General features: G+C 43.8%; 1 protein-coding gene across 5 annotated transcripts; it reads left to right on the top strand.

Moving 5' to 3' along the window:
* Nucleotides 1-1817: 1817 nt before the first annotated feature.
* TRIM36 (tripartite motif containing 36) lies at nt 1818-72919 on the top strand. Of its 5 annotated transcripts, none has more exons than XM_053299890.1 (11): nt 1818-2196; nt 7548-7696; nt 22246-22571; nt 42480-42626; nt 48903-48998; nt 52379-52632; nt 53316-53440; nt 54899-55192; nt 55829-56126; nt 67900-67992; nt 70659-72919. In XM_053299890.1, the coding sequence occupies exons 2-11, from the start codon at nt 7651-7653 to the stop codon at nt 71023-71025; spliced, it is 2046 nt and encodes a 681-aa protein (XP_053155865.1). In that variant the 5' UTR covers nt 1818-2196; nt 7548-7650; the 3' UTR covers nt 71026-72919. The 5 variants fall into 5 exon arrangements, with proteins under 5 accessions (XP_053155865.1, XP_053155863.1, XP_053155864.1 ...); XM_053299888.1 differs by having other exon boundaries at nt 7459-7696; XM_053299889.1 differs by having other exon boundaries at nt 1818-2830.
* The last annotated feature ends 48977 nt before the right edge of the window (nt 72920-121896 follow it).

Genomic DNA, 121896 nt, shown 5'->3' with positions numbered 1-121896 from the left:
CATTGCATTCATAAAATACCTATTAGTGCCTGTTTTAAACTTTTTATGGTTTTGCTTTATTTGTGAAGATATAATTCAGAGAGGAGGGCAAAGAGAAGACTTTCCTCCTTTTACCCTCCCTGTCAGACACCCTCCCCTACCACACCTGTTGGTTGTATTGAGTTCAGGAGAAAAGAGCCCTTTGGCCAGATGAAGGAAGACTGACCTTGCTCAGCCCCCTTTTATCCCAGGACCATCACAGGGGTTTGATAGGGGCTATGTATGTCCCTTGAATCCACGCCAGCCCCTATGGTGGGTTCTGAGCCTGGTGGCTGTGTGAACAAGCTGACACTTCCTTCAGCCCCAAGGGCCCAAACTCATTGTGTGGATTTCTGATTGACCCGAGGAAAAGCAGCTTAGCAACTGCAGACTGTTCTCTGATGGCACTGACAGTCTCTGGCAATATAAGGGTGGTGCACTTGTGCAATCCTTGGCCATGGCACTCTTTACAGCCCCCACCCCACCCCTCCGCGTTTCTCACTTTCCATATCAACATGCTTCAACAAAATGATATAAATAGCTCTGGAAAATATGCCTGAAATTCAGATCTTGACTTCTTGGTTTGAACTATTGTACAAACACAAAACACAGATCATACTTGCCATTTTGTTCCTGTAACTTTATGTTTTTACTTATATACAATTCTCAACAGGTCAAAAGGGAAGTTTCTTTTTCAGGTCTCCCAGGGGGAGAGGGAGTGTGTGTGTGTGTGTGTGTGGGGTCATCTTTGCAAACCTCTGTTGTAGATATTTTTGGGGTAATGTTGGAAGTAAGGTTTAAAGAGGAAGTACTTGGAATGTGTTCCAACCTGTTGCTATATCTTGGCTAAAGCAGAAATTCCTTCCCTGGGAATTCCTTCTTGGTTGAAATATGCCTTTTTAAAGATGTTTGTCAGGTGGTGCTGAGTGTAACTAATTTGCATTCTGTGTTCTTGAGAATGCCATCTTAGTTATATCTAATTCTAATTTCTTAGTATCCTAGGGAAACTAGCAAATAAAGGGACAGAGCAGATATCTGATACTATTTCTGTTCTCTCCAAAAGAAATAGGCAGAATGTGATTTTCAAATGCAACTTCTCTTTAATGTCCTGAAGGAGCATCTGAAATTCTCTCTCTTAATGTAAAGTGTGAATAAGCGTAAGTGCAGAGATATTGAAAATAGTAGTTGCTACTAGAACTACTGAAGTAGAACTGGGAGGTGCTTCTTTCCTGTTGCAAAAACACATTGATTAAAATATTTATGTCCCCTCCAGCACAACACTGCTCAGGGCAGCTCACAAAATTAGTATTCATGCTTGTTATGAATACTGGTTTTAGTAAAATGTAAACATAATAATCGTCCAGTGCTAGGGAAGACTGAACATCTTTGAGAATAGATTTTGCAGTAGCAGGCATGAATTGTCCCCTTTGCTAAGCAGGGTCTGTTCGGGTTGCATCTGGATGACTGACTACATGTTAGGACTGTCTGCTGTATAAGATATGTGGCCATAGCTCACTGTAATAGCACCTGCTTGCATGCAAAAGGTCCCAGGCCGAGTACAATCCTTGACATCTCCGGGTAGGGCTGAGAGAGACTCCCGCCTGACACCGTGGAGTAGCCCTGCCAGTCAGTGTAGAAAAATACTGAGCTAGATGGACCAATAATGGTCTGACTTAAGGCAGCAGCAGCATCCTATAGGTGCCCACCTGGCTGCCTGAGGCCACCCTTCCGAGGGGGCCTTCCTAGGTTCCTCCTCCTCCTAGGATGTCCTTACAGTCGCCACTCTCTCCCTCCTTGTCCTCCGTGCTGCTGAAACTTAGATCGCAACACTTCCTCTCGGCAAGGACTTGTCCTCTGTTCAAATTGTACATGGATCTGTTGCCACGTGGAAGAACTGAGCTGCCACGGGCAGAGAGCCCTGCGAGGTCTCCACCTGGAGAGCCAGCAAAACGCCTCTTCAGCGGGGAAGCGCTCTCCGTCGGCTGGGCTCCCCCCGCGCTCTCTTCTCCACCGACACCGCCCCCCACCCACCCCAAGGCCGACTTGTTTGACAGTTGCGTGAGGTAGAAATGAACGGGCGACGCGCTCGCTCCCCACTGCTGCATCAGCTCGTCGCCAGGAAAAGCTGCTGCCCTTGAATTTCGGTCTGGGAGAAAGACAGCCGTGGACGACCCCCCTGTGAGGAGGGGGGAGAAAGTGGGGGGCGCGGAGGGCGGGGACCCTCCCGTGAGCGAATTTGGGGAGGAAAAGTAGGCGGAAGGCCGCCCCCCCCCACTCGCTGTCTCTTCTCACACTTGAGGGACACGGTCTGGGGCAACTCCCCTCAGTCAGCTTCTCTCCCGCGACACGCCGGCCCGCCTCGTCTCCTCAGCAGGCGGCGGGTCACAAAGGTGCCAGGTGGCGCTTCCCCTCCATTGTGTCGCGGGCGCTGTTGCCGGGTGGCCCCGCCCACGCCCCGCCCCGCCCCTGCCCGTCCGGCCAGTGCCTGAGTGAGTTTCCTGGGGGGGCCAGTCAGTGGGGCGGCAGCTGCTGGGCGCCTCGTCGAAGCCGCTTCGCGCGCGCGCTCTCTCTCTTTCTCCCTTTCCCTTCCCTCGTAACCTCCGCCACGCTCTCTCTCAGGGGCCGAGGGCGGTCCCTGCCGGTTCCGAGAGCCAGTCATCCGGCGAGCGAGTGAGAGAGAGAGAGGGAGGGAGGAAGGAGAGCCAGACACACACACACACACACACAGGCGAGCGCGCACCGGGCATCCTCGGCTCAACCGCCCGAGAGCGGAGGCGGCTCCAGGATGGAAGGGGACCGACTGGAACCAGCCGTGAGTGGCGGGAGGGGGGCGTCGTCCGGCAGCTGGCGCGGGGAGGGCGGGCGTGGCGGCGGGAGCTCTCAGGGCGTCGGGTGCACTCGGGAGGGGACTCCTTGCCCTCAAGGGTGTGTGTGTTGTGTGTGAGGGAGAAACTGAGGAGGTTGCTGGTGAGGGGCGAGGCAGGTCCTGAGACAGAAGGCGGGGAGGTCCCCTCCCATCCCGCCCCGGTCACTGCCTGACCTGCTGCCTGGAAGGAGCCGCAGTCGCTCCGGTCCTGTCTCAAAAGCACGCGCTTGGTCGAGCTCTTCGCCGCCGGCGCCGCCTCCTGCGGTCGAGGAGAGGGAAAGCGGCAGAAGGCTTTTCTCTTTGCTCAGTCCCTGCTTGCCGCGAGCTGCCAGAGCAGACTTCTGTCCCGGCGCTTCTCCCCCCCTTCCTTGGGTCTCTGCTGGCGCTTGCCGGGTTTCTCCTTCTGGGCAGGGAACTGACTCCCTAGTCCCGCGCTCTGTGTTTGTTTTAGCAGACACGCACACGGCGTAGCGAGTTGGGTGTGTTGCGCCTTGCGCCAGAGCTTTGTGCAGACTCATACTGCTGCAGTTGTTCGCTTGGTGGACTCTGGCCCCAACAGAAGCTGTCAGTTCCTGCTGCTTGACCAGGATTGTTTCAAATCTACTTTGATGCTATTGATTGCACTGTATAGAGCGGGTGGAGTAGGAAATCGCCACAACCGTGAGTGTGATAGTGATGGATGGGTGCTTATTGTACATGTTGGGGAGCTCTCTTCACTGCATATTAGGGATGTGCAAACAGATTTGACGTCGAACGTGTTCGGTTCAGCTTTTCGGTGTCGAACGAGCCACCCTCTGTTCAGTCCGACCCTTGGCCGAAACACTCTGGGGGCAGGGCCGGACTGGGGGCACTGAGAGGGCGCCGGAATGTATGTGGGGAGGGCGCCAGGTTTTGAGCAGAATAGGTAATTAAGGGTGAGAGTTGGGGCGCAGGGGCACCGCATGGGTAGGGCGCACTGGGAATATGCCCCATTGACCTATGGGCCAGTCCGAGCCTGTCTGGGGGTGAGAGGTTTTTTTTTTGTTTTTACATTTATCTTCTCTGCAGGAGTTGTCCAAGGGGGGGGGCGCTGTGCCTGCGCAATAGGCCCTTACATGGCTTGGATAAATGTAATTTTGAAAACAACAACAAAAAATCCCCTCTCATCTCCCGTGGGGAGGGGAGGTTCGGTCCAGGGTCGGACTGAACAGGGGGTGGTTCAGTTTGACCCAGAACAGTTGAACTGAACGTCAAACCTGTTTGCACAACCCTAACATGCAATGAAGAGAGCTCCCCAACATGTACAATAAGCACCAATCCATCACTCTCACACTCATGGTTGTGGCGATTCCTACTCCACTCCTGGACCCAGGCCACGCAGAGGCCAATTGTGCAGGTGCGGCAGGCTCCAAAATGGCCACCACGCCGAGGAGGGAAGGCTGAAGAGTGGCTGAATGGCCAATTTCTGGAATAAGGGAGGCCGGTTGGGGGGGAATCTCTGCGCCCCCCCGCCACCTCAGACAACTCCACCGGAGGGTTTAAGTGTAAAACAGAATTAAAAAAATATTCTTGACCCCCCCGACTGAGTCAAGGGGGTTCGGTTCGGGTCCAGTTTGGACTCGAACTGGACCAGCCAGTTCTGTGCACACCCTTACTGCATATGCATGACCAGAGGTGCACCTACGTAATTTTGGAGCTGGGACCTAAAGGCCTTTGAAGGCCTCCTCCCCTGCGAATTAAATATCATCATGCTCAGCCAGGTGACCACATCACCTAGGACAGACTAAAGAGGATTTGGGGGACCCCAGGGGCTGTGGAGGCCCTGGACTTTGGCTTGGACGTCCAGGGGTAAGAGTGCTTCTGTGCTTGGTGAGGTAGAGATGTGCCCGAAGACTCTTCGGCACCGGCGGGGGTAGCTCTTTAAGGGCGGGGGAGAGTGTACTCACCCCCCCCCCGCTGCGTTTCCCCTGCCGGCGCTCTTCAAAGTCCAAGCCCCTCGGGGCGGCAGCGTTCCTCCCTGCCGCCCTGTTCCCCCCGTCGGCCGGAAGTGGCCGAAAGTTGAGACTCTGCGTGCGCCCGTAATGCACGCGCGCGCACATGCGGTCACAACTTCCGGCCACTTCCGGCCGACGGGGGGAACGGGGCAGCAGGGAGGAACGCTGCCGCATGAGGGGCTTGGACTTTGAAGAGCGCCGGCGGGGGAAATGCGGCGGGGTGGTGGTGGTGAGTACACTCTCCCCCGCCCTTAAACAGCTACCCCCGCTGGTGCCGAAGCACCGAATCCCGCCCCAGCGCCGAAACGTTTCGGTTTCGGAGGCCTTTACAATGGCCTCCGAAACTTTTCGGGCACATCCCTATGGTGAGGTAGGTGCTTGTGTGAATGTTACATGTGGAAATTTGAAGCTGAGACCAGTATTCTAGGAGTGAGTTCAGGTAGACTGAGGGGAAAAAATTCTGCAAGTGACTCCTGCTGCACAGAAACTAATGCCTGTATACCCTTTTATTCTGGTATTTTAGTCCTTGTTCTGTACTCAATAACATTAACTTACAATCATCATCCATAAAATTTACTTATGTGCTACACCTTTTACCACTCGTTAAATTATGTTGTCTAAGTAATCCATACTAAATTTAATGAGTATTAATTTAGTATGGATTATTTATCTTGATTATTTACCCTAAGAGAAGAGATGGTGTTTATTAGCCACCCAGCTGGATCTGGAATGGAATGATCAACAAACCATGACTGCTGCCTGGGATTTACATATTGCTTTTGAGGGTCCATCCTAATATAGTTTGGCAACAGTCCACATTAATAAGTGCCAAATAAATTCAATAAGTGTTTCAGAGGGTTGAAGATGATGTGATAGAGGCATTTTTGTTTGTGTTGTGCACAGTCATCTTTTTATCCTCTCTTTTCATGGGCCTTACAGGCGTTTGTAGTGTTTCAAAAACCTGCTTGACCAAACAATGGGACCAAAGAGATGAGTTTGTACACCATAGCCAATGATGCTTTTATCATATTGCTTTAAAACTATTGTGTCTCTCTGGCTAAAATGTTGAATGACTTCTGCACAGAATCCACTCCCTTTCTCCTTTTTGGAGACATAGAAGGTACAGCTTTTCTTCTGGAGAATGAATAGAGGGGTTGATCATCACTCGCTGAATCTTTGGCAGCATGGTGCACAAAACGCTGTTCCCAAAAGGCAAAGAGCTGGGCATAGCAGAGCCTGTCTCCTAATTTATTCAACCAGTCTATAACTTACTCTGGCTGAACTGTAACTGGGACAAACATCTCTTCTCTCTTATCTAACAATGTGATTTCTTGTTCTTTACAATCCTTGGAAGAAGGACAAAGCACACTGCTACATGCGCACACAAGTGTGTATCTATTTAAGGTGCAGTTTATTTCAAGTACATTAGGTATCAAAATGCAGCTTCTCTAAACAGGTGAAAGAAATAATGATGTAGTTGACTGGCGTTGACTGAATGTATGAATATATTTTAAGAATAACTTGATATATAATTGTTAATATATAAAGCCATTCCTGTATCTGTCTAAATTGTTTTTGTTTTTTTAAAAATTGATATGGTACTGCCATACCATGGTGTCACTGTAAAAATGCAGCCTCCAGAATAAAACTTAAATAGGACTTGATGAGATTTTCTGTTGGATGTTTATGCTGTCTGTAGGATCAAATATGTTTGTATATTTGGCTTCATAAGGGGAGACAGGAGATCTAGGTGTGAATTCAGCATCACAAAAGGCTGGAACAGAGCCTGAGTACAAGGGAGGAAGTTTTCAGTTACTGGTGGATATTTGGTTAAAGGTGTGTCAGTGTGAATTACTAAATATTGCCCCAGTGGAGAAAAAACCCATTGATGCTAAAGTTCTCTAGACAGAAGAAAGCAGGAACTTTAGGTTTGATCATTGCGACGTGTTAAATGTGGTAGGTAAGCAGAAAACTATATTTTTGTTTACAGCCAAACATACACAGTTCTACTTGGACTCAAGTCCTGCTGAGTTCAGTGGATTAACTCTCAAATAGAACAGCTGCCTTAAAGTTTCTATTTCCTTTTGAAACAGTTTGAAAAATAGATAGCACCTTCTCAGCAGGGTTTGTTTGTGCATTTGGGGCTTATTTATGTCTAGATGTTGCTCCTTTGAATCATTCAGAGATGTTGCAGCGGTCTCTTCCCACATACAGAATTCAGAAGGAGGACTTCCTTCCAGGACAAATGGCAGCATTCCCATACAAGTCTGAGCCCTGCTACTCTTTTAATTAAGCACTATTCTCTATCTTCCTTCTCAGCATTTTGAGATCGCAGTCCCTTTTTGTGCTCTAAATTATAAAGATTATGTGATTCTCTCACACTACCACTAAATCTTACTGATATTCATTTCCTGATTGTACTGGCACACCTTCACCACTCTTTAGTAGTACTTTACAGTAAATCAGACAATATTTATTCATGTAACAAAAACCAAGTCTCACATCTTCTCTCTGACTAGGATGACAAGAGTATGTGTTTATGTGTTTGATGTATATGTTACTCTTTGTAATTGTTGCCATTACTATCTTGTTTGCTTCCAGGTTACCATTAAAAATATTGAACGAGAACTCATCTGCCCAGCATGCAAGGAATTATTTACCCATCCACTTATTCTCCCTTGTCAACACAGTATCTGCCACAAATGTGTAAAAGAAATTCTCTACTTGACACTTGAAGATTCATTCAATGATGCTGCCTCCGAGTCTTCCAATCAAAGTAGCCCTCGAAACCGGATGAATTCCCCTAGCTTGGATAGACTTGACAGGGTTAGTAGATCAGGTATGTACAAGGAACACACTTGCAAAATCTGTATGTATGTAAGTAAACATTTCTAATGTAACATGATTGCCCTGTTGCTTTGCTAGGCCACTCTTATCATTCTCAAGTTCTTAAAACATTAGCATTTCAATGAAGTGGGTAATAAAACTCCATCAAACCATTCTAGTAAGCTATGACTGCTTCATATGACATAAATGCCATTTTTCTGACAATATTACATGGGTTGGATCCTAAAAACATCTGTGAATGGAAGAAGTCTGGATTTGTGCAACAGAGGAGGATTGATTTTTGTCAATCCTTCTTCCTGGTACAGCCCTCTGAAAATCAGTTTCCTGGGGTTGGGGGACTTTGGAAAGTGGTGTAAATCTGCAAAAAATCTTCCCTTTCTTGTATAAATGGAGCTACTTCTGCTCATAAATATATTAAGATCCAACCCAATGTGTTTATTGCTAGAATTCCTTTCTGTCTGGGTTTGTTTACATTCTGTATTGTAAATTCATCTATTTGAAAATGCCCTGTTCATTTTAATGACATTTATTCCAAGTAAGAGTGACTAGGATCACGGTTTTGATCTCACATACTTCAAAATTATCTTACTTAATTATATATAGTTTCTTCTTTGTATGCAAACTCTTCACAAAAGCAACTACAATTGCCATATTTGTGTGTTTGCAATGATATTCATTATTGTCCTTTCTGTAGTTGTAGTCTTGACCCAACTGACACTAGTTTTCACTAGCATTGTAAAGTAATAGAAGCTATGCTTGAATGATAAAGTCAGATCCTGTGTCTTTCTGCATATATGAGGCTTTATTTAATTTGTTACATGAGTTCCTAGGAACCTAGGAGACTGCCTTATACTGAATTAGACTATCAGTTCCTCAAGCTCAGTACTGTTGACATTGATTGGTAGTGGATCTCTAGGGCACAATGCAGGGTCTTTCCCAGCCATACCTGAATATGTCTTTTGCACACAAAGCATGTGCTTTATTGCTGAGCTGGACTATAAACGGATAGTTAACTGACCATAAATGTGGATGTGTGTGAACGTGAGCTGACAAATGACCCCTCTCTAGGAAGTGTTCTGTAGGCCTGTGCAAATTTTCAGCTCCAAATAGCCAAAGCCAGATAATGTGCACAGCTTCCTGGCACCACATGGAGGCAGCCATTCACATTGTTTACCTCTGTGCAGAGTAGTGCCATGGGCAGCACAAGGAGGCTATTTAGTAGTTCAGGAACTTAGTGCAAAAATATTTCACTTCTGGGTACGAGCAGCATATTTCAGGTAGCTATGACAGGCAGCTAGATCATTTGCTAGAGATGCCCTGATGAATTTCTGCCTGTTGCATCTCTAAAAGGCATAGTGCTTCCCCAAAAGTGTCACCTGTTCTAGTAAGTGTCTAGCCAAAATTCAAAAGGTCCCCAATCTTGGTACAATCACTTCCACAGATACACCTGATGGATTTCTGTCTGATGCATCTCTACAAGGCACAGTTCTTCCCTCAGATACTATGTACCATAGTAAGCATCCAGGCAGAAATGCAAAATATTCTTCCAGGAAACTTTCTCCTCCTGCTTCCCTTTAGGCTGCGGGCAACGCAAGGCCCTCAGTATAATGGACGATGGAGGAAAGATTGCCAGGTTGGAACTCTTCCTGATCTTGTGCATTGTATTTAACTCCATTTCACTGCATGCCAATTCAGAACAAGAAGATGGGAAGACTTGCCTGGTTGCCTCAGAACATGCTGACACATTTCCTCCCCTTAAAGAGCAAAAAAATATATTTGGGCAGTGAACATGTTTGTGAATTATATTCCCTCCTTTATTTGGCTTAGCTCTGAATGGTCTAGCTGCTGACCTTGTTGCTCAATGTTTTCTTCAATCCGTCCATTTTTAGTCAGATATACCACCTCAGTTTGCTCTGTTTTTGAACATAATCAAATATATAGTATAGTATCAAGTGTAATTGAGTTCTGCAGATCAGGTGGCAAAACAAATGCTAATGGCTATATAGCCTTTGTTTACAGCACACTATTAATATATCATTCTTCAGGTTTGAAGAAATTTATTGGGGCATCTCTAGCAAGTGATTGGGAAAGCTGATTGGATTTCTGCCTGGATGCATTGCTCCCCAACCCAATATCCAGCTGAGAGGCCAAGGCAAGGCCAAGTGTGGGTGCATAGAGCCTAATTTCTGAAGCCAGCATAACATATGAGTGTGTACAAAATCTTTACAGTTTATGTGGTGTGGAAGTTGATGGGCACCTTAACATGCAATTTCCATCCTTTTTAGGGCATCAGTAAAAATTGAAACAATTTTAAGTCTCATCACGAACAGAATGTTTTTGGTTTACTGCATTTGGGGTGTGTGTGTGGGAGCACATATTGCTGTATAGTGTGTCCTTTAGGCCAGGGGTTCCCAATCTGGCCTCCAGGTTGGGAACTTCAGATGTTGCTGAACTGCAACTTGTGTCATCCCCACCACAATAAATTGTAGCTGGGAATGATGGGAGTTGTAGTTTAGTAACATCTGGAGTGCCACTGGTTGGGAACCTCTGCTTTAAGTGATATGGTGTTTTAGATCTTTTTGGCACAAAAACTGCATTAAAAATCCTATGTGGTAAGCCAAATTTGGAAGGAAAACATTTTGAGAATTGTTGGTGGCCACTTGAGGAGGTTGAAGAAATGGACATTTGTAGTATTTAGGCACTCCAGCCTACTGAGGGACTTCTGCAATGACCCTGTGCTGCCATTTTGGAAAGCATCCCTTACAGGCCATTGCATGTGTGTGAGAGCATGTCTCCTGCTGAATTTCAAACTTGTGTATGCATACAGCATCTATTTTAAATATTCTGCTGGTAGCCAGAAGTGAAATATATTTGACCGTTTTTGATGCTAAGCCTCTGCATTATAAAAAGAACCTGAGCGACAGTGATACCTGGGAAGATGCTCATGGAGTGCTGGGAAGTGTAGGCATCAGTGTTCCCTCTAAGGCGTGTGTACATGCACGCATTCACAAGTTTTTTGATGTCTGCTCAGTTAATCTTAGATCCCGCTCAGGTTGAATCAGAAAGGTGCACATAATGTCTTGATACTGCTGCTCAGAACAAAATTCATTCCTCAAACAGATGGAAAAAATGAGAGAGAACACTGGTAGGCATTCCCAGCTCTTTCCCCATAGAGTTCTACACTTCCCTACTCTGTGTGCTTATGCGTATCACTGAAGCTGTACTTAACTTTAGCTTTAAGGATTCTCTTTGGTGCTGCGCACAGCACTTTTCTGCATGGAGGTGAGCAGAAGGAATAGGGGTCCTGTGTGCGTTATTCATCTTTGACTATTTGGAGCTGAATATTTTCACAAACCTATTTTGTAAGTCTGATTTGCATTGTCTACAGCAGCCTCATTATGATAATTACAAACTTGAAATTGATAATTATATTTAGTAATTTAAAAAAAAATCTGAGTAGCTTCATTTTTCATTTAGAGGTGTTGAAAGCTTTCTTTTGGAATTAATATATGATGTAATTAAATTGAGGTGTGCTTTTTTTTTTTTTACACATTATCTCCTAACAATTGTGCTGTCTGTTCTGATGATCTTTACTCATAAGCCCTGCCCAGTTCAATGAAATGTACTCCTGCAAATGTGTATAGGATTGCAACCTAACATTTTTTTGTTCTGTAGTGGAAAGGAGGGCAACTGTTTTATCTTCAGTGTGCCATGGTAAACCAGTACAGAATCCTTCCTTTTCTAAAAACAATTCTCTGTTCATTGTTTACAGTCTCACAGAGGAGGTCTCTTGGGTGGAGAGGTAGAAATGCTTCACTTTTGTATGCCTGTAGATAGTGTAGTTCTTGGCTCTTATCATGAATATATTTGGCCTATAGTTCTTATCAATATCAGTGGTCAAGTATTGATATTATTGAGTATACAATATGTCAGGTGGGTGTAGAGAATTGTGCTGGGGAGATTTTTGCGGCAGAGATGTGAAGGTCAACTGGATTCAAGTGTCTGACTTGAAACCTCTTAGTACATCTCATGATCTAAAAGCTTTCATAAAAACACAAGTACACCCTTAGAAAGAAATATAATTGATGTTCTGTTAATTGGGCTTTGCTATAGTAGTTCTATTGTTAGCAGAACCACAATTTAGATGCATTGCTACCTAAAAGGGAAATATTTGTTTTACCAATGTCTCTTTTTCTGACAAAAAGTTACTAAAGTTTAAAAATAGTGATGTAATTTACAGTATTAAAATGAATATATTAGTGATGTAATATATTTTATTTGAATGCATCTTGCTAAACTGTGAAGCACTTTAGCTGGTGCTGTTGAAGCTGCATTCTAACCTTGACAAGTAGATCAGAACAATGTGCTCTCCTTTGCTTGCCTTAACAGGCCCTTACTAGTTGGAAACTGATGCAAATTGCATAACTGTTTCTTACTCAAAGGATTATACATAGTCTTAAGGACATCTAAGAGCTTTTGCCAGCAATTCCCTCTATCTCTGCTCACGTCCCACCCTTAAAATTCTTTGGTCATGTGACTGTGCATAGGTAGTTGCTACAGCCGTACCAATAGTTTAAGTTTACCAGCTCCTTTTGCCGGCAGGTTTGCTGCTTAGTCTTGCTCCCTCATTGTGAAAAATACACAGAAATGCTCTTTATCCCAGTGATATAAAATGTTAAGCTTGAAAATATTGACAGGTTTATATTGCTTTTAGATTCAAACAACTTTTAAAAGTTAGTTTAGGGAGAAGTGAATTCTGGAAAGCTATGAATAGAACTGAAAAATGTCTTCCAACACTAGATTGAGGCGTAAATTTTATTTATCTCAAAAGAAAAAAACCAAGTTGACATTTGGACATAATACAATAAAGGTCACGCAAACTTAAATACATTTTAAATTCCTAAAATAATACTTGCATGTGCTGTAACTCAATCTTTGCCTCTGTCAAAGATCCTCAAGAAAATACTTTGTCAAAGAACAGCAATAATTCCTGTTGTATTATGAACAATACATAAATCCAGTTGACCTTAAAACATTATCTTGTCTAAAAACATACTCCACAAATTTACTCTGTCGTTCATTATGCTGGTGATATCACTTTATTCAAAAACCTATGTTCAGTTAAAGATGTATTGTCCCTTTTCTTGTTGTTCTGGCCATTGCTTTGGTAAATCATATTTCTAAATACTGAGAACTTCCCCTAGGCAAAGGAACTGCTGGTGGTGGTGGGGCTTGTATTCCCTAGCAATTCATCGCACTTGTGTGAAAGTGCTTGCTGGATTACACTGAAAATAAAGGGATAACTTGTATATTGCTTTCCCAAATTACTACAGTGAGCCAAAAACAATCCAAAATAGGATTAACCAAACACTTATAAATAGGTACTCAAAAATTGGAATATACTGAGGTTAAAAAAAAGAAAAAAAAAAGAATTGCATCAAAGTATGAGAACAATTGGTGAATTTTAATAGAGGAATCTACCTGTTGAGAAATGTTTGTCAGTTACAAATCCATTGAAGTAGGAATTCTAAACTGTCAAAAGATAAACCAAATCTTGCAAATGTCGCTTGGATCATTGATATCCATTTTGAATAGTACATCTTACAAATCCAGACTATTATTATTATTATTATTATTTATTTGATTTGTATACCGCCCTTCCAAAATGGCTCAGGGCGGTTTACAATTAAAACAAACCACTAAAACAGTAAAGAGCTAAAACAAATTAAAAACAATATAACAATTAACAATTAAAAAACATTTTAAAACAACAATTAAACAATTACAGTGATTAAAATCCCAAAATCAGGTTTTTAATTTTAAAATAAACCAGATATTAAACCCCCCAGAATTTAGGAAGCTGAGAAAGCTTGGGTGAAAAGATGGGTTTTCAGGTGTTTTTTGAAAATTGCCAGAGATGGGGAGGATCGTATCTCAGCAGGGAGCGCATTCCACAATCTCGGGGCAGCTGCCGAGAAGGCCTGTCTCTGTGTAGCCACCAAACGAGTTGGTGGTAACTGGAGACGGACCTCCTCAGATGACCTCAATGAGCGGTGGGGCTCATAATGAAGAAGACGCTTTCTTAGATACCCAGGGCCTAAGCCATTTAGGGCTTTGTAAGTTATAACTAGCACTTTGTATTTTGTCTGGGAACCTATTGGCAGCCAGTGTAACTCCATCGGTAAAGGAGTAACATGGTCTCTCCGAGATGACCCAGAGACCAACCTGGCTCCTGCGTTCTGAACCAACTGAAGTTTCCGGACTACGTACAAAGGCAGCCCCATGTAGAGCGCATTACAAAAGTCAAGTCTGGAGGTTACCAACAGATATACCACTGTTTTGAGGTCATTGATCTCGAGAAACGGTTACAATATTGTTAAAAGACCAAGTTCTTTAGATGACCAAAGTTGTAATATCTGTAAAATCATAGAATGGGTTATATGCTTTTCGACCAAAGAAAGGTCTTCCTCAGTGGTGTTAGTGGAAGAGTCATTTTCTCCTTGTAACAATGGAGGCTCCTCATTTGGGGCAGAGAGGGCATTGCCTACCTCCATGTCTGCCCCACATTCTTGCCACCCCTCCCCCCATTCTCTTCTCAAACGTACCATCTCTTCCTCTTTTTCTTTCTCTCCATGAGCTTTCGCAGACTACAGGCTTTATCATGGGTTTTCTGCAAGACTTTACTGCAAGTTCAAAGTCGCCCCAAAAAACTGACGCAAAAAGTGGGTTTTTTTTAAAACCCTGAATATAGATTGGGCTACACAATAATGCATGATGAAAAATCTGAATAGTGTGTGAAGTGCTCCCTGATAGCTTGCAGGGATTTGGGGGTAAATTTGGCCAACATGTGAATGCACACTTGCATTTTGGAGGAAATATGAACTAAAAGCCGGGTGTGAAAAATTCCATGTGTCTGTGTCTCTTGCTTGAATGTTGCTCTTGCATTTCCACTGTTTGCCAGTACATGGCCCTAGCTGTTGGTCTTTTTTCTAAATTCCTTTGTAAAACCATTTCTTAGTCACAACCCAAATTGCATATTTAATGACCAGCACCAATCAGGATCTGCCTTACTTTTCTCTTCCTCCCCATGGTGGGCAGGGGCTAGCCCTGCCCCCAATCAATCAGGCCAGAATAGCTTACAGGCACACATGACCAATAGCCAGCAAACAAGGCCAGCCCAATCATCTGATTTCCCAGGGTCCTTCTAGGCAGGCTGAGCAGACTCTCTGGAGATCTGGTGTGCAAAATGGGAGCACTCTGTCTGCAAACGGAGTTCAGAAGGTATGAGCCCTAGCTACCTTTCCCTCCTCTCTCCTTCTCCAGATTGAAGTTAACCTTTTTCTTCTCACTCAGAGCCCGATGAAGCCCTCAGGAGGCATTGTGTTTCTTCAGCATTTGCTTGGAGATCTTTTCTTTTAGCTTACTTTACAGTAGGCATGTGAGATCACACAGAATTCTGTTTGTGTGTCCATCCTTGTGTGTGCCCCCCCATTAACTTTGCAATGCCCGGACCAATATGAACCAAATCGGGTACAGTTGTAGGGACACCTCAATGACACAGTATGTGATGATGTCATCCACCCTGATTCAAGAAGGCGGACGTGTAAACGTTTGAGGCACATGAGCTCTAACTTGTGGACCATTTAACTGATCTGAACCAAATTTGGTCCAATTGTAGGGATAGTGAAAGGAAAGGCAGTTTAGTTCTTACTAGAACAACAAGTTTCTTTTTAAAAATGCCACTAGCAAATCTTGGCAAGTTTCAGAGATCTAGATAATAAGGGGGGAAGTGGGGGATAATGGTGGACTGGCACTTCCACAAGCAAGCAGCCCCCCACCTTCCCTCATGTTCTGGGACTTAAAGCAAAGTCTCTTGCTAGCTCCCTTGTATTTCTCTTAGTCTCTCACCTCTCATGAGAGAGAAAGAGAGGGAGTGGGTTATAGCTTCCAAATAAAACAAGGAATTTTAACTGAAAATACTAACTGGACAATTTCAAACTTATCCTGTTTGAAATGTGTGTGTCACTACAGAAATATTTGTTTTTATTTTTTAAGAATTCTGAGATTATTGCCTTCTTTTCATGGGCAACCTAACATGCACAGCTTGGAAACCAGGCCAGTCCAAGTAGCTCCACCACTCTGTAGTCCTAATGCCAGTTTTTGTTTGCTGCTGTTTGGTTATTTTGTGTGTTACCTTTTGTGGCAGGAGGGTGAGTGGTAGTAGTATGGAAAATAGGGTCCTCAGCATAAGTTATTTGGACAGGTTTGTGATTCATACTGTTTATTTTCAAATCTGATAAAGTGTTCTCTCAAGTAAATGACCCTTGCTAACTGAACAAAGAGGCACCTTTTTAAAGTGGTGGTTCTCTTTATTTAGCAGGGGGAGAGCAACTGGCCCTCTACATTCCCAGCATAGCATCCTTCCAGTGGCTGTTGCTGGTGACTATCTTATGTTTCTTTTTTAGACGGTGAGTGCTTTGGGGACAGGGAGTCAGTTTATTTATTTGTTTTATATCTATGTAAACCGCTCTGGGAACTTTTTGGTGATAAGCGGTATATAAATATTCATCATATTCGTATTCGTAAATGCTACATAGAACTTCATCCAACTCTATACAGTTTAGGAACATAGGAAACTGCCTTATACCAAGTCAGACTGTTGTTCCATCTAGCCCAACATTGTCTACACAGACTGGCAGTGGCTTTTCCAAGGTTACAGGCAGGAGTCTCTCTCAGCCCTATCTGGAGATGCCAGGGAAGGAATCTTTGGAACCTGCTCAGAGCTGCCTCATCCCCTAAGGAGAATATCTTTTTGTGTTCATATATAGTCTCTCATTCAAATGCAAACCAGGGCAGACTGTGCTTAGTAAAGAGAACAATTAATGCTTGCTACCACAAGACCAGCTCTCCTTCTAGTTTTTTAGTTTAAAACTAAGGTCTTAATGAACTCACTGGGGCTTACTCTCAGGTAATTGCTGTGTGCATAGGACTACAGCCCAAGGAAATCTCTCTTTCTCACAACATAAACTTTCCTGGGATAAGTAAAGTTTGCTTTTTAAAATTTATGTACGCCCTGTGTGTTCATATTTGTGAGAAGAAAGAAAACTAGTAGATTCTGTTTGTGGCCAAATACATTGTGGTATTTTCAAGTGGTGTGAACAACGTGTATGCAGATGCTATCTTCAAATAGGTGCTCAAGACTCCAACCTGCTCCCCACTTCAGTTGATCTTCTTAGTTTAATCCTGCATGGGGTGAAGAGGAGAGGACTGAGACTGCAAGGAGGGGGAGACATGGAGGCAATGCTGATAGAAGACGGAATGGAACTACTGAAGAGAAGAAGAGGCATGGCGACTTGATGAGAGTGAGAGCGCATTGCTACTCTCCACACTGACACCTACAATTAACCAGTCGTAGGACAGGATTCCTTTACACACAGCCAACCAAGGGGTGAATTTAGCACTTATAGCCAGTTTGGCATGAAAGATGGAGATTTTGGTTGAGACAAGTAAACAACTTTACAGATGGGAAAAACCAGGGGCTTGTGACTCACCTCTTTTTACTTAATGGTTGGACCTTCCTACTATTTCCCTCCCTTCTCCCCTGCTACCCGCAACCCCAAGAAGCAGCCACATCCAGTGCTTTGTAATAAATCCAATACCAGTGTAAAAATCTTCTGAATTCAGGAGATTATGACCAATTTGTACCACGTGACATAGTATTTAAAGCTTCAGCATCAGTTACAACTTCACACACAGAGAAGTAGGATCTCTCACATACTAGAACCAGGGGTCATTCCATGAAATTGATTGATTGCCATGAAATTTTGGATCAGCTAACGGAAGTACTTTTTCACACAACATATAATCAACTTGTGGAATTCTCTGCCACAAGATGTGGTGACAGCCAACAACCTGGATGGCTTTAAGAGGGGTTTGGATAACTTCATGGAGGAGACTTCTATCAATGGCTACTAGTCTGAGGGCTCTAGGTCACCTCCAGCCTCAGAGGAAGGATACCTCTGAATACCAGTTGCAGGGGAGTAACAGCAGGAGAGAGGGCGGCAGCAGCAGCTACATTTTTACTGCCTTTCTGCCATGACAAAAGCACCCAATGTGGTTTACAATATTAAAAGAAGCAAATAACAGAAGATTAATAAAATGTCTCAGGCTGTTGGCCTTTTCAGGAGCAGAGGACAAGAGCTCCCTGGCCTGGGTGCCTCCTTTCTTGCCTTCCTGTCAGGGCACACTGGTCTTTCCATACTCCTGGGAAGGTGTGTGGAGGGGAGGGGCTGCCCCAACAGTCCTCACAGGCCAAAGCTGGTCTCTATGGGGCCGATGTTATGCTCTCCCTGGCCTGAGTGCCTCCTTGAATGCTCTCAGCCTCTCCCTGTGGGCTTCCAGTGGCATCTGGTGGGCCTTGGGCCTGGTCCAGCAGGGTTGTTCTTATGTTCTTATGTATATGCTGATTGCTCTTTGGACTGCAGATTGAATCCAGGAGATTTTACTATCATATTTGATTTATTACAAGAAGAAAATTATTCTTCAGCTAATGCCACTGCGGAAGACCTTTCTTTGGTTGAAACACATTTGGCTCATTTTATGATTTTACAGATTGTCTCCTTGGAATATATTACAACAGCTTTGGTCATTTAAAGGACTTGGTCTTTTAAGAATATTGTAATTGTCTGGATTTGTCAGATTTACAACAATTCAAAATGGATATCCATGATCCTAGTGACATTTACAAGATTTGATTTATCTTTTGGTAGAATTCCTACTACAATGGATTTGTTATTGATGAATGTTACTAAACAGGTAGATTCCTCTGTTAAAATTAACTAATGGTGTTTATATTTTGATATAACTCTTTTTATGACTTCATTGTATTTCACAGTTTGAATACCTATTTCTAAGTGTTTGGTTTAATCTTATTTTGGATTCTTTCTGGAATACAGCCACGATTGTTACCCTTACCAGTTTTGTGGTAAGTAGAATAAGGCAGGCGATATTGACCTCCTTTTTCAGTCATAGGTTTGTAAAAAATTTGGCCAAATTCTATGTGTTTACATATGTATAGTCCGTGCTAACATCTGAAACTTAGGGGCTCTTGGAGACCATCTGACATAGCCTTTTAAATTCCATATTGGTTCATAAAAAGAAAGTAGTCCTTCAAGTACATCGGTCCCAAGCAATTCATACTTCAAAGGGCAAACTAACACTATAAGTATCCCTGGAAACAAAACACAATTTGTCCTTTAAAACCCTAATAGGGAGCCAGTGTTCTCTTAACAAAGATGTAATACAAGACAACATGTCCCAGTTAGTGTTCCCTGTTAATTTTTCTCATCTGTGCACGTAATTAGTTTTGTTCTGGGTGACAGAATCAAGGCAGTGTGTGCACATGTGCATTCAGAGTGGGGCCTTCCTGATTCAACCTCAGCACGGACATAAAAAAAACTTGTGAGCACATGCCTTGGAAGGATCACTGGTCCCAGTTAGTTATTGGGCTGCTGTATTCTGAACCAGCCAAAGTTTCCAAATAACCTTTAAAGAATGTTAAATATTTCACCCTAATGCACATGGATTCAAGAGAGAAGGCAAATGTATTATGAACAACATATATTAGCCCCTAAGCTTTTTAATATTTTTAACTTAATTAAAAGTAATTTAATTTTAATAGGTAGCATCCAGACCATTACTCTTGTGAACAGAGACATTCTGCTCATGCAAGGGGGAGAGGTGATTTCTACCAATATCCCTTCCCTCTGAAAATGTCTATGATGAGTAGACCTTGAGGGTGCATGAGGCAGCAGAAGGAAAGGGCAATAATCCCTCAACACTGTGGAAGTGGTAATCTGGATGCTACCCATTATATGTAATTAATTTAATAATTTATTTTTATTTTCAAAATATAGGGCACAGTGTTAGAGGCAGGTAGCCATTTGCTACCCCACTAATAATGGATTTCCTGTTATCTCATTTAAACCTCTTTAGGACATAATGATTTTGGACATAACAATTTTAACTTTTTTAAAAAAATATGGATTCTTTTGTATCTGTATGAATGGCAGTAGAATGCCAGGAAATTGCTTAGCTCGAGAGAAGTAAACCTACATGAAAAGGGATGGAACATCTTGGATCACCTGGATTTACTATTCATTGGCATGGTGTCACCAGTATACACACACAAAATCATGCTTTCATTATCATGCTTTTTCTTTTTAACTGATTGAAGTAAAGGCCACGGATCTATGGCATCTAACTCCATATTTTGACTTGAACTATAAGATTCACACCTGTTGGCACCTCAAAGGCATGCTACTGGTTAAGCATTTCAGATTGCATTGTCTTAACTTGACCACTGCATCATATTCTTTTAAATTTATATTGGAGTTTGTCCTTAACTTTGACTGTTTTATTGTCCATTTAAATAGTGAATGGCTTGAATCATTAGTTGCCTGCTGTACTAGATAACATAAAGCTGCTTCTGATGTTTTTTTTGCTGCATGTTGCATGTTACATCTACCTATCTCTCCATTAGCTAATCTGTGTAGAACATACTTCCATAATATATTGCACTCAAGCTTTGTGTGTCTTTTAAATTAAACATGTTTGAAGTACAAACTAACTTTAGATTTCTCTTTTATAGTTTGTGGTCAGATTATAAACGAGGAAGCTTTTTTGTTTTTTTTGAAGGTCCTGTGCAGTGTTGTATGGGGCATACTGATTTCATTACTTAATTGTCCTTATTTACCAGAGATGAGGATTTGACTTCTGAACTGTGCATATGACTACCAAAAAGCATGCTCTGAGAAAATTATTGCACAGCAAAGATATTTCATATTGGTTAATTCAAACCCCCACCCCCAACATCTTAAAATATAATCTTTGAACCAGGAAAGTGTCAAACCAGTGCTATTTTACATTTTAATCAGCTGTTTTTGAGTGGAGTCACTTGGGTACTATGATGTTACTATGTACAGGGCTGTGACCAGTCACAGGAAGTGCTTCGACATCTCATGTGAAGTTGGTATCCTGAGAATCCTGCTCTTCATGGTTTGAGAAATAGATGATTAGAAAAGTGTGAGCAGTGAAACCTTGGAAGCCAGAGCTTTCACTTATTCTTCAAAATAAGAGCTTGCTTATATGTCCCCATAGCAGCTGTTCCTTGGCCTCTTATTTCTGCAGCTTGCCTACCTCAATGTCTGTATACTTTTATATGTCTAGTTTTTGCTCCATATCCAAATTCTTTGAAAACCTTTATCTAGGTTTATGAAGAAATCATGTGTCTCCCTAGATTTTTGTACACCTAGTCATGGAATCTAGACTTCTGTGACATAGGTGGAAAAAGTCAGGCACATAGTACATGTGCCAACAACTTGTTTAGAGTTGCATATTTTAATATTTGATAGTGTTCTGTTTCTGATGCTTAGCTGAAAGCCAGCCATTAGACTGGCATGAAACTAGCTTGGTGACTGTGGGCCAGTCACTTTTCTCTCAGCCTAACCTACTTCACAGGGTTGTTGTGAAAGAGAAACTCAAGTATGTAGTACACTGCTCTGGGCTCCTTGGAGGAAGAGTGGGATATAAATGTAAAAATAATAATGTACATATTGCTTAAGTTTATGATATTTTTTTTTATTTTAAAAGATTTGTATCCCAGATTTTCACAGAAAGTTCTAGCACAGTGTAAAAAATTCAGATAAACAATACAACAACCTATCAAAAATAACAAATGCGACCAAAATGCAAAGAATAAACTCCGCCCCCCCAAGCCACAATAAAAAATTATCTTCATCTGTCGTTGGAATAGTCCTTAATGTTGACCCAGTTAAATTTTGCAGATGGAAAATCTAAGCCATTCCCTTGCTAAGAAGGTGTTTGTAGTTTAGCAGCCAATCTTCAACTTGGGATACATTTCTTATTTTCCTTTATTTAGATTTTTTTCCTGTCCTATGCTTGTAATTCATCCAGTATGTATTATAACAATATATCCATCAAGTCACCATAACTGTTTGAGGTATATTAGAATGAGGGGTAATGAATTTAAATAGCTGTCAAGTGAGCTTCAGACTCAATAGGGATTCCTACAAGCACTTCCTATTTCCAGATCTTTCTTGCTTATGTTTCTTTCTTCCTATAGTTTTGTTGGACAAACTCTTCATTTTATAAGCTGGTAAAAAAAAAAAAGAAATCTAAGCATTGGGGGTGGCTTTTCATGTTCTCTTGTTTGTGCAGTTTGTATGCAGAGTTAAAGTGTATGACATCCATGTAGAGCCATTCTCAAAGGCATTTGCACTGAAGGGAGTTCTGAGTTTTTATTTATTTATTTATTTATTCATTCATTCATTCATTCATTCATTCATTCATTCAATTTTTATACTGCCCTTCCAGAAAGGCTCAGGGTGGTTTACATTAAAAGTTTGACTCTAGTTTGACTCTTCGTTTACATTAAAAGTTTGACAATTTATCCATCGTTTAACCCATTAAACTCTTTTTCTTATTGCATTGTGACTAAACCAGCTCCTGCCATCTACACAGGTTGGAAGCGCAATTCGTTGACTCCGAAGACAACAACTTTTCCTTGTCCTGGATGCCGTCATGATATAGATTTGGGAGAGCGTGGCATCAATGGCCTATTTCGCAACTTCACCTTGGAAACTATTGTAGAACGATATAGGCAGGCAGCAAGGGCAGCTACAGCCATTATGTGTGATCTCTGTAAACCCCCACCACAAGAATCCACAAAGAGCTGCATGGATTGTAGCGCAAGCTATTGCAATGAATGCTTCAAAATACATCATCCCTGGGGAACTTTAAAAGCCCAGCATGAATATGTGGGACCAACCACCAACTTCAGGCCTAAAGTAAGTGGCTTTTTTTCCAGAATGTACTAGAACTGGCATACAACTGGCACTGTTGGTACAGAACAACTTTTTCAATTTTTTAAAAAAATATTCCTGATTCTCCTGGCTATGGCTGCTGAGGACCTATAATATGCATAGGGTGGATTTTTCAAAATTATAAAATGTTAATGTAATTTTCAAGTGAAAACGAGAATGTAGAGCACTGTGTTCTACATGCCATTGTACTCTGAAAGTAGTACAACATTATTACTGTTTTATTCTGGTCTGTATTTATGCTATCTTCAAGTGTTTTCAAATGTAAGCATTTTAGGAGCTAGAAATTCCTTTCTAGATTATTACTGGAGATGGTATTAGTTCCAGGTTTCTGGTTTTTTGCTTCTGAGCATCTGGCATAACAGTGTATTTTATAGGGACTGGGTTACAGTATTTGGGTATAATGATGCACTTCAAAATTTTAAATACTGTGTGTGTGTGTGTGTTTCTGTAAATAAGTGTATTGTGATCGTGAGGACAGCCATAAGTACAGATGACATGAAAACTACATAATCAATCACAAAATTGATCTCTGGGGGACAAGTGGTTGTCCCCCAACAGGAAAAGCATTTCTTCCTGTGGTGGCAATCTGTAGCCCTACTATAGAGATTACTGATTCAGGAGTACCACAGAATACAGATATCCAAAGCATGCCTTGTAAAATGCGGGGAGCCCATTGCATTCACCTGGTTGTAAAAAGACAAATAGTTTCAGTTGGAGGCTGCCTACATCATAAAGTAGTTGGAACTTCAGGTGATCAGGCTGGCTCTCCTGAAATTCCAGCCTATGCTACACAGCTAGCATGTCCTGGTCTGTGCAGAAATTGCCACTACAAAGGCAGATGTAAACAGATGGGGCATGTGGTCCCACTCCATGATGGAAGAGTTTCACCTCCTATTTGCCTGGTCAGAGAGCCATCTTCAGTGATAGCAGAGCATGTGCAGGGCTATGCCTCGCCAGAATGGATTGGTTATGTTAACAGGTCTTGCTCCAGTGGAATGAAACCTGAGTCGGTTGGCAATTCAGAGTCTAGTGAGCAGATTTGGTCAACTTTCTGTGGATTTTTTTGTTTTGTTTCACCAAGCAATGCCAAAGGGCCCCTGTTTGTCTTCAGATTTCCAATGAGAGCACAGAGGTCGAAGATGTTCTTGCGTTCATTGGTTGAGTACTCTGGTTTATGTTTTTCTTTCAACAGCAATTCTTCTGAACGTTCTCTAGAAGCTTAGAGTTTTAGGTGGAAATTCTCTTGCCTTAGTGTTCATACTTTGCTGGTCTCTCCCAAGAACCTCCTCTCACTCTGAGGAGTAGAAATCCAGTTTGCTCTATCAAGGCTCAATATGCTGTGCAGATTGACTGGCCACATCTCATGGCCTAGCAATTCATCAGGAAGCTCCAAGCAGGAGATGGAGTTCTGGATATCATTGTGGCTTCTAGAAGGACTTCTACCAATTGTTCTTTCCCTTTTGGGTCTGTTTTAATGAAGCCTGAGTCTGAAACTTGCACCCAAGACATGTCGGCTAATACGGCTGGTAAAACAAATGAGGCTCATTTGCTTTTACAGTTCTTATTGAGACTGTGTTCCTCGATTTAATTCCCAGATGCTTAATATCCTCTTTCCTATTTCCATCTTCTGGATCAACGATAATCTTATATCATTTTGTGATTGATGTTTCTTCTTTTTGCTGCCTAGTCCAAAAGGTTGGGCAACAATCTAGAATGATGTGATGCAGCATAGGGGGCTATACCTGGGGTGAGGAAGAAGTTGGCAGGCACTTGCTGCATGTGTATGAGCTTCTATTCCTTCTGTTTGTGTGAGCAGACCTTTTGGATCCAAGCCTGTAAATGTAAAATACATATCCAAGCATGGTTTAGGAGTGCTATTTAAAAAAAGAAAAGAAAAGGAGCGGGGGGAAAGGAAAGTACCACCAGGCAAGATAGTAGCCTTGTTGAACTAGTCCACATTTACAACATTTCTGCAGGATGAATATTTTAAATGACTATTTACTCTTCTGTAGAGAAGCAGATTGAATCCTTTAATTGTTAGTAATCCTGCTAAGTGAATTAACCTTAAAATGATGATTTCAAGTCTGTTGTAGGTTGTTAAATCTAATTATAACACCCCTCACATTTAGTATTTCTAAATATAGAAAGAGAGCAGTGTAAATTGGTCTAATCAAGTAAGGTAGAAAAATGTATCTTAATAATACTGCAAAACAAGTAACTGGATGAAACAACTTGCTTACATTTGCTTAAGAACTAACAAAATGCAAGCAGAAATAACCTCTGTGTTCTTCCACAGAGCCAGATGGCTTATTTCTAGAAATGTTGTTGTGGCAGTTGATACTTCCATTCATTTATCAATTTTTTCTTTAACTGGTTCTTGACTAATAATTTCATCTGTGCACAGGCAAAATTATTGGATCCAATACGATGCAAGTGATTATTGAATTGTGCAACCGATAATTGTACCAACTTGAATGTAACTATTTGATGTATCGGATCAATGCATCAGCCCGTAGGTTATGGAATGGCATTCCCATTATTTCCTGGGAAATCACGGAAATATTATTGTAAGTAAGAATAGGGTGAAACTTCTAGATATGGTATAGTTGATGGTGGACCATTCTTAGATGGTGGATACCACTCCCATTTCATGCAGAAATGCCAGGGTTTCTGAGAAGGAGACAAACCTCCTCTTCCCTTCTCACACTTCTGCTTTGCTTAGATCCCTTCTTTGCTTAGAGGCAAGCCCCTCCTGCGAGGACTTTGTCCTCCAAGGTGCAGGCTGATATGTGCCAGGGTGCTTGAGAGAGGCAGGCAGGGCATTGAAGGTGTGTGGCTTTGGTGGATCAGCAATTGTGTGCAGAAGCATCTAAGTCCAAACTTAGGAAGGTGTGTTTAGTTTTTGAGGAGCAACAGTTGTGCTGAGGGCATGGACACACAAGTATTGTACATCCCTCTTCTCAAGCCGGTGTGCTGTAGTGGTTAGAGGTGTTGGATCTAGGACCTGGGAGACATGAGGTCAAATTGTATTCAGCGATGAAACTCACTTGGTCACTCTGAGCCAGTCATTTATCTCTCAGCCTAATCTACCTCACAGGGTTGTTGTGAGGATAAACATAAACATAACCATATACAATGCTCTGGGCTTCTTGGAGGAAGTTTAGGATATAAATGTAGTAAGTAAGTAAATAAGTACTTTGACTGGAAGGGAGATAAACTAATTGCCGCATTCTCTGTTCAGTTGCAAGCCTGAAGAGGCATTGATTTGAAGCAGGGATGTCATTCATATACCTGCTTTCTTACCCACCACCCCAGCAGTTGCCATATATGGCACATCATCCAATTCAGTGACATATTTTATGGCAACAGCAACAGAAAAGCAGTATGAAAGCAGCATGTTCACTAGATAGAATTGGATACAGCCTGATGCGATACAGAAAGCATCATACTGGGTGGTGCCAATATTAGCAGTTTTGCATTGAAACCAATGCTATGAAAATACTGCCAATAGGGACAACGGATCTGATTCAATGCATAGCCCTACTGATAATGCTGCCAATACTATATAGGTCAGTCTTTAATTCTTGTAGAATAAAATGACATGATAGTGAGCTGTTGTAACTTGTTCTATATTTATATAGTCATTTAATTGTACAGCATAGACATGCACTCATGCATGAAACAATGAGGCATGGTGTGTGGTTTGATCAATATCTAGTATGCTGTATATCATGGGTTTTGATATGAATACAAGTAGATGTCCTACTTCATTGGAAACAGGTGTATCTAGAATTTTGATATATGTAGTAACTGCCACAAAGTGGGGGTGATAGAGGAAAATATTTTTTGTATTTGAACTATTGAAAATAAGATAATGTACAGATAATTCACTTGTTAGAAAACTGTACTAATAACCTTCCATATATAGCTTGGACTTTGGCAAAACACAAATGGCCAATATGTTTAACAGCCAAGCTGGATCAGGCCCAAGGCCTATCTAGTCAAGCATCCTGTTTCATACAGTAGCCCACCAGATGCCTCTGGGAAGCCCACAGGTAGGAGGTGAGGGCATGACTTCTCTCTTGCTGTTGCTCCTCTGCAACTGGTATTGAGAGGCATTGTGCCTCTGAGGTTGGAGGTGGCCCACAGCCACCAGACTAGTAGCCACTGATAGACCTGCCTTCCATGAATTTGTCTAAGCCCCTTTTAAAGCCATCCTGGCTGGTGGCTATCACCACATCTTGTGGCAGAGAATTATATAGATTAACTATGCGCTGTGTGAAAAAGTACTTCCTTTTGTTGGTCCTAAATTTCCCAACCCTGGTTCTAGTGTTGTGACAGAGGGAGAAAAATTTCTCTCTGTCCATTCTCTCTACTCCATGCACAATTTTATATACTTCTATCATGTCTCCCCATAGTCCCCTCTTGATCTGACACTTTCAGTGAGTTGTCCACCACAACCCCAAGATCTTTCTCCTGGTCAGTCACCAACACCTCAGACCATATCAGCATATATGTGGAGTTGGAGTTTTTTGCTCCAATATGCACCACTTTATGCTTGCTAACACTGAACCATGTTTGCCATTTTGTCACCCACTTACTGAGTTTGGAGAGATCCTTTTGGAGCTCCTCACAAATCTGATTTGGATTTCATTACCCGAAATAGTTTAATGTAATCTGCAAATGTGTCCACTTCTCTGCTTACCTCAATTTCTAGATCATTTATGAATAGGTTAAAGAGCCCTGGTCCTAGTAAAGGTCCCTGGTGGATCCCACTCCTTCCTTCCCTCTATTGTGAAAACCCTCTGTTTATTCCTGTCCTTCAAAAAGTTACTAATTCACACATGAACCTGTCCCCCTATCTTTATCCACATACCTGTTGACGCTCTCAAAGAAATCCAGAAAGTTAATGAGGCAAGACATCCCCTTGCAGAAACCATTCTGGTTCTCCTTCAGCAAGGCCTGTTCTTCTATGTGTTTAACAATTTTATCCTTAAGTATGCTTTCCATCACAGTACAGAAGTTTCCAGCACAGAAGTTAAGCTAACTGGCTCGAAGTTTTCCTGGATCCTCCCTAGATCCCTTTTTGAAAATCTGAGTTTCATTGGCTACTTTCTAGTCCTCTGGTATGGAGCCTGATTGTAGGGACAAGTTACTTATTTTTTGCTAGGGGATGAGCAATTTCACATTTGATTTCCATCAGAGTTCCTTCCAGACTCTCTACTCCATGAATAATTTTATATACCTCTATCATGTCTCTTGGGTGGATGCCTTTTGGCCCTGGCGATGTGTTAATTTTTAGTTTTTCAAGACAGTTTAGAAGATCTTCCCTTGTCACTTCAAATTGACCCAGTTCTTCAGCCTCGAAGCCTGAGAAACTCAGTTCCAGAGCAGGTATATGATCAATATTCTCTGCCGTGAAGACAGATGCAAATAACTATTAGTTGATGACTGAATATTAGTTTCTCATTGGTTGATTACTTATACTTCATTAAATTCCATCTTTCTTCTTGAAGCACTCAGTTTTTAAAATTCCACCTCCCATGAACTATAAACACACTGTTTTTGAGGGTTTGCCTTATACAGTTGTGTATTTTGCACCTTACTGTGAAATCTTACATCAGTTTTTGAAAGAGCTGGAAATGTTATGATCCTTATGAATACACAAACTGAGCACCAGTGGACAAGAGGGAGGTGTTGCGGTAATCTTCAGATATATGGGTTTCACCAAAAGCTGAAGAAGAAATTAAGGGGGGCAAAAACCCTCAAAACTGTCCAGTGGTCCCTCTAATTTTTTTTCATTTCTCAGCTGGTGTAGGAGGTCACCCAAGCTTGGGATTATATCCCCCCCACATGCTCCAAAAGGCAGGAAGTAGTCATACTTGAAGATCCTTAACCCAGTGCATGTGGGCGGATCTCCTCAGTTCTACTTCCTGCCTTTGCTCCAGAAGGCTCGCATTACAGCTCGCTGGCTCTGGCCTTGTTTACTAGGCCTCTTCTTCTCTTCTGCTTATATTCCTATTATTTTTGACTATTTCCAATCTCTTCTTCACCTGGTATTCTACTACTATTAGTTTTCTCTAGTTACTAATTATTATTATTATTTTAAAAAAAAAATTTCATATCTGTTCTTCCTACTGTCCGTTCTGTTATTCGTTACCTCTCCTCACCTCTTGCCGACCCTTTGGCCAATGTCCGCTAAGACGACCTTCGGACTCCTGGCCGTTAGGGAGAGATCCTCCTGTCAGCGCCTGTTCCTGCCAAAAACTCGGGACTGCGCAAATCCTGTAAGGAAAATGGTGGATGTATCAGAGGACCATGCTGGCGCCAGTAGGCCACAGCGGTCCTCACTGTCGCCAGATACCGGTGAGGAGACTGGGCGCAATTCATGCCACCAGCCATCCACCGTAGCAGGACACAAGTGGCAACACAAAAAGCGGAGGCCCCATTGGTGGGAGAGCTTTCACCCGGCGGCACGGGCAAGGTAAACCCGCGAGATTTGGCCTCGCCCCCCCAACTCCTTTCCCCAGCAGTTGGGCGTGCAGGAGGAGGACTGCCTCAGCAAGTACTGGGGCCGCACTGAAAGGAACGTCGGCAGGAGTGGCCACCCCAGAGCCTGGTGGAATCAGACGGGGAGGACGTGCGGGATGATGAGGCAAGTGGTGCTGGCCTTGTGGACGGGGCGTTGGAGCACCCAGAAGGCCATGAACAGCTTCCTCTGGTGAGATTGGGACTTGCTCGGGGGTGAGGAGGTGGTTGCGGATGCCCCCTATGCGGTCCCTCCCTCAGGGTCTATTCCAACGGAGAATGTGGGGGTTCCACCCGATGCTGCCACTGTAAAGAGCTGGATTCAGGAGGCCGTTCAAGTCTCACTGGCAGTGGCGCTTAAAGCGCGGAAGCCTGCAAGGCATTGGAAGCGGCAGGCTGTGATCCATGTGTCATCCTCAGATTCTCTGGAGGAGACAGTGCCTGCTAAGCAGCCCAGGGTGGCTATACGCCAGGACTCTGTACCCAGGGGTAGGGGGAGGTCTTCAGATGAGTCAGGAGAGGACTCCCCAGATTTATTGTGACCCGGGGGCAGTGGGTCGGAGACATTGCTGGGTGACCCATACAAGGGGTCGTCCTCCTCAGAAGAGGGGGAGATTATTGAGGACTCTGAAGCAAACTTACACAGTCAGAGGCTCTGTTATGGAGGATTTTCAGCCACTAATTAACCAGGCTATTGCTGCGCTTGATCTGAAGCCAGTAACAGAGGAACAGGTCTCTCCTGTGTCCAAGGGCTCCTTGGTGCTGCCTAAGGCTAAGGTACCGCAGATTAAATCAGTGATGCCTGAGGGCTTTACTAATACCATCAAGGAGGAATGGGCAGTTATTGTGACTCCCAAACGTACGCTGGCATTGGCTAGCAAATTGTACAGCTTTGAGGAGGAGACTCTGGACTTGCTGAAGGTGCCATTTACGGATGCTCCCTTCGGGGCCCTACTTAGTAGCTTAGTGGTACCCAAGGATGGGGACTCCTCTTTTAAGGAGCCAGGAGACAGAAAAGCAGAATCTGCACTGCACAGGGCCCACGAGACTTCAGCAATGGCCATCAGAGCTGACACCACTGCGTCCTTGGTGTCTAGAGCATCGGTCTTGTGGATCGACGAGTTACCCAATGACCCTCCCGCTGATCAGTCTAAGATGCGGCGTAAGCTACTTCATCTGCAGAGGGCGGCTGCCTTTTCAGTGGATGCTACTCTGGACAGTGTTCAATTCTCGGCATGTGTGGTCAGTGCAGGTGTCCTGGCAAGACACAACATATGGCTGAAATATTGGAAAGTTGATAATACATCTAGGGCTAATTTAGCTGCTGTTCCCTATGCTGGGGGGAAGCTAATTGGGATGAGGCCCTGAAAGAGGTCCTCATTGAAACTAAGGATAAGCGTAGGGCTCTGCCATCAGCCCCTAGGAAGGAGGACACGAGTTTTAATTGTAGACTGATGCAAACCTTTAGGGCATTTAGACCTCAGTTTTGTCAGAAGGAGCCTTTTAGGCCTTTTCGATCGCAGTGGAACAGATCCAGAGGCCAAGGCAGGCAAGGGTTCAATTTGCAGAACCATCAGTCTTTTGGAAACCAGTAGCAGGGCTCCAAGCAGCAGTCCTGACCCACTCAGGCAAAGTGGGGGCCTGCCTTTTGGCCTGTTTGGAAAGAATCCATCAACGACAGGTGGGTTCTTTCCATTATCCTACACGGGTACAAAGTGGATCTGGCCAGCCCCCCAGGAAACAGATTCCTCCTTACCCCAAGACCCAGGAAACCGGAAAAGCACAAGGGGTTGTCCATGGCCATTCAGCATCTGGTGGCTATAGGGGCCATAGAGGAGGTCCCACCTCTTCAGAGAGGCAAGGGCATCTATTCTGTGATTTTTACGGTGCCAAAAAAGGACGGATCGGCCAGGGCAGTTCTCAACCTACGCCCAGTCAACCGCTTTGTGATAAAGAGGAGGTTCAGGATGGAAACCCTTTGTACCATCTCAGAGGCATTGTAGATGGGGGACTACATGGCTTCGATAGATCTCCAGGAGGCCTATTTGCACATCCCCATTCATCCACTCAGTTGACATATACTCTGCTTCTGCTACATAGGGAGGCATTATCAGTACACAGAGCCCTTTTTACGAAGGTTCTAGTCTGCTAGTGGCCACTCTACGCACTGAGGGGGTCCACCTGTATTGTTACCTCGACAACTTGCTCATCCGTGCTAGTTCGGAAGGGGCAGTTCGGTCGGCTCTGTCCAGAATAATGTCTGTATTATGTGCCCATGGATTTTTGATAAATGTGGGCAAGACTCACCTGACGCCCATACAGAGCCTTCGTCATCTGGGCATGGTAATGGACACTTCAGTATGCAAACTGTTTCTGCCACAGGATCGGATGAAGGTCTTATTGTCACTGGCTCGTGTGATTGCTTCAAGACCGTGGGCCAGCCTTCTCAATCTAGCAAGGTTGTTGGGTCTCATGGTGGCGGCTGTGGACTTGGTGCCTTGGGCGAGGTTTCATCTACGCCAGTTACAGTGGGCTCTCCTCCCTTACCAGCACAGGATTGCTCTCAAGCATGACAAGAACATTCCTCTCTCGGTGTCTCTTTGCTTCGTTGGACAGCCCGGGGAACCTAGACAAGGGCAAGCTGTTCATAGAACCCGAGAGAGTGATGGTCACGACGGACGCCAGCCTATGGGGCTGGGGGGCTCACTGTTGGAACAGGTCTGCCCAGGGGCTTTGGTCGGTGGAGGAGTCGCTCCATAGCATAAACTGGCTCGAGCTGCGGGCTGTCTTTCTGGCCCTAAAAGCCTTCACGCCCTTGGTGAATGGAAGGAACATCTTAGTGTGTACAGACAACATCTCAACCAAGGCACACATAAACAGGCAAGGGGGGACAAGGTCAAGATATCTTTTCCTTCAGTCTGTGGAGTTGTTGGATTGGGTGGAGAACAACTTAATATCCATTCTGGGCCATCACATAAGCAGAATTTCCAACGTTTGGGCAGATTGGCTAAGTCAGCAGGAGATCCAGCTGGCAGAATGAGGCCTGCACCCTCAAGTATTTTGGTGGCTGACAGAGCGGCTGGGGTGTCCCCAGATAGACTTGTTCGCATATCCTGAGAACGCCAAGATTCAGAGGTTTTACTCACGTTTTCCGACGTTGGGGGCAGAAGAGACGGATGTGCTATCGGTGCCATGGCCTCCGTGTCTGCTATATGCATTTCCTCCAGTGCCGCTGATCTCCCGTTGCCTCAGGAAGCTGCGGGGGTCATGGGCATCCCTGATATTGATTGCGCCTTTTTGGCCTAGAGGGCCTTGGTTTTCCGAGATCGTTGACTTGGCCGTAGGTCATCCACTCAGATTGCCAGACCATCCAGATCTGCTGTGTTAAGGTCCAATTTACCATCCTTGCGTCTAGAAAGTGTTCAACCAACAAGATTTACCAATCGACTTGGTGTAGTTTTCTGCGTTGGACAGCAAAGCGCTCCCTGAAGTCGGACAAGTGCAGGTTGAGGGAATTACTAGATTTTCTTCAGGACAGCCTTGCGCTTGGTCTGAAACCCAACACGCTTAAACGCCAGGCGGAGTGCTTGATCCAGATGTTGTTTCCTCATCAACGTTCGTTTCAGGCACGGCACCCTCTTCTACGCAAGTTCTTGAGGGGGGCAGCTTTGTTGTCTCCACCGGTCTGCCATCGTTTTCCATTATGGGATTTGCATATTGTTTTCTGGGATCTGCAGTTTCCGCCATTTGAACCACTTTGATCTTTGTCATTACAGATTTTGTCCTGGAAGGTGGCCTTTTTAATAGCTGTAACATCGGCCAGGAGGGTTTATGAATTGCAGGCTCTGTCAGTTAAGAGTAATTTGTGTATATTCTCTAAGGACTCTGTGAGACTTATCCTGGATCCTTCGTTTATCCCTAAGGTAAAGTCTCAGTTTCATCGTGAGGCGGACATTTACTTACCTTCTTTTTGTCCGGATACTCATCACCCTGCAGAGAAGGAGTGGCATCGTCTGGATGTCAGGTGGGCGTTGAAGATATATATTGACAGGACGCAGGCTTTTCGTAAGTCAGATGCTATTTTCGTGGCCTTTAAGGCTTCTAAGATGGGATGCAAGGTCTCTACAGCCATTATCGCTCGATGGTTCCATTCATGAATTACGGTGTTGTATGAAGCCCAGAAACTTTTGGTGCCTGGTCAGACTGCAGCGGACTCAACTAGATCTGCAGCCACTTCTGCTGCGTTATCTTCACCGGCGTCCCTTGAAGAGATTTGCAAGGCAGCTACTTGGTTGTCTCCTTTTACATTTTCAAGGCATTACAAGTAGGATGAACATGAAGCTGCCAGAGCGGCATTTGGTTGGAGGGTCCTGCAACGGGTCCTTCCGGGTCAGTAGCCTCAGCTTGGGTATTTTCCCTCCCATGGTTGGTGCTGTGGTATGTCCCAAGCTTGGGTGACCTACTACACCAGCCGAGAAAGGTACATTGGTACTCACCGTGAAAGTGTCTTCTGGCTGGTGTAGAGGAGGTCACCCAAGGCCTGCCCGGGTTGTGTTAGGCTGGAGCTGATGATCTGGTTGTAGGGGGACAGGTTTTTCTGTCTTTCTCTGCATTATTGTTCGTATATTGTTGTATTTTCTCTGTTATGTTCTGTGGTTTTCATTCTGTAGCTTGAGCTGTTTTAAGCACTGAGGAGATCTGCCCACATGCACTGGGTTAAGGATCTTCATGTATGACTACTTCCTGCCTTTTGGAGCATGTGGGGGGATATAATCCCAAGCTTGGGTGACCTCTTCTACACCAGCCAGAAGACACCTTCACAGTGAGTACCAATGTACCTTTCTGTGTGGAATGAGTTTTGTTCTGGGCGGCAATATATTTTTGTTTTTTCTCTGTGTAAACTGCCCTGAGCCATTTTTGGAAGGGCAGTATAGAAATCAAATCAAAAATAATAATAAGGCACTGTGTTTGCACATGCATTCAGAGTGGGGCCTTCCTGATTCAACCTGAGCTGGATCTAAAATTAACTGAGTGGACATCAGAAAACTTGTGAGTGCGCACACATGCACACGTCTTAGAGGGAACAATGAAACTTTCCCAATGTGACTCAACAGAGTGGAATGTTTGTGGACTCAGAGGGCACTTAACAGACAACCAGGTGGGCAGAGCTAATGGAATTCAGTTACAAGGAAGAAATTTTCTCAGCTTGAAGAATTGAACCTCAAGGTCACAACCCCTTCTGCTTCTGAGGTGGAAAAGTGTCTAAAATTCTTTTGTTTTCTCACCAGCCATTTAACAGCTTAGTTTCTGAGGGGGAAGTGTCTGACACATTAAAGCTCTTGGTGGGGGAAATCACCTTATGCTACCAAAACAGCAGCAAGACAACTGTATATGTGTGAACGAGGGAGAAATTCCTCATTCAGTCTGTTAATCAACGTGTTTGTGCACTCGCTCTCTCTCCCTCCCCCCCAACAACATTCACCGTTAGATATAACATATTCCAAAATCCCTTCCCCTTCCTACAACTTCAGTAAATAGTGATGAAAACAGTAAATTAATTTCACAAGCCATGAACCATTTAACTTTGAGGCTGGATGAAAACGAGCTGGGATTGTCCCCTGCCCTACACAAAAAACCTAGAATACAGAAAAAAATAAAATGTGCATATGCATGAAGATCGAGCTAAGAGTAGGGACTCTTGTCTTTGTTGCTAACTTCTGTTTTTCCCCACTGTGCACAGTCATAGGCTCAGGTAACACATGTACACCAGGGATGTACTGCAACATTTCATTGTGGGTCCATACTTATAGAACTTAATTGCCTTTTTTTCAGTACTTGGAATATTGTAACATGAACAACCTAAAAAAACAACTTGCACATTCAAACACAGTTATTTCACTTCACCAGTAGTTGACAAGAAGCATAGCACTGTTGTGATTTCTGGCCACCTTTGTGCCTAATGGCACAGCGGGGAAATGACTTGATTATCAAGCTAGAGGTTGCTGGTTTGAATCCCTGCTGGTATGTTTCCCAGACAATGGGAAACACCTATATCGAGCACCAGCGATATAGGAAGATGCTGAAAGGCATCATCTCATACTGTGAGGGAGGAGGCAATGGTAAACCCCTCCTGTATTCTACCAAAGACAACGACGGGGCTCTGTGGTCGCCAGGAGTTGCAACCGACTCAGTGGCACACTTTACTTTTATCATGTGTATACACAGATGACATCTCCGCCTTTTTCATCCAGTGAAGAAAGTTACTGAAACTCTCCTAACCCAAGCTTATTCAGATCTATTTTCCAAGTATGTCTTGGCAAGTTCTTCTTTAGCAAGCTGTTCTGTCATTGTTTGTCAGATGCCAAATGATAAATGCAAGGTCAGCAGTGATATTGGCAGGAATATGAAAGAGGCAGCTAGCCCATGTATATTTATATCTGTGACTTACTGGAAAAATAAGTTCTAGTTTTAGTTTTTTTTGAGATAAGCTTCTACTTGCTCCTCCCTATACATTTTAACTAGGTGGTTTCTATTTCTTTAGCCTAGGTGGCCAGTGGCCCACTTGAAGGCTTACTAGTTGAAATCAAGCCTGATAAGGGAATTTCTTAAAGGTAACATTTTTGTAAACAGTTAAAATGATCATATGAAGGTTCTTGATTGAGGTGCCATTTAATGAAATGAGATTGCAAATTGCTTGCAAACATTTGGAACAGAACACCCGTCAAATGGAGGGCCTGTTCCAAGCTCGCAATGGAAAGAGCCCCATTCTGAGTCAGAACGTTTTGAGTGTTGCAAGTGGAATATTGGACTCCAAGATGATGCTCTTCTGGCTTCGGCAGCCATTCGGCAACCACTCAAATGGCTGCCATGACACATGGCAGCCATTTGAGTGGTTGCCGAATGGCTGCCGAAGCCAGAAGAGCATCATCTTGGAGTCCAATATTCCACTTGCAACACTCAAAATGTTCTGACTCAGAATGGGGCTCTTTCCATTGCGAGCTTGGAACAGGCCCTCCATTTGAAGGGTGTTCTGTTCCAAGCTCGGAACACTTGAAAGGGCCTGTTTTGAGTGAGAATGTTCTGAGCTCAGATATCCTGCAAATCCCTACTCTACAAATACTATTGCAATTAGGTTGGTAAAGGGTTTACTTTAATCCATGGGGTACTTGTCACCCAAGCCATTTTATCTGGATAGTGATCTCATGACAGTCATAAACAATGGGTTCTGCCCCTGCGCAGACCAAGTTCGGGTAAAATTCGTTAGCTCCTCGATGCCTCCAGCCACCTCCTGCACATGCCCTGCAGTATCTTATAGCGGCGGTTAGGTGTCCTTCTCTCAGTTTCTTTCTGACCATCTTATCAATCACATCTTAAGTTTACTAGAGTTCATCAGAAATTAACAATTACACTTAAAAAAATCAATTTCATCAGCTAGAAAATGGAATGGAAACAACTATTTTAAGGACTACCCACAAAATTTGGAAAGTATTGAGAAATTACACAGATGAAAAGGACAACCAGACTACAGCCAGTATACTTACCGATGCTACCTCTCATTACCAAAGCTGCAAAGTCAGCTTGGGGAGTTGTCCAGACATCTACACCAATATCAAAATGACTGGAAATACTGTATAGGATATAAGAAGAGAACAATCAGTACCTTATGAAATGTCCTGTACTTAACTCATTTATTTTTTGATTTGATTTGATTTGTATACTGCCCTTCCAAAATGGCTCAGGGCAGTTTACAATTAAAAACAAACCACTAAAACTAAAACTTGCTGGTAATAGATTGTGCATCATCATCTAGAGGTGGAGAGGAGAGCTGGTCTTGTGGTAGCAAGCATGACTTGTCCCCATAGCTAAGCAGGGTCTGCCCTGGTTGCATATGGATGGGAGACTTGATGTGTGAGCACTGCAAGATATTCCCCTCAGGGGATGAAGCTGCTTTGGGAAGAGCAGAAGGTTTCAAATTCCCTCCCTGGCTTCTCCAAGATAGGGCTGAATGAGATTCCTGCCTGCAACCTTGGAGAAGCCGCTGCCAGTCTGTGAAGACAATATTGAGCTAGGTAGACCAATGGTCTGACTCAGTATATGGCAGTTTCCTATGTTCCTGTGTTCCTAAGGTGCCACACAATCCCATCAGATAAGGAGGGACGTAAGCTGGACGTTCTTGGCAGGAGGACCTACTCAACAGCATGCCTTACCATTAGGATTGCCAATTACATCTTATACATACTCCTTGTGGGAGAGTTTGTTCGAAGAGCGTGCTAATCTGACTCCAGATGAGTTTCAAAAGAAATATGAGAGCACCTTTGTCAGGACAATGATGGCAACATGCCAACAGTTAAGTAATGCAAAGCATCTAGCGGAATCGGAATCCGCACCCTAACATCTGCAGTAATGCTGAGGAGGCACATGTGGTTGTGGACGACCATGCTACAGTAAGATATGTGGGACCGAATAGAGGCACTCCATTTCGATGGTAAGCGGTTTTCTGAAGAAATAGATACCACAGTTGGGGGGTGGGGGGAGATACGGCGAAGTCATTGACAACTCAAAGGTATAAAGATATCAACCTTACCAAAGGAGGCAGAACACATTTCGACAAAATGAATGAAAAGACTATAGGAAACCGTATCGAAGATATAACCGCAAACTGTATGCTGCTAGAAATAGGACTAATCAGCAGAACCATAACAAGACCACACAGCAGGCCAAACACCTTTGATTGCAGTCAGAGCCCACCTGCACCCATCAACACGATACCTACCATCTGCGCAAGGAACACTACCACCTTGACACTTGCCAGGGTCACCATCAAATTGGCAAGTCATGCCCCAGCATGACACCACATAGCATTAGACCAGTGGGTGTTGCGCATAATCACAATGGGGTATGCAATAGAGTTCGTGACTCTGCCAGAGTTTACAGGGATAAAATATACTCCCGAGACAACAACGCTGAAGGAGGAGGTCAAAGAATTGTTGGAGAAACAGGAGATTACGCCAGTGCAATGGGCTCACAGCCAAGCAGGTTTTTATTCCTGATACTTTCAGAACCTGAAGTGGGATGGGGGCATACGCCCAATAATGGACTTACGTTGGTTGAACCTATATGTCGAGGTGCAGAAGTTCCGCATGATAATGCTGCAAGCAATCCTTCCATTTCTACACGAAGAAAGGTGGATTGCAATGTTGGATTTGAAGGACGCATACTTCCACATTGGCATACAGGAGAACCACAGGAAGTACCTATGCTTCACTGTGGGTACAGAAATATACCAGTACAATGTGCTACCCTTCAGCCTAGCAATGGCCCCAAGGGTATTCATGAAGTGTATGGCAGTAATCATAGCCTACCTTCAAATGCAGGGCCTCTCCATCTTTCCATCTCTGGATGACTGGCTTCTCACTGCAAGAACAAGGACACAGTTAACTTCCCACATGAAAGTAGTGACATCACTATTACACAATTTGGGGGTACAGATCAATTGGAAAAAGTCACATCTACAACCTACCAAGTGACTACAGTACTTTGGTGTGGTACTAGACATGGACGAACAGGGGGTGTATTTACAAGAAGACAGGTACGAACGCATTCAGGAAATAGTGGAAGCTTTCCAAATGACACCACTACAGAAACCAAGAGCGATTCAGGTCCTCATGGGCCTGATGGCTTCATTCACGGTCTACGGTATGCTATGCGAAACTGAAACTGAGGAAGTTGCAAACGTGGTACTTGTCGGAATTTCGTCCCAACATTGATCCACAGAACAAGCTCCTGCTTCTACCAAAAAAGGTGTTGGCCTCTCTACACTGGTAGGCCAACAGTACAAATCTCCAGAGGAGAATTCCATTCAAATCTCTAGTGCCCGCGCTGACGGTGACGACAGATGCCTCAGTGCTGGGCTGGGGAGCTCATCTGTCAGAACTAAGGGTGCAGGGCCTTTGGTCTGCTCAAGAGAGGCAGTTGCATATAAACTTCCTAGAGCTACTGGCTGCTTTCGAGGCTCTGCAGTCTCTTCAAAACACCATCATGAACCATGTAATCCAGGTACAAATGGACAATACCACTGTGATTGCATACATAAGATGGCGGACCGACCTGTACCTGTGTCAAAAACATTGTGTCAACTCAGTCTACAAATGTGGAATTGGTGCATCGCACGGAAGATTCATATGCTTGCCATCCACATAAAAGGAGAGAACAACACGTTAGCAGATGCATTGAGCAGGAGTCATATGCTCCAACAACACGAATGCGAAATGAATTCCTTACTCCTGGAAGAGCTGTTCGCCTGTTGGGGGACACCAACAGTGGACCTATTCACAACTGACCAGAACAAGAAATGCAAGAAGTACTGTTCCAGGATAGGACTAGGAAGCTGCTCCAAGTGTGATGCATTCCAATTTCAATGGACTCACAGTACATTTTATTTGTATCCACTGTATCTTCTGCTGAACAGGGTGGTAGCCAAGGTACTGCAGGACAAGACCAGAGGAATTTTAATAACCCCTGGTGGCCAAGGCAACCATGGTTTCCGCAACTACTCAGACTGTCTGGCCGGAACCACAGGTGACTACCACAGCAACCGGACTAGATAACTCAAGAGAAATGTCAGCCGCTGCACCTGAACTAAAAGGTGCACACTAAATCTTACATCATGGAGGATCTGAGTTCAGAAGGGCAGTGCTGAAAAGGGTGTTACAATAGTTTGTGGCTCCCACCTCCTTGAAGGGAAGCTCGTAATTCACCCATTGTTTATGACTGTCGTGAGATCACTATCCAGATAAACTTGTAGTGCTCCCACGACATTCATAAAACCCACCCAGCCATCCCCACTGCAGAGCGCAAGCAATACGTACTTGTGTATTCAGAGATGCTTAGGAAAATAGCATCAACAAGAAACAGAGAGAAGGACGCCTAACTGTGCAGGAGGCGGTTAGAGGCATCTCGAGGAGCTAACGAATTTTACCCGAAGTTGGTCTGCGCAGGCGCAGAACCCATTGTTTATGAATGTCGTGGGATCGCTACCAGATCATCTCTTACAGGTAAGCAACCTTTTTAACTGATATTTATTGTACACACACAAAAGGTATAAAGAAAATACACAAAGGGTTATATTCACAAAGTAATGTACCCTTTCTCACAACAGCTGAAAAGGACAGGTTCTTCTCATCTAAATATCTATAACAGTAAATGATGATAAATTATTAAAACAGCATTTTGTGGGGTATCTTTAACCCTTAGCACCATATCTGCATAGTACTTTGTTTCCTATACAATACAATAGAGATAGAATAAACCCTAAAAAATCTATCAAAGTGTAAACTGCATTAAAAAAACCAAACAAACTACAGGAGATTGGGGAATGAAACACTGCAGGCCACACTAAACATTGAATTCCAGCAGATAGGAGAGAGACCTTCTTTTTTTAAAAAAATCTCAAACTGAGTACAATCCACCCCAACACTGGGGCCTAGGGGTTAAATTAAATTGAAACTTCTGTGAAAATGTTATAAAGCTAGTTCAGACATTCTGTGGAACCACTATTAGATCTTGGTTCTACAGCAACTTCTTTATAATAATCTGAACCCAAGATTTGAAGTGGGTTTCAGACATCAGTTTATTTATATCAGTACAAGGTTTTGGTTATCCTCTCTAATAAAACGCTTGGTGTCCGTCCGTGGACGGACACCAAGCGTGTGTCCGTGCCTCCCTGGCCTGATCTGCGCATGCACGGAGCGCATGCGCAGGACCGCCGAGGCAGAACGGAGACAGACAAAAGCCAGCCATGTTTTTGACTCTGTCCGGCGGCGGCGGGACCAGATCACCCGCAGGCAGCGAGGACAGATGCGGCTTTGGCAGCCACTTCAAGACAAAGGCGGCGGCGGGACCCAAACACCCGTTGGCGGCATTCCCAAAATGAACAGCGGAGCAGCCAAGCAGCCGCCACAAAGCCAGAGAAGAGACGGCAGGGGGAAATGGCCGAGGCGGCGGCAGAGCCACCGCCTCAGCAAGAGGAGCCGCAGACCGGCCGGGGAGACGGAGGCCGGGACTGGGGGCCGAGCGGAGACCGTAAAAAGCACTTTTAAAAAAACAACAACCGCTGCCGCCATTGCCGCCGAACTCCCACCCTCCCTCCCAACTTCCAAACCCACCTTACCCCAGCCCGTGACAGTTGGGCGAGAAAACTCCATAACTAAAGAGGAAGAGAGGAGCTCGCAAACAGAGCTCCTCTCTGAGCAAAGGCTCTGCCCGAACTGACACTATGGACGCGAAGGACCCAATAGGCGTCCTTCGCGCCCAAAGCACCAGTTCAGGAAGAGGCTTTGCAGAGACAGGAGCTCTGCTTGCGAGCTCCTCTCTCCCTCTTCAATTAAGGACTTTTCTTCGCCCAACTGACACGGGCCGGGGTAAGGTGATCTCGGAAGTTGGGAAGGAGGGTGGGAGTTCGGCAACAACGGCGGCGGAAGCTTTTTCTTTTTAAGATTCCTATGGCCTCCACTCAGCTCCCGGTCAGCCGCAGGAAAGCAGAAGCAGCGGGGCCACCAAAGCGCATAGAGACACAGGGACAGGGGAGAGGGGGGGGAAAACCTCGGAGGACAACAAAGACAAAGAGCAAGTGAGAAACAAACAGAGAGAGAGACACAGACAGAGAGATTAAAAAAAAAAAAACCACACACACACACACACACACAAAGGGGTGGGGGGAAGGCTAGCACCCGTTATTATAACGGGCTTAAAAATACTAGTAACCTATAAAGCCCTAAACAGCTTGGGCCCTGGATTTTTAAAATAACATCTCCTGGGTATTTAAGATAACCACACCACCCATTGAGATCATCTGGAGAGGTTCGTCTGCAGTTGCCATTGGCTTGTCTAGTGGCTACTTGGGGACGGGCCTTCTCCATTGCTGCCCCGAGGCATTGGAACACACTTCCTGCAAAAATAAGAGCCTCCCTATTTCTATTGTTTTGTAAACCTCTCAGAGAACTTGCTTTTTGAGCGGTAAAGAAATGTATTAAATAAATAAATAAATTTCAAGGAAGTTGGTTAGAATAAAGCAAAAGTGGTCAGTTTGAACATCATGGCTGATCTTTGTGTTTAATCATAGTTCGATGTGATGCCTCAACTGGCCAATGCCTTACACATTCTGAGTATATAATTTGAATATGACTACGATGCATATTTATATACTGCTTTTCAACCAAAGTTCCCTAATTAATAGGTTTCGTCCCAAATACAGATTAGAGTACGATCAGTGTGCTAATACTGTACTTTAATATATTGTTAAGAAGATTTTTAAAGTACATCTATACTTTGATTTTTCCTTGTCAGATTTTGATGTGTCCAGAACATGAAATGGAGAGAGTAAACATGTATTGTGAAATATGCAGAAGGCCTGTTTGTCATCTTTGCAAATTGGGTGGCACGCATGCAAACCACAGAGTGACAACTATGAGCAGTGCCTACAAAACACTCAAGGTAAGTGGGTTTGGAAAATAAATTGGGTGATATATATTGGTGTGTAAGAATAAAATGGATAATAATCCTGCGTCCAGATTCATCTTTGCAAATTTAGGTTCCAGTTAAAATGAATTAACCTAGAATTATATTCTCAGACAACAATTGAAGCCAAAGCATCCATTGGATATACTAAGCACCTCACCTTTTCAGCACTTCTTTTCAGACCAAGCTCCTGAATGTTCCTGCTCCTGTGTAGGAAGCAGTGCCACCAGAGATGTGGTGATGGGAGGTAGAAGGGGAACACAAGCGATGTTGCTGGAGTGGCCTGTACACTATAGGGGTTTTGTATAAATGGATGATAGCACAGACAGATGAGACTGTGTAGGGAGCAGTTTGGAGAACCTGAAAGGCTAGAAGAAACCCTGCTTCAGTCTACCAAACATATACTGTACTGGTGAACCTCATTGTTTGCAGGTTCAACAACTACAGTTTCGTGTATCTGCAGTCAGATAATTAACATTCAACTTCAGCATTTATGAAAAAAGGTTAATAAAGGCTTAAATATGCGTATCTGCAGTTTGCGGGTGGTCGGAAATGATCTCCAAGGTCATTTTCAGCCACCATTTTGGGAGCAGGAGCAGGAGCCATTTTGTGGCTCATTTTTGATAAAAAGAACCCCCCCCCCCGCCAAGATTTTTCACAGCTAAATGATGAATTTGGGACTGTGTGTGTCGGGTTGGCGGACATTCCTGGAAGGCTGGAGACCCACAGAGCATGTTAGGGCACTTTATTTTGCTATTTCTCCCCATTTTTTGCCCTTTCCCCCAGCCAGGAAGCTACACCCCCCATTACCATTGCCTCAATGGCCCGCTATTCATGGCTCCGATATCTGTGGCTCCCCTGCAGAATAGAACTCCCGCAGTTAACAGGGTTCACCTGCAGTCTGGAAATTGTCACGGAGACTTCATTACTTTAGTTAAGTGGGTTTCACATTTATTTAACACACTAAACATGTCTAAATTTAATTTCACAGTTGGCCAAGTGTTGTTTTTTATCGGATATTGTCAGTTTGAATCCTTTTGAATAGGTAATGAATAAGGCTTGTAAAATTCTTAATGAATGTTTTTATACTGATCATAAAGTCTGATCGCTTAAATTTAATCAGCACTGTTGACTACCTCAGCTTTGCTCACTCCAGTTGTTCAAACAGACCAATATTTTATGGTGGGTTAGATGGAACAAATAATTGCTTTGGAATATGAGCAACAGACTTTTATTTTATTTGGCAGTATATATGCCAGTCAAAGTTGTCTTGCTTATTATCCACCTTCTTAATTCTGTAGGGCCTAGTGTAAAACTTTTGAAGGTGTTTTATGTATGAATTGTATGTTGCTTTTATTGTAGTTTAACTGGCTGCAATACATTATGTCTAATGGTCTAAGTCTTGCCTTCCAATCACAGTGCTTCTGAGGAACACAAATCCCTATATTATCTTTGCTCAGCTGCCAATCTTACCCATTAGTAGCAATCTCTTTGGAAAGTTACCTTATTGTACCATTAATAAGTTTACCATTTCACCCCATTTTTGGTAAAACGTGTCTCCTTCCTCCCCATGCACACTTCTTTTTTGTTTTAAAATATTTATATATTTATATATTTATTTATTTAAATTCATACCCCGCCCAAACTTATGTCTCTGGGCGGCTAACAACAATTAAAACACATACAAAGTTAAAACAGTTAAACATATAACACATATAAAAGTTAAAACAATACAATAATTAAAAAACCATAAAATTAACAAACAATATTTTTTAATTAAAAAGCTGAGAAGGCTTGGGTAAAAAAAAGCATTTTCAAATGTTTTTTAAAAATAGCCACAGATGGGGAGGATCGTAACTCAACAGGGAGCGCATTCCACAATCTCGGGGCAGTAGCCGAGAAGGCCTGTCTCGGTGTGACCACCAAATGAGTTGGCGGTAACTAGAGACGGACCTCCTCAGATGACCTAAGTGGGCGGTGGGGTTCATAGAGAAGAATACGCTCTCTAAAATACCCAGGACCTAAGCCGTTTAGGGCTTTATACATTATAACTAGCACTTTGTATTTTGCCCAGAAACCTATCGGCAGCCAGTGTAACTCCTTCAGCAAAGGAGTAACATGGTCTCTCTGAGAGACAAACCTGGCTGCCGCATTCTGAACCAACTGAAGTTTCCGGATTACGTACAAAGGCAGCTCCACGTAGAGCTCATTACAGAAGTCAAGTCTGGAGGTTACCAACAAATGTACCACTGTTTTGAGGTCATTGATCTCGAGAAACGGATGCAGCTGGCGTATCAGCTGAAGCTGATAGAAAGCACCCCTGGCCACCGCCTCAACCTGAGAAACCAGGGAGAGGTGTGGATCCAGGAGTACTCCCAGACTGCGAACCTGTTCCTTTTGGAGAAGTGTGACCCCATCCAGAACAGGTAGATCAAAATCATCTCTGGAGTTCTGACCCCTCACAATAAATACCTCCGTCTTATCTGGATTCAGCTTCAATTTATTCTCCCTCATCCAGCTCATTACTGCTTCCAGGCAGGCATTTAGGGAGGATATGCCATCTGAAGAAGTTGACATGGAGAAGTAGATTTGGGTGTCATCAGCATACTGATAACACCCTGCTCCAAATCCCCTGATGATCTCTCCCAGTGGTTTCATGTAGATGTTAAAAAGCATTAGAGTATGGAGCCTTGAGGGACACCATACTTAAGCTCAGATTTTGAAGAGCAACAGTCTCCAATCGACACCATCTGGAACCTGTCTGAGAGGTAGGAGCAGAACCACTGTAAAGCAGTGCCTCCCACCCCCAACCCCCTCAGACGCTCCAGAAGGATACTATGGTCGATAGTATTGAAAGCCGCCGAAAGGTCCAAAAGGACCAACACAGTCACACTTGCTCTGTCAATTCCCAATTGGAGATCATCCATCAGGCCGACCAAGGCAGTCTCCACCCCATAGCCCGCCCGAAAACCAGTTTGAAATGGGTCTAGATAATCAGTTTCCTCCAAGACCGCCTGGAGCTGAGGCCACCACCCTCTCAATTACCTTGCCCAGCCACGGGAGGTTGGAGACAGGCCTATTATTGCTCAACTCTGAGGGATCTAGTGCAGGCGTCTTTAGAAGAGGTGTAATGATTGCCTCCTTAAGACAAGGAGGCATCCTGCTCTCCCTCAGAGAAGCATTTATGATTTCTACCAGGCCGCCGAAAACAGCCTCCCTGCTAGATCGAACAAGCTATGTTGGACAAGGGTCAGGAGAACAAGTGGTAGGCCTCACCACTCCAAGCAGCTTGTCCACATCCTCAGGAGTCACAAACTGAAATTGATCTAGTCGAATCGTATAAAGAGGAATTATTGGACACCTCCAGTTCAGACATCAAATTAATTGTGGAGTCTCCATCTAGGTTGGCCCGAATCCGAAAGATTTTGTCCGTGAAAAATTCATTAAACACATCACAGCGGGTGACTGATGCTTCCAAATTCTAGTTCAAGGGAGTGGGGGGAGATACTAGCCCCCTCACAACCCTGAACAACTCCGCCGGACATGAACTTGCAGAAGCAATATGGACAGAAAAGAATTGTTCCTTTGCCGCACGTATTGCCTGAGCATAGATCTTTAAGTGTGCTCTATGTTGCAATCTGTCGGATTCGAGTTGAGTCTTTCTCCACTTGTGCTCCAGTCGCCTACCTTGCCGCTTCAGCCCCCGTAGATCTTCCATATACCAAGGGGCCAATTTTGTAGTGGGTCGGAGGGGACGCTTAGGAGCAATCGTGTCTGCTGCCCTGGTGAGCAAGTTCTAATTCTCAACCAGGGTATCAACAGGATCACCGGCAAAACCAACATTAAATCCTTCCAAGTCTTCTTGGAATCCTACTGGATCCAATAACCTCTTCAGGCGGACCATTCTAATAGGCCCCTTGCCCCTGCGGAGGTGGGAAGTGGTTGTGATCCCAACCTTAACCAGATGTTGGTCTGTCCATGACAATGGGGAAATCACAGGAGTCCCCACCCACGGAGCACCACCCTGATCAGAGTAAAAGACCAAATCAAGCGTGTGACCTGCATTATGTGTCGGTCCAGAGACCACTTGGGATAGGCCCATAGTTGTCATGGCCACTATGAACTCCTGAGCTGCCCTGGACAGATTGGTCCCGAAACGAACATTGAAGTCCTCCAGCACCAAAAGTCTGTGAGACTCCAACGCAAGTCCCGCAACCAAGTCTGTGAGCTCAGTAAGGGACTCGGGCAGCGGGGTGATCGGTACACCAACAGAAGTCCCAATCTGTCCCTGGTCCCCAAACTTAAGTACACACATTCAATATGGTCCAATACCGTAACAGGGACCCTGGTAAGGGAAATGTCATCCTCATAGACCACAGCCACTCCACATTCCTGCCCACATCCCATCACCTGCTCCTCTACAGAATATCCTGGAGGAAGAAGCTGGGACCAAACTGGACCACTAGCTTCCCTCAACCAAGTCTCAGTAGGTCAACCCCTTCATCCATAATCAAATCTTGGATGAGCTCTGGCTTATTTTGGACCGACCTGGCATTGCAGAGGAGCAAGGTGAGGCTATGTGGGTTGTTGGCAATGCTCCCCGAGGTCAAAGAGCTGGCAGGACAGCCAGAAGGGGAGACAGCTATTAAATTTCTGACTACCCTTCCCCTGGAACGGCCTGCTGACCTGCCAATGTTACTTCTTCTGTTTCCCACCACCACAGGAATAGCTGCCCCACATTCAACGAAGGCACCCCCTGTCTCCCCATTTCCAGGCAAACCCAAACAAATTACCCAGTCTCAATGACAAAGCTGGCACACTTACTGCTACAACTCCTCAAACAGTTAAACTGAATAGGGTGCAGCGCAACCCTCAGCCCTGCACCGAAGGCCAGCTCCTTTTGACGGCCGCCTGCAGGCTGGCCGCGCTGCTGGCTGCTCTGCCTGCTGCAGCCCTTTCCTTAAATAGCCCCCCCGCCCGAGTCCTTCCTCTCACAGAAGATCCTGGGTAGGTCTGGTGTAAGCACTCAGTGCCTGCAGGTGGTGAAGCATTGGCACTTGGGGAAGGAAGGATCCCAATTAGGCAGCAGGTCTGTGCTGGGCTCAGTTGGTCCATCCAGCAAACGAAGGGTGGGGAGGAGTAGTTCCAAAGCTCTCAGCTGTCCAACAAAGGAGGCAAGATAGTGAAAAGCCACAGCTCACCTCCTCCACAGATGCTCCTGCTGCAGCCCTTCTCTTAAATAGCCTACCCAAAGGACCCTGGGTAGGACTGGTGTAAGCACTCAATGTCTGCAGGTGGTGCAGCATTGGCACTTGGGGAAGGGAGGATCCCAATTAGGCAGCAGGTCTGTGCTGGGCTCAGTTGGTCTGTCCAGCAGATGAAGGGTGGGGAGGAGTAGCTCTCAACTGTCCGACAAAGGAGGCTAGATAGTGAAAAGCTACAGCTCATCTCCTCCACCATTTAAAAATCAATGGGTGGCCCAGTATGCTTCAAACTACCCATAGTGAACCTATGGGAATAAAATACGATTATGGGAGATGTGACAACTGTCAAAGTCCCAGTCATTCTGGAATTATAACATGGGGTGGCGAAAATGGCAGTGGGCGGATACTCCTTTCATATGAAGGCAAGAAGCACTTTACACCTAATGGGGCATGCTCTGTGGTCAAACTGGGGGTTTCAGTTCCACTTCTTACAACGTTCTCCCATGAAACAAAAGTTATGGCACTTTAAAACTGTGTTAAAAACATTTTTTAAAAATCATGAAGACTCAACAGGTGGACCAATTCCAGTTCTACATGATGTATCTGACAGTTATAAAGGATCCTAATTCTGATTCCAATGTTTTTTTTTATGTTGGATCAGATCCAACAACTTTTCAGGTGTTGGATCTGATAAGAGAAGATCTGAGAAGTTAATAAGGCTGTTTAAGCCTGGAGGAAGTAAGAAAGAATGGGGTTTTTTTTAAGCGATCAATGCCGCAAGTTGAGATCTTTCACATTCCATTTCCAGTAGCAGGCAAGCTGCCTGGAGCACTTTTTGGTTTCAAGTAATTATATTAGATTTAGAGGTATTACAGTAGTTATGGAACTGGGCCATAAGTTCCCTTTTGATTTGGAAGGTCTTTTAAAAAAAGAAGGGAAAAAAGCAAAACGGAGCATTAGAATTCCTATAGAAGGCTTGCATGCACCAGCTTGTAATGCACAAGTACAGTTATTTTGTTCTAACTAGTATTGATGATATTGTTAATAGGAGAAACTCTCAAAGGATATAGACTACCTCATTAGTAAAGAAAGCCAGGTGAAAAGCCAGATTACTGAACTTGGTCTTTTAATGAAAGAAACAGAGGTAAGAATCGCTTATTAACATGAACCAAGCTGTTTAGTGATGTAGTTCTTATTCTAAAAGTGCATGTACTGATGTTTGTTTCTATGTGATGATTGGGTATTCCTTTTTTTTTGGAAACATTTTTTTAAAATCCCTCTACTTCAGCCATTATTCATTTTATTTAAAGTTCTTCCACATAAATTTGTTTTTAAATGTGTAGTACCTAATGTCTGGGAACTAGATGGATACTGACTTATCTACTTCAGTCATTTTCTCTTTTGCTCACTCAGGACATAGTTGAGATAATAGACTATTTTCCGGTTTCCCATTTCTGAGATCCAATAATCATCTAATTAATGTGCTTGAGTTGCCACTAAATGTGCTTATGAAGAACACCTCTATGATGCTGAAGTTAAATAGGGGACTGGCTTATTTGGTTAGTAGAGAATATTTCTGTTCATCTGAGGAATTGGAGGGAAGAGATGCACCACAACCAGCTGTTCTTTAGAATACAGATTGAAAAGAAAGTGACCTATGAAGGGTATGCCGCAAGTTGGAATTGCTTATGAAGAGTTTGGTAAATTATGTAAGATTAATCATCGCCAAATTAGAAAGGCAAAGAAATGTCATTGCAGGCTTCTTTTTAAATTCATAATGGCAACTATATGGGAGCCTGACCCAGTTTGGGACCAAGGGATAGAGGCAACGTGTAATCTTTACCACTGTGTCATCTTCCCACTGAAAATATTCCCCTGCTTGGCCCCAAGGGGCCATTTCCCTCAGTGACACCTTCTGGGACCTCTAGTAGTTTCAGGAAGTACTTTCAGTGGGAAAACAACAAAGAGATAAACCGTAGACCATGGTCCCAGTCTGGATTGACGTTTAAAGTTGTACAAGTTTGTAACTAGATGGTGACTCATTTTAATGTTCTGCCCTTACAGAAACCATTGTAGGTTTCTTTAAAAACAACCAGTGGTAAATTGTATCCTAAAATGGCAGAGAGAGGCTGAGATTGGCAACAATAAGCTTTTTGCAGCCACTTTGGGTGTAGGCAGAATTCAGGGCACTTTAAGGTTTTGGCGAGTAGCAATAAATCACAAAATCTTCACATTTAAGACAGCTGGTACATGTGAGAATTTATTGCTTCTGGGAGGTGCCATATAATATAGAGTTAAGTATTGGCTCTAATTTGGGGGTAATGTTCAAGGACACCAATGGCTTTTGAAGCAAGTCCTGTAAGTATGTGTACATGTAGAATAGATTATCCATGGAACCTTGAGAGAAAATGCCATGTGTGGATCAACAGACATTTAGGATCCTGTGGGATCATCTGATGGAAAAATTGCAGTCCTAGAAGCAGAACTGCATTACAGGAGGACCTTGATTCCCGGTTTCCCAATGCCAGAAAACCTCACTAAAACATCAATTTTGGGGGGAGGGGGATGTGGGGGAAACTGCTTACCATCTTAGCTTCTCACCTGAGTCGTGCTGTGCTCCTGAATGCCACCAAATTACCGTTCTCCTCCTTAAAAATAAACAGAGACATTTTGAGACTCCAAAACGCAAAATGGTAGCCATGGTCTTTTCCGAACACCCCCGACCTGTGGATGCATAAGGTAGGGATGTGCACAGACCTGTTCAGAGGCCCTTTAACAGGCCTCCAAACAGGTTCGAACACTGGAAGGTTCGAAGGCGGGGTGGGTGGGTGTCAGACTTTAAGGGCAGGAGAGGGTGCACTTACCCCTCCCTCTGCTTTCCCCCTGCTGGCGCTCGGTTTTTGTAAAGTCCTTCGGGGTGGCAGCATACCTCCCTGTCACCTCCTCCCCTCTTCGGCTGGTAGTGGCTGCGCACGCGCACATGTTGCACTCACGTGTGAGGCTGTCTAATGTGTGAGCGCAACGTCCGTGTGCATGCACCTGGCACATGCCAGGTACTTCTGGCTGAAGAGGGTACAGGGCAGCAGGGAGGTATGCTGCTGCCCCAAAGGACTTTATAAAAACAGTGCTGGCAGGGGAAAAGTGGAGGTAGGGGTAAGTGCACCCCCACAGCCTCAGACCATCCTTGCCCGGTTCCGTGCACATCCCTAACGCAAGGTCGACATGTTCCATCCCCCATTTCTCCCCCTGCCCCAGCCTATGTCAATGTCAGGTGTCTTATTACCTGACCGCACATATGTGAATCAGTGGATATCAAGGTCCTCCTGTATCTTGGAATGTGGTCACATAATTGGTTAAGGCTAAACAAGTGTGTGTTAGAAGTTGCAGGAGGGAGGGGGAAGAGGGTTTAATTGGGACCATGGCACAGGGGAGAGCAGGAGTTTAATTATTTTCTATGTACTATTTTCCTAGTGTAATTCTCCCCATCCCCGCTGCTATCTGCATTTTTAGGGCCAAACTAGACACCCTTTGTCAGGGTGTAGTTTGTTTGTTTGTTTGTGTTTGTTTATTTGACATATTTGTATGCTGCCCATACAGCAGCATACAAATGCTGTTTACAATAAAATAATACAAATTACAACAAAATAAAAATGTTAAAACATTCTAATAATTTAAAATGTAAAACAATGTTAAAATATTTAAACAGTATCTAATTAAAAGCCTGGGTGAACAAATGTGTCTTGATTGCCTTTTAAAAAGTTGTCAGAAATAGGGAGGCTCTTATTTCAGCAAGGAGCACATTCCAAAGCCTCACGGCAGCAGTGGAAATGGCCCATCCCTGAGTAGCCACCAGACGATCAGGTGGCAACTGCAGACAAACCTCTCCTGATGGTCTCAATGGGCGGTGGGGTTAATGGAAAAGATGATCTCTTTAAAAACATTTAGGTTGTAACCATCATTGCAATGAGCAGTTTGAACACCCACTTTTCTAAGAAAACAGATGTCATCAAATATAAATAGTTGGAGATCTGTATTTAAAGACACAATGAAAGTGATTTGACTGATTTGTAAGGCTTGGGTTGTAAATAAAGCTTGGTCTTCTAATAGTCAGGCTTCTCTACTGATATGGCAAAACACATAAACTGAAGAGCTTTCTCACAGTATGCATTGGAAATCTAGGATTTGAACCATTTTCAAATGCTAGATGTCTCCTAATTACTTTCAAATGTCTCATAATTACTTGAGGCAAACCACACTCAATATAGGACTAACATTTAGGAGATTCTGAGATGTTTAATTGTAAAGAGCATGACAATATAGATAGTTGAGGGCAGTTGCCTCATGGTTAATGAAGTGTTAACTAAACTGGGCTGAAAGTTGCTCCCTGTAACTTTAAAACTAAGTACACGCAAAACCTAAATTTTAGTTTAATTGTTCTGGTAGCTAATGTAAAATGACTCCATGATTATCAGTATTAATATACACTGTGAGCCAAACGTGTGTTTAAATGTTTTCCTAAAATAGTGCAATGGTGAAAGAGCCAAGGAAGAAGCATCTAATAACTTTGACAAGTTGTTTGATGTTTTGGAAGAGAGGAGAGCAACTGCACTCAGGGCTATTGAAGCTTCCAAAAACCTGAGACTGGAGAAATTGCAGTCTCAAATAGAAGAGTATCAGGGACTTCTAGAAAATAATGGCCTTGTGGGATATGCCCAAGAAGTTCTCAAAGAAACAGACCAGTCTTGCTTTGTCCAAACAGCAAAGCAGCTCCATGTCAGGTATGTGATTTTTATCTTGTATTTTTAGATGATATACTTCCAGGCAAGGCTTGGATACATACAAAGTACTAAGTGTCATATTCTGCAGGCTTATCAGATTTCTACCCCCATTCCTGCTGCAGCCCATTGTGTGCACCCCCCACCCCCCGCAAGCTGCTGCAGTGTGTTAGGGGATTCTCTAGATTGGTATCCCCTGCAGTTCCCAAGTAACTGCATTTGGGGTGTATTAGAGGGGAAAGCAATTGGCAAAAATTGAAGTCTCTCCCCATGAGCCACTGGAAATGGTTACTGCCTGTGCATAGGAGATTTTGTATCCAAGCTTGTATATCACAAGTATGGGAATCCTGTGCAGCCAGGGCCCCATTAATTTTAATGAGGTTTGCATAGGAAAACTTTCCTGTGGATTGTATCTCAAACTCCTTTTAAAATCTTACTTCAGCTACTGTCAACCACACAGCAAAAATAATGGGCTGATGTATTCTTGACTGGTGGTGTTTCCCTTCATTATGACTGATTTTTGCCATTGCTGTAGAATGAGTAAAATGAAAGTATGGTGCCTTTTAGTATGAGATGTTGGGCAATTTTGTCAAGTTTGTAAGGTTTCTTCTGTTTCTTTGACCTATATAAGATCCTAAAGGCTAACAAGTGTGTGTAACTAGCTTGTGATTTCCCCCTACATGCAGAATTCAAAAAGCTACTGAGTCTTTGAAGAGCTTCAGACCTGCAGCCCAAGCTTCTTTTGAAGACTTTATTATTGACATAGGAAAACAGCAGGAGGCTCTTGGAGACTTGTCCTTTCTTTCAAGTGGTAAGTTTAATAGGAAGGACAGCTTTATTTCTCCATCCTCTCAAACGGTTCTTGCATGCTTTTTTCAAACACACATTCCTCTCAACTCTATTTTCATTTTACATATACACATACAGCCACAGACAGCCGCTGCCAGTCTGTGAAAACAATACTGAGCTAGATAGACCAATGGTCTGACTCAGTATATGGCAGTTTCCTATGTTCCTATCAAGTGTGTGCTTAGCATTGTATGATGCTGAGGCAGTGCCTGAGCAGCCCCACTGTTATACCTGGCAATTAAATATACAGGAAGAGTAGATTCAAGCTTGATTGTTGACAGCAGTATGTAACCACTTCCACATGCCCAGAAATTTCCACTTCCCTTGTCCATGTCTGCCATGGTGGTTTAGATGAGGTAGAAGATCTTCCTCACTATTTAAGTGCTTTTTGACACAAGATAATGGGGGGGAAACACCTTGCTGATTTAACAAAAAAAATGCACTAATTGGTCGGTCTGTCAGAAGATTATTTCCCTTTTAATAAAGACTTCGGAATATTGAGACATGTAGCTGCTTTCTTAATGTAATCAACAAAGGTCCGTACAAATTTCCTTAAGGCAAAGAAAATTGAGTTTACAGATATCAAGATAACTTGACCTTTATTCTTTGATTTTATGTTCAAGAAGGGGTTTTATATTTTTTGAAATAAATGACTGAGGGGAAATCCAGAAGACTTTTTAATTGTATAAATGGACATGGTTCAAGATGGCTTGTATATTTCAGAATCTGATTACTTTATTATTAATTTCAGTTCTTCCATAATCCTTGTTATATTGTGATGACTTACTTACAATAAAACTTACTTGTACTATGTGGAAATAACTCTTAATTGGAATACTCAATAAATCAATAAAACATATGTACCGTCTCTCACACTTCCTGGGTATAACCACCTGAAAAATATTAATTACAACTTGGAAATTGCTGAACTTGCCTAATATTGCACTGGCATCAATTTGCTGTTATAATGCATTTCATGAAACCATAAAATAGTTATATAATTTCATTTTAATGGAACTGGTCAGCGGGAAGGGGAAACTGGTGAGAAACCCTTGGTCAAGTGACAGCACAACCATAGTCTGGAACTCGCACAGCTGCACATGTGCAATGCTAATCTGGATGGTGGTCAAAGAAATTATAGAAATGGAAAAATCGAGCATCTTGGGGGGGGCGGGGACAGGAGCCAAGAATATCCTTTGAGTTTAAAGTTCTGTTGTCAGGGGAATGTTGATGGTATGGGCAACACTGTTGTTGTACAACTGAAGGCTTAGACTGCAGCAGGTGGTTTTCTCTCTTGGAGTGAGGGGATCCCCCCCCTAACTTTCAGAATGCTTATTTTTTGAGGTGTTGGTGTTTATGTTTACTAAGAACTCAATATGTTTTTAAAAATCTAAACTTCATTTTTGTATGTTTAATTCAGGTGTTGATATTCCAGAAATAAATGAGGAACAGAGCAAAATGTATAACAAAGCTTTGATCTGTTGGGATCATCCACAGAAAGCAGGTTCAGCTGATACTTATATCCTTGAATACCGTAAACTTGTTAAGGAAGAGGCAAATCCAGCATGGCAAGAGATTGAAGTCTTCAGCAAGAATGAAATAATCTCTGACCTTGACACTAACTGCAGTTATGCTTTCAGAGTCAGAGGCTATAAAGGATCTATCTGTAGCCCATGGAGCAGGGAAGTTATCTTGCACACGCCACCAGCTCCAGGTACAGTAAAATATATTGTTGGCTCCACAAGATTGGGGACCTGCACACATGTGTGAACCTCATGTACAGATAGATGCTGCAGTGCCTCTAGTCATTGTTGATATCTAAGATTCCAGGTGCAGCTGTAAATCCAGAAACATCCAGGGCTGTGATTTTTAGGGGTGAGATAATCCTATCTGATGCTGGAATCCTAAGCCCCGCCTAAGTGGTAGTGTTTCTTTTTCATCATTACATTTTTCTTTTGAGTTGGGGGTTCAGTTTCATCTGAAAGTAATCAAGAAGTAAAAGTGCAACAGTCATTAAACACATTCAGATAAACACATTCAGATAGTATTGATGCCTTATGTCTAAAATACTACTCTTGCCAGTGTCCAGTTTCCATTAGAAACTATGGAAGTAGCACAGCACAACTGCCCACATTCTGTTTTAAATAGTTGTGCAGTTACATTCCTGCTCAACACTGGGGCTAGCTTTCACGCGCGCAGCAGCCTCTGCCGGTCAGACATGCTGCCATTGTTTTATGCAGTATGTCAGCCACTGTCCATTATCTGCTAATAGCTGGAACATTTCATTCTAAGAATTAACACTGCAGCTAAACTGATAGATAGCTCTCTAACGTGCATAATTATTTTTCAGTTTTTAGTTTCCTATTTGATGATAAATGTGGCTACAATAGTGAACGTCTCATGTTGAATGCAAGGAGAAATGCTGTGGAAAGCAGGGCTGGATTTCCTCTCCTTTTGGGAGCTGAACGTATTCAAACAGGCTGCTATACTACTTTGGACTACATTGTTGGAGACACTAGTATTGTGAAAGGGAAGCATTTCTGGGCTTTCCATGTGGAGCCATACTCCTACTTTGTGAAAGTAGGAGTTGCATCTGATGCCAAGATCCAAGAATGGTTCCATAATTCTCGTGATCTTACTAGCCCAAGGTGAGTAGCACTTACTGTAGTTGTTTGCATGAGTCTCTTAGCTATTATGTTTCCCAATATGTGAAAAGGCTACTTGGTTTAAAAAACATCTGAACTCCATTATCTTGGTTCAAATGCACTAATTAGGTATTGTGATGGGAAGCCATCAATATTTTCAGATCTTGGCCTGGATACAAACAACTAAGTAAGTAATTCCATATGCTTGAAAGTGCTTTTGGACCTTCATGTTTCAAACAGCAGTTCCTGCCAGTCTTCTTTTTTTGAACATTTCAAAATGTTCAAAAGAGAAGAGCATCAACAACAGTCTGTTATGGTGTTGGGTTATCTAGAGTCTACCATGCAAAGGAAGATGGCGGTTTCCCATATGGTACAACCAAGATTTTGGGCATGCCTGAAGTATGGATCCTGATAATTGAGTGCAGGAAAACCTCAGTATTTGCAGGGGCTCCGTTCTTAGCTGGTGCTGCAGATGCCAAAAATCTGGTTGGTGATCTGGTAACATCCATAAAAAGTGGGTTCTGTGCCTGCGTGGAACACTTGGGGCAAAATTCGTTAGCTCCTCGCGGCGCTGAACAACCGCCACTGTGCGTGCCCAAGTATATATAAGCAATATAACTTGCTTATATTGGCGGTTTGGTGCCTTCAGTTTCTTTCTGACTGCCAGTGCATTCAGTTCTTCGTTCTTGGCTCCTCCAAAATATTTTTTGGCTCAATTTAAAGGTTTTGACTCGGACTGTGACTGGACTTGTTATCCGACTACCCTTTGGATTGATTGTAACTGTGCATGATTCAGACTGAAAAAAGTTATTCTTTGTGTAGCGGACATCGGTACCTCAGCAAAATGATTTAAAGTGTATGACTATTGACTGGTAGAGTTTTTGATTTTGGAATGTTGTTTTCAAGCCCAATGCCTAGGGAAAAGACTACCTTCAAGAGGTGTACCCAATGTAGGGGGAAGATCCCCCTCAACGGACAGTCACAACCAATGTCTCCTATGTTTGACGGAAGGGCATAACACAGCCACATGCTCTGTCTGAAGCTCATTCTCAAAGCAAACTTTAAAAAACAGAGCTGCGCATTTAAGGGTAGTGTTATTGGAGGAAGCCCTAACTCCAAAGGGTGCTTCTATATCTCCAGAGGAGCTGATTGTAACTTTGAAGTCGGCATCGGGAACTGCAATCCAAACGCAGTCTTAAATCCCTGATGCCTAGACTGTTAACATCGAAGGACTCTCCCTTTAAGGAGCCGAGAGTTCCTGAGGCACGCACTTCTCACCATTGATACAAGGATAGGAAATGCAGGTGAGAGGATGACTCAGGCTCTCTTCCTCCCAAAAAGCACAGGGAGAAGAGCAGTGTTCTCTCTAATTTATTTCAACTGTGCGTGGAATGAGTTTCTTTTCTGGGTGGCAGTATCAAGGCTATTGATCAGTATCAGTATCAGTACTTGATACTGATAAGTGGAGTCACTGCTAGAGAAAGGTGCAATCTATCCAGTACCGTGGGCAAACATACATGGGTTGTTGTTGGTTTTTTACTCCCAGTACTTTCAAATCCCCAAATGGGCCGGGGGCATTTGCCCTATAATGGACCTAAGGTGGCTGAATCTATATGTCGAAGTGAGAAAACTCTGTATAATTACATTGCAAGCTATTCTGCCCCTTCTACACAGGGAGGAATGGGTTGCAGCGTTGGAGCTAAAGGACTAGTATTTTCACATTGGCATAAAGGAAAGACATATAAAGTATCTAAGGTTCACGGTGGGCAACAACATTTACCAGTACAATGTCCTACCCTTTGGTCTGGCAACAGCACCCAGAGTATTTACCAAATGCATGACTGTGGTGGTGGCACATCTACACACCCAGGGTGTGACAATTTATCCCTATCTAGACAACTGGGTTCTGACGGCAAAAACAAGAAAAGAGTTACTTTCCCAGATAAATTGCGTGACAGCTCTCCTGGAAAGATTGGGCATCCAAATCAATTGGGAGAAGTCACATTTAGTACCCACCAAAAGACTACAATACATAGGTGGGGTTCTGTATATGGTTCAGCAGAGAGCCTTCCTGCCAGAAGACCGCTTTCAAAGGATACGGAAGTTGGTTCTAGCAATGCAGTTAAGTTCAGTACAAAGGGCACAGACAATACAAGTATTAATGAGTCTGATGATCTCCTGCATGGCCACAGTCCGCTATACCAGATTATGCATGAGGAAACTACAACAATGGTACTTGGCGGCATTCTGCCCAAACGTGAACAGCCAGAACCTTAATCTATGCATACCAAACTCAGTTCTGAATTCACTGTTATGGTGGATAAAGGACATGAACCTTTTAGTGGGAACACCATTCAAGGTACCAATACCAGAACTTTGCATAACAACAGATGCCTGTCTGACAGGATGGGGGGCTTACATGTTGGACTTGGAGGCTCAGGGGCTCTGGAGTACTACTCAAAGATTTGCATATAAATTTTCTGGAACTGCTGGCAACCTTTCAAGCACTGAAGTTCTTTCAAAAACATCTGGGGAAAACCATCCAACTGCAGATGGACAATATGACTGCTATAGCATATGTGAACAAGCAGGGAGGGACGGTGTTCCATTCCCTCTGCAATTTAAGCCAACAGGTATTGAACTGTTGCATATCATAAAAGATACATCTAGTGGCAATACACATAAAGGGGATAAACAATACCCTGGCAGAGGCCTTGAGCAGGTCTCAAGTGCTCCTTCAACAACATGAATGGGAGGTAAACACAAACTGCTTAAAAGGCCTGTTCCAGTCTTGGGGACAACCCATAGTAGACCTTTTTGTGACAAAAAGCAATGCCAAATGCAGTCAATACTTCTCAATAGTGGGTCTAGGAAGATGATTGAAGGGCGATGCATTCCAGTTCCAATGGATGCGCAGTATATTCTATTTGTACCCACCATATTCACTACTCAACAGGGTGGTGGCAAAGATTTTATAGGACAACACCCATTGCATACTGATCACCCTGTGGTGGCCAAGGCAATCTTGGTTTCATCGAGTACTCAGACTATCAGCAGGGGTACATGTACAGTTATGGCAAACATTGGATCTGCTCACCCAGGAGCAAGGACATCTGCTACATCCAAATCTGCAAACATTAAGGCTAATGGCATGGCAGATAAACTTTTAGACAACTTTTTGCAGAATGGTAAAAAGGTGTCCATGAGAAAAAGCTACGGTGCAAGATGGAAACTATTCAGAACATAGACTAAGGCACACAGTTTCAAGGCCAAGAATGCCTCCATAAGGGACATCATAGGTTACCTGACGACCTTAAAGGCAAATGGCCTGGCAAACACCTCGCTGAGAGTACATTTAACTGCCATTTCCTCCTTTCATGGAGGCTGTGATGGGACAACTATGTTCAGTCACCCCGATAGTAAGAGGTTTTTAAAGGGGGTGAATAATCTCTACCCATCAATTCATAGGCCCATGGATAGATGGAGCCTTTTTCTGGTCTTATCAGCTCTAACAGAAGGGCCATTTGAACCCTTGGCAATGGCTAAACCTAAAATGGTTACACTTAAGACAGTGTTTTTTATTGCCACTACCACGGCGAAAAGAGTGAGTGAGCTCACCACTTTGTGTGTTGATGAGCTGTACACAAAATTTCACGATGACAAAGTAATGATGTGATTGGACCCAGAATTCAGAACAAACATCATTTCTGACTTCCACATGGATCAGGATATTGTTCTACCTACCTTTTTCTGCAATCCTGAATCACCTCTGGACAGAGCAATGCACATACATGCTAGATGTACGGCGTGCTCTTCTGTTCTATTTACAGAGGATGTCTGCAATTAGAAAAACCAAACGGCTGTTAGTTACTTATAAACTGAAAGATGGAGGGAATCCAGTCTCACAGAGGATCTCTCATTGGTTAGTGGAGGCTATATACCTGGCCTACAAGATACAGAAGGTAGATCTGCCTAAAGCAGTAAAAGCCCACTCTACGTGGGCGTAGGCATCCTCGACAGTACATTTATCAGGAATTAAGTTCAAAGATATTGAACTTAGCATGGCTGCTATGTGGGTTTTGGAAGATACATTTGTAAAGCACTATGCAGTGGAACTCCACTCAGTAGCAGCAGCTAATTTTGGGAGGATTGTAATCAAACGGGTTTTGCAGTAGCTGTATGCTCTCGCTTTCAGAAACATAAGAACAGCCCTGCTGGATCAGGCCTGAGGCCCATCTAGTCCAGCATCCTGTTTCACACAGTGGCCCACCAGATGCCGCTGGAAGACTACATTCAGGAGTCGAGGGCATGCCCTCTCTCCTGCTGTTACTCCCTTGCAACTGGTACTCAGAGGCATCCTGCCTTTGAGGCTGGAGGTGGCCTATAGTCCTCCAACTGGTAGCCATTGATACACCTCTCCTCCATGAAGTTATCCAAACCCCTCTTAAAGCCATCCAGGTTGTTGGCTGTCACCACATCTTGTGGCAAAGAAGTTCACAAGTTGATTATGCGTTGTGTGAAAAAGTACTTCCATTTGTTGGTCCTAAATTTCCTGGCAATCAGTTTCATGGGATGACCCCTGGTTCTAGTGTTATGTGTGAGAGAGAAGAATTTCTCTATATCCACTTTCTCCACACCATGCATGATTTTATAGACTTCTATCATGTCTCCCCGCAGTCATCTTTTTTCTAAACTAAATAGCCCCAGGTGTTGTAGTCTTGCCTCGTAAGACAGGTTCTCTAGGCCCTTGATCACCTTGGTTGCCCTCTTCTGCACCTTTCCCAGTTCTACAATGTCCTTTTTTAGATGTGGTGATCAGAATTGTACTCAGTACTCCAGGTGTGGCTGCACCATAGTTTTGTATAAGGGCATTATAATATTAGCCGTTTTATTATCAATCCCCTTCCTACTGATCCCTAGCATGGAATAGGCCTTTTTCACAGCTGCCGCACATTGAGTCAACATTTTCAACGAGCTGTCCACCATGACCCCAAGATCTCTCTTTTGGTCAGTCACTGACAGTTCAGATCTCATCAGCATATACTTGAAGTTGGGTTTTTTTCGTCCCAATGTGCATCACTTTACATTTGCCAACACTGAACCGCATTTGCCATTTTGTTGCCCACTCACCCAATTTGGAGAGATCCTTTTGGAACTCCTCATAATCCATTTTGGATTTCACTATCTGAAAGAGTTTGGTATCATCTGCAAACTTGGCCCCTCGCTGCTTACCCTTACTTCTAGATAATTTATGAATAAATTAAAAAGCACCGGTCCCAGTACAGATCTCTGGGGGACCCCACTTCTTACTTCCCTCCACTGTGAAAACTCTCCATTTATCTTTATCTTTTGTTTCCTCTCCTTCAACCAATTAGCAATCCACACATGTGCTTGTCCCCTTATCCCATGACTGCAAAGTTTTCTCAGGAGTCTTTGATGAGGAACTTTGTCAAAAGCTTTTTGGAAGTCCAGGTATACGATGTCAACTGGATCACCTTGATCCACACACTTGTTGACACTCTCAAAGAACTCCACAAGGTTTGTGAGACAAGATTTACCTTTGTGGATGCCATGCTGGTTCTCTCCCAGCAGGGCCTGGTGTTCTATGGGCTTTAGAATTTTATCTTTGAGGATGCTTTCTATCAATTTTCGTGGAACAAATGTTAAGCTAATCAGCCTGTAACTTCCAGGATCGCCCCTGGATCCCTTTTTGAAAATCGGTGTTATATTTGCTACTTTCCAGTCCTTTGGTACAGAGCTTGATTTCAGGGATAAGTTATATATTTTAGCAAGGAGGTTGGCAATTTCACATTTGAGTTCTTTGAGGACTCTTGGATGGATGCCATCCAGCCCTGGTGATTTGCTAGTTTTCAGTTTTTCTATAACTGGTCTATGACCGTAATAAACTTTATCAGTTTTTCCAGGCAGTAATTTTAGAACACCATCTCTTGTCACTGCTCTCTGTCTCAGTTCTTTAGTCTCCATCCCTGAAAAGCCTGTTTCAGGAACAGGTATATGCTCAGTATCCTCTGCCATGAAGACGGACGCAAAGAACTCATTTAGCTTCTCTGCAACCTCCATATCCTCCTTAATAATCCCTTTCACTCCCTCATTGTCTAATGGTCCAACCGCCTCCCTGGCAAGTTTCCTGCTTCTGATGTATTTAAAGAAGTTTTTGTTATTCCCCTTGATACTTTTAGCTAAATGTTCCTCAAACTCTCTTTTTGTCTCTCTTGTTGTCACCTTACATTTCTTTTGCCAGAGTTTGTGTTCCTTTCTGTTCTCTTCATTTGGACAGGCCTTCCAGTTTCGGAAAGAAGTCTTCTTCCCTTTTATGGCTTCCTTGACTTTACCTGTTAGCCATGCTGGCATCCTCCTAGTCTTAGTGGTACCTTTCCTCCTTTTGGGTATACAATCTAACTGGGCTTCTAGTATTGTAGTTTTGAGTAAACTCCATGCATTCTGGAGCAAAGTGACTCTCCTGATTTTCCCTCTCAGCTTCCTTTTCACCATACTCCTCATTTTGGAGACGTTTCTTCTTCTGAAATTTGAAATGTCTGTGTTAGACTTCCTTGGTGATTCTCCCCACGCATGTATGTTGAATTTGATGGCACTATGGTCACTGTTCCCTAAAGGGTCGTCGACACTGACATCATGCACCAGGTGCTGGGTGCCACTCAGGATTAAGTCCAAGGTCGCCTTCTCTCTGGTTGCTTCCAAGACTAACTGTTCTAGGGCACAATCATTCAGTGTATCTAGAAATTTGACCTCTTTGTGTTTTCCTAACTGTGAATTTACCCAGTCTGTGTGTGGGTAGTTGAAGTCACCCATTATTACCGCCCTGCCTCTCCTTGATGCCTCCCTGATTTCCTGCTGCAACTCCCTGTCACTGTCAGCATTTTGATCCAGAGGGCGATAGCAGGTCCCCAGTAGCACGTTTCCTTTCAGGCCTTGTATTGTCACCCACAGGGTTTCTGTGGAGGACTCCAGTCCACCTAGGTTTTCTAGCTTGTTAGATTCTTTGCCTTCTTTAACATACAGTGCTACTCCACCTCCAAGGCACCCCTCCCTGTCCTTTCTATAGAGTTTATATCCAGGGATAACAGTGTCCCACTGGTTCTCACAGTTCCACCATGTTATATGCCCACTATATCTATTTCTGTGTTAGCAACCAAGCCCTTCAGCTTACCCATCTTGGCTCGGAGGCTTCTGGCATTGGCATGTAAGTGCCTATATGCTGAATCTCTCACCTGGTGTATGCTATCTTTCTTTGGACTCTTGGACCAGCTGGCACAGCCTTCTGTCTGCTCTTTATGTGCTTCTGCTCTGTCCCTTCTGTTTTATCTGAATCCTTTGCACCCTTGCACTTTAAAAGATGGCATTTGCCGAACCGGATACTGCCCAGCTCCTGTCGGCTATTCCCCAGGAGTCATTTTAAAAGCTGCTCTGCAATCTTTTTGTTTTTAAGTGCCAGCAGTCTGGTTCCATCTTGGTTCAAGCGCAACCTGTTCCTCTTGTACGGGCCTTGCTTGTCCCAAAATGTATCCCAGTGCCTAACAAATCTAAACCCCTCCTCCTGGCACCAACATCTCAACCACGCATTGAAACCCCTCAGCTCTGCCTGTCTCACTGTACCTGCCAGTGGAACAGGTAACATTTCTGAAAATGCTACCTAGGGGATTCTGGACTTCAATACACTATCTATCAGCCTAAATTTGGCTTCCAAGTCCTCCTGACTACATTTCCTCACATCATTGGTGCTGACGTGCACCACAACACCTGTCTCCTCCCCAGCACTGCCTAACAGCCTATGTAGATGCTGCGTGATGTCTGCAACCTTCACACCAGGCAGGCAAGTCACCGTGCAGTCAACACGTGGGTCACAAACTCATTTCTCTATACCTCTAATGATCGAATCACCCACTACAAGGAGGCCCCCCCCCCGGAGGAGTATCCCCTGTGTGAGAGGATATGGGCTCATCTTCCACGGAAGGCTTCCCTTCTAAAGGAGCATTTCCCTCTTCCTCAAACCGATGTCCTCCTTCCCCGAGACCTTCATTCTCCCTAACAATAGAGGAGCTATCAGCCCTGGAGTGGGGTGCCTCTGCCATGTCCCTGAAGGTCTCGTCTGCATGCCTCTCTGTCTCTCTGAGCTTCTCCAGATCCTCCACCTTGGTCTCGAGGGAACAAACTTGTTCCCTGAGAGCTGAGCTCTTTGCACTGAGCACACACCCATGACTTCTGTCCATGGAGCAAATAGTCATACATGTGGCACTCTGTGCAATACACTGGGAAGTGCCCCTCCCCTGCTGACTTTCTATCTTCATACTGGTTTTGTTGGCTGTTTACAGTATTTAGAGATAGTTTATTAGGCTAGGTCTCAGCTGTAATGGTCAGCTATTTAACTGTCCAAACAGCCTTTCTCAAGAATATGAGGGAGAGATCAGTAATTATATGAGGAAGAGATTTGTACTTATCTTATCTTCTCCACCGGACTCCTTGTGATAACAGGGGCTTGTTCCAGGCTCCCACACACACTTCCCGCTAAACTCCTGCAAAACTCCAATGTCCTGTTTGCTATCCCTTTTGGTTATGCTCTGTTTGCTATGCTCTCAGGCCTTCACCTCTTATGCAGAAAGTAGGTTTTAAACTGAGACACAGAATGTGGGTCAAAGGAATGTGGGACCTCCCACAGCCCTAGCTGACTCTACTCCCTCCAGGCAGGGACAAACAAAAACACTGGAGTTTTCTAGCCCTGGCAAATCACACACACAGACTAGGACTTACTCCTTAAAGAGAAACCAGCCCCTCAAAATCTCCCCTCCTCCTGTTAGTTAGTTTGAAGGGGAAAATGGCTAGATGTTGTTCTGTTTAGAAAAGTTTGCTCACCTCCTGAAGCTGCTTCTGCTCTTCCCAGAGTAGGCTTCACACCTACTCTGGGAACCCACTCCCCCTGAGTAGGAGTGATGTAGCTCGTGAGTCACTCACTTCTAATGGATGTTACCAAATCACGAACCAGATAAACAGTAACAGGTGATCTGGTAGTGATCTAGTAAAATTCATAAAAACCCTCCCATCCATCCCCGCAACAGATACTGCAAGCAATATGTTCCAAGTCTACACACTTAAAAAGAATGGCTGCATTGGAGTAGCCATCAAGAAACTATAAGGCACCAAACCACCAATATAAGGAAGCGCAGGGCACATACAGTGGCGGTTGGTTGGTGCTGCGAGGAGCTAATGAATTTTGCCTCAAGTGTTCTGTGCAGGCTCAGAACCCACTTTTTATGAATGTTACCAGATCACTACCAAATCACCTGCTACAGGTAAGCAACCTGTTCTCAAGAATACCAATGCATTGGGGTAATGGAAATACAGGGGCTGATTGGTTATTTTTATTGTTTACATTTATATCCTGCTCTCTGTCCCAGGAGCTCAGAGCGGTGTACATGATTATTTTTATCCTCACAACAACCCTGTGAGGTAGGTTAGGCTGAGAGATGTACATGACTGGCCCAGAGTCACCCAGTAAGTTTAATGGTTGAATGGGGATTCAAACTCAGGTCTTCCCGGTCCTAGTCTTCCACTCTAACCAATATGCTATGTTGGCTTGTGTTCCTAAGGTGCAAAAACCCCAGGGGAAACAAAAATCCAAGTTAAGTCCCCTACTATGCTCCGCGGGTCCCCTACCATCCTCTGCGGTCCCCAGTGGTCTAGCAATGCCCCCCAAGAGACTCATTTCTGAAAAATTGTGGGGTTTTGTTCTTTCTCTGAAAACAAACCACAAAATGGCTTCTAAGCACAAAATGGCGGTCATTTTGAGGTCATTTCTGGTCAACCCTGATCTGCAAATATGCAGATTTAAACCTCTCCCCCCACTTTTTTTCCTTGTGTATACTGAGGTTGAGTCAGTTACCTGACCACGGATACATGAAACTGTGTATGCTGGATCTGCAAATAATGAGACTGTATTAAAGTCTTCTGTATTACATAGGCACAAATATTTGAGACTGAATGGTTGCATATCAGGTTATCAGAACTGTTAAGGTACTTTATCATAAGAATGGCATGAAAGTTGAGATGAACACCTTAACTTGCAATTTCTATGCTTTTTAGGGAATGAGAGAAAATTTAAAGCATCTTTACACTCATCTTTTTTTGGGTTACTGAATTAGAGTGCCAGCAGACTGAGACAGTTATCTCAGAAAGCTTTGTAAACAGAAAAAATTGGTCAGTGTCAAATAAAATACCCCTCATTATAGTTAATTAGAGGGAAATTTGTAAATGATGATATGGAAATGACTCTTTAAAACAGCATGCACTATCTTGCTTTAACATGTAAGTGAACAGACTAACTTTTAGAAGTCTGTGCTTGCTTTTCTAGTGACAACTTCCTCTTGTGAATGTCTTGTTGATGTATGAGATGTGCGCAGAAAGCTGATGCCAATAGTCATGCATCAAACTCTACTTCATTTAAAGACAGGCAAAATTCCCCAGCAGCATGTTGGCTAGGGATGTTTACAGAACTGGGCAGGGGTGGCTTGAGGGGGTGGGGAGTCTCACTTTAAGGGCGGGGGAGGGTGCACTTATCCCTCCTACCACTGGCGCTCGGTGTTGGTAAAAGCCTTCGGGGCGGCCATGTAACTCTTTGCTGCCCCTTCCCCCTCTTCGGCCGGAGGTACCGAGTGCTCTTACTTGAGTTTAAATTACAACATATGGCAGATTGTCAGACGAGTGCGTGCCTGTCTGATGTGCGTGAGCGTGCCTGCACACACAGTACTTCTGGCCGAAGAGGGGGAAAGGGCGGCAGGGAGGTACACTGCTGCCCCGAAGGCTTTTACCAACACCAAGCACCAGTGGGGGGAAAGCAGGGGGGAGGGGTAAGTGCACCCTCCCCTGCTCTTATAGTGAGACACCCACTTCAAACCCCCCCCCAGTGTTCGAACCTGTACGGAGGCCCATAAAAGGGCTTCCGAACAGGTTTGTGCACATCCCTAATGTGGGCTAGAGCAGCAAGTAGCTGGCTATGAGTTGATTTGTGGGATACAAAACCAAATAGTCCTCTGTACAAGAGAAAAAAGATTGAGCTCAGTGCACATTGGAAACATGAGTTAAAAGAGGACTGTTGCACATAATTGTTCAACATATCTGACCTTGCATCACTTCTAAAAAAAACTGTAATGTAAACATATCTTAAACTGAGCAGAAATAAGCCTCATAGGCAAGCAGATATCAATTCTTTCATTCCCACAAACCCAGTTCTTGCGTTAATCACTTTCCCCCACTTTCCTGCTGTATCTCAGAGAAGGAATAGAGGTAAGAGGAGGATACACCCGAGAGCAGTTGCCTCAGCCCATGAACTTCTCACAGTTTTAAATAAAGGTAAAGTGTGCCATCAAGTCGATTTTAGACTCCTGGTGCCCACAGAGCCCCGTGGTTTTCTGTGGTAGAAATACAGGAGTGGTTTACCATTGCCTCCTCCCGCACAATATGAGATGATGCCTTTCAGCATCTTCCTCCAGTGGGGATTCGAACTAGCAACCTTCTGCTTGTTAGTCAAGCATTTCCCCACTGTGCCACGTAAGGTGACGTTGTTAGTTAAACCCCCATTGAATTATTACCATTTTGTGGCTGCCACACTAGATAGTTTGCTAGTACAGTCCTTCTGCATAAGAAAGTTGTCCTTAAGCTGTTGTTGTGTCCGCAACCCTTGTTCTCCTCTAAAAGCTGTTCTTTTAATAGTTAGTACTGATAAGTGCCATTTTTATTTTTTAAGACTGCAGTTACGAGAAGCTATCAGGGAGAGAAACATCTATCATCCAGAAGAGAAGGGCCTGAAAGAGGAGGAGGGGGGAAGAATTGAGAAAAGGTGGAGATTTTTTAAAATTATCATAGTTCTAGAATTTTGTATATACTCAGGTATGCTTACTCTGAGGAAGTGAAGGTAGCTGCTAGTGGGGCATACGTTTCTCCTCCAAGCTCTCTTGCACTCTGTGTCTTTAATGAGGCAAAGGTGCATTGATTCACCTCTTCAAAATGAATAGCTATGGGCCACTTCCTTCTTCAGGTCCCTTCCCTGTGTAAATTAATGGCATTGGTGTAACCTCTGTTATGTTAACATACTTTTTTTAATTTCTTAAAATATCATTCTGTGGGCTTATATAGCCATAGTATTTATGTATTTATCATGTTCTAGAGCACTTCCCAGCAAACAAAAATTGACCATGACTTGCTCAAAGCAGGGATTTGAATGGAAGTCACCAAACATCCACTTTACTTCACTACATTCTATTTAGAATTTCATTCTAAACTGCTTGTCCTCCGCCTGGAAAAAACAATAAGCATTGCTGTTAGAATGTATGCACTCTCTCTTTCTCCCGCCCTTTAGTTACATTTGGTGCATCTCAAAGCCATTTCCCCTTAGTCAGGGTAGAAGTAAATACTAGAAAGAAGTTCCAAACCCTATGTTTTCTTAGTAAAGTGAATGCAGTGGTGGGGGTTTACAGGAGAGAATCAACAAGTAGAAGGGGTGTTTAATTCTTCCCTTCAAATGCCCCCTGAAGGGACTGTCTTTCAAGCTGGATGTTTCCTCAAACTGGACTCCTAAAAATAAAAATAAGTCTGGCTGCAGGAGGGACTGCTGGGGGTGGGCAGGAGAGTTTCGGTGAGTGCAGAGCAATTAAGTATCTTTCTGTCTCGCCCACCAATATCCCCCCCCCCCACAAGTGCCCTTTCTGTCTTTCATTACTCAGAGAAACTTTGATTTGGGAATGCTGGTTTGCCAAAATAGTGTCAAATGATTTGAGCACTTTCATGTAGACAATGTTTCACACTCAGTAGCTGGTGTATGCAAGACCTATCCTGCATAGTATCTAGAAAAGTGTCTATCCAAACTGGTAACTTTGAAAATATCAGTGTATAAGGCATAAGGATGAAGTGCTTCCCAAACATGATAGATTGTATATCATGATTTCAGGATGCTAAAAGTTGTCGTTCTCATAACCAATCTGGTGTGTGTGTGTGAGTGTGAGTGAGAGAGAGAGAGGGAGAGGGAGGAGCAGATGGGAAGGCAGGCTCTTACCTTCCTGCTCCCACATGACACGAGCCTCTTCTGGGCTCTGCCACTCATCCACCCACTCAAGCAGTGCAGCGGCCAGCTCCAAAGCTCAGATGGGAGGAGGAAAACTTGTGGTGTGTCCCTCAGAATCCCACAATGCACTGCGTGCACGGAGGAGCAGCTGCCCTCAGCATTACAGCAGCTCTGTTCTGTCCGGCCCCTCCCCCCCTGACTCTCTTGATTAAAATGGCTGCTGGCTACCATTGAGCAGTTTTGCAAGTGGCCCTTGTGCAAACAGCCAAAGGAGGAGGTGGTAAGCGGTTTGTTCTCCTCCTCCCTCACTTTTAACCTGGGTAGCCAATCTGGGCTAACCAGGGATGGAGCTTCTGGGTTGGGAGGGCTCCTGGTACCCCAGATGACCAGAGCTACCTGGGATAACCCAGATAGCTCTGGTTGTGAGAATAGCTACGTGATCTCTCTGTAAACTGTGGTGATATTGCTAAAAAACAAAAAAAGTCAAGAACTTGAGTTTAAATTACAACATATGGCAGTTTGTCATTTAGAATTTGAACCTGATATTTGTCCTTTGGCTCGTAACACTGGCTGAAAAATGCACTCTTTAATGGTCCAGTTCTAAGAACTGTGCTGAGGGCAAGGCAGTATTGCATAGGATCAAGCACTAGGTTTTCTGGCTTGTCAGGAATAGGATTATGTTTCACCTGCTCTAGCTCATATCCCTACTTGTCTCACTACAATTAAAGAAGATTAATAGGCCTCAGTGTAAGGTGCTTGAATGCTTCTTCATGTAAGAATTTGACTGGCACAGTTAAGGCTGAACTGTTGTAGTAGTGATCTATCAGTAGTTAGGAGGCCAACTTATATTTATTTATTTAACATATTTCTATACTTCCCAAAACATATGTCTCTGATATAATCCGTCCTATAGACTTCTATTAGTCTATATCTGACATACAGCAAAATAGTAAATTTTATTATAAAGCTTAATTTATAGGAGAGTTTTTGCATGCTTTAGGGGAAGATGGTGACCAGAACTGTGTTCTGCTCTACAATAACAATTTGTAGTTCTCTGAAGACATACCACACATTGCCCCTAAATGGTTCTTTGTTGCCAAAGCTCATTTGCCTTTCCATTTCCAAATGTGACAATTGTGCTGGTTAACATTGCTATTGAGAGACTATTTGCAAATTAGCAGCAATTTTAACTCTTGTAAAATGTTAGAGGTTGTAGAGTGAAATGTTGCTGACAGAAATTTTTATTAGTAGCACAATTTTCTTCTCGCACTCTCCCCTCCCTCCCTCCCTCCCTCGCCATGCAGGACTGCTTACCACAGGATTTGGCTTCATGCACAGTGTTTTAAGGGTCAACACATGTTAATGTGCTGTATTGTAAGAAATACAGTACACTACAATTATTGCAGAATGCAAGTGTTTGTTTAAAAAATGTGTTGTTCTTCTAGATATGAACAAGACAGTGGTCATGACAGTGGGAGTGAAGACATCGTTGTTGAGTCCTTGCAGCCTTTCACACTGATAACCTTAGGCATGAAGAAATTCTTTGTTCCTAAGGCATCCCCTACTCCAGCTGCTCCCAAAGATTCTGTGAATAGAGTTCTTCCCATGCCATCATGCATTGGAATCTGCCTTGACTGTGACAAAGGCAAAGTTGGATTCTATGATGCAGACCGGATGAAGTGTCTTTATGAACGTCAGGTGGACTGCTCTGGTAAAATGTATCCAGCTTTTGCACTGATGGGGAGCGCAGGAATTCATCTGGAAGAAACAGTTGCAGCAAAATATTTGGAATACCAAGATGAAGACATGTAATGCCCAAGGATCCATCTTTAGCATTCTGTCTTAATTACATCATATCTCCTAGGTGTGTTTGCTGCACTTCTGCTTTTGAGTCTGGGTTCTGTTTTTTTCATTGCAGAAAGAAATGTCCACTTTTATCAGTTGTCTAGTGACTGCAAAGATCTGCCTGCTGTTTGGTCTGCCTTTTGGTATGCAGTGACCCTGGATACTTGCAGCATTCAGAAAAAGAATTGGATTAGCAGGCTCATTGCCTTTTCATAAGCTGGAAACCTGCCTGTCTAATTCAAATCCCAACTTAGCTGTCACTGCTGACATTCACATTCCATTTTTTCAAAATGGAAGTAGACTCCACATAATAGTGCATTTTTTGTGCATTATACATTATGTATACTCCTCACTTCAATCAAAGTCTGTTATGGCTGCAATACATTGAGTGTTCAGGTGTCTTAGTAACTCTTTGTATGGATGCAAGATACATTATGAATCTGTGCTTCGACTGAATACTGGTAACATTTATTGGATAGATGGTGAATCACCATGATTGTATCTAATCTGGATCTATTGTGACTACTTCTATTTACTTTTTAACTGTACCAATGATTAGTAGAAAGGTTCTTGTGTGTGTTCTCAGTATTGTAGGTTATTTCCTACATGCTGTATTTAAGAATTTTTAAGTGCAATTTTTCTTGAAACATCAGACCATGGTGTTAAAACACTCTGCCTATGTGAAATTCTTCTGGAAGGGATAAAATACAGGCACAAGTGGTAATATATATAGAGATTTTTTTTTAAACTGTTCTTTGTTGGTACTTTTTTTTTATACCTTAACTTTGTAAAACAAAGAATTTTAGTGTGTTTAGAATAAAGTGCACTGACAATTAAAGTTGAGACACTTTTGCCTTAAGGTGTCACTTTCAGTCCAAATATGTTAGTACAAAGCAATCCATGCAAAATTATCTAAAACTCCATATAGTCTGCTCATCTAATGGAAAATGTTGCTCCAAACTGAAGTCTGTTCAAGCACTGCAATTCTGATCATAACGTTTTTATAAAAAATGTAAATAAATGTGTGTGGTATTCTACTAAATACTGTTTTTAAAAATGCAGTAATTTTTTCTAGATTTGACATTTGTTAGTCATTCTGGCTGACATCTAAACTAAATTACTCTGGAGTAGTCCCACTGAAGTTAATGGGACAAGTTAGTCATGATTAACACCACATTAACGTCAGTGAAACTACTCTGGAGTAGTTTAGTCTGATGCAAATCTCTGGATCTTAAACTACAGCCCAAAGCATTAATTTTTAGCCTGTGTTTGAGATGCTGACTAAGCCATAACTTATTTATTGTACAGTGAAGTGATAATCTTTAAAGAATCCTAGATCATAACTTAATCTACTGACTGGACCCTTCTGCCACATTTTATGCACCCTACTGTTTGAAATAAACTGTGATAGTTCTGGGCATTAGTGGAATGTTTCGGACATTACAAAGAAAAAGTGGTGCTTGCTTTTCAGTTTAAGGGACCAGGGAAAATTTACCCAATAGCTATATAGAGGCTTTTGCTTTTCACCAAAATGAAAAACTTCTTAGTTAAATTATTCTAAACTATCCAGAAAGGTTTTTTGGTTTGTTTTTTAAACCCAGTTTCTACCTAAAGAGAGAGCACTTTACATACAGACTAAGCTAAAACTTGTGTGGATTGTTCACAATATAGCTGCTATAACTAACAAATCTGTTAGGGACTACTGTGCGCTACAAAACTCTATACAAGTGTACATCATGTAGACAGTTTTCAGAAAAGGAATTATTTGAAGCTTTAAAACCATAAGGCCTTGTTTGAAAATATTGTGAAGTGGAAATGTAACTTTCTCAAGAAATTTTTAAATAAAATATGAAAAATGAAATGGCCTGTTTTTATTATGTTCCACTTGGTATTTACTAATGGCAGACTGTTCATCCGCTGACAATTGGATGGCGGTATGGGAAGCTGTGTTCTGGTTGTAATTTGAAACATTAGTCTTTGACAAAAATGGCAAGCTGTTCAAAACTTTATTTTTCCTTCTTCCTTTCCTTAATTGAACAATCCTGGTAAGTTTTGCCACTTCAGCCATGTCTCCCATTTTCTACAACCATTTCTTAGTTTTGTAGCTGCTGTGGTGCATCATTCAGAGGCAATCATAAGTTTCCAAATTTCTATAGGCTGTTCAGTTCTTAATAGCAATCTCAAGAAAATATTTATTGGAATATCTTAGTTGGTCACTAGCGGTATATTTTTTTCTCCAATGTACTTGTACATTTGGACTAGAATATCAGATTTGTAAATAAAAAAGTCTGCTCTTGACTTACCCTGCTAACAATTATTACAGCTTTTGTAGTGTGTGTGTGAGAGAGAGAGAGAGAGAGAGAGAGAGAGAGAAATCCTGTATGGGTAAGCTATCTGTAGTAAACCTTTACAGTTTATTCCATGAAAAGCTGCTGGGCTTTTGAGATTTCCCTATGTTTCTTCAGGGATTGTAGTACCAATCATCTTTTTGCATTTTATATCCGCCCCCTGCTTCCAGCATGAGTAATAAAGAATATGTTGTAAATATAAATTTCTTAATTGTCTCAGTGTCTTCAATATTTATTTAAGGTGGGTAGCGTCCAGTGCAGCACTGGCACAACAGTGCTAATGTAAGCCATTCCCCTGCTGCTGCTCCTCCTTGCTGCAGCTTCCTGAATGCCCCCCCCCCCCAACCCAGTTTGGAATTTGGCATTGCAAGCATTTATTTAAGGAGTTTAAGAGAACAGGTAAGGCCTTTATAATATTTACCTGGGAATGCATCTGGTCCAGAAGATCTTGTTTTCAAATTGTTGTAACTCTTAATGTAGTTATAGAACCTTCCAATAATAATCTGTGCTGTTCATCCAACTTCAGCTATTTCTTCAAACGAGTTTTTTCTTGTGGCTGTTGTGAAATTAAATAATTTCATGAATTCTGCAGTAAACTCTTTACTGGCCGTTACATACTTTTGAGTGCCCTCGAAGTACTGCAGGGATATTTTTCTTCTAACTTTTGAGAAAATAGCCTGTTGCATTTTATTGCCAAATCAATACTTCTAATTTTTCTAAGGAGACAGATTTAGTGGCTTTATGTGTATTCATGAGAGTTAATTGGCTTCTGTAGTTAAGTTCTTCCAGTGCATTAATATTTTGGGGTTTTTTTGTGTGTTCTTATCATATTGGAATTGGTTCCAGCTGACTTCTGTTTCTTGGTTTTGTTCCCGAAAATTTATATTGTGGCCTGCTGCGATATGGCATACAAGTCCCGAGGCACAGACCCACCCACAGGTGCAAGAGCAGGTCACCAGGTAGGGATAGGCATCCAGGGCAGTTCTGTGAAGGGTAAAGCATATCTGCAGTCAGCAAGCCAAGGTCAGGAGCTGGGAAGTCTCCCAAAGAATGAGCAGGAGACAACGTTAAGCAAGCTGAGGTTAGGAGCAAAAGAGTCAAAATAAGGACAAAGTCAAATAAGCTGAGGTCAAGAGCTTGGAGATAGGTCTAAAGCAAGGACCAAACTAGGGCAGGACAGGTCTCCTACAACAGCGTAGCTTCAGCGAAGGACTAGGGATGTGGCATGAACCCGTTCCGAGGTCCTTTTCCAGACCACCGGTTTGGTGGTGAGGCTGGCTTGCCATTAAGGGACCGGGAGGGTGCTCTTACCCCGCCGTGTATTCCTCACTGGTGCTGTCTCCAAAACCACTCTCATGGGGCAGCAGCATACCACTTTGCTGCCCTGGTCAGTGCAAACCAGAAGTGCTCAATGCACGGGGTGGGGTGGGGGAGCACCTTCCCAGTCTCTTAAAGTAACCCACCACTGAACCGGCCCAGCGCTGGTTCGTGCACATCTCTATGAAGGACAGGGCTATACTGAGCCTTGATATAGCCCTGCTTTCAGATTCCTGCCTCAGGCTCTACCCCTTTTTGTGCAGAAAATGCCAAATTTAAAGTGACAATTCCTTATTTTGCAGGCTTTGGTTTTGGTGGGATTGAAGAGCCTCCACTTCCGTGGTCTTCAGCAGAATCCAAGGATGTAGGCAAGGGGGCATCCTCTGGCTAGAATGAAGAGGGAGGGTGGAACTAGTAAGGCAGGGGCTTCCCATCTGGGGCTTGTCCCCCCAACTGTCCATGTCCTCCCTGCTATGAGGGGCTGCAGGACCTGGGGCCATGACAATTTGACATCTTCTGTCATAAAAGCCTTGTTGTCTGTATTCCTTTGATCCTAAACTGCATGCCAAAGTATCTTAGATGTGTTAAAATGAAAATACTTTATATCTGGACCACTCGTGTGTGGAAGAGTAATCTCCCAACTCTTTTGCAGCTCTTCTTGCAGCAGGTCCTTCTGCACAATTTTCATTGATTTCTCCCTCCCACTGCAACCTCACAATGCCAGTCCCAACCCTCAGCAGCAGCTTTTCCAGGGGCTCGGGGCTGTAGTGCAGAGGGGGAAGTAAAGATCACTTGCACAAGTCTGGATGCAAGTAGGTATTGGTGAATGTAGAGCAGTAACAGACTGAGACTTATTCATGTCTCTTTTCAGCATCCTGAAAAGCTTCAGTAATAATAGAAGTCCTGGTCTGTAAATCTTACAATATTTAGGATTTAGCATTCACCAGAGCTTGTGCCTCAATCCCTGCTAAATCTAGCTATATTGGAAATTCTTCTGCCACTTCCTTTGTCCTCAAGGTTATTATTTTCCCCTTGGTATCTGAATATTTTGAAAGCTACTATTCACTTATGCTGAAGATGTTTTTTCAGTCTACTAGTAAGAAATTTGAAATCTTTTTTTGAGAATTTGTTAGAGGGAAAAACCAGCTACAAACACACACCTGCAGATCTGGTTCTCCCAACCAAGTTTACATACTCCTATGAGGTTTGTTTGCCGTGGAAAACTTGAGACTAGTATGTCTCAACTTCGTACTTTCTCTTTTTGTTGCTACTGAGCTGTGTGGGCTTTCCCCTTACAACATACTTTCATTAGAATCTGATCGTAGGATTTCTCACTGATAAGAGCAGATCTATATGATAGTGCACATGTTCATGAGGAAAAGAAATAAGCTTGCAGTCTGAGGAGTCCCATGCTTGGTCAGTGGTTGGAACACCTTTTGAAGTTCTAACTCTGGAGAGGGGATGATGGGGTCATCCAGTTGGCCTTATCCACAACTTCTATGTGTGTGTTTGGTCATCTGCATTGAGCCTTTGTGTGGAGAAGCTGTGTGCATGTTCTGTGACCTGTATAAATGCAGGGTACATACTGTTCAGATAGCTTATGCTTGCTTGGAGAGCCTGTTCATGTGTGAGCTCTGTGCAGATGACCAAGGAAGTCAGTATGGAGGTTGGTGGAACAGGGATGTACAATCCATGCATTGATTGTACATGGATGTATTTTCTGTCATTTTGTTTCAGCAGAAAGAGGTTTTGTTTTGTTTTGTCCAGACTCCAGTTGAAAAGAAAATAACATGGTCTGAATATTAGTGGCTTGCTAATCCCACAGAAATACAGCCATAAAAATGAGATGGCATTTTATTATTGGACCAAGTGGTAAGTTAAAGATAGGTTAAAGACACTCCATACTTGTATCATGTTTCTTCATTGAGCAAAATGAATATTTGATGTATAAAAATGTATATGCTCTGACATCACCATATTCATTTACTTCTGAGATTTTTATCCCATATTTCCACTCCAAAACAGAGTGTTCAAGATAGACATAAGCCCTATTTACATGTTATGTTCACCACATGTACATTCTGTGTTCAGTGAAAGCATGTTCAGATCTGTATGCACATACAGTTAATCATGTTAAATTCAACACATGCACAATGGAGTGCTCCCTGTTGGAAGCCTGCATTTCAGGGGGTCTGTGCCCAGGTTCACATTCTAAATGAATGCACGTACATTCGGGCATGCACACATTTACAAATGCCTGAACACACGCGCGCGCACACACACAGTATCCGAATAGGACTATAGTAAGATGGCAATAAGCCACCTAATGGCACAGTGCGGAAATGACTTGACTAGCAAGCCAGAGGTTGCTGGTTCGAATCCCCACTGGTATGTTTCCCAGACTGGGAAACACCTATATCGGGCAGCAGCGATAAAGGAAGATGCTGAAAGGCATCATCTCATACTGCACGGGAGATGGCAGTGGTAAGCCCCTCCTGTATTCTACCAAAGAAAACCACATGGTTCTGTGGTCACCAGGAGTTGACACTGTCTGGACAGCACAACTTTACTAAGATTAAAACAAGACCATGTATGTCTTTATAAAAGAACACTATCCAACAACAAAGCTCAGCTGCAGATTATAAGATTATTTTCAGAAAGAGACTGAAGCAGAAGTCAGGACAAAGGCCTGAAGCCAAAACATTTTAAGTTAGTGTCAGAAGAGGTGTGTGTGTGTGTGTGTGTGAGAGAGAGAGAGAGAGGGAGGGAGGGAGAGGGAGACCTGCTTCTGCCAGTGTTTCCCAACCACTCCTCCTGCCCTGAGGCAGACTTAGATTGGGGGTAGGGAGTGGGACCATTGTCCCCCTAGCAAGTTGCCATTCTCTCTTTCTTTTCCTCCCCCATTCCCTTCGCCCATGGTTCATTATAGGATGAGTCTGCTGTGAAAGCTAGGAGTTTAAACTCCCAGCTTTGCAGCTGTTTGTTCCTTTATGCCTTGGAAGAGACCGACTCCTTCCCTGTGCATTATCGGGTGAGCTCCTGATGGGAATTCCACACTTTTGCAGCTGACTCGGAGTGAGTCACTGGCACACCACTGAGTACTGCATGGCTAGGTTTGCCATATTCTGACTTTCCAGATCTGGGTGCCTAATTTGCATATTATGTAAACTGGCTTGAAAATAATTTTTGAGCAGAATAGTGACTGCACGTTTTGCTCCATAACTAACTCCACTTCTACAAGGGCTAGAGTTTAGCTTTTCTTCTTCTTCTTCTTCTTCTTCTTCTTCTTCTTCTTCTTCTTCTTCTTCTTCTTCTTCTTCTTCTTCTTCTTCTTCTTCTTCTTCTTCTTCTTTCTTTGAATGAAAGCTGAAATCTGGGTGAGAGGCTTAAAATCTGGGTGAAACCTTGGAATTCTGGGGGGGCATGGAAACTCTCTGCATGGCACACTAGAGTGCTGTGTCACAGAGGCTGACAAATGCTGATTAATACCATAGCCACATCCATAGGCCACCTGCTCATGGCCAGAAATGCCCCAAGCCCTCGCTGAATGTGCTGCCTCAAGATACATATTTGTGCTGTAAGCTTACTACATCATGTCCCGTTCCCTTTTTTATTGTGAATATCCTTTTTGCATGATGAGAGTTGGGATTTATTAATTTTTTTTTAATGCACATTTTAAAACTGCTGATGGGTCCAATGAAGGATTCTCTCACCAATGTTGTGTGACTAAAGAATAGTGGCACTGATCTGAACAAACCTGAGATAGATTTGAAGAAGAATATTTCTAGGTCCTTGGCTCTTCAATAAGGCCTTCTGTGTGTTTTCTGCCAACTGCAAACCCTGTACTAGGCCAATCCAACAATTTATGAAAGGATTTATTTGTTTAGCTATCCTGTTTGGCTGAACACTTTCTGTCTCTGATCTCTTTACTCCCTTTCCCCCTCTATTTGCTAAGTTACCTCTCCTTGTTTGTCTTAAGGATTCCCAGATGGGATGCAGTTTTCTTCATCCCTCCTAGAAAAGCCTTTGTTTGCTAATGTGTGTGTCTGGGTCTCTAATCCCATGTTCTGACACTATCTTAAATCAAATTGTAGAAACATTGTCCCTGTGAGGAATGCATTTGCAAAGGCTGATGTTCTTTTGTGGTGCTGAAAGCTGGTTTCCAAGACAATGAGAGTCTTGAATAATTGGCGATGATGTCACTTGAAAAGGCTATATGCACTGACAATATGTAATGAAGGGAAGCCTGTCCTAGAAAATATCCAGATGGCACTGAACACCAAGATGAAGTAAGACTTCTACAAACAGGGAACTGATGATAATATTCTTACCAAAGGCTTCTTAATGAGTCTGAAGCTGGAATTTGAATCCTGCTATTCTAATTATTCCCACCCCCAGAAAGACTGCCTAGGCTTTTCCAGATAGCAGTAAAAATTGCTCTGAAAAGAGCTTGCAGTTTAAGCCTCTACAGAGTGTCCAAACATCCCAGCAGATTTGTGTCATCTTTCTTTCAGGGAAGTGCTACGCCTCCTGCTGGCCAGCTCTTGCTATCTGGGATTAACCCACCACTTTTCAAACTGCGTTTCTGGTGAACGCGAGTTAAAGATAGTCATGAAAAGGTACAGATTGGCAAGTGCTGACCAGTAGCTGGTGCTGTAAAGACAGCATAAGGGCCATGCTCAGTGCGTTGCTAGAGGGCTGAAACTCACTATGAGGCACATAACAATCTACAAAATTCTACACAACTGTCTGAACTGTGCATGAGAGCCCACAAGTGACGACTGCATAAGTTTTTGAAAGCCCACAATACATCCATGTCAGGGAAAGCCCTTAAACCAGGCCTGCGCAACACAAAGCACAGGGGTAGGGGTGTGCACAGCTGGTGGTTGAACTGCGGTTCATGAACACACCCAGGGCCTGGATCTTGGCTGTGGCACATTATTTGCTAGCTCCCAGCTAGGGATATTCTGCCGTAACAGCAGGCGCCACGAAGAGCAATTGGCTCGATGAGCTGGGCACTTGAGTCCAGCTGAGATGCATTGATGGACGAATACCTGAGTGAGTCAGTTGCTCTTTCTTGAGCAAGAACAGCAGTGATGAATGGAGTGGGCTGGAACTGCGTCAGCACCAGGCAGGCACAGGCAGAGCACACCCCAGAAAGGCAGAGGGTTACTCTTTCAGTCAGTTCTCCGAGGGGGGCCATCCTCTCTGGAAACCAGGCATGTTTACTTGCTGTGCCCCTGAATACTGCCAAATCGGCCAAAAATTACCATTCCCCTCCTTTAAAGATGGAGTAATTTTGAGGTTGCAAAACACAAAATAGCAGCCGGAAATGATATCCATGTTATTTCCAGCCACCCATGGATACATGAGGCCAACGTGTCTCCCCCCCGCCCATTTTTTCAGCATATGCCGAGGTCAAGTGCCTTACCTGACTATGGATACACAAATCCGTGAATGTCAGGTCTGTGGATATCGAGGTCCTCCTGTACCCAGTAAGGCTTACTCCCAAGCATACCTAGGGTTGCAGCCTGAAAACAATGGCAACTTAGGGAGAGGAGAGGACTTGGCATTTGTTTGGGGCTGACATGCCCCATTGACTGAGCAGGGACAGGGCATATCTTCTGGCCACTATCCTTTGTTATAATTGTGGGATCATTGATTGGGTGGCGGTGGGGAGATCCACAAGTAGCTAATGATTGCTTTCATTAGTATTCTTAATGAAGTTTAATGTAATAATTAATGTGCTGGAAACTGACCTTCGCCCAGGACATCAAGCTATCGTTGGTTTTGGCCCTCCAGGGCATTTGAGTTGTACCCCACTGCCTTAAACTGTTGTGAAAGGACAGAGTCAATATACATACGTACTCCTACTCATCCTACAACTACCTGCAATGATGCACCCATCTTGGCCTCATCTGTCTGTTGTTTGTAATCTATTATTCTTTGGGGATTTTTTTTTAATAACACATGCTATCTAATTTTACTCGTGTCTTTAACCCATTAATCCTGAATATAATTTTGAAGTTTGGTTTATGGAAATTAAAGTGCTTAAAACCACAATTCTGAGCAGCAATCTTACGCGCACATCTGGGAGTAAGCCCTGTTGAACTAAATTAGGACTCACTTCTGTGTCAAGGTTAATATTATTAAGCTGTTATTGAGGATGTCTCTGAGTCCCAGTGGCAGGGGAGCAAGGGTGGAGCGGAGTCATGCCTTCATCTCCTGCTTGTGGGCTCCTCACAGGCACCTGGTGGGCTACTGTGGGAAACAGAATACTGGACTGGATAGGTCTTGGGCCTGATCCAGCAAGGCTGCTCTTGCATTCTTATGTTTAAGCCTTTAGGGTATTTATCTAATGGGGGATTTGGACTACATAATCCTGAATGTTCTTTACAGTGTACACTTCGATTCTCTTAAATCATCAAATCTCTACCATGTTTGATGCTGGTTGAAATTCTAAGCTGGATATCTCATCCAGATTGAGTCTAGGCAAATGATTGCTGCTCAACACACAGCTACCAAAGCAGTCACATAAATTTGCTCAGCAAAGTTTTCATTCCATCCAAGGGATTCTTGCATTAATCACCCTTTTAAGGAATATTGCTTGTTTATATAGTGCCTTTTTGCAAAATTCACAAAACAGTTCACATAGAGAAATATGTGTGGGGTGTGTGTGTTCCCTCTCCTAAAGGGGCTCACAGTCTAAAAAAAGACAAAGACCAAACAGCCGCCAAACAAAAACCAGCAACAGCAAGTGAAAAAGATGTTGTGCTGCAGATGAACAGGGAGTTGCTCTCCTCCTGTTAAACACGAGAACCACCATTTTAAAAGATGCCTCTTTGTCTATTTCACAAGATAGATGCCTTTCATCTTCTTAGACAAGAGTAAGCCATTTGGGAGGTAACATTAAGCAACTGTGCAGGCAGTGTATATATTCTCCTGTTCAGGCTGACTTAGGATTGTTGTGATAGAAGCTGTGCAAGGCACGTGCCCAAATCAAACGAGTGATTGCGGATCTGAATCCAGGGCTGGGGCGGAGTCACCTTTGGGTGAATGGGTTTAAAGAACCCAAGCCACCACCAATCAGGGGTTGTGCCTTGTAGCCCTGATGTGCCCCTTGCATATGACGTCAGACACTGGGGTGTTATTTCACTCCCAAATGGGGCTGCATGGCGCCTTTTGGGAATGAAATCAGCCCGCGTTGCATTGGGAGTGCAGGCTGGAGTGACTCTCCCTGCCTTTAAAGGCAGGGAGAGTTGCTCTGGCCCACGCTGCCCAACACAATGCAGGTTGATCTCCCTTCCAAACGGGGCTGCGTGGCCCCATTTGAGAGGGAGACCACACCCCCGCATCTGACATCAGATGCAGAGGGTGGGGCCAGGGGCTGTGGTGGCAGCTGAACATGGGCTGCCACCAGCCTTGCTTCGCGCCAGATCCTGGACCTCTTAATTGTGTGTGTGTGTGTGTGTGTGTGTGCGTGCATGCGCACACGCTGCCAAATCCTCCAGTATTACCAATCCTCCAGTATTACCATTACACACACACACACGGACACAGTAAAAATTAGAGAAAAATTAAATACTCAGGGTAGTTATTTTGAAGTGCTCCATTCTGCTCATCAGGAAGCAAATCAAATTCATTGCAGCAAACATTTCCATGGACCACTGGGGGATCCATGAACCCCAGGGCCAAACAGTGGAGGCCAGCACCGTTGAGGCTGGGAGCGGGTGGAAGGCAGCGCAGCCAGAGATAGGATGGGCCCCATCTGAAAGTCCCCCCTCTCTCCATTCCCCTTACCTCGCCCCAGCTTTAACTTGAGCTGCACAGGCTGGAATTCACAGTAAATGACCGGTCTGTATGGCTCAACCGGTTGAATTCCCAGTCTGCATTGCTCAACCTGTCCATGCAGCTCAAGGTAAAGCTGGGGTGTAGGATGAGGAGAAAGAGAGACGGAGAGAGAGATGCTGCTGCTGCAGCCCATTCTGTGCTGCCCTCCCCTCCCCTCCACCCACCCAGAGGTGCTCTTCCCTCTGGACTTCTGGTCAGAAATGCAGGGCCTCCACACCCCTGAGGTCGCAAAACTCTCTTTAGTCTGCCCTGGGTGGTGTGGTTGCCTCACCATGCCACCAACCCGTGCTGTGCCAGGCAGCCAAGCATGATTGTGACCTGCATCAGGTGGCCAAGCGTGGCCTTTGCTTTAGAGACAAAGTGGGGAAGAAATATGTGGGATGGGAATATGTTAAGCTGTGTTGGGAATATGGGATGGGAATATGTTAAGTTGTCCATCTCCATATACCATCAGCTCATCTGGTGGTGACTCGGGAGCGGGCCTTCTCTATAGTTGCTCCTGGACTGTGGAATGCACTCCCTACAGACATTCATGGTTTAACATCTTTCCCAGCCTTCAAAAGAGCCCTTAGGGCACATTTTTAAAGGCAGGTTTTTAGTAATTTCTGTGTTTTACATTTTTAGTTGCTGTAATTTCTGAATGGTTTAGATTTTTTTAAAAATTCTTGTTTTAATATCTGGTCTTGTTTGTCTTTGTTTTTGTGAACTGTCCGGAGCCTCTGGAGTCAGGTGGTATATAAATTAAATAAATAAGTAAAAATAAATGTTCTGCTAATGTGTATTTGCATAAATTTACCTGTTTTATATTCTTAGGTTCTTGAGAGTTCAGTGGCTGTTTGTGCCCTCAAGAACCCACCTGTTAAAACTATTGCATGTGTCACTGTCTGTGTGTGTGTGTGTGTGTGTGTGTGTGTAGGGGGATGATGCTTAACTTGAAGTGGTGGGGTGGGGTGGGACTCCAGAGGCCTTCAGGTTCAGGCTCCAAAATTACCTAGTTGCACCTCTGCACCCCCGCATCCTCAGTGGCCCCAACCACTGATTTCATTGCTGACACTGGCTGACATCAAGACCAAGTTACTCAACAGTACTGTTGAGGAGTTACTCTAAAGGGCCACTTTATTTCAATAGGAGTTCTGTTGCATAATGCAACCAGGGTATTTTCTGGGGCCAAATGATCCTACTGGAAGGAGTGTCATTTTCACCTTTGCTTAACCTGTGTCCTCAAGGAAAAGCAGCACTTGTGGGGGAATATGTTCCGAAAAGCAACCCATGTAGACTTGTTCATTATTAAAGCAAGCACTACTTGTTTTACGGAACTTCTACTGACTGTGCATGTTTTCCCAGACATGCTATGACACCTCTAATTCCTGCTTACTCAAACAAAAAGCACCAGTTTATTTTTTAGTTCTTATCAAAGGGTTTAAATAAATTTGGTTCTGAGATACTAACTTAGTGATCCCTATTCTTAACATGTTAACTTACCACACGCACCCCATAGAGACTTCACTTAAACTAGCATATTCCACGCAGAGCATTTGCGCGCTAGGACTTTATTGCTCATTCATTCACTGATTCATTCTGCCCCCTTCTCCTCGCTCACTCAATCTTTCCCCTCCTCTTGCTCACTCTTCCTCCCCCTCCCCTCCCCCTCGCTCACTCTCCCTCCCCTTCACTCTCTCACTCAGGGACAGTGTCCCTACAAGGAGGCTGGCCAATCCAGGATGGGAGAGCACACTGAGGGCTGGTCTCCAGCGCCCCGCCGAGTCGCCTTGCGAGGAAGATGGCTGGACCAGGGCTTGCTGTCCAGCCTGCACGGAGAGCCCTCAGTGCTCTCTTCTGTCCCAGCTGTCCTCCTCACAAGGAGACTTGGCAGGGTGATGGAGGCCCCGCAACTCACAGCTCAGTGTCTCCTCTTTCTTCCTCCACCTTGGCCCTTCCTCCTCCTCCTCCTCCTCCTCAGCATCAGCTGCCCCTCTGACTGCCGCTTAGCCCTACATTGTGCCTTCTCTCTCTCTCTCAACTCTCTTGAGATGTGCCATGTACCACGGGATTTGCTACATACACGCTTAGCGTCATATATATATATATATAGAGAGAGAGAGAGAGAGAGAGAGAGCGCGAGAGCGAGAGAGCGAGAGAGAGAGTTGTCCCCAATGCTTTAAACCCCTGTTCAAAAGAGAGAAACTTTAAAACTGCTTGATCAAAGCCATCTTTCAACAGATCTTCACCAAATTTGCAGGGAAGATGTCTTTTGTTACCTAATGAATGTTTGTTGATGGCCAGGCAGTTTGGACAAATTGCTTTTATTTTAGAAGCAATAGAATGTTCAAGGCTTATAATGGTGGAATGTTGAAAACCCTCTCCAGTTTAACTATACTGAAACAATCATGCCAGCATAAACAAACCATTGTGTGATACTTAAGCCCTCTTCAGGCATGCTACTACCCCCACAAAGGATGCTGTACTCCACGCTGATGTGCCAAGAAGTCTCCTGCCACACTATCTCTGGGGCAGGATTTCTCTGTGTGCTCTCAGGATGCAGTACAGTATTGCGTTTCCTTTGCATGTCTGAAGAAGGCTATCATCTTTTTCTATTTTAGTTTGAGAACATGGAATCATTAGCAACATTTATTAAATGTTCGCTTTCTTCCATAGCTCTCAACTTGGTGTGCAAATGGTTTCTACTAGGCCATCCTCTGTCCAGATATGGACCAAATGCAAAGGTTCAGCAAGGCTGCTGCATCATTTACCTTCAGACCCTGAGACACAAGCCCTATTCACATCTTATGTACAGATCTGTATACGCATTCAGTTATTCACCCATTATTTTCAATGCACAGTAGTCCTATTTACATATTATTTTGTTTATTTATTTGATTTATATACTGCCCTTCTGAAAATGGCTAATCAATGCATTGATTATGATCAATGCATGTACAATCTGTGTACAGATGTTCAAATCTGTACATACATACATTCCAGCACACTAACACTTACCTGTCTGTACCCTGCATTTGAGGGGGGACTATACCCAGTTTACTGAGCAAAGAGGCACCTCTTAAAGTGGTGATTCACTTATGTTTAGCAGAGGGAGAGCAACTGGCCCTATCCAACCTCCGCACAGCATCCCTTCTGTGGCTGCTGTTGGCATACTTATATAAAGTATGCTGTGGCATACTTTATGTTTCTTTTTAGACTGTGAGCCCCTTGGGGACAGGGAACCATCTTTTATTTTTCTATGTAAACCACTTTGGAAACATTTGTTGAAAAGTGGTGTATAGGTAGTAGTAGTAGAAGTGATAGTAAACTTGTTCAGTGAGTGCATGTACAGCCATTCACACAAAGCCATTCACTTATGTAGACATGCATGCACACATACAATGTAAAGTCCAAAAGTGGCTTTGTAGGCACATCAGCTTGTATTTTTGTGTTGTATTATATCTCGCACCTTCTCCAGCTGCTTCTCAACATGTATGCAAGGCCATACCATGCCGTTTAGTCTCCAAGGTGCCATCTATCTATCTATCTATCTATCTATCTATCTATCTATCTATCTATCTTGTATCCCCCCCCCCACCCCAACTTTAGTCTCTGGGCGGTTAACAATAGCATAAAACAAGTTAAAAACACATACAAAAACTTAAAACAATTTAACAATTTAAAATAAACCAGAGATTTATCTTATGCCACAGAGCCTAGCAACTTCTGAAGTTCTTCAGATCCAAGCAGCTCAGGGGCACAAGCGAGATGTTTTCCAGAGGTGTGGCTCTCTGACATGAGGCCCAGTTCCCTCTTTGTGATCCTTCCTCTTTGTGATCCTTACTGGTAGCATTGTTGGTGTTTTTTTTTTTTTTTTAACGAAGCATGCATTAATGCAAAGACACACTGAATAGCCAGCTTCTTTTGAAGCAATGCTGGGAAAGGTTTCTTCTGGGAAGTGCAAACCTCAGTGGTCTTGCCATTGCTCCTTTGGCTGCCAGTCCCTTTGAGGAACTCACAATACTGATGAGTGGTTCTGTTGACAGTTGTTAAAAAGCTTTGGGAAATAAAGGTCGGGGTGGGGGGGGATAAAAGTGGCTCTTCCCCTATTTGAGGCTACTTATAAGAGAGACCTCTCTTGAAGTTTCTCTTTTGCAGGGCAAGGTTGTGTGTGGTGCACAAAGCAAACCAAATGTTTGCACATGAATGGCTTTCTCAGGGCTGAATGGATTGCAGTGCATGTTAGCTTTACTGCAGTTGACTCCATTTCATTGGGAAAACTGGGCTAGTGCCTGAAACAACTCTGGATTGCTCCTTGCCAAACTGCAAAAGTTACTAGCAAACCTCCAGTAGCCGCTGGAGGCTATGGAAGATAGTGTGACATAATAAATGTAGCATTCAAAAGGGGTTTTCTTTGTGTGCATTTTGATTTGTTTGTTGTGTAGTGTAGGGGAGAGTGTTGGTTTGGCATGACCTGGGTTGGGATTCTTTGGCTGTTCTAGTATTTTTGAATTAATTCTATTTCTCTTCATTTTCTCTTTTGCATTACTCCTTGGACATAATTAAAAACATATAATTAATATACTGTTAATCAGTTACAAGAGCCAGTATATCTAAAGGACTAGATTTTAGCACAATTCCATTATATACGTCACCTTAAGTGGTGCAGCGGGCAAATGCTTGACTAAGAATCAGAAGTTTATTGGTTCGAATCCCTGCTGGTATGAACACCTATATCAGGCAGCAGCAATATTGGAAGATGCTGAAAGGCATCATCTCATACTGTGCGGAAGAAGACAATGGTAAACCCCTGATGCATTCCACCAAAGAAAACCACAGGGCTTCAAAGAAAACCACAGGGCTCTGTGGGTGCCAGAAGTAGAAATCGAATCGACGGCACACTTTACCTTACCTTATTCCATTATATTACATGATTAGGCTGAAGTGATTGAGGTAGTCAAGTTTTTAAGAATGTGAACTAATTACAGTATTAATTTTTTCCTCTCACACATTTATACCCTGCCCTTCTTCCAAGGAATTCAGGACAGTTCACATATGAGTTAGTGATTTTTCCTCACAACAATTCAAGTAGGTATAACTGGAGCAAGGTAAGCTTCATGACAGCAAAGATTTGAACACAGGCCTCCGAGGTTCAAGTCTGTCATCCTAATCACTGCACCACACTGGTAGGGTCTGTGTGTGCGTGCTTTGTAATACATGAATATGATGAATATTTGTATAATGCTTTTCAACAAAAGTCCCCAAGTGTTTACATAGATAGAAATAAATAAAATGGCTAACTGTCTCCAAAGAGCACACAATTGAAAAAGAAACATAAGGTAGACACCGGGTAACAGCCACTGGAGGGATGCTGTGCTGGGGATGGATAGGACCAGTTGCTCTTCCCCTACTAAATACAGAGAACCTCCACTTTAAAAAAACGCCTCTTTGCTCAATTAGCAGGGTTTAAGGCAAACAGAGAATCAGTCCAGACAACAATTCTATTGTGCAATAAATCTAGGCAGATTATCCAAGGAGGTTATCAAGATATTTTCCTGGGGAAAAAAGATTCCCACTTGCTCCAGTTGCCTATCTAGGATTAATCTCACTCTGTAGTTTCTATGCTTCCGTGCTTCTAATAGAAATTAGCACTAGCTTCTAGGGCTGTGCATTACATCAACCTGATAATTGGGTCTGTGATTATGCAAGCCCGATTGAGACATTTTTTCATTGGACAAGATTCTGATGAAAAATACCTGGTAAACAATTCAATAAAATACCAAATCGTATTGATATTGAATTGAATATAATCAATTATTGGGTGGGGGGAATCTTTTAATGAATATCCAACTTCAGTGAAGCAATTGGCTACCTTATAATTCATGCAGTGGCAGCATTTCAAATAGATACATTCCTTTCCTGGTATCACTCTAGAATGTACCAGGAAAGGGAGCAAAATGTCCATGCCCTGTAACAATAGACTGTAGGGATGTGCAAACCAGAGTTCGAACCGGTCCAACCTCAAACTTGGCCAGCTCAAAGGCTTGCCCTCAAGACGAATCAGACCCAGTTTGACTCAAACTCATGCCGAACCCCTCCGGCCAGTCATGACCTGGCCATTCAGATGGCCAGTGCGCATGCACGGCGGTCTCCAACATGGCCACTGCCATCATAAAGAGTTCCAGAACTGAGCTGATTGGAGACCAGGGATAGGCCAGCAGGGGGAGGGGGAACCACTGGAAGATTCTCCACACAACTGTGGCACCGCCCCTCAGAGGTGGTGAGTTGTTTTTTTTTAAAGGTTGGGTTGTGTGTGTGTGAATCCTAACCCCTTCCTCATGTGATAAAGGAATGCATTGGGAGAATGTTGGGATACCCATGGAGGATATCCTGATGGATACACTCTTGGTACATCTTTTTCCTGATAGTGTGTGCCAGAGGTTGTCTCGTCTGAACCTGCTCTTTGAAAATATAAAGACAAAACCCACAACATTCTAATTACTATATTCTTGTATATTCATTTCTTATTTTGACCCTTAAGAACTCACAGAACATTGATTAAGAGGTTCAGCTATTGCTTTACTTAATTTTGCTATAAGGAATACTTTTGTTTCAAGGAATGGCATCTTGGGATGACGCCCCTAAAATATAAAGAGAAGAGGCCCAGATATGGTCTATAGTTATTTAATCAGGTCCAATGGGTGATGTATATGTTGAGTAATAGCTTATACTCAACTCATCCCATATTTTATACAAAAAGAGGTGAAGGAAAAGTCATGATTAGTGTGACTGTAGTACAAAGAGGAACATAAAGAAGTATATAGGACAAGAATGTTCCTCTGGCTGCATTTGCATGTAACGTGAAACCACAGTTAAATAGGTCAGAGGTTGGAACTCCATTATGTCCAAATGTGTGCAACTGCAGTTTCATGGCAAAAGTGACCTGTGACTTGCCTCTCAATCTCCAAATTGAACCTTCGGTGTGTAGTGAGTTTCGCCACCATAACCTGAGGTTTTTCGGAAACACCGTTCTGTCCGAACATGGATGGTACCATAACCATGATTCCATTCAGTTCCTGGAACTGTAATCATAGAGACAGTGGTGCAGGCCGACCCAGGATCACGCCCGCTCCAGGCCTTACTGACCACCTTTCTGAGCACTTGCCCTGCCCCCTGTCTCCAATCCAACAAAGCAGCAGCCCAGCAACAGGGTCATGACCCATCCCAAGCTTCAAAGCCTGTGAAATGGCAAAGTGACACAGGGGACTGTCCTCTTCCTACTCTGTCCCTTGCTCCCCCCACCAGCAATCAGGAGAGAAAGAGGACGGGATGGCAAGATGGGCACTACTTGCTTTGCTCTCCGAAAATGAAGCAACAAAGATTTATGTTCACAAGCACATGCACTTGAGGTGGCAACATAAGCAGGGGAACCCCATTAGAGAACTGGGACAGCAACATATGGCAGGGCAGTGATACCCGGGGTCGGGTTTAAAAAGAACCAGGAATTCTTGAATGGCGAAGGTCTATTTTTTTGTACAATGAGGGGAACATTTACGGTCCCTAGGCTTACTCATGAGAAGGGCTAGGCAGCAGGATCAGCATTGCCTCAGTGCTATTCTACATGTGTGATGATGACAGATGCTGATCCTGAGTGGACCGGTCACTCATGAGAGTGTGCCATGAAAATGCCCCTTCGCAATGCATGAGAAGAACCATTTGTGGGAACAGAGGTGTTGGGAAGAATCACTAATAATGTGGGGTGACATTCCTCCTCCCACGGACTTCTCTCTCACTACAGGGTCAGGCCATGGAGGCTGGATGGCAGATGCTGCCCACCCAGGTTGCTCTACACAGGCAAGCCATGGGGATGGGTGCCCCGGCAATAGCTCTCCCTGTCTTTACAGCAAAGAAGCAGTCAAAACATGCCCTATGCCAGACCTTCTGCCCATGTGAACAAAGCCATTTTGGGTTTTGCCTGGAATGGCGACCCCACTCTCCTGGGGTTGCTGGAAACCAGGGCTCCCCTTTTCCGTGATTCTCCATGGTAGCAGATCTGCATATGGTGCAACACCCGTCTGAATCAGGGAAATTGGAATAAGAGTAAAGATCTGTCCCCAATCTTGGTGTTTCCCCAGTCTGCCCATCTGGTTACATTTGGAGACATAGAACACCATAATCTCCTTTGAGTGTGTGAAAGGCTTCCCTGGAATCAGGGTGTCGCTGTGCAAAAGCCTTATCATTAACCAGAGAGGCCCCATACAAGCATGGCCCCCTTTTCTGGGTTAGCTCAACTCATGAGCACGCAAGCTGATGGAAGACCGAAGGTTTTTGAGCCTAAGATCCTCCCCAGTAGACTGGTCCTCTCATGAGAGTGCTAGTCCCACGGAGGCATGCTGCCACAGGGGCAGGAGTGTAGTTTGGTTTCCATGGGCCGCTTTACTGTGGTGAGCAAGGGTGAGCAAGAGCATCCTTGGTCACAGCAGGCCAGACGCCCAGGGATCCTTTGCCCTCCCTCATATACATATCCCCTCCTAGGAAGTCATCATGTTCCCTTCTCTTTCCTTAGTAACAGAATAATAGTGCCCCCTAAAGATCCCCCCCACCAGAAATTGTGCTTTTGTGAAACAGTTTTGTTTTGGGGCTCATAAGGAGGGCAGCGGTGCAATTGCTGTCAGCAGAAGGGCTTGAATGGCATGACATTTAAAGGGATTTAAATGCCCTTTCCCTGCCAAGGGTGGGTGGACCATTCTGAAAAGGCACAATTGTGCTCAGCACGCCCCCTTGAAGATCTTGGCCAATGGCTGCCACCCTGGAGACATGCTGATGCTTCGCCCACAGTCTGGTGGTGCAAGTGCTAAGGAGCTTTCTGGGATGTGGCCAGGAAGAGGAACCTCCTTAATACGGTGGTTGCTGGACTGTGGTTGGACAAATATCTGTGATGTGATTCATGGTTTGGAAATTAAACTGCGGGTTCTGCAACCTCCGGTTTTGCGTTACATTAGAATGCAGCCTCTGTGTCTCCATGGTACACTTAAGAAGCTAGATCATTGGTCCACCTAATTCAATACTATCTACCCTGATTGGTTGCTGCGCCTCTGCTGTTGTCATTGGACTGTAGAGGTTTTTAAAACATGAGTCTTTGTCTTCAAACATTTTCTATGTAACACACCCAGTAACATTCGGTTTTGGATTGTGAAATGTTTTCCTTTGCTGTTCTTCAGTCTTACCAGTAGATGGTAACAATGGACTGAACAAGTAAGAAAAGACTGATTTTAATTCACAGCCATGCCTTCTGCCTGGTAGATTTGGTTCTTTTAAGTATTTATTGCTGTGCAGAGAGACAGCAACATTTCGAAACCCTTTGGGACCAACAAAAACCTAAAGCAACCTCCAAAGATAAGTTACTAAGCAGAAATTCTAGTCACTTAAATGTTTTTTTTTTAATAGTCTGTGGAGAGAACATAGCAGCAAGCAAGCAATAAGCATTTGACAAAGCCTCCCATGCTATCCTTGTTGACAAGATGGTAAAATGTGGGCTAGATTATACTACTGTTAGGTAGATTTACTGCTGGTTGAACAACCTGTGTTCACTAATGGCTCCATGCCAACCTGCAGAGAGATATCATGTAGAGTATTACAGGGTTGTGTTGTGTCCTGGGTTCTGTGCTGTTCAACATTTTAATAAATGACAGGGATGAGAGAATAGGGGGGTGCGTATCTATCAGACCTGCAGACAACATGGAGCTGGAGGGAATAGCTTAGAAGACAGAATCAATATCTAAAATGATCTTGACAGACTTGAACACTGGGACAGAATGAACAAGATGAAGTTCAACAATGATCAATGTGAAGCCCTGCATTTAGGTAAGAAAAACCAAATGCTCGAGTATAGGATGGGGAGACCCGGCTTGGCAGCATGTGAAAACAGTCCATGTGCCTTAGTGGACCACAAGTTGAATATGAGCTGGCAGTGTGATGCAGCTACTAAAAAAGTGAATGCAATCTTGGGCTGTGTTTACAGAGGCATAGTGACCAGATCACACAAGCCATAGTACCACTATATTCTGTGCCACGTTTTAGGAAGGACACCAGTAAACTGGAATTGGTTCAGAGGAGGTCAACACAGATGGTGAGGGGTTTAGAAACCAAGTCCTATGGGGAGCAGTTAAAGGAGCAGGGTACGTTTTGCATAGAAAAGAGAAGATTAAGGGGAGATATGATAGCCACAGAAGAAGGAGCAGACATGTTCTCTGTTGCTTCAGAGGGCAGGACTAGAACCAATGGGTTGAAATTACAAAGATTTAGGCTAGATGTTAGGAGCAGTGTTCCCTCTAACAGGAATTCCCAGATGTTGTTGACTACAACTCCCAGAATCCCCAGCCAAAGGCCATTGCAGCTGGGGATGCTGGGAGTTGTAGTGAACAACATCTGGGAATCCCTGTTAGAGGGAACACTGGTTAGGAGGCATTTCCCCACTGTAAGAGTTGTTCAACAGTGGAACAGTCTGCCTTGTGCAGTGGCAGGTTCTCCTTTTCTAGACATTTTCCAATAGAGTCTCAGCAGGAATGCTGTAGCAGATGTCTGTATTAAGCTTGCCATGCTTCTATCATAACGCACCAACTGTGAAGCATAGGTTTTGAACACTTTAAAAAATTTGTATTTGGAATACTGGTATTTTGCTAGTAATTGAGGTTATTCACACAAGTGAAAATTGGGTAGGACCAGTGTCCTACCCAGGTTGGGAGTTGTGCACAGTTGCGTGGGAGCAAACAACTAGGTAGGAGGAGGGAGAAGTGATTATGTGGAATCAAGGTAGCAGGAAAAACTTGGTAGGACAGTGCTGTCCTACCCAGCTTTCATACCTAGCATTTGACAAAGGTAGCGGGAAAAGCTGTCCTACCCAAGGAGAAAAGCTCTCATTGTTACCTACAAACTGAGTCTCCTGACGGAGCAAGAGAATAATTGATTTTTTTTTTTGGCATCTGGGATTAATACCTAACTAGCTGGGCCTGGCGCAGTATCTGTGCCTCTGGTTGCCCCCCCTGCCCCCCCGCCGCCGGCCTGCCTGGCTTTCTAGCCAGCCGGCCAGCCTGCTTCTCCCACCCCCTTTTCTGGCTGGTAGGCTGGCCAGCCCATTTCTTCTCCCACCCTTCTCCACCCCTCCACGCTTTCTGACTGACGGGCTGGCTGGAAAGCTGGCCCACCACTTCCTCCTGCCCACCCGCCAACTCCTGGCAGCAGCCACCTCCTCCTGCTGGCCGGGCTGGCTTGGCCCGGCTCGCTGCCGCCTCCCACTCCTGGTGGCCAGCCCTGCCAGTCACCTCCTGCTCTTGGTGACTGGCCCGGCCCGGCCCGCCACCACCACCTTCCGCTCCCACCGGCTGGGCCGGCCCACTGCCACCTCCTGCTCCTGCCGGCTGGGCCAGCCCGCTGCTATATCTGGCTTCTGGCCAGCATCCCTATTTTCTCCTATCCACTCCTAGGTGGCAGCTGCCCCGCCACCTCCTCCTGCCCACCCACCAACTCCCAGCAGCAGCCCGGCTCGCCGCTGCCTCCCACTCTTGGTGGCCAGCCCGGCCAGCCACCACCTGCTCTCAGTGTCTGGGCAGGCCCACCACCTCCTGCTCTTAGTGACCAGCCTGGCCCACCACCTCCTCTCGGCAGCCGGCCCGGCCCGCCACCACCTCCTTCTGCTCCTGCCGGCCAGCCTGGCCCACCACCACCTTCTGCTCCCACTGGCTCCCACTGGCTGGGCCGGCCCACTGCCACCTCCTGCCAGCTGGGCCAGCCCACTGCTACCTCTGGCTTCTGGCCAGCATCCCTATTTTCTCCCCCGTCCTTATCCTATCCGGCAACTGCTTGCGAACTCTCATTAGAGCTGCCACACATGGATTAGTGATGGGTACGTTTTAAGAGAATTATATATAAAGATGGTTATGTTGGCTGTTACATAACCATTGTTGTGTATAGTGTGTTGTGTATTGTGTATGAAGTGCACCCACACTTTAGTACAGCCACTGTTTTGTGGCTCTCATAGTATGTCAAACCACGAGCTCCATAGGCTCTTCCAGTTTATATCTGCATATTTTTGGATATAAGATCCCACACCTTCATAAAGCCAGACACCCAACCTGCTCAGTGCAAGTAGAATTCTTGACCCACAGCTGAAGTCAAGTAAACCTCTTACTTTTAAAATATATCATTTAAATGTGGCTAGCTAGATCCATTTGTTTCAATGTCCCTGTAACACGCTGTTCAGATCTAAACACGACAAAAAGGAAAGAGTAATAGTGTTCTTTGCATGCTATAAACCTCAAGGCCTTTCCTGAACCGCCACCTGGATTATGTCCCTCATCTCAAATGCATTGGCATCTGATGAGGCTGCTCTCCTGAACTTGCCTCTCTCTCCATTGTTATACATATTCAAAAATTGGAGTGATGACCTTTTGGGGATGTTGTGTTCCTGAGTGAATGCAACATTTATGTTTAATTTATTGTTTCACCACCTCCGGCTGTTGCTTCTGAATGTGACTTGAATATTTCACATTGCAGCATTTAGAACAGTCATGGCATACTGTATGGCTTCCCAATTTTCTTACAATAAGTTGGTTCTTTTTATTGTACCTTTTATGCCACTTCATGGGAAACTGGGTGTGAAGGAGACTTTAAAATAATTACTGTCTCTTTAAATTGTATATCTTTCCACAATGCACCTTTTATAGAGCTTTTTATATGCAGGCATAGTGATTATTTTAGTGCCTATTTGTTAGATAGCAAAATAACCTATATCCCTTAACTGTATGACTCATATTAATGACATGCCTATTGCTGCTCAAGTTTCTCAACACAGATTTTAAATGCACCTTTTAGATGTTATTTTAGCATTATCTGATTCTTTTGACATTGAATGCAGTGCAAATTTTCATCCATAATTTGTAAACAACTGTCTTCAGATCTTTATTGTGCTGCAATGTTATGGTCTGAAACTGACCAGAAAGGTGTTTTTTTTTTTGGTTTTTTTTTGCTTCTACTTAGGGATGTTTCCAGGTATAAATATAACCTGAAAATACAGATTGATCATAGTGTTGGAAGAAAGATTTACAGATGCCAGAGTTCCCTGGTAGCTTCAATAAAATATCTATAGGAAAAGGTGTTTCAAAGCTGCAGCAGAGTTGGAGAAGAAACACAAGAGGGCACTGTAGTTCACTTATTTACTAAATATTATTTCTGTATCAACAGTGCCTTAAAACAACATCTTTTTGTATAGGGCAGGAGTTCTGAAGCTTGGGACTAGAAAGGGTGTTGAGCCTTAACTCTCATCAGCTGCAGCCCCAATGGCCAAAGTTGTAGTCCAACAACATCTGGAGACCCAAGTTTCAGACACTTGGAATAGGGGAAAATGCAATCAGGGCCTTTAAAACAAGTTAAAGAAGCTAAACAGGATTACTTTCAAATATGACAGGTGCAATGATGAAGTCCATCAATACAAGTGTGTCTACTCTTGTATTGTTTCAATCTGTGACTCCTGAGGATGTAGACAAGCTGCTTGGGGCAGTGTGGCCTACCACCTGTTCTCTGGATCCTTTCCTGACTTGGCTGCTTTTATTTAGCAAGGAGATTGTTGGAGGTGGCCTAGTTAATATCATAAATGCATCACTGAGGGAGGGTAGGATGCCTCCATGTTTGAAGGAGGCAATGGTTAGACTTCTCCTTAAGAAGCCTTCACTGGATCTCTTAGCGAGCCCTTTGGGGACAGGGAGCCATCTTATTTGTTTGTTGTTTCTCTTTGTAAACTGCCCTGAGCCTTTTCTGGAAGGGCGGTGTAGAAATCGAATTAATAACAACAAGAGCAGCAGCAGCAGCAGCAGCAGCAACAACAACAACAACAATATAGGCTGGTCTCCAGTCTCCCATGGTTGGGCAAGGTGATTGAGAGGGTGGTGGCCAAACAGCTCCAGGCGGTTTTGGAGGAAACTGATTATCTAGACCCATTTCAAACTGGCTTTAGACCTCTACCAGAGAATTGACGGAAGGAGTGTGACTCTGTTGGTTCTTCTGGATCTCTTGACAGCATTCAGTACCATCAACCATGGTATCCTTCTGGATCGCCTGGGGGAGTTGGGGATAGGGGGCACTGCTTTGCAGTGGTTCCGCTCCTATCTCTTGGGTAGATTCCAGATGGTGGAGCTTGGTGACAGCTGCTCCTCAAAACGGGAGCTGTTATATGGAGTCCCTCAGGGCTCCATTCTGTCACCAAGGTTTTTTAATATCTACATGAAACTGCTGGGTGAGGTCATCAGGAGGCTTGGTGCTGGGTGTTATCAGTATCCTGACGACACCCAAATCTACTTCTCCTTTTCATCTTCATCATCAGGAAATGGTGTTCATGCCCTAAATGCCTGCCTACAGATAGTAATGGGCTGGATGAGGGATAACAAATTGAGACTGAATCCAAGCAAGATGGAGGTGCTCATTGTAGGGGCTCAGAAACTGAGGGATGAGTTAGATCTCCCTGTGCTGGATGGGGTTACACTCCCCCAGAAGGAGCAGGTGTGCAGCTTGGGAGTACTCCTGGACCCAGGCCTGACCCTGGTATCTCAGATGGAAGCTATGGCTGGGAGTGCTTTCTATCACTGCTAACCTGGGCAAACTGGGCAAAGAGGCACCTTTTAATGTGGTGATTCTCTTTATTTAGCAGGGGGACAGTAACTGGCCCTCTCTACCCCCAGTACAGTACCTCCAGTGACTGTTGCTGGTGTTTATCTTATGTTTCTTTTTAGATTGTGAGCCCTTTGGGGACAGGGTTCCATCTTATTTGTTTATTTTTCTGTGTAAACCGCCCTGAACCATTTTTGGAAGGGTGGTATAGAAACTGAATTAATAATAATAATAATAATAATAATAATAATAATAATAATAATAATAAATAAGCTTCGGCTGATCCGACAGCTGCATCCATTCCTTGAGGATGACAACCTCAAAACAGTGGTGTACCAGCTGGTAACCTCCACGCTTGACTTTTGCAATGCGCTTTATGTGGGGCTGCCTTTGAACGTAGTTCAGAAACTTCAGTTAGTTCAAAATGCGGCAGCCAGACTGGTCTCTGGGGCAACCCAGAGAGACCATATTATGCCTGTTTTGAAACAGCTACACTGGCTGCTGATATGTTTCCAGGCAAAATAAAAAGTGCTGGTTATTAGCTTTAAAGCCCTGAACAGCTTAGGCCCGAATTATCTCAGAGAGTTCCTTCTTCTGCATGATCCCCACTGCACATTAAGGTCATCTGAGGAGGTCTGTCTCTAGCTACCACCGGTGTGTCTGGTGGCAACTCAGAGGCGGGCCTCCTCTGTAGCCACTCCTGGACTGTAGAATGCACTCCCTGAAGAAATCTGAATTCTTTATTGGCTTTCAAGAGAGCCCTAAAACCTATCTGTGTGGCCTGGCCTTCTAGGGTTTTTAAATAGTTTTAATTGGTTTTAATGTTGTAACCTGGTTTTCAGGGTTTGTTTAATTGCTTTTTTATGATGTTTTAATTGTTAATTGTTGTTGTTTTACACTTTTATAATTTTTGTTTTAATTGTTAACTGATTTAAATGGTTTTGTTTTAATTGTAAACCACCCTGAGCCATTTTGGAAGGGCGGTATAAAAATTGAATAAATAAGTTGTTAATAATAACAACAACAACAACAAAATGGTCAATAACGAGAAACTATTCAACACCAATGAAACAAAACAAGCCTACAAGAAAGAACAAGTCAAGAACTGAGCAGAAAAATTGAAAAATAAGCCACTGCATGGTCAATATTTGCACAATATAAGTGGAAAATCAAACATCAGCAAGACCTGGCAATGGCTTAAGAATGGCAACTTGAAGAAAGAAACAGAGGGTTTAATACTGGCTGCACAAGAACAGGCACTAAGAACAAATGCAATAAGAGCGAAAGTCAAAAAATCAACAACAAACAGCTTTGTAAAGAAGCAGATGAAACCGTGGACCACCTAATCAGCTGTTGTAAAAAGATCTCACAGACTGACTACAAACAAAGGCATGACAAGGTAGCAGGGATGATACACTGGAACATCTGCAAAAAATACAAGCTACCTGTAGCCAAACATTGGTGGGACCATCAGATTGAAAAAGTGGTAGAAAATGAAGATGTAAAAATATTATGGGACTTCCGACTGCAAACAGACAAACATCTGCCACACAATACACCAGATATCACTGTAGTCGAGAAGAAAGAAAAAGAAGTCAGAATAATCAACATAGCAATACCAGGGGATAGCAGAATAGAAGAAAAAGAAATAGAAAAAATCACCAAATACAAAGATCTACAAATTGAAATTGAAAGGCCGTGACAGAAGAAGACCAAAAAAATCCCAGTGGTAATTGGCGCCTAGGTGCAATTCCAAAACACCTTGAAGAGCACCTCAACACCACAGGGGCCACAGAAATCACCACCAGCCAATTACAAAAAGCAGCTTTACTGGGAACAGCCTATATTCTGCAACAATATCTGTAATAACAGCAACAACATTGATAATAAAATTCAGCCATCCCAGGTCCTTGGGAAGGATTCGATGTCTGGATAAAACAAACCAGTCAATAACACCTGTCAGACTGTGTAAATAAATAATAATAATTAATATCTGTTTAACTGATCTGTATGGCATCTACTAATATATAAGCACCAGCAGTTTTCACATATGCACATAAAATTGTCATGTTTCCCAAGAGCAAGACCAGTGACCAAAGATCATCTTCAGCTGTTCATTCATTTTAAATGTATGCCAGTTTACATTTTCCCTGGAAAGTGAATTGATAAGTAACACAATATGCTCACATTTTTGTGAACATCCATTTAAATTATTTTGCATTTTAAAAACTTGATCACTTTCCTGTTGTAGAAAGCCCCACCATATGAGTGATTAAGCAATTTGTGTCTTCTAATTAACAAAAATGCCCTCTCTCTTCAAAATACCTTGCAAGAAAGTATAAAGTAAAGAGTTGTAGCTTTGACTCAGCATGTGAAGAGCTTTCAAACCAACTTCCATGAATGTTATATAACTAATGGTAATGAGTTGCTGCTGATGTTAATTTTTCTAGCTACAAACCGATATAATCTTTTCCAACCATTTTTAATTATTGTCTTTCAAGAAGGCATGGTGAATGATTCATTTTATTAAAGAAAAGCGGTGCAGTGGCATATACGGAGGCAGTTAAGATGGGCAAGTCTGGATCTTGTTGTCTGCAGAACTCAGTGCTCTGCTACTGAGCGGCAGATTCTGCAAGAGTGTTTCTGAAATCCTTGCATAACCTTTTCTGCTGTCCACCTCGTCCAGACACTCTATATTGCTTGAGCTACTGTATCTCCCGATTCTAAATTGATGCTAATTCAGTGTATGATGCATACCATTGTTTACATTTGACTGCCCACTCAGTAATCGTGTAATAGTTCAATCGAAGCTGGGTTCAGTAACCAGGCTGCTCTCTAACAGTTTGTTTAAAGTTATTTATGTTAATAAAGCTGCCCTTTGATTTGCACTTGGAAGGCAGAGATGGGGAAAGCGTTCCCACAGGTACCAATATTTAGTAGGTAGATAGTTCTAATGCTTGGCAATGGAAAATGTGAGAAGCAATTCCCGGAGGAAGATAGTACGAAGAAGAATGTGGTATTGGACTTCCGCAGCAAATATTACCTTTTCAAGTCTGAACTGCAGCTCCAAAAGAAATCAAGGCAGGCCACATACTGTAAGAACACAAGAACAGCCCTGCTGGATCAGGCCCAAGGCCCACCTAGTCCAGCATATTGTTTCACACAATGGCCCACTGGATGCCTCTGGGAAGCCCATAGGCAAGAGCCAAGGCTCCAAGTAAATTACAGAACCCACCCTCCTGCAAGTACCTTTCAGAGCCCCTTCTTCTTCCATTTACTTGCCCCATTCTTTCAATTTTCAGCAGTTTTGGGCATTTGGCTGGTGTAGTTCTTTCTCTTGATATGCAGCAGGCTTCTTCCCTGCATTGTCTTCTAGACCACAAACAGAGTATTACTGTAGGATATGAAAAGTCCTGTACAGCTGCCTCTCATTGCAGTGTCTGCCTCTGGAAATTGTAACCTGGAGCCAAGGGTTCATGGTGGAGGGCAGAGGAGGAGAAATGTCCCAGGACTCCATAATGCTGAGAGCCCCCAATGTGTATTGGTTCATATTAAGAGCACAGGGGAGTGCAGGATGAGGGCCCTAAGACTGTGCTTTACCCTAAGCTTTGAGTGACCTCCATGCAGCCCTGCACAGAGTTAGGAGAGTGCCAGAAAGTGCAAGCCTATCAAGAGTTTTTTTGAACTGTTCTTTCTGAGCATATTCAGATAACCCAGTCACCAATGCATAGGAGAAAGGGCCTATGTGCCATCAGAAAATCCAAATGGCTCTCCTCTGCTCACTAATTATGGAACACACCCACTAGGTTGTTCTCTCACAGAAGCCCTCTTGAAATGAACAGGAACTTTACAAGAGCATGAGGCAGGTGTCTGTCCAATGCTCTTTGACTCAGCCATCCTGAGGAGTTTCCATTGTCACATGAGGTGGCCACTACCATACCACCTCAGGACCAAACTAGACAACCACAGGGTGCGTGACTGGGGCCTGTATGTTTATTTTTCTAAAATGTTGTTGTTGTTGTTATTTTAATTCGATTTCTATACCGCCCTTCCAAAAATGGCTCAGGGTGGTTTACAAAGAGAAATAATAAATAAATAAGATGGATCCCTTCACCAAAGGGCTCACAATCTAAAAAGAAACATAAGACAGAGACCAGCAACAGTCACTGCAGATACTGTGCTAGGGGTGGATAGGGTCAGTTACTCTCCCCCTGCTAAATAAAGAGAATCACCACATTAAAAAGGTGCCTCTTTGCCAAGTTAGCAGGGTTAGAATCACGATGAAGGAGGAGGGCTAGAATCTTTTGTTCCTGTTGTGGTCACAATCTGGATCACCTCCCTGCAGATGCTCTTTGTACTAGGAGAAAAGCTTCCATTGGTGAAAGCAGGAGTGGTGTCATCGGGTTGGTTGTAGGCCAAGGGCCCACCTGACCTGGCTGATCCCTGAAGCATCTGCTGCTGCTGCCCACCACTGCCCAGAAAGCCTTCCCATTGGGCCCTGGCTTAACAGGTGATGGTAGGTGGCCGCTGATGCTCCTTTCAGTGTTTCTGCCACTTTAAAGTGCAGATGTACACACTGCATTTCTTCTCCTACCTGATGGTGCCCAGCCACTGGGGAAAGGTAAATGGAAAGCAAACAGACACTCTTCACTCATTCCCCTTTTTACCTTCCTTGGTGGCCAGGCACCATCTGAGGGCAGTGTGTGTGTGTGTCTGCTATGAGTGGCGAGAGGGCCCAGAACACCATAGGTGGCCTAGTGCAAGACAGTCCTAGGATCCTCCTGAATCCTGACCCTGCTGTGGATTCGCCCTCCTCTGCCCAGCTGCAGTCCTGACCTGAACTGCAGACCCACCCAAACTGCACACTTTGTGTCTAGTTTGGTCCTCCTCAGGCCACCATCTCTGGGTTCAGTATGAAATCCTGCAACTAGCAGATTGGGGAGCTGCTGGCTGGATACAGCCAGAATTGGGCTCAGCCTTTCTCCTTTCACAACTTCACCTTGTTTTTAAACATGTGACTAAGCTGACTTCTGACACATTTCCAATATGCCAAACAAGTTTCTTGAAAGGCCTGAATGATGGTGGTAAAATTTAACAGTCAATACCAAGTCAATAGAAATGTGACTATGCCATTCTAATATTTTCATACTGAACGAAAGTGAAAGCAAGTAAGAAATTTTAGCTTTGGCCTACAGTGAGCTTATTCTGGTCCCTGTTTACAAGTATCCCCTCGTAACCACATTGTTTGTGGTTTTACCTAATGAAGAGACTTTGTTGTCCCCTCCCCCAATGGAACCATTCTAGTCTTCCAAAATAGCTCTGCTACAGCTGCTACGAGGTTTTTGTTTGTGTTAGTGCACTGCACAATGGTAGCCATGGTTGCCTGTGGAACAGCACTTCTCTGTGTATATATGTAATTCATTCCTTCAGAGAACTATTGAAAGGAAACATCATAATACAAAGCAATCTCACTGCAGCTTTCTGCAAAGTGGGATGAGATGACCATTGATCATGATTAACTCCTTTTGTGTGCTGTGTTGAAATCAACACAACCTGGGCCATTAACTCTGTGAGAACTCTGCTTTATTGAGTCTCCTTCTTTTCAGATGTTGGGGACAGAACAAAAAATTGGCATCCAAATAAAAGAGATGGAGTTGTGCTTATGCTGAGCAATAGAACCTGTGGACAAAGTGCATTCATTTGGTAAAGGGCCATTGAACTAAAAACAGAAAGAAATAGAACAGGAAAAAAATCAGAAAAGAATGCATAATAGTTACTTTTCTTATAAGAATAAGTCCTATAACAATTTGTTCACAGTAAGGGCTGGTTTTCATAACCATTTTAATGTCTGTTTACTGGCAAATTCCAGATCGCTAAACTACATACACTCTGTGGAGCATGTTGTGAAAACTCAAGACATTTTTGTAAATCCCAGAATTGGTGCTGCAAAAACTTGACATTTAATCAGGATCGAATGAGCTGAGTTCAGATCTAAGGTTAATGATCCCAGTAAAATGCCAGTCAGTTGTGGGCTGGAGAAAAAATCCTAAATTCTCATGACACACTCTGTAGGATTGTATGTGATTCAGCAATCTGGGATTTGCCAGTAAGTGGTCATTAGAATGATAGTGAGAACCAACCCTAAGTGCAAACCCCATTTTCCCCAGGCCTGGATAGTAAACCTTCCATATGAACCTGCTGACCTTTAAAGATTTTTCGTAAAGGATCTGCTCTGCTCCCTGGTGAATTAGTTAGTTGGTTACTGGACAGAAGACCTTTTTTGGTAGTGGTACTTCTTTACCAAAACAACTCCCCCAAAGATATCAGAGAAGGCACCTTCATTGAGGACATTTAAGCACTGTTTTTTTGTTTTTTTAAAAACAAGAATCAAGCAATTGCTATTTTGCAGTTGTACTGTTTTAACAATGGGTTTTTAATGAAGTTTAATTATTGTACTGCTGCTTACTGTTTAATTGTTTGGTAGTTTTATGTGTTGGGTACTTATGTGGAAAAGCAACTAATACGTCTTAAAATAAAATTACTGGGCTGTAATTTTATTTGTCTTGTTCCTTGATGAAGGAGTAGACACAGGTCCCTCTATTCCACCACGTATTTCTCAAAATGTATGATGACTGCACTGTAACATGATGACCCAGTCAACATATTTGTTGACTGGGGGAAAGGGGAAAAGTGGGCCTAAAGTTGTCTATTGTGTACTGTCATATGTCTGAAACTTTCAAACACAACTTATGGTGCAGGGAAGGGAGGGATCCACACCTACCTCACCACCATAATAAGGGATTTGGTGAGCTGATAATATATAAGCCAGACAACGGAATAGGGAAGAGATTACACCTACAATAAGTTTATTACAATTTTAATTATGCTCCCCCCTGTCTTCTAAACTCATTCATCTGACCAAATACCAGTGGTAGCAAAGGAATGCTATGCTACATTTTTTTGTTCTTACGTCAGGGTTGCACAACTTTGGCTCTCCTGCAGATGTTGGACTACAACTCTCATAATTGCTAACTATTGGCCACTGTGGCTGGGGATGATGGGAGCTGTAGTCCAAAAATAGCTGGAGGGCCAAAGATATGCAGCCCTTTTGTAGCTAGATGATTGCCAGATTTGGCTTAAAATAAGCCAAATTCTGGGTTACGGCCCATTTGACCCACGAGTATACCCCTTGGGTTATGCCGACCCTGATTCCTTCTTAAAGAGTTGTTTTCTTGTTCCTCACATGAAAATGGCTACTGAAGAGATATACGCACATGGGACATGCTCTGGTCAATATTTTCCATTAGTTTCCAAAGTGGTGATGTGGTTGTTCTGGAGTGGGGCAGCATTGAGGAGATAGTGCTTTCACTGCCAGATAATTACCTTCTGCAACTGTGTATGCCTGTCCTCCTATCCCCCCATAAAGGACATGAATTGGTTAGGGTTGTCTGCTCTCACAGACCTCTGGAGGCAGCTGGATTCTTTGGAGGAACCCCTTGAGAGATTCTTTCAGTGATTTTTGCAATATAGTATAATACTGAAGCTGACTTGCAAACTTAACCCAAAATTAACCCTAAACCGCCCTGAGCCAGTTTTGGAAGGGCGGTATATGAATAATTAATTGATTGATTAATTAATTAAATTAAATTAAATTAAATTAAATAATCTTGTAAAGACTAATACAGGGGTTCTCAACCTTGGGTCCCCAGATGTTGTTGGACTGCAACTCTCATCATCCCCAGCCACACACTGGCTTTCAGGACTACATTTGAGGAGTTTTGAGCAGGACAGTCCCGAAGGATCTTTACAAGCAAAGTGTGTGGTGGGGAGGGGGACCCTGCCTTCTTCTTCTGATGGCAGTCGGTGGGCGATGATGAGAGGACACTGTACCATCGGCTGTGGTGGCAGTGGCAGCTCCTCTAAACTCCAGACCAGGTCCAGCAGCATGGCCGGGTTCCAGCCTCCACGCATGCATGAAGGCAACACAAATGGCCTCCTCTGTGCATACGTGGAGGCTGGAACCAGGCTGCGCTTCTGGGAGTGCCGGACCTGGTCTGGAGTTTAGAGGAGCCACTAGGGGCTAATTCCCAGCCAGCATCTGCTGGCTGAGTGGACGTTCTGGACATTCTCCCCCTCATGGAGAGAACAAACAAAATGGGCAGCCAGCCAGAAAACGTTGGTTGGGAATGAGCTCTAGAACCCTTGAGGGGCTCTAGCCACAGGGGAAGGGCACTGATTAGATGGCTCCCAGGAGCTGGGCAGGCATGGTTCCTTGAACCTGTTGGGCGGGCCAGGTTCCTTGAATTCAGTCTAGTAAGGGTGTCCAGTTTCCCCTCCCCCCGTGATTGCCACTCAGCAGTAGCTGTCTTTATAACCATTACTGCATGAACCATTACTGCTCATGAGATTTTGTCAGTGGGAGTACACTTTCAGGACAAACAATTAGTTTGTCATTAATTGTTCTGGATCATGCAGAAGCCTTTTCTGGACAAGAGAAGTGGTCCTTAAATCAGCCTCTGCTGCAGACCACAATTCAACAGTGGTGACAGTTCATGAAGAACAGCCTGAGATGACCCTTCAGGAAGATCCTGAGATCCTGAGGGATCCCAAGGAATCTGATGTCCTCGACCCCATGCCCAACTTCAGTCCCTCCCCAATGGCAGCAGTGGTACTAGCTAGGGGTCAAAGGCTAGAACGTACAGTGGGGAAGGGGCATAGCTCAGTGCAGGTTTCATAGCTCAACCCTATCGAGCAGGGTTTCTTAACCTTAACCACGGAGAGGAGAACTGGTCTTGTGGTAGCAAGCATGACTTGTCCCCATAGCTAAGCAGGGTCTGCCCTGGTTACATCTGAATGGGAGACTTGATGTGTGAGCACTGCAAGATATTCCCCTCAGGGGATGAAGCCATTCTGGGAAGAGCAGAAGGTTTCAAGTTCCCTCCCTGGCTTCTCCAAGATAGGGCTGAGAGAGATTCCTGCCTGCAACCTTGGAGAAGCCGCTGCCAGTCTGTGAAGACAATACTGAGCTAGATAGACCAATGGTCTGACTCAGTATATGGCAGTTTCCTATGTTCCTATGTTCCTAACCTTGGGCCCCCAGTTGTTGTTGGACTACAACTCCCATAATCCCCAAGCAAAAGCCATTGCAGCTGAGGATTCTGGGGGTTGTAGTCCAACAACATCTGGAGGCCCAAGGTTAAGAAACCCTATGATAGAGCATCTACTATGCATTTAAAAGGTTCCAGATTAAATCCCTGGCATTTCCAGGGAGGGCTGGGAAAGACTCCTGCCTGAAACCCCAGTGTAAATAATATTGAGCTAGTTGGACCAATGTGACTCAGTATAATGCCGCTTCCCATGTTTCTATGGGCATCCACCTGGCTGCCCGAGGTCTCCCTTCCAATGGTCCTTCTTGGAAGAAAAAGGAAGCCAGTGGATATCTTGGGAAACTGTGACATAATGAACCAAGAAGTTTTGAATTCAGCTAGAAGCATGAGGAAAGGGGAAGAGGAAATGTGTGTACACACAAGCCCTATTCAGACATTATGTTGTACCTGCTCACAGGTGTCTGTACACATGTACACACTTTTGTGTGAAGAACTGTACATGTGTTCATCTTAAAGGTGAACCTGGGTACAGGTTCATTAAATGCATGATGCAGCTAGGAAGTGTAGCACTGTATATGCACTGATGATGCATGAATAACTGTATGTGCCTACAGACCTGTACATGCCTATTGTCTACACAGCTTGTACATGTTTTGGTCACTATGTATGGGCAGGTAATTTCCAATCCAACAAGCCATGGTTTATCACATTGTCTGAATAGGGTCATTGTCTTGAAGGCCGTAGGGCCTTTGTCATCCCAAAGCATTAAAGAGTGCTTGTTATGTAGGTATGTGGTGTTGCCATATTGCTTTCAAATAATGGTAGGGTGACCGAAGAAGAGTTCTGGGAAGGTTATGAACTTCCAAATTCTTCTCAATATATTTTGTGTGAGTCTGTCTGAACATCTATCTGTCCATCTATTCTACTCATGCAATAAGAGAACAGTATTTCATATGTTCATGAGACAGTTTTCACTACCAGTGATTTGTTTTACAGGTATATGGATTTAACTACGGGGTTATTTTAACACTATTATTTGCAGTAAAAGCCAGTTTATTCACTACCCTGGCAGCACAATCAGATGTGTATGCTGATATTCTAAATCCATAAGTTGTACATCAGAGAAAAGGAGAATAAATATTAGAATAAAACACCAAAAGGAAACATAGCATTATATGAACCACAAAGCAAGCACGTGAATACTGATTTCCCCCCTTTATGCATAGTATTTACTGGATATGGAAATCAAATAAAATGTTGAAATGGACATTTACAGGCAATGCCTCAAGCATCTGGGCACAATTACAAAGACCTATTATGACTGATAACTGTTAAGCAAATATTATCACCACAGGCATTTATTTAACTGAATGTTGCTATAATTAATTTCAGGTACACTCTAGTAGATGCAAGGGGAAAAGTTGCATAAAAAGCAGTCAGACCCTAAGAATTCTGAAACATGCAACACAGATTCACACAGATTGTTTAAAAAGTTGATAATGAATGCTTTGTTCCTGCTCACAGTCCATAATTACGTTAGGAAGATCTCTGAATCTCTGGCTCAGCCCCAATCCTTCTCAGCGGGGATCTCCTCAACGATATATTTTAATAGCTTTGCATAAATCAATTGTACTAGGCTCCATGTTTGTCACTAATTGTGGCAGGAGTGGGGAGTAGATGGATCAAGGGATATTTTCCTCAGGGCACTCAGCTAATTCAAGGTTTAATAGTGCACAGCATGTCACAAGGCCAGAGGTGTAGTGGAGAGGGATTTGCAGGGATGGAGTGCCAGGACTTCTCAGCTTCTCTGGCTGTTGGGGTGGATATGGCCATGGAGGCTGTCACAGAGAGCACTTGCACTTCTGAATTTGCACTGCACAAGGCTAAGGTTGTTGCTGTTGGAGCTAGGACCCTGGCAGCATCAGCTCTCAACTGCAATGTCTCATAGTGACCACTGGGGAAGTTTTAAGGTCATGGACACAAGTGTGGGATTCCTCCCCTCTTTGTTCTTCCAGTGTTAGTCTCCATTTTGTTTCTCCAGAGATGGCTGTTTATTTTGGTCTATCTCTTCATCCACGAGCTACAGCTGAAATTAAGCTGCAGGCTTTTTCACATTTGTTTGTAACTTTTTCTTTAAATAAATCCTTGTAGTTCTTCAATACTAAAGAACTGGCTCAAGACCTCTTGCTTTGCTGCTTTCTCACCAAACTGGTTTTGCTTTGCTATTAGGGGACTGAACTGCCATTCTTCCCCTACAGTTGTCAACACTTATCCTCGCAATATGTGTCATGTGAGGGGTTTACTATGCATTACATGTTGAATCTTTCAGATCTAGCAGAAAATTCTGAATTTCTGCCAAAATTATCATGAGAAAATTATCATTGTCACCAGCCCAAACTATTACTATAATAACTTTTGGGAGATATGGGCTGACATAATGCCCAGCTCTCCATCACTGGAAGGTGGGCTGTGGGTCCACAAGATGCCTTCAGCATCCCTGCACTGAAGGGAAGGCTTTTTTGCTCAGCTGAGCAAATGCAAAGGGGGAGGAGGGAAAGATTGTTGTGTCTCTTCCCTTCCTCCCAAAGTCCTTTCCGCTTGTATAAATCTGTTCTGGAAGGCTGAACTACCCTTAGGATCAAATTTGTATGAGTAGAAAGGGCTTTTGGAGGGTGGGGAGAGATGTGCATATCACTCCCCCTCCTGCTCTGTGCCCAGTCTGCTGCACAAAGCAGCCCTCTGCACAAGAATGCTGAAAGTGTCTTGCAGCCCTCATTCCAGTTACAGAGGGCTGGCTGCACATCATGTTGGCAAATGAATGTAATTCTCTGTTCTTCACTATTTTTCAAGTGGGAGCCACTTTGTCAAAAACCCTTCAGTGTGAGAGCCATTTCCCACAATGCGGATGTCTGCACAGTACTGTGTGTTTCTTAGTGCTGAGAGGGTCCTTTAAGAGAGATAGATCCCTCTCTTAAGAGCTACACTTCCCAGCATGTCATGCACACTTTCTAAGATGGTACCAGGGGCTCAAGAGGGCTCTGTATCCCTTAAAGCCCCCCCCCCCGCCCACGGTCCTAGGCAAAGTGTAGCATTGCCTGGTGAGAATGGGCACCTCTGCAGGGTGCTGGCGGACTGTGCTGAGTATTCAGCATTGGCCAAAACTTCTCACAGGCCCAATAAACGATAAGTCAGAGTGCTGCACTTAAGGTTGATGGGGGCCACCACTGTCCCTCAGGGCTCACCGGGAAGAATATTAGATCAATATTAGGATCAATAACTCCTTGATCCTAAAAATGCTTACTTGAAAGTAAGCCCTGATGATTTTAATAGAAGTGTTCAAGTTACTTGTCCGTACATAGGACAAGAGGCAGTGTGCTTTCCCACTCCATGCCTTAATGGAGAGCTGGGAATTGTAGTTCTGGGAAGGGACCCAGGGACCTCCAACAGAGAATGTTCAGCACCCTCACCAAACTATAATACCCATGACACATTCTGGGTCGAAGCTATGACAGTACCTATATTGGGCAGCAGTGATATAGGAAGATGCTGAAAGGCATCATCTCATACGGCATGGGAGGAGGCAATGGTAAACCCCTCCTGTATTCTACCAAAGAAAACTACAGGGCTCTGTGGGTGCCAGGAGTAGAAATCGACTTGATGGCACACTTTACCTTTATGACAAACCAGGATAAAACTGATACGTAGCAGCACAGCTCAGGAAATCCACTAGTCTACTAGTTTGTGATGAGTGAAAAATGATGCCTGACAAGTGAAAAAAAATTCTGAAGAGTAATGTACCAACATAGCTCGACAAATACTTTTTTTTTGTCTGGCTGGTGAACAGAGTCAACATTTCTTGACCCCTGCATTGCAATATACATATACTCATGACCACAGCATAATGCTGTAATCCTATACCTCCATACTTGGAAGTAAATCCCATTAATGAGCCTGTCTTCCATGCAAGTGAGTTTAGGATTGAGGTACATGTTTTAGTGGTGTTTGTTTCAGCCATAATGAGCATGCCCTGTATTCCAACAGCATAGTAAATTAGCCAATAGAAATGCACTAATTGATCTGAATCTCTAGACCCCAGAATAACACTGAGGCAGTACTTCTGAGGATAATAGATAATATTTTACAAAATCCCAAATCTGGCCATTAGCCAGTATTCATTTCGCTTGATCAAAGTGCTCCTTTCCCATGTGGTATAGGATTAACATGGTATGTAATTAAGAGGCATGCCGACTTTGAATTTGTTCAGAGCCCTTTGAAATCTGGAAAGATGCAGGAAACTAGGAATCTCCCCCCGTCCCCCACAGAAGGGAAATGAAATTATTTATCACTGCTCTGATGGTCTTAAACCTTGTAGCATCAGCATAAGCATTCAGTTTGGACTGGTGTGCCAGCAGGTCATCTAGAACACAAGGACACAACATTCCACTGATGTAAAAAAGTCATGAGGAAGAGCACTTGTACAGCACATGCTGAACCTTCCAGACGTCTGCTCTGGCCCCAAACAGCTGGCTCTCAGTTCTGAATGGCAGTCTGCAAGCAGGGGAAAGGAATATGAGGACACTGTGGAAAGGACTCCTGGATCTCATACACCTACAAAAATGATTGTGCTATTCAGTAATAGCATGAGGCAGCATTCTGCATCCTGTCCTACTCAAGAAGCACAAAAATTGGAGTAGGAAGAGCCAGGGAAAATTTGTAACAGTCCTAAGCAAATAGCTACATTAGACAGGAGGAGAGGAGAGCTGGTATTGTGGTAGCAAGCATGACATGTCCCCTTAGCTAAGCAGGGTCTGCCCTGGTTGCATCTGAATGGGAGATTAGAAGTGTGAGCACTGGAAGATATTCTCCTCAGGGAATGGAGCCGCTCTGGAAAGAGCAGAAGGTTCCAAGCTCCCTCCCTGGCATCTCCAAGATAGGGCTGAGAGAGATTCCTGCCTACAACCTTGGAGAAGCTGCTGCCAGTCTGTGAAGACAATACTGAGCTAGATAGACCAATGGTCTGACTCAGTATATGGCAGCTTCCTATGTCCCTATGTTTCTATGGCAGTGGGTGACCTCCAGACTAAATGTCTGCTGACGTGCCAGGGTTTATCGTTGGGTGGGGTTTGTGAGTTTTGGCAATCTCCCCTCCCCGCTGCAGCCAGGGCTGTCCCTAGGAGGATGTCGGGTTGGGGGTGAGAAGCACACACACACACACACACACACACACACACACACACACACACACACACACACAGTCCTTCACCACAGTGGTGCCACTTCTTGCCTCCCCCCCCCCCATTTCCAGCAGCCCAGCGCTAAGGAGTTTGATCGCCTCTGTCCTCGTTCCAGCAAAGAGAGAGGCGACCAAACCTCCCAGTGCCTCAGGAGCTAGATACTAAATGAGAGGCATGTGTGTGTGCTGATGCCTAATCAGGGCACACGCAGGCCTCTCATTTAGTATCCAACTTATGCAAGGCGCTGAGAAATTTGCCTCTTTTCTCCAGCGAGAGAAGACGGGCGACCAGCTCAATGCGAGCAGGATACTAAAAAAGAGGCCTGCGTGCGCCTTGATACAGGACACACGCGGGTCTCTCATTTAATATCCAGTTCCTGCGGCAGAAGGAAGTTCGCCTCTTTCCTGCGAGACATTGGAGCACACATGCACCACTCATGCAGTATCCAGCTGATGTGGCTTTTGGAAGTTCGGTCACCTCTCTCTCTTCGCTTGAAGGAGGAGGGAGGCGGTGGAACTCTTTAGCACTACGCAGGTTGGACTACACATGATGGAGCCTGAGCGGGGAGGGTGGGTGAGGAGCAGTGGCTGAAGGGGACTGTGGAGTCCGTCAGACCCCTCATTAGTAGGGCCGACCTCATGAGAGTGCAGTTAGATAGCTGACCTCATGAGAGTGCAGTCCAACAGAGACCCGAAGTTTATGGTCCTCCCCAGTAGACTAGCCCTCTCATGAGAGGGCTAATCCCTGGCCAGCAAACCAACATGGGGACAGGAGTGTCTTAGGTCTTCCTGGAATGCTTGGCACAGGTCTACTATTCCAGGAGCTTCCTTTATCACAGTGGACCAAACCCCAGGATCCTTTCCCTGCCCTCACACACGTTCCCTCCAAGGAAGTCATCATAACTCCTGCCAAGAGTAACAGACAACTAGTGCCCCTCTGCATCCCCCAACACCAGTAGTGGTTCTTGTGCAAGACTATATGACTGTGGGGTTCTAGCAAGGGCAGTGGTGCAAGTGGTGTGAGGAATGGGTTTAAATGTCCTTTCCCTGCTGAGGGTGGGTGATTGTCAAAAAGGCACGATTGATGTCAAAAAGGCACGATTGCACTGGGCACAGCCCCTCGAAGATCGTGGCTCTACTGATGTCCTGATGCTTTGCCCGCAGTCTGGTGATGTGGGCACAATGGAGCTTGCTAGGATGCAGCCTCAGCATACCAGAAAGAGGGAGGGGCCCCTCTGCCCACAACCTAGAAGCTTTGAGACTGCGGCTCAATGATCATCTGTGGGATGATTCCTGGTCTCACAAATTAACCATAGGTTCATCTACCCAAGGTTTCACGCTACATCCGAATGTGACCTAAGATTTAGGCCTTGGGATTTTATTGTGGGAGGCCTCCATGATCCTACAGCCAATCTGCTGAAAATTATATTGACTTCAGGGATTATATTATATTGACAATTAGGGATTTAAAATGCCTAATTGTGTGCAGGATAAACATTTATGGCCCTGATTCAGCTCTGATCATTCGTAACAAAAATCATTAAAATGTGACTAGATGATTAATTACATGAAAGTCAGAATGTATGTCCCCTTCACAGAATGCATTTCACAGAATGCAAGTAGATGCACATCTATACTTGCTGTTCCCAGTCCAGGAAGTGATTTACATGCAAATTGTTTTTGCATGTGCACATACACTGTTTATATGAACATATCTGCATAAGTGGATTGGGGCATTATAAGCATAGCTTTTAATGTAAACATCCATTAGCAACTAGGCTTGAGCCCGAAGCGTTTCAGAGGCCATTATAAAGGCCTCCAAAATGTTTTGGCTCTGGTGGTGGTGGGGTTTCAGCATTTTGGTGCTGGCAGGGTGGTCCTTTAAGGGCAGGGAAGAGTGTACTCACCCCTCCCGCTGCATTTCCCCTGCCGGCGCTCTGTTATTTGTAAGCCCCTCGGGGTGGCAGTGTTCCTCTCTGCTGCCCCATTTTCCTCATCGGCTAGAAGTGGCCGGAAGTAGAGACCGTGTGTGCACCCATTGTGTGTGTGTGTGTGAGAGCGTGCCTGTCTGCCATGCACATGCGTGCACACGACGGGCGCATGCACAGTCGCTACTTCCGGCTGATGAGGAAAACGGGGCGGCAGGGAGGAATGCTGCTGCCCCGAGGGGCTTAAAAATAACAGAGTGCCGGCAGGGGAAATGCAGCGGGAGGGGTGAGTACACCCTCCCCTGCCCTTAAAGTACCATCCACACCTGCAAAGAATACATTTCGGGCACATCCCTATTAGCAACTGTTGTAAATTTTAGTTAAGGTTATTGGAATGAAAGGAAGGCACCCATCATTTTGAAGTAAAATTGACTTTAATCTCAATCTTATCCACATCAACTCAGAAGGAAGTCCCAGTAACTTCAATGGGACTCCCAAGTAAAAAGGCTAAGGTGTAGTCTTAGATAATTAAATGTACAGTATGCTTACAGCATTATTTGTAGTGACTAATCTGTTTTATTTAACTGAATTATCACCAACAAGAAGGAAATAATCGTTCTTACTTGCTTATGTCACTCTGCTGTTTCAATAGTTTAGAGGTGACTCATTTAGAAGAAATGGAGGAAGAGACTGCCATTTAATTTGTCTCATTCATTCATAGCTGGAAGCCATATACGTTCAATATTTAAACCCATTCAGAACACATTTGTGTACAAATGGTATATAAAAACAGATAAGATGGCTCAGCTTGCTTCTTCTTCCTGCCTATACCCTGAGCCCATTCTCACAACCAGTGAGAAAAGGCAATAGGGTTTGTGGGGAGGAAGCCCTGACAAGCTTACCTTCCCGCAGATGAGCAGTTTTCCATTTTCTTTTCTTTCTTTAGTCAAGTAAAAATGGCAAGTGCTTACTTTAACTGAGAGGAGTTCTCAGTGGAGGGGGGCATGATGGGAACAATGTATCTCATGATTCTGTTGATTTAAAGTGGTGCATCCGAATGGCTGAATGCAGGAGTCTGAACCATTTTAAAAACAATTGCAACCAACTGGGTTCCCATTATGTATGTTGTGTGAAATTAGTTACCCTGGATGGGAACGGACATCTTCATTAGCATCAACAGATGCATCTATCACATTCAATGGCAGTTCAGTATCTTTGGTGCACATTCAAGGACACATTCACAACAGCTGTGTGCACATATCTCACTTGCCAGATCAGGAAAATGTATTCAGTTCTATTGCAGATGAAAAGCATATTCAAGTTTGGCTTCCAAATATTCATTCAGAACTGGGGCCTGCTTAGAAACACCCGAGAGAGCATTTAACATTTCTTCTGCTTTCTTTTTATCTGGCATGATTGATTTCATCAATTGCCTTTGCTTTTTAAAATTAAGCTAAACAATGATATGATTTCCCATTTTCTCTAGGATGTGGGCTGCCAGTTCGATTATATTTCGAGTACCAGTTCGAGTACCCAGAATGTTGGGGGGCAATATGCTAAATCATTGTAAACCGCTTAGAGAGCTTCCAGCTATAGAAATTGTGGCTATAAATGTAAGTGCTATTGCTATTGCTATTTCTTTCATGTAATATTAAGAGGCTGAACATTTCCAGCTGATCATGGTGTCCAATTAGATGTGAGACCCTAAACCTTAAAGCAGTGGTTCTCAAACTTTGGTCCCCAGATGTTTTTGGACTGCAGTTCTCATCATCCCCAGTCACAGTGGCCTTTTTGGGTGGGGATGGTGAGAGTTAACCCTAACCTAACCATAACCCTCGCGCTGTATGACAAATGTTTGCGTATTCTTTTCCTGAAAACTTCCACAGGAGGAGGAGTTCTTTCTACTACCTCCCTTTGGCCGTGTGTTCCATTTCTGTCATGTTTTCTTGTCAAATAGTTTTCTTTTTATTTTTAGAACATTTCTCAGTTTGTTTTCCTCGGACTTTGCTGTCTTCCTGCATGATACAATGCCTTTGCAATAGACATTTTCACTTTTGCTTTTTCTCAGTGAGGGAGCCAATAATTCTGCCCTTCCTTTCCTACTAGCACTGAAAGGAGGAAAACAAAATAATTTGCCCCCTTTATTGTGGTGTTGGGTTTCTGCACAGCTCTTATTTAGTTGTTTCTCATAACTTCCTGATTGCTAATAGCACGCATCAGATATATTGTGCAATTTCAGCCACAAACACCTAGGCATGCCAGATGCATTCAGCCAAACAAAGCTAGTATCTATTAGCCATTTGGTTTTAATGAAATCTTGCCTTCGACTTTAATTCAGTAAGACTTCTGACACCAAGAACATCTTCTCACTGCTATGAAGTAAGCATAAACAAAAAGCTCTGAAGCAGCTGTTAGCAACGTTCAGAATCAGAATCAGAATCAGAATCAGAATCTTTAATGTTACGCCCACAAGTAAAAACAAAATAAAAAGATTATAGTTATACAGCAGTAAATAGAGTATATATGATTAAAACAGTTTAAATTAGAATTAATTAAAAAAATTTAAAATATTGGAAACATACTAATAATGAAAATTAGAACAATAAAATTTCCTTATTAACCATCTGGTGACGTATATTTATGACGGCAGCACAGAATTTAGAAACATTAGATGTAATTACAAATTACAAATTTGAGCAATACTATAAGCTCTTGGATTGACTATTAAATTTAGGCTCCATGAAGTGAGGCTGTTCTCACGTGCAGGCAAAACCAGGCTAGGGAAGCCCTGCCCAATTTTCCCTGTGTGTGAGAACCGCCAGGAGCTGTGTGGCTCCCGGTGGCAGCATGGCGGCAAACCTGCAAGGGAGCCCCGGTTGTTAGCCCGGGTTAAGGGTGCAAACGTGCCGTTAACCCAGGCTAACTGATTGTGTGTTGTGCCACGTGGCACACACACACCAACAGCTTCCCCGCCGGTGTCGTGGGACTCCCCATAATGCACCGCATACTCCCAGCCCCAAACCTCCCTGATGCCAGCGATCGTCTGAGCAGGCAATCTGCTCGGCCCACAACAAGGAGAGGATTATCTGTGGGGGAGACAAGCTTTTTTAGGCTTCCTCCCCTTGCCCCTTCAAGCCCTTTTCACAGATCATAAGAAAAGGCTCTATATTTAAGACTGGCTTGTATTTTAGGCAATACACAGTTAATTCACTATGCTTAAATACAACACTGTGGTTAAATATAACACTGTGGAGAAGGATTGGGATCAGTGATTGTCCTATTATCCTACCAGCTTTAGGATCCCTGAACAGTAGTGCATATGCTCACCATTTTCAGTGAGACAAAAGCCTATTTAGACAATAGGCCCATTCACACATTAAGTTCAACACCCGTACAACAAGTGTACAGAATACACAGGTACAATCATTCACATGTTATACTGAACACAGGTACAGAAGTACACTTCTTGTCTGTACCTTGCATCTGAAGGGCCTGTATCCACTTTTTACATGAGCACAGGTGCTGTCATTCACACAAACACATGCACAAGTATACAAACATCTGTGCATTCATACAGCATAATGCTTGAACTGGGCTATTATGTTGCATGAGCGAACAGATATCTGTATACATATACATGTTTTTATGTGAATGGTTGTAGCTGTGTTCATTGTAAAAGTGAACCTGGATACAGGACCCTTGAAAGCATGGTCAAGATACGAAGTGTACTGCTGTACCTCTGCTCAAGATAGCATGTGAACAACTTACCTGTGTACAGATCTATATCTGTGTACACTGTATACTCATAGTACAAGTGTTGAACGTAATAACCCTATTCAGGTATGATCTAAAGATGCTGTATGCAAATACAAGCATCTAATGTGGAGCTGGGAGTCTCTGTCACTCACCCCAACAGCTCATGGTGGCTCTTGGCTGCTCATGGTTACAACAGTGTTCAACTGAAGAAGTGAATGCTGTATCCATGATGGTGGGTGTTGCTGTAACTGGGAGGCCAGGGCACCCCAGCCTTTTAATTGCTATAAAACGTTGCTGCTCACCCACTTCCCTACTCATGTTTTTTAAAGTATGGAAATGTAATGTGGACGAGTGGAGTGCTCTCACCCAATATTGTCTGGATAAGGACTTAATTTTAGTAACGTATTCCAACTTCCATGATGGCTAGTTACAAATGACAATACATCTCGTAAAGAAAACCCAATTGAAATCATACAATTATTTAATCAATAATCTTAATCAACAATCGGGGGGGGGGAACCCTCCACATATTTTTCTAAGTAGGAAGGTTTTCCAGCACCTTCTAAAAATGGCAGGTTCTGACAGGCATCCTTTGGGAGTGAATTGCGCAGTTTGGCGTCAGCTGTATGCCCAAGCTTCTGGGGAGTCAGAGGAGAGATCTATGAGGTAATGTAACTCAAGCAAAGCAAAGAGAGCCTCATCAAAATGATGTTGACCTCTCTCCAATATGAATTAGAATCACAGCGCCAGAAAACTGACCAGTCAAGTGCATAAGAACCACCATATGAAAAAGGAAGTGAGGTATATTTTTTAAAAAGATGACCAGAATTGTAATCATTTCAGTTTGTTAAGAATGGGGAGGCATGTGTGCATGCTGTCTGTGAACTGCCAGAAAGATGCAGAGGAAGCAAAGAAATACTCAGAGAAACGGGACCATTCCAGTTTTGAGTGGGATGAGAGCAGATAGAGGCAGTGGTGTGGGAAGGGGAAAGGGGGCCCCTACTCACATGGGTGATCCCCCGGGTGGCAGCATCCCGGCCCCTCTGCAGTCCATTGAAGCGGCCCCTCCCGGCGGCTTGCTGTGCTCCCCATCCCCATCAGTGCTGTACTCCTCATCGCCAGCTATGCCACACTTCTGCTGCCCACCATCACTCACCAGCTGCTCAGGTCAGAAGCAGTTTCTCTCCCTGAGTTGGCTGGGAATGGAGAGTGCACATGCACCCCCTATTCCCAGCTGGCATGGGGTCAGAACCTGAGCGGCTGGAGCGTGGCATGCAGGAGTGCACAGCGGTGTGTGGTGGCAAGCAGCAGGAGCGCGGCACTGCTGGGAGAGCACAGCAGAGGTGGGTGAGGGCGCCTCCATCAGCGCTCAGCAGCAGTCTCAGCACCCCTGGGGACCCGTGTTCCTTGAATGCCCTGGAACGCTGCTCACTCTGCTCCTGGATGGAGAAGTTAATTTAGAAAGAATAGTAAGTCTTCTGAAGCATGTACTTCATGAAGCTGTAAAAATTCAGCACAGAATGGAGTTGCAATGTGAGTGCTAAATTACATCACAAACTATGAATATTGACATCTATGTATTACAGAATTACAGAATGTAGCATTGTGAATAAAACTTTAACGCTCCCCTTTGGATTTCTCACCCAGTGAATTCTTTTTATTTCTTTTTTTATAGGACTGGTTCTCACTCAACAGCTGCCCAAGGCCAAACACAGAGAGTTGCAATTTGGTTGTCTTTTATGCCTGCTCTTAAGCACTGCAACAATATCCACTAAGAAACACAGAGATACAAAGCATGTTTAGTTTTTAATATTGACTGGAAAGCCTATGAAAAGAAATCATCATGAATATTAAGTAATCAGTCTAGCTGAAAATGACTAGATGGACCCATCATGTTATGCATGAAAACCGGGGCTGTGCAAAACACCTGGGCGTTTTTCACACAGCAGGCTTTACTGCGGGTTTACCCTGAAAAACTGATGCAGAAAGTGGGGTTTTTCACCCTGGATATAAACTGGGTTGCACTCTGAAAAACCCAAATTGTGTGTGAAGTGTTCTCTGATAGCTCACAGGAACTTTAGGGTAAATATGGCTGATATGCACACCCTTCATTCTGGAGGAGTTATGAGCTAAAAGCCCTGTGTGATAAACACCTTGTCAATATTATTGGGGCAAATGATAGCTTTGGGAGGGTTAGAAGAGTTCCCCACAAAAAACAACAACCCACCTTTGTGCCTTTTAGTTCTTTACACCTGCTCATAGCTCTCATCTACAGCTGCTTTGAAGCCAATTTTCTTTCTTGGGGGGGGGCTACTTATCCCAGCTGGTCCCACCCACATACACAACAAGAAAGTCCTGCCCTCCTTCCTAATGCACCGTTCCCCTTCTAATCATGTGGGATAGTGATTTGTCTGAACTGCACCATCACACATGTTCTGAGAATACTACTAGTATATGGACTGTGTGTGAGGGAGTGATGCATCCTGCGTGCTCATGGAGCTCAACCCACCATAGCCAGCAATGATAGCTTTGTGCTCAGTGCTCTGTATTGTAGCCAATTAATTACAATGATCAACACTGAGAACAGTGACGAAGCTTGGACCTCTTTTATTCTACCAGCCATATGTTCATATCTGATTTGTATCCAGCATGAAAAACTCAGAGGGGGGAAAAACAGCCCATTATGAAATAAATACCAAGTGTTTAATTTGACTGTATTCCACCTCATCTGGACTTTCTCTTGGTCTTTGATGAAAGTTCCGATTCTGCAATTACAAGGTATGGGGCTATCTGTGAGCAGCACAGACTAACCACACATTGTAAAGCACAGAATGTGGGGTCTTAGCTTGGATGCATTTTTGAAAGATGCCAGAGCTCCTACTCTGAATCTTGCAGAACATAATCTAGCTTTACATCTCAGGATTGCCTTTGTTCTCCAGCATGTTATTTTTAAAGCAGAGGGAAACATTATAATTATTGCGATTTTGTTCCTGTTGTGCACAAATTGTTTCAGAGATGTTCACACACTGTAATGTGGTTCTCATTGGTACTGAATGTATTGTTAATATTGGAAGTATTTCTCATGGTTGCAAATGCTTTTGGAAGGGCACTGAAAATCTGAAATGTCAACCAACATGTGTTTTGTAGTTGGGGAATCTCTGTGCTGCAAATGGTAGACAATTTAATTGTACTGGTTTAATGCAGGGGTGGCCAACTTGAGGCTCTCCAGCAGTTGCTGGGCTACAACAGGGCAGGGAGATGGTCCTAATTGCTTTCAGGAAGAAGTGGTATAACAAAGAGAAAGGTTCAGCCTTTTCTGGTCTGGATCACTATAGGAAAAAGAAGTTCTGATGAAGACAGTGGAACCATCAATTGCTCTGTTGATTTTATGTGTGTGTGATTCTTACCTTCTTATTTTGTCACATGTATATATGGCGGTCACTTGAAGTGCATGATGAAAGGAGTTGGAGCGCATTGACCTCTGGGATTATTTCTATTCTTCTGGCTCTTTGAGCCTGGCAAGTCTCTAGACCAGGATTGCTCCTCAGCTGTTTTTGGCTTACAACTCTCATAATCCCCAGCCACAGTGGCCAATAGCCAGGGATTATGGGAATTGTAGGCTAACATCTGCAGTAGGGCGCATTGACCTCTGGGATTATTTCTATTCTTCTGGCTCTTTGAGCCTGGCAAGTCGCTAGACCAGGATTGCTCCTCAGCTGTTTTTGGCTTACAACTCTCATAATCCCCAGCCACAGTGGCCAATAGCCAGGGATTATGGGAATTGTAGGCTAACATCTGCAGTAGGGCTGAAGTTGAGCAGCCCTGGTCTAGGCCATTGTCACAGTCACATGATTTCAATATTCTTGGGGAACTAGGAGGTGTAAATGTGCTCATCTTTTTCTGGTTTTGTGATTCTGTTTCATCAGGGGTGGACCAAGGTACTGTAGCACCTGAGATGAGGTGCTAAATGCTGTCTTTCCCCACAACCCTGGTATGGGTCAGCTCACTTCCAAAACGGACCCATGCAAGCTGTGAGAGTGGTACTCAAGGCCGGGAGTGGGGAAGGTTGCCAGCAGCCTCCACTCCTTGTGCTTCTTGCAAGCTTTGCAAGGAAAGTGAGGAGAGGTGCTCCTTGCAAAGCTTGCAAGTATCAGATTGGTCCTGAAGAGCTGCTCTGATGGCAGTGGTGGGGAGCATCTTGCCACCCTACTCGTGCTCCAGTAATCTGCAGCCTGAGGAAACCACCCCACCTCGCTCCATGGAAGGATTGCCCCATGTGTCTTTGTACAAATTGTAGGTGCATATCCTGCATATCTCCATGGGAAGATGATTTGTTCCAGATGGCCTCCCTGAAGCCCCTTCTTTGGATGGGACAAGTGCTTGTTAAACGTCTGAAGTCACCCTAGATATTTCCCCTTTTCATTTACTATTATGCACAATGGCCTGACACAGGGCAGTAATCCTGTCATCTGAATCATATTTCTTTCAACAGTTTCCCCTCTACTTCAGTCAGAATTACGATTTCAGTCAAAGGGCACAATGCCCATTCAGCAATTAAAGCTTAATGGTTTAAAATAGATTAGCCCAGTTTAAAACAGGAGAGCCTTATCAGTAATCCTATTCAAACAGGCCCAGTTATCAGAATCCTTCAAGATGCACCA

The sequence above is a fragment of the Hemicordylus capensis genome, chromosome 2 (assembly GCF_027244095.1).
Source record: "Hemicordylus capensis ecotype Gifberg chromosome 2, rHemCap1.1.pri, whole genome shotgun sequence".
Lineage (NCBI taxonomy): Eukaryota > Metazoa > Chordata > Lepidosauria > Squamata > Cordylidae > Hemicordylus > Hemicordylus capensis.
This window is presented reverse-complemented; position numbering and strand designations above follow the sequence as displayed.

Excerpts from the sequence above, each read along its gene's own strand:
- TRIM36 (XM_053299886.1), top strand. The coding sequence starts at position 2,804 with ATGGAAGGGGACCGACTGGAACCAGCC. Across the intron at positions 52,633-53,315 it reads GCAAAGCAGCTCCATGTCAG|AATTCAAAAAGCTACTGAGT; the intron begins GTATGTGATTTT and ends CCCTACATGCAG. Across the intron at positions 53,441-54,898 it reads CTTGTCCTTTCTTTCAAGTG|GTGTTGATATTCCAGAAATA; the intron begins GTAAGTTTAATA and ends TGTTTAATTCAG.